General features: G+C 40.2%; 6 protein-coding genes across 12 annotated transcripts; 2 read left to right on the forward strand and 4 right to left on the reverse strand.

The window, feature by feature from the left end:
• Positions 1-5,221: 5,221 nt before the first annotated feature.
• On the forward strand, positions 5,222-8,107 carry LOC104026244 (nicotinamide riboside kinase 2). Of its 2 annotated transcripts, XM_075714204.1 has the most exons (7): positions 5,224-5,300; positions 5,519-5,609; positions 6,041-6,086; positions 6,209-6,395; positions 6,638-6,709; positions 7,383-7,489; positions 7,725-8,107. In XM_075714204.1, the coding sequence occupies exons 1-7, from the start codon at positions 5,275-5,277 to the stop codon at positions 7,925-7,927; spliced, it is 732 nt and encodes a 243-aa protein (XP_075570319.1). In that variant the 5' UTR covers positions 5,224-5,274; the 3' UTR covers positions 7,928-8,107. The 2 variants fall into 2 exon arrangements, with proteins under 2 accessions (XP_075570320.1, XP_075570319.1); XM_075714205.1 differs by lacking the exon at positions 6,638-6,709 and having other exon boundaries at positions 5,222-5,300.
• A 310-nt stretch (positions 8,108-8,417) lies between these two features.
• Positions 8,418-30,306, reverse strand: SQOR (sulfide quinone oxidoreductase). 5 transcript variants are annotated; one of them, XM_075714201.1, is made up of 10 exons: positions 30,270-30,306; positions 15,918-16,169; positions 15,404-15,574; positions 14,809-14,862; positions 12,985-13,179; positions 11,873-12,082; positions 11,189-11,372; positions 10,392-10,459; positions 9,274-9,452; positions 8,418-8,899 (listed from the first exon to the last, which is right to left on the reverse strand). In XM_075714201.1, the coding sequence occupies exons 2-10, from the start codon at positions 16,149-16,151 to the stop codon at positions 8,842-8,844; spliced, it is 1,353 nt and encodes a 450-aa protein (XP_075570316.1). In that variant the 5' UTR covers positions 16,152-16,169; positions 30,270-30,306; the 3' UTR covers positions 8,418-8,841. The 5 variants fall into 5 exon arrangements, with proteins under 5 accessions (XP_075570316.1, XP_075570315.1, XP_075570313.1 ...); XM_075714200.1 differs by lacking the exon at positions 30,270-30,306 and adding an exon at positions 27,266-28,317; XM_075714198.1 differs by lacking the exon at positions 30,270-30,306 and adding an exon at positions 20,882-20,916.
• BLOC1S6 (biogenesis of lysosomal organelles complex 1 subunit 6) lies at positions 28,428-32,669 on the reverse strand. The gene is made up of 5 exons (XM_075714206.1): positions 32,606-32,669; positions 31,442-31,586; positions 30,270-30,357; positions 29,579-29,665; positions 28,428-28,837 (listed from the first exon to the last, which is right to left on the reverse strand). The coding sequence occupies exons 1-5, from the start codon at positions 32,667-32,669 to the stop codon at positions 28,718-28,720; spliced, it is 504 nt and encodes a 167-aa protein (XP_075570321.1). The 3' UTR covers positions 28,428-28,717.
• A 6,350-nt stretch (positions 32,670-39,019) lies between these two features.
• Positions 39,020-70,454, forward strand: SLC30A4 (solute carrier family 30 member 4). Of its 2 annotated transcripts, XM_075714554.1 has the most exons (8): positions 39,020-39,401; positions 45,628-45,774; positions 51,087-51,240; positions 51,487-51,688; positions 51,992-52,097; positions 54,966-55,100; positions 55,776-55,903; positions 70,315-70,454. In XM_075714554.1, the coding sequence occupies exons 1-8, from the start codon at positions 39,020-39,022 to the stop codon at positions 70,381-70,383; spliced, it is 1,323 nt and encodes a 440-aa protein (XP_075570669.1). In that variant the 3' UTR covers positions 70,384-70,454. The 2 variants fall into 2 exon arrangements, 1 of the variants encoding a protein (XP_075570669.1); XR_012831217.1 differs by lacking the exons at positions 51,487-51,688; positions 51,992-52,097; positions 54,966-55,100; positions 55,776-55,903; positions 70,315-70,454 and adding exons at positions 49,218-49,406; positions 50,359-50,554 and having other exon boundaries at positions 51,087-51,115.
• Positions 70,455-71,674: 1,220 nt separating this feature from the next.
• Positions 71,675-75,547, reverse strand: COXFA4L3 (cytochrome c oxidase associated subunit FA4L3). The gene is made up of 5 exons (XM_075714555.1): positions 75,505-75,547; positions 75,341-75,401; positions 74,975-75,063; positions 74,147-74,207; positions 71,675-73,471 (listed from the first exon to the last, which is right to left on the reverse strand). The coding sequence occupies exons 2-5, from the start codon at positions 75,380-75,382 to the stop codon at positions 73,403-73,405; spliced, it is 261 nt and encodes an 86-aa protein (XP_075570670.1). The 5' UTR covers positions 75,383-75,401; positions 75,505-75,547; the 3' UTR covers positions 71,675-73,402.
• A 1,945-nt stretch (positions 75,548-77,492) lies between these two features.
• AFG2B (AAA ATPase AFG2B) lies at positions 77,493-84,526 on the reverse strand. The gene is made up of 8 exons (XM_009483619.2): positions 83,450-84,526; positions 82,432-82,617; positions 80,917-81,075; positions 80,203-80,412; positions 79,562-79,789; positions 79,315-79,449; positions 78,517-78,642; positions 77,493-77,835 (listed from the first exon to the last, which is right to left on the reverse strand). Exons 1-8 carry the CDS (start codon positions 84,524-84,526, stop codon positions 77,683-77,685), a joined length of 2,274 nt encoding a protein of 757 aa, XP_009481894.2. The 3' UTR covers positions 77,493-77,682.
• Positions 84,527-141,367: the final 56,841 nt, after the last annotated feature.

The raw sequence follows: 141,367 nt of genomic DNA on the forward strand, positions 1-141,367 counted from the left end.
TTTAAGTTTATACTAAAATATATCAAAGTCTTGTAACAGTTATTGAGCAACAGATATTTCAGAAGGCTAAAACAAGACTCAAATTCTTAAACATACCTGGAAAGAAGAGTAGCATTAGTTTAAAAATCAGTATGTTCACGTCAGAAGTCAGGGTTAAGAACCCTGCACATTTACTCCCAGACAGACAGCAGTATAAGTTCTGGTTTCTTTACAGAAGTGTAATAAAAGAAATGCTAGAATTAAGTCAGATCTTGTTTAACAGTCTGTGATCTGATTGTAAAGAGAGACACCCAATGCTTATGAACTATTTAATATTTAGAAAGAAGATAGCTTTGAAGCACAACAGATTAAATGGTTAAATTTGACAAACAGGCACAAAAGAAAGTTTCCTTCTTACATCTCATAGTTACTCTTTTTAGACATAGAAAAGCTCAAAGTAAAGAGTGTTCTACAATTCCAAAAGCCCTTAAAAGAGGGAAAGGGAGGAGAGAAAAAAAAAGCTTTGTATATCAGCAACAGAAACCATTCATCAGTCAGAGCCTAGAGCTTCCCAGAATACATAAAACTATTAACACAGCACTCCTGGACCGGAGATACAACCAGGAAACTCACTGACTTTAGTACCCTGAAGCTATGACAAAAAACAACTTTTTAGTGGTTACTGACTTTTTTTTTTTTTTAAGTATCTTCCTTCAAATCAAACCCAAGGCTACAAAATAGCCTTTCATACCAACTTCTTCATACCCCAGATCATCAAAATAATATTACAACATGTTAATTTATAAAAAGGGGATTTTTTTTTTAAAAGCTTACAGCTTAACAGAAGTTAGAGCTTCATCAATTCAGCCTTTCTGAATTCCCACTGCAGTCTTCACAACCAAACAGCATAAGCTTTCCCCTTCACAGGCATTTCTTATGTAGTCCCACAATTACGTAATTAGCACATCTATTTCTTTCACCTTTGTGGTTTTCTTACACTTCATCACTTCTCACACTTCAAGCAGATCTTTTAAATTTCTGCCATTTATCTTTCAAAGTGTTTGTTATGTTTGCCTCAGCTTTAGGTGGCCTATACGATACATTATTGCAGAATGTGTCATATATTATTCCATTTTATCCCGGGTGGTTTTATCACAACTCATTATTGGGCTCAATTATAATTTTTTACCTCATTTCATCCTCTCACACCAGTCATTATCACCACTGATACCTTGTTTGGGTGCAGCAAAGAAGGGACAGTGGCCCACACAACCATAAGAACATGCAGAAGCCAAAGCTTTTGCCTACGCTTCACATTAGTTGCAGATTTTTTGGGTTTATTTCGTGATAAGGAGACTGTATCAAAGCTAAGATTTTCTTAAAAATCATAAACTGTGTCACCGTACACTAATAACCTATTTTGAAAGCAGACTGAGACGAGCAGCAAATTAGATAGAGAAACATCCCCAGCCCAAAATAACGGTTGGACACCCACTCTCCTCCTGCTGTACCCCCCAGCATTTGGCCATCTACCTCTGTGGGGCTCCGTGTGTACCTGGGTGTTACCTGCTGCTCCCAGGGAGTCCTGTCGGGATGGTACGTCCTCATCCAAGCGCTGGCACGCAGCCAGCTCCTGCCTTGGCAACTCCAGCGCATTTGCAGTTCATATTCCTGGGTTATATTTAATCCTGATTGCTAAGCAAGAATGCTTCACAGTGATCCCATACCCTGCAACGGTTCCTTCGCTCTGCGAAGTGCTGCAGAAGTCTGTTGTGCACTTCACGCTTACCTACAGGTGTCAGAAAAGCAGAACGGAAAGCAAAAATAGCGCCCTAGTTTGGCGTCAGATTTGTGCAGCCGTGCAGTTTTCTCAGCACTATCCATACAGCCTGTGGCTGACTTCCACCCCTGCGGCAGCTCTGCAGGTGTCCTCCTGGCACACAGCAGCGCTGGACGCCTTCCTGTTGTGTTTTACAACAGAACTCTTCTTTTCCTCTGCATGAGTCAGGGTATCATCCTCCAGGACAGGAATGTCTGTGCAAGGGCACGGGACACCACCTTCCTCCCAGAGACTCAAGGTTTCCACACTAACTGGAAGAATTTAAAAAACATCTTAATGTCTTCAGGCTCACCCAGGACTAATAAAAGCCAACGAAAATCCCCAAACAGAGGAGAAAACAACATTTTGTCACTGTTGGCAAACAGGCCAGAATTGGACAATATCCTGTTGTTCTTTCTCTCTATTTTTCACCATAGTGGCAGTATCATCGAGGAGACGGAGACAAAGGGCCAGGGAAACGGCTAGCACGCGCAGACGCAGATGTTGAATGCGATGGGCAGGATGCACAGCCATTCTGGAGTCCGTAGCCTTAAAGCGCCTGAGAGCTTTATGAATGTTTAGATACACTTTACTGAGCATAACACTTGATTTGTTCCATCACTGCTGTGTGTTAAAAAGTATTCAAAATATTCTTGTATTTTACTTACAAAATATCATTTCGATATGAAGTGGAAAACGTTTGCCGGAATCAAAACAGAAGAATCCTCCCTTTCCATCGACAAGAGAGATGCACAGTAATCTTGGTAAATAACATCGACTAAACATATCTATTTTTCACAATTGGCCTTTAGACTCAAGGTCTGATCGTGACAAATCCTTGACTCTGAGCTGTTAGTGAAAGACAATGAGTGTAAAGTTAGCATATATTATCACACACCAGACGCAGGCTACCATCACCCTGCCCCAAATGAGTTGTTAAACTGCAGTAACTTCTTGAGTCCAGTTGTCGCCATTTTCATTCCAGCTCTGTCAGTACTGAATTGATGTGAGAGAACCATATTTCAGCCTAACTGCCTTTCCAAAAACCGCTGTGCTTCTAATTTGTTCATTATCCTTACTTTGCTTATTTGATATTTACATCATGTTAAAATCCTGAAACAGTTGTACATTTACATATCGGAATGGCAAGGTATCGTAAAAACCAGTGGAACTTGTACGTCTAGATCAAAAAGTAGTTTTGAACCCGAAACTTGAAGAGCGCATCTTGCTTGGCCAAAGGTGAAGAGTAAGGAGCAATAAATTGCCAAGAACCTTGGAGCCGAACAGCTGAAATCCTACTGTAGAGTGAGCTTAACTGCTTGGAAATAGCATCCCGATTTTACTAATACATGTACAGAATACAAATTTAGTTTGAGATGTGGTCCTCAAACCACATAGTAACACTATTATGTAGTATGATTATATATTGGCCTTCTGCCATCCTGAAGCTTCATAGAAAGCTGAGAACAGGGTTTTACCTGAGACCTCTGTTAATCTAGGTGTGTTGGTATTGTTAATCTAAGGAATTTGGGTGTAGTCTCTGAAGAGAACTGTAGCTTTTCCTTTTAAAAGCTAAGTAGACACACACATTAAAAAAACCCCAACCAACCAAACAAAAAACCGCCAAGGCAGCTCCTCTGTTTCAAAGTGGAGATGAGCTTAGTCACAAAATGAAAAAAAAGCATTTTTGATTAACTGTCTGTTCCCCCTCAAAAAAGAAGAAAAGCCAAGAGACCAAATTATGTGTTCTGTTTGGACGTTAAAAATAACTGTGAGAGAAATCAACGGAGCTTTGCCTGGAGTCTTACCAGAAGAAAATTAGTAAAACTCACAAAAAGATGAGAGGCAAGCTGAATGGTTGCCAACACACCAGCCACTGGTATTGTAAACATGTCGAACCGAGTTACTAGCTTGTAAATTATGGAATTTAACGTTACTAAGAATAAATTTAGATTAGCTTTTAAAAAAAAAAAAATAAAAACCACCAAACTGAAATGGCTGTGACCGTAAGTTTTATTTCTTCACAGAAGGGAAAAAAGTGGTAACAAGAAGAGGTAAACTCCCTCAGGTGCAGCAGTTTCCAGTCCTGCGGTCTTCTGCGGTTTGCAGGAGTCCCGGCACCGGCAGCCCGCAGCCGCAGGGCAAACGCCAGCGCCCAGGCACCCCGTGCTCCTCCGGCAGCGGGAGCGGGGAACTGCCCTTCTCTTGAGACCTGGGCATTACAGGAGATAAAGCCTCCGCACCGAATTTCCCAGTCGGATTTCTACACGCCCATTCAAACTCCCTAATTTCATGGCCTAAGGACGGATTTTGACCTTGGAGGCAGACGATCCCTGCACCGCTGCTGGCGCATTTCACGCTGGAAAACTGCAGGGGTCACCCTGCCACGGAGCGAGCCGCGCCGCTCGCAGGGCTCCGTCCCAGCCCCCCCCACCGCGAGCAGCCCTGCCTCGCTGAGTCTCGCCGCGGGCAGGCGGTGCCCGGCCGGCCCGGCCCGGTGCCTTTCCCCGCTCCGCCGTGGCCCCGCGGGCAGCCGCAGCAACCTCGGCGGCTCCCGGCGGGGCGAGGCGCTGGGTGCGGGCGCAGCTCCCCGCTACTGCGGGCCGGGCCGGTGTCTGGAGCGGGGCGCCAGGAGCCCCCCGAAGCCTTTGGGACGCGGCTAAGAGCACGGCCCGGCGGCGGCCGCACGCCGCCCCACGCGGTCGCTGCCGCCGGAACTGCTGCACGGTCCCCGGGCGGAGGCAGCGGAACCGACACCCGCTCCGCCCTCCTCGGGGCGCGGGGCGCGGCCTCGCCCTCCGCAGGGCGCGCCCCGCCGCTACCGCCGCGAGGGAGCCCAGCGGCACCGAGCGCCCGCCGGGCCGCGCCGCTGCTGTCACCGGCGGCGGGGCCGAGCGCCGGGGCTCCGGCAGGGCCTGAGGGCAGCACGCGGGCCCCGGCGCGCCGCGCCCACCCAGCGCCGCCGCCGCCGCCAGACCCGCCCCCGGGCGCGCGATGCCCCCGCCATTGGCACAGCCGCCCGCCCCCCGGCGCGGCGGCCAATGAGCGCCGCCGAGCGGCCGCGCCGTAACCCTACCGGGCGTGAGTGAGCGCGCCCTACCCAATAGCCTCGAGGCGTCCGCGTGGCGCGCTCTCCATTGGCCGCGGCGGCGGCGGCAGCCGCCCAATGGGCGCGCAGGAGCGCGAAGGGAAGCCCCACGCAGCGGGTGCCGGCCTCCCTTTGCGGAGCGCTCCGGTGCGGCGCGGACCAGCTCTGCTGCTCCCTCCTCCTCCGACCATGGCGTTGCCCGGCAGTTGACGTTGGGTTTCTTCCCCTTCTACCTTCTCCTCTTTCTCCGGCCCCCTTCTTCCTCCCCCTTCCCCGGGTCCCGGCTCAGGCACGCAGGCGGCCGGTACCGGAGGCACCGGGTCCCGTTCCCCCTCCCCCCCCCAGGAACCGGCGGTAGGAGTCGGGCCGGGCGGCTGCCGGAGGCGCCATGAACCTCATCATCGGCATCGGCGGGTGAGAGCCGCGGGGCGGGGCGGGCCGGGGGGAGGGGGCGCCGGGGCCGGCGGCGGCGCGGCCCGGGCACGCTTCCCTTCCCCCCCCCCCGCCCTCCGCGTGCCGCTGCCGCAGTGGCGCGAGCGCGGAGGACGGGGTGGGGGTGGGGGGACGGCGGCAGCGCGCGCGCGCGCACGTGGCCCGCGGCGCTTGCTGAGGGCCGGGCGCTGTCGCCGCAGGGTCACCAACGGAGGCAAGACCACCCTCACCCGCAAGCTGACGCAGGCCCTGCCCAACTGCAGCGTGGTGCACCAGGATGACTTCTTCAAGGTGAGGCGGGCGCCTGCCGGCCCGGCCGCCCGCCGCAGGCCGGGGGAGGCGGGGGGGACCCCGCGCCCTTCCGCCCGCCCCGCTCCGCTCCCCTCCCGCAGCTTCCCCACGCCGGCTGCGGCCGCTCCGCTGCGGGGCTCGGCCGGGTTGGCGCCGCGGCGGGAGGATAAGCCTGCGCTGCAGTACGGCCCGATGACTTTCCAGTTTCTTGGAGTGCTCTGCGGTGTGCTTGTGTTGGTGGGAAGATAGAGGAGCGGGCTGCTTTATCTCGGCCTCGTTACTACTGCTTTTTATCTGCATGTAAAGAAAACCTGGTGGAGGGTTAAGATTCCTCTCGGTAGCTTCAGGGTTCGGATCTTGCTTTGAAATGGGTATCGAGGTTCCCAGTAGCTGTGCTGACCAAGCAGTTTTTTTTCTTATCGCTGTTTCAGCCCCAAGATGAAATAGAAGTTGAAGATGGGTTTAAACAGTACGACGGTAAGGCTTTGCTACAGTGTTATCAAAGTGTAACTCAAAAACTTTGAGTATTTTGACCCTTTATGTGTGCTATTTTTGTACTGACTGTTACTAGATGATAATTACTGTCTGTTTTGTCTTAGTGATTAGTGCATTAGATATGGAAGCTATGATGAGTACCATAAACGCTTGGATAAAAAACCCAGTCAAGTTTGAACGTTCTCATGGGATCAACAACACACTGGATGCCCAGATCTTACAAGATAAGGAGGGAGGAGATGAAACAATCCACATTCTTATTGTTGAAGGCTTCCTGCTTTATACCTACAGGTAATCAAATGTGACTTTGTGTGTTTTGGTTTTTATGTGATTTTACATGATAGGCAAACCTCCAAGGGAATAAAAAGACCTGTTCTAAGCCAAGAGTTAGCAGCTGGTATTGACTACTGTTGAGTTTAGGCGTTGTAAGTCTGAAGATAGTTCTAGATACAGGAAATGGATGTAGTTTTACCTTTCCATTTCTCGTGGCTAATCAAATGGTCTAGCTGTAACCAAACATGTATCTCTTTCAGGCCACTGATTGACATATTCCACCATCGGTACTTTCTTTCCATTCCATATGAAGAGTGTAAAAGGAGAAGAAGGTAAGTTTATCTTTCTAAGTTCCCTTGCTAGCCCAGTAACGTCTTACTCTGTTCCAAGGTGTTGTTTCCCTAAAGCTTATACGTAAGAAAGGATAAACACTAGTGGAGCTGCTATGTTAGCAGACTCCAGCTTCCTTCACCAAACCAACCCAAAAGCTTTCTACCAAACTACTGTGTGAGACAAATGCTCAATTTCAGCCCAGATCTTTCTACAGGCTTTCTTCTCTTCTGGTTTTCCAATGATATGGTTCCCAGGTCTCGAACTATTCTGGGGTTTTATATTTGGCTGTAGCATTTGCATTAAGAACAGTGTATGTGTGCAACGAAACACGTTAAACTTGAAAAAATTACATGTCAGAGGAATAAGCAGACAGCTCTTTTACCCAAAGTTCTGCTGAAGCTTTCAGAGAAGGCTATTCATCAGTATTAAGATCAGTCTGTCTTAGGAATCCTTTTTGCATCTTGAACACTTTGGACCCGCACATCAAATTCCAGCTTTTTTGGGGTATCTTCATGCTTGCAGCTTATGCTAAATACTCATGTTTGATAAGCTCAGAAACTACACTGGAGGCAAGAGGGTCAGGCTAGTGTGTAGAGAAACTGAATGAACTATCTTGTCATTTCCCTAACCTGTAATTAGGCTATTCTTGAATAACAATGTCTTAATTTATAGTTCAAGGAATTACACTGTACCAGATCCACCTGGATTGTTTGATGGCCACGTTTGGCCTATGTACGTAAAGCACAGGAAGATAATGGAAGATCTTGGAGTTGATGTGGGTAAGTCTTTAATGACAAAAGCAGTTTTCAAAGATTGCTTTACATGAGAGTGGTTTTCAAACCTGGGATATACATACTGGTGAAATATGCATGAGAGGAGTTGAAGCAGGTGGATGGAGTATATTTCTCTGATACCAGTCTGATACCAGTCAAGTGCATGCCCTTTAAATTAGGATCTGGCAGGTTTACAGAAACATTCAATTATAGTGCTCTCATTTTACTTTCCTACTTTAAGTGCACTTGAATGGAACAAAATCAAAGGAGGAGCTGTTTAATGAAGTGTATGGACAGATCCAGAATAAGATTGAAGAATTACTTAACATGCAGGTACATGTTCATGCTTATAACTGCAACTCAAGGGCAACCCTTTTAGAGGCTACATTGAAAAAGCATGGGAGCTATAACTTGAAGTATGTTCATGTATGTCTTTCTGTTTAGAAATAAGCTGCTGCTGATTCTTGTGAGTGAAGATGATTCCCGTTTGCTCTGTGCTGTCTACCTGACTGCCACTAAAGTTCCAGCTTCTGTGAAGACTCTCAACTCTTAAATTTGACTTTGTTCAATCTTCCCTTGAAACTGAGTTATATATGGTCATAATTAAAAAGCACTTCCCCCTTCCCTTGTCTGTCATCTTCATTTGTGCTTCAGCCTCGTATGTGGCCTCAGACAATCTCAGTTTTCTCCTAGTCTCCAGTCTATTGGGAATTCTTTTCACTATGTTCTTAACCTGTGAGAGTAAAATATTATAGTGGAACTGATGTGAAGGAGAGTGTGTGTTTGTATGTTTGTATATATATATACATATGCTGCTTTGAGTTCTTTCAGTAACCTGCATGAATTTCTATAATCTGTCTAATTAGGCAGCAAGTATGCTTCTTGATAAAGAAATTGGGATTGATTTTGCTCTTCAAAAATGAGAGAACAATAGGAGGTTTTCAGGCCATTTTACTAGCATTGAATTATTCTCTTAAATCCAGTGCATGTGTTGATCTCAGATACAGAAAATTCAGTTTAGAGTCAGGGAAAAAAAATTACATATACAACAGCTTTAAAATTATTGCTCTAGAAGATTTCAGTAGTGTTTTGTAGCTTAAGGCAAGTTCACATGTAGATTCAAACTCCTGTGTACGTACAGAAGTAGTTTAAGGCCTTGGTTTATATAGAAGAACAGTGAAAGAGCGTATGAAGGCTTAATCTCTACTAGGAGGAAAAGCAAATTTAGGACAAAAGCTTGATTTAAAAAAAAAAAAAAGTCTACTAGTTGGTTGTCCAAGAGGGAAGATAGGTATTGATCCATTGCGAGACCAGTCCTTTTTCTCCAGAAGGGTTTGACCAACACTGAGCATAAGCAGTTACTTGAAGCCCAGATGCATTAGCTTCCTGACAGGAGCTGGTCCTCCCCAGTATCCCCTGGAAATGGAGAAAGTTGGTTCATCAGGTTTTATGTATGTACTGTCAAAGTAGTTTTGCTTTACTCCTGTAGAATACCATACTTGCTAAGATGTGAGTGTTAGGGGTTTGTTTTGGAGTATCATCTTACTGGGCAAGGGGTACCTTTCTGTGCCATTCAACCCTATTCTGCTTGAACAAACACCTGTTACTAGCAAAGTGCCCAGAACCCTCAGGAAGTTGAGGTCTTAGTCATGACTAAGGATGCCCTTTGTTTCCTAAGGATGCACTTTGTTTCCTTCTGTTCTAAGGAACTAAGCCAGAACACGTGTCTGTATCTGCCTTTTTTCTGAATGATCACAGCAGCTCTGCCTGCTCAGAACTGAAATACTTACTTAAGTAGCGCATTCCAATAGAGAAAAGGCATCATATCAGCTTTCATATGGTACATGGTTATTCTCTCCTTACTCTGGTCAATGGGAAAGGTCTCCAAAGGCTGACCATTGTAGTCAAATTCTGCTAGAATCACCTTGTTGTAGCCTGTTACTAGCGGGCAGGAAGTATATCCATCATACTGCAATGAAGAATAGCCCCTTTTCATTAATCTGACCAAAGTAAATCCTGAGGTATTACAAGCCATGTTGTTAACCATCGTATTTCAAATTAAGTTACTAGGAGGTTTCTGCATTTATAGTGTTAATACCAGCAAGTTTGGAAGGCTGCTAAGCCAGTATTACGGTTTAATAACCATAATACTAAGCCATTTTATTTCAGATGTAGATTGTAGATTTGTTAAAGAACGTTGCTTAAATTAGAACTAACCTAGAACAATAGGGCTTAGTGTCATTAATTGCTGGTTATTACTGTAACCAGCAGATGAGGATGAGAGCTGATGCTACGCTTTAACAGACAGTATATAAACAGGATCCTGAATATAGTTGTAAGAATTTCCAGAGGATTGCAGGAGTGTGGATGATGATTCAGGTTAGTACCCCAAAGATTATTAATTCAGAAACCATATGTAAAATGAAAGCCAAGTCTCAAAGAGAAATTTGAACATAGTTATAGACTTGACATCTTCTGTAGTACAAAACCTTCAATTTAACTCCTTAAGATACCATGTTCTGTACTGGGGAGGCAAGTTTAACATAGTACAGATGTGTAAAGTTTGCAAGGGTTTTCTTGGAGTAGGGATTATACTAGTCAACAGTTTTACTCTAAATAAGTCACCTGCATTGGTGAAGAACCCAAACTAATCAGCCTTCCAACTTCTTTCAACTCGGAAGTCAAGGAATTAAATAGATAACATTTTTAACAGCAGTATCAAGAATATGAATTGTGCAACTGAATTACTATTATGACATACAGTATTTAGCCTTTTGGCACCCCAGCTGCTGATGCAAAGCCCTTCCTGCCTTCTGATTCACACTGTCTAGCTGCTTGCAGGACTTCCTGCATGAGGACGGAGAAAACATTCAAAATAACTTCTCCCTGAGACAAGATTTGTAGGTACCTTTTTAGTTGGCAACTGGTTCTTCATTACCAGGGAAATAGTTTTATCAAGCACTCCAGACTGGGCAGCTACATAAGAAAGAAGGGGAAAAAAAAAAAAAGGTGTATTAAGGCTTTGTTTCAGGCAGCAATTATTGTCATTCTAACCTACGCCCATTCTCCTCTGCTACACTATACCTGTTCAGTCTTCCCAAACACTAAGATTCTGACATGCTGAAGTTTTGCTTCATCTTCAGTGCTGTAAGGGAAGTATTCTAGACCCAATTGCTGGAACAGTTGACCATACCATTCTTCACATTACACCAGTAACATACTGTATAGCCTTTCTTTTTTTCAAAACCAATAACATACTGTATAGCCTTTCTTTTTTTTTTACCTTCTTATTTTCACTTGTAAGACCATATGCCTAAAGTGTTTTTATATTGGACCCTGTGGCTACAAGTACAGAACATGCGATTCTTCAATAGCGACTTATCAGTTAGCTGACACGTATGCATGAGCTGCTAAGATAGAGCAGAAAGTTTTGTTACTGAATGATGACAGAATGCAAAAGTAGTACACTCATTTTATGCCATTCCGTGAACACAGAAAACAGAATTGGTTCATCTGTGAGGCATTTGGAACAAGAAAACTGTGGGCATCAGCATGGTCTGTAGCTAATTAGTTGGCCCAGGAGACTGAGGTCTTTTGGAAAGCTGGAAATAATTGAAGTCAAGACCTCAGGAGTAATGAACTAAGCAAAAAAGCTTACGGTCACTCCCACACTTTTTGTTACACAACACACACATGCAACTTTACCTACAGCTGCAGCAGTTTTTGATGTTGGAAGGTTGGTGCAGTCTCCGATACCAAATACATTAGGATACTTTTTATGTTGTAGGGTTTCCTTGTCTACATCCACCCAGCCAATTTCATCCGAGACAGGACTGTTGATGAGTACATCAGGTGGCCCCATTGGGGGTGTGACATGAAGCATTTCATACTAGACAGAAAGGAAAGGCACTCAATGGCTAGTTTATCCAAGCAAATCATACCTGTGGTGATATAAGGCAATAAGAGCAGCATGGAGAACGGTTTTCTTGGTTGGTTTGTTGATTTTTTTTTTTTTTTTAAACACAAGTATATAGAATGAAAATTTGCTCTCAAATTTGAAGTGCATCCTTTTGTTAACGTGAACTTGATCAGGCAACTCCACTTAGACTGGCATAACAGCAATTTGCCTTCCTCAATATACATCTGAGACATTCCCAAGTTATGCTAACAAGGCATGCAGGACTCCAGGCATAGTTTATAAAATATTTTTTTCTTCTCTCCACCTCAGTTTCAAAGTTTTTAATCTTCTCCCAAAGTTAGAGATGGTAGTCTCAGGAGGTAGTGGCAGTATACAATGAAGCAGACGTTATGTTGTTATAGTGTGGCAGTTATGTTACGCTATACAAGGAAAAGAAATAGGACCAAACTAGAGGTCTGAAAGCTCCTGACCTGATGGACTTCAGTCACTCCGGGTTTCTCCAAGTTCTCAAACACCGCTTCCTGCTTGTCTGCTCGAACTTCTACAAGGTTGCGCTTATAGTTAACAGTAATATTCCTCTCCTTTATTATTTCAAGCAATGAGTTAGCATACTTCTTAACACCAAAAATGACACCAAGTGAAGTGTTGAACATTATGTTTGCTTTGGAACGTTTTCCTGTCTGCACAGAGAAATCAAATTAACCTTTTATATTAAGAAACTGTGACAAGCTAGTAGAGACAAAAGAACTATGCTGCGCTACTGAACAGTTAGTTCAATTATTAATGGAGTATTAACATTAGAACTCTTGAGATACAGCTATTTCACACCATGTTAGAAGCTAGATAAGATAATATTTGCCCTTTCTGAGTGAGGTACTGAAGACCCCCCACACAAATTGCTAGTGAGAAGAGGTGGCTGGAATTCACTGAGGAACTGCTGTACGCAGGTGAAGCACTTGCAGCAGCTTAGCACTGTATAGCTTTCTGAAACCTTGAGTTCTATGCATTATTCAGATACTGGCCCAGCAGATAGCTCATGAAACTTAAACACTTATGAAGCCTGACACTTCCACTTGAAGTTGCTTTTTGTTTCCACTAAGTTTGCTTTAACAGCCTGGCTAAGACTCCTCCAGATGCCAAGACGGTGCACCACAAGGAGCAAGCATAGCCACTTTTCAGACTAGCAGAAAGACAAATGGCAACAGTACTTAAAGTAACAAGAATTATTTAATTCCAGCCAGCACATTATTTTAGCGCACCACTTGAAGTTACAAATCAGGCTGAGAACAGTTGTACCTGAAGCTCACCAGAAGCAGGGTAAGCATTTCTTTCCTTACGGATCCTGAATTCTACAAGTTTCTCCAGTATTAAATATATGCTAAATATTTATGTACAATTCAGTTAGCTTCATTTATTAGACATTAATAATGGAAAAAGCAACTCAGTCACTTTAATTTAATAATCCTGAGTCACATTCCTCTCGTGTGGTTTTTATTTGTTTTAAAGATAATATGAAACCCTTAGAACAAGCCTTCCTTACAACTGTGGCAACAATCACTGGCAGAGAGAGTAACATACTTACTTTCCTCCAGTAGGCCTCTGATAAATACATGATCTTCTGAGGAGCTCCTGCACACTTCACTGGAGTATTTGGAAAAGTGAAGATAGCATTTCCTTCCTTGAAATCTTGTAAAGCTTTCCATGTTTTCTCTACTGTATGAACTGAATAATTGGAACCTATTTTAGGGTGTTGAAAGCCCTCTGGCAAGCCTTTGATCTAAGAAAATGAAATTAAGATTTAAAGTACAGATGGCAAAAATTTTGTCATCATCAAGTATTAAACACAGGCTTGAGAAATAGCTGTTTAAGAAGCCTCTAGCAAAAAGAAAGCCCATACATACTTGCTAGTTGGCATTTCTGAAAATAAGCCTAGCAATTGAACAGGTATTGCCATTAGATGATTTAGTAGATGTAACATTTGCTGAAATGACTCTGGTCTGCAACATTTGTAGCATAAGTGTTCAGTGCAGACCCAGACCCAAACCCAAATTTTTGTAGACTAGCGCATGAAAATCAGAGTAAGAATATATAAAGTCACTGCCACATCACCATAAGTAAAAATCACATTAAAAAAAAAAAAAAGGCATTATGAAAATTTATACGGTGAATGAAACTTTTCAGTAGTCAGCTACAGATACTGTTATTTCCTAGGGTTATTTTGTTTTAACTCAACTGTCTCCAATAATTACTTCCCTACTACTTCTACTACACCTGAGCATCTGCTTGTGAGAAAGGGAGTTGTCCCCATTTCAAAATAATGGATTGCAGAAATTCTGAGAGAAAACTGAGTCATGTTTCATGCACTGCAATGTGTTTGGGATGTTACAGTCTACATCAGGAAGTATGCTGTTGGTGAAGACAAATAAAAGAAACCATCCCTCTTTTTAAACTGTCCACTTTTGTTTTAAAGCCATATACATCTGTTACTATGAATTTTATTCACTACGGGCTAATAGTGATTAACTGTATTACATGGCTTCTACTACCGAATACCAAATGTAGTTTTCTCACATTGTACTGCAGACATAGGAAGACTGAGAGGGTCACTGAACACAATGCAATTCCTCATTCCACTCACCTAATCACCAGAATTTATCTGGTGTGACTACAGTTAACTAAGACTAGCTCTTGCTTTATGTATGCCTTGAGTACTTCTTTGAATAGCTCCCAAATATATTATCAGGTACTACATCATATTAGGTCAAGTTAAAACCACTGGAGCCAAATCACTCAAACATCTTGCCTTTGTGTTTTCCTCCTCCTACATATCGCTACAGTCATTCTTGCGCCATACAGTGGTATTAACATTTTCCTCCGAGCGTCACTGCATAAAGTGTACAGGAAACTTAATAGATGGGAAGGGCCCCAGGGCCTATTTAAACACAAGCGTGGTAACTCAGCTGGTTCCTTTTGAAGTGCATCCTTTAAGAAGGTGAGGGTGGGTCAAATTAATTCTGCCGAACAGATTTTACTGACTGCGGTATGTTCCTCACTTCTGTTTACATTAGAGATGCTTCAGACGACGGTGAGCATACCTTATTATCTGATTATTACAGACCGCCTTTAAGTTCTAGATTTAACTTGCTGCCCCATCTGCTGATATTGCCATAGAGATGCAACAAAGCTGTCTTAAAAGACCTTCCCAAGGAAAATTTGGGGTTTTACATAGAGATCTGTGGAAGGAGTAAAGTCATTAGGCTGTCTTCTGGCTCTTTAATTCATATTAGTGTTCAGTATCTTGCAGTAAAAAAAAAAAGCATACTGAAAATCTGTTTACTTTTGTGAATCATAAGGGTACATGATGCCATTAAAACTAGTAAATACATGAATACTGTAAAACAAGTACCTTTTCGTAATGCAGACTAATCCCAAGGGAAATTATCAGATACTTGTAAGATACCTGTTGTGTAAGGGGGGGGAAAAAAAAAAAAGGTATTTTAGACAAAAAAAACCAAAACATCACCTCAAAGCAAATTTAAGTTCTCTGACAGCAACAGAGTCATAAGGGAAGGAAATACAGGGAGCATTAGTAAAGTAAAAGTTAAGCTCCAAGAATAATTCATAGCTAAAATGACGACTGCGTCATGAGTTATAAACACAGCCTTTGCTATACAGAAAACCAAGTGTTTGGAGCAAAATATTCTCTCTTTTGTGTTCAGTTCACTACAAACAGGGAAAAGACTTATCATAATGATATTTTAAGTTGATGTTATTCTAACCTAGTTATCAACAACAATTTTTTTATTAGAAACAGATTTTAGGATCAAGTACTTCTCATAAGACTAAGTAGAATTTTCTGGCCTCCTAGATGCTGGAGGAAGGTCTTGCTCAATAGGCAGTTCCAAGGGGATCTGCAAGAGGTGGACAGACAACTCAAGACATTGAATAACAGGCTAAAGAATAATTTGGGTTTTGTTTTTTTGTTTTTTTTACATTATTACCTTGCTATCATTCTCCAGCCACACACAGTTCTTATCTGGATCCAATGCTGTAACTCGAGATTTGATCCACTCAACACCTTTAGGCATTACGCTTCCTGTTGGACGAGCAGAAGTTGCCAGCTGCTTTGCACCACCACCAACCAGGGTCCACAGTGGCTGATAGTAGTGAGTCTGAAAGAAATGTTCAAAGGGACATTTAAGAACCATGTAAAGGGACTTTAAGATTAAGGCACATCACCCCAAATAGGAAGCAATGTGCTCTTAACATTGTATTATTTTTAACAAAAGAAGCTGTATAAATAACCAAGAGTTTTGCATGAAAAAGCTGGAGGGATGCGTGCATCTCTACCATGGAGCAACAAATTTCATGCAAAGCCTTCTAAAAGATGGTTAGTTGGCTTCCTCTCTACAGTTAAAAACATGTGAGGTTGAAGAAGGATGAGAATCAGACCAATCTGGTCACATATGAAAAACGCTTATTCTTTTTGATGCTTTATGTCCAAGGAAGACATACCTCACTTGGCTCAACAACAGCCACATTTTCTGCCCCCACTTTCCTCTTCATCCGAGCACTCATGGCGATTCCACCAGTGCCTCCACCCAACACAAGTACTTCATAATAATCCTTGGCAGCACACCTGGCTGCTGTATGTAAGCCGAAGGAGCTCATCTTCTGCATTCCTGGTTTCAGCACCCATACACCAGGACGGAGACAGGAACAGGAGGACACTACTCCAATTGCTGGCATCTTTCAGTAAGTGGGAAGCTACAAAATAAGGAAAGGCACCAGTAACAATTACAGAAGGTAGAATTTATATTATTTATATGTCTGGATGAGTCTTCAAGGCAAGAATTGTAATACTAAGCCTTTGTTGCAGCTAATCCACTAATTTGCAAGTGGATTGTAATCAATTTGGGGAAGGAAGAGAGGAGGGGGAAAAAAACCAAACCCCAAGTCAATCACGACCTCTGCCAGGAAACTGGAATTTCATACAAGCAAATGAATTCTAACAAAGCGCAAGAACATCTTCTGGTTATCGTGGCAGGAAAGCATATATGATCCCACAGCACAGGCGATGCATATGCTGTAACTCCCACTGTAATATTAGAATCATGAAGAAATGAGTGCCGCAAAAAGGAACAAGGACTTGCTAGGTGTTATAGATCACTGAAATATTGAACAAGGTAGTTGTGTGACCACACTGAGTGCCATTCCGCTAACTGTAATGTCAGCCAAACACATCTTTACATTTGTTTTTTAACGTTAGGATATACCAGCATATGCACACATCAGACATATCCCTTCTCGCTGCCTCTCAGGGGTGCAAGCCATTATGGTAAGCATGCCAAGTTCTGTGGTGCTTTGGGTAAGGGCATGTGTATTAGTCTTGCAGGAGAAGTAGTGAGCCCTAAGCTTGATCGGAAAACAAAGTTCAATGAAACAAAGAGTTTACAGCTTCCTAGATCTGGGATCTTCGAGCATACGCAAAATACTTAGTTCCTTACCCATGGTCACCTCTTACCTTTTACATCACCAACGTAGCTGGAAACAAAGTTCAGAAACCCATACTTATCCTTGCTACAGGTGCACCCTGTCACCTGACAAGTGAGAGCCAGAACCCTAAAGTATGATATAGCTTGACAATTGTAGCACTGGATATGCAATTGCATTATCTAGAAGACAGTCAAGGTTAACCCACGTTTCCCTCCCTCTGCAAGAGTGAACAAGAGCTTTTTCTGTTCTAAATCCATTGTTTGCAGAGGCTGAATATCAGTTTTTAGCTTTTCAGTGATACAACGGGTATAAACTCATTTTAATTCCGTTCCTTATTGCCACATTGTCAATAAAGAATGAGTAAGCATTATAACCTGAAAAGCGACTTCTGACAAGACTTTCCTGTGTTCTATACCTGCTCCCCTTTGTTTAATTCCTTGAGTCATCAGGCAAGAATTCCAGCTTTTTCACTTTAAAAGGGTAGAACTCATTTATTATTCTTTACAGACCGGAGTTTGAAAAGTAAACTAGAAACCTCAAATATTTTAAAGAAAATCTTCCAGGTCAGCTTCAAAAATTCTCCACTATGCTAGATGTAGTTGAGAAATTAATTCTGCACCTTCATGTGCTATCTTAACATCCCTCATCTCTGTGTACCCCGAATTCTTTATGAAGTCCCATTATAAACCCCTACAGTACAATTAATTTGGGACAGAGAGGGTAAATCTCACAAGTGTCCACTGTAAAAACAATTTTAATCATTTTGTTTTACAGGAAGTTTCCAAGATGCAGGCATATTCTTCTCATCCCCTTCCCCATTCAAAATAAAAACCTGAACTCTAGAATAAGTTGGGTTCACTTTAGAAGGCTGTTTATTATGTACCTAGTACAGGCAGTTATTTAAAGATGTGGACAGACTGCTCAAGCAAGGGGAGGAAGTTGTTCTAGCCTGAGAAATAAAAGTTACCTGATGGAGATGTGTGCTGCTTTCTTCAAGTTGGAGAGACGAGTAGTCAAGAGTAAGTTTTGCAACTTCCGTTTGCGAGACAGTTTTAAAAGGAACATCCTGTGTCCGGAAGCTCAAGAACGCTTTGGGTTTCATTAAACACACACAACAGGCACAGCAGCCTGCTTGCTGACAATACACAGCACGTCCAGACCAAGAGAACAAGACTTCACTTTTGTAATGCTGACGAAGGAATAATTATCCTCTCTGACCAAACAGATTTTGAAGTAAGCATGCTTATAAGCACACACAAGATGTACCTTAACTAACAGCAGTCTAATAAATGAGAATGCAGTATTATGTTGCTGTTAAGCTGTTTCAGAGTATACAGAAACAATCTGAAGTGTCATTTGTAGACAGCTGTTTTAAAAAAAACAGCAAAATCCTTCATATTAAACTCTCAAGTTAGACAGCTGTACAACTGAGTCAGTCAACACCACATCAGTCATCTACTCTGGACACTGGAGATGAAGTAACAGGGGAATTACAGACCAAAAATGAAGGTAAAGAGGAAAATTCATAGTTAGCCTACTGAACTGAGCTGAAATTTTAAGCTTTTACAAGACCATTTTAACACACAGCACACTTATCCACCATCTTTTAAATCATGCACAACAAAACACGACCGTTGATATTAGCCTTACATAGCATGCAATCACATTCCTAATGAAGGAGCACGGCCTGGAAAGGTAAAGCCTACAATACGCTTCACCGTAGTGAGGGCTCTGCTTAGCCTGAGACAGTTCTGCAGTTTAAAATGAGTTGTGTCGCCAGAGCGGTAAGCCTGTTCTACAAATGCTTTCAAGACACAATGGTTTGTTACAGCGTCAGCAGCTGGTGTAACGCTACTGCGGCACAACTCGCCTAACACCACATAAAATTCAGGGCAACGTGACTCAGTAAGTCCACAAAAAATGTCATTTCGACCAGGAGAAGCAGCATTTCGAAGCTTTTTTTCCCCCTCCTTTTGTAAAAGCAGACTTTTTTTTTTTTAAACAGCTTGAAGGTAGCCAGTGACTGTCACAACTCCATTCATAAATCTATTTTCCCTTTTACTGTAAGGCTATTTGCATGCTTTTAGAGTAAGTCTGTTTAACACTTAAGAAAATGGACTTTAAAAAAAAAAAAAATTCACAGTGAAGACTGACCAGGAGGGCTCAGTATTATTTAGTGTTTGAATGCCGTTAAGCAGTTTAAGCATAAAAACAGTGACTTTTCAGTTAAAAAAAAAAAGGAAAGAGAAAACACCGTTTTCCAGAGTTAGTGGCTTATATCCCTTTAAGAGATTGAGAAAACAAACCATAAGGAACTAGGCTCGTTAAGCTGGTCTTAAAAAACAAATGAATGGCACTTCCACAAGCATCACAGAGGAAATGAATTGGTTACCAACTTTTAAAAACTTTTCTTCAAAGAAGAACCTTGCTGAAAATAGGCTTATTAGGGAATGCATTACCATTTGGTATTTCTGTGTATTTTAACCAATTCCAATCTCTATCCGAGAAAATAGCAGATTCAACAGAACAAGGTAAGTGTTCCTCAGCCAGTTCTGTGCAGAACCCAAACCAGAGCAGCTAAAATCCACCTAACTGCATTTATTACACCTTTTGCTCTAACCTACCATCCAGCCTATAAACAAGCTCAAAGTGCAAAAGTTATCTTTGGCTACAGTTCTCCAGGTACTGATGGCCACAAGTAAATAAAATCAGCCTCTATGCAATAAAGATATGGACAACATGTTAGAAATACAATGCTGGCGAATCACAAGAGAAGCGGTTAATTACAAGCACCAAAATTCAGTCTCTTCTTGCATGCGCTTACTAGGTCCGCTAGCTGGTCTAACATGTCACAGTTAATTTTGCAATATTACCTACATAGGGGAGGTATCACAGAACAGGGACATCCTCAGACCGAGGGCCATACGCAGAATATTACGTGTTACACGCCATTCTCTTGTCACGTCTGTGGATTCACATCCAGCAAATAAGCCCTGAGAGACACAAACAGTGCCTAGAACATTTCACTGAAGCACGAAACTTCACGCAGAGATGCTCAGGACAACTAGTTTTTTCCTCTCTGGAGTATCTACTGTATGCTCAGCTCCCAAGGCTGCCTACTTCATTGAGCCAGTTTATGAACCATCTATCGCAGGCAGTTAGAACAAGTGACGTTAGAAAAGTCCCACCAGCAAGAGTAAAGATCATTGCAGTTACCCTCTCGAAATAGCGGGGAACAGATTAAGAGCTGAAATATTCCACGCAGGCACAAGCGCCCGGCAGCTCCAGCGCTGGCGGCCGGCTGCAGCTGGCACCCCGCACCCCGCACCCCGCACGCTCTCGGCGGGGAAGCTCCTACCAGCCCCGCGGCGGGCCAGGCGCTGCCCGGCCGCACAGCTACGCCCCGCGCTATCACGGGAGGCAAACACGGGCCTGGCAGGCGCTGCCTTTCGGCAAATCCGGCTCCGCACCCGAGGCGAGGGCTGCACGGCGCGGCGCCGGCTGCCGCCGGGCTCAGGACGGTTCTGAGCAGCGGCGGCTGCGGGTGCGGCAAAGGACGCGCGGGGCCCCGCGGCACCCGCTGCTCCTCAGCCGTCCCCGAGGCCAGAGGTGCGATGATCTCTCAAGGCCCCTTCCAACCCAAAGCATTCTGTGATTCTATGATGCCCGGCCCTGCGGGAAGCCCCAGAGCAGGGGCGCTGCCCCGCCCGCGCTCAGCGAGGCCGCCGCTGCCGGCGCAGAGCCCGAGGCCCGCAGGCTGCCCCGCCGGGCACGGCCGGGCCCTCCCGCCCCGGGGCCGAGGGCCACCTCCCTCCCCTGGGCCCCGCTCGCCAGGGCGAACCCGGGACCTGCGCTCCCTCGGGCGGGGCCGAGCCCCGCGGCCCCGCTCGCCAGGGCGGCTCCCCCCGCCCCCCTCTCCCCCCCGGCCAGGGCGGGCCGGGCGGCCCCGAGCTGCGGCCCCCGCCGCGGCGCCCCGCACTTGCCTGCCTGTTGCGCCGAGGAGAAGGGCGGGGAAGCACCGCGCCGCCGCCCCGGGCGCGATAAGCGCCGGGTCCTGTCAGCGGGAGCGGCGGGGCGGAGCTCGGCGGCGCCGGGCGCTGCCCGGCCGGCGGGCAAAGGCCGGGGTCCGGCCGGGGGGGCAGCGGGCCCGGCCGTGCGCAGCGGCGGTCAGGCCCGTCGGGCGGCGGGAGCGGCCGTGCCGCCGCTGCTCACTCTCCCTCCGAGATCTGCTCTGGCTTCAAGGTCCCAAACCCATTCCCGGAGCTGCTCGCACTCAAAGGAAAGCTGAAGAGATTCCAGCACCGCAGCAGCGGTGCCTGCGGGTTTGCCTTCGGTTTTTTTCCTACGCAGCCTTCCATCTTCAAACCAATTGCTCCTCCAGCTTGCCGTCTCAAAAATCAGACTTAAAGCCTGGAATCCCACCACGTTAAAAAAATACGTGAAATATTAAGAAACGAAAACAAACTATTGGAGTCCTAACCTGAAATCGGGGTGTAAGTCACCTGGATGCATGGAGAAAGAGGATCCTTTCAGTTGAAGTACAAGCAGAGAGCAGGGCTGCCACTCTCTTGTTTCTATTCAGCTAACTGCAGCCCGCTGCTGAGCCAAGCCTTAAAATGTTCTCCCCTAAAACTTTATAGGGCCTTTGATTTATGGCATGGTGACAGCATGAAGTAATAACAGCTGCTAATCCACTAAGTCATGTTTTCAAGCCAAAAGAAGTCACGCAAAGATTAGTGCAGAGAGTAACATACAAAGAGAAAATGACTTATGCTAACTCATATGCATCAAGCAACCGATGGATCCAAACCATGTGTCAGGCCATTTCCTCCTCAGGCTCAACCTTCGCTTCTTGGCACAAGGTTTCTGCACAGGTAAAACTGCTCAGCTGATACACAGCCAACTGTGGAAAGCTACAAAGAATGGGGGAAAGGCGTTAAATGGGAAGATACCACAAAGCTGTTCCACTGGCTGCATGCAACTGGGAAGCAGGAGGGAACGAGACGATCTGCTGGGTGCCAGTTTGAGAAGCAGTACGCGTGTCGGTCCCCTGGTGCATCCAGGCACGCACGCTGCGGTCACATCCTGCGCTTCCCAGCGAGAACGGTTTCTGTCCCAGCTCCGCAGTCGTCATTCATTCAGCACAAGGGCATTGCCGCTCCTTGCGGCCAGCCAGCGGCAAGCGGGCTGATACTCTTCGCTTGCTTGTGGCACTTGTCTTACGCTTTGTGTTACTTTGAGCGTGTATGTGTAGAAAAGCAGCTTCAGTTGCTTTTCTCAACTTATGACCGAAGGCCAATAATGATCAAGTCAAGCCTGACAATTCACCTCTGTTCTCACAGACGTTCCCTGCCAGGTACAGAGGTTGTTGGAGATGAGGCCACAGCACTTAACATCTGAACCAGAGCGACTCATTTTGCCTGCTTGTAAAAACCCACACTACCCTCCCCAGTCAGTGGCTGTTCTCATAAAACACACAAAGTAAGTCCGACAAGCAGGTTTAGTCAAAAGACATCATTAATTTTGACAGGATACAAGTTACCCTTTCAAAGGAGCTTCTCAGTTATTTAGTAGTTCCATACGTGTATGTGAGGTTTCTGAACGCTTTCCACAGCTACCTAGGAACAAGCTACACCAGACTAAAATGTGTAAACATAATAAAAGTAAGAGCCCGAAGTTAAAAGGCCTCTGAAACAGACATTTTTTTCCCATTGCTTGCGTAAGACTTGGCACATCTAATACTAGTTCTGCAGAAGATCTGCACATTATTCTACACGAAAGCAGTCACGTAAACAAACCCTCCCTCCCCGTTTTAGTCTAATGCCTTCCCTTTTCTGAGTGCATCTGAAAACAAAACCCACATACATGTGATTCTGTAAGTTTTGAAACAAACTTTAACTCCACTCTTAAATCTGAACCCCTGCCAAACCCTGATAAACCCAGCCCGTTTCAGCTGGCACCAGCCCACAAGTCCCACCTAGATCCACTTAGCATAGGTCACTCGCTTCAGGCTGACCTAAACCAAAGTCACAACTGCTACAGTAGCTGTAACCTAGTGACCACTGATACTTCAGTACCTGAACTTTATCAGGTTACCCGTAAGCAGCAACCCTAACCCTAATCTAGTGGCCCTTTTTCTATAGACAGAAAAATAGCAGAAAATTACATTTGAATAAAAACGCCAAAACACTTACTAGATCAATACGGGCAAAGGCTCATTTTTCAACGCTGCTGAACACCTACACTTTCATGGATTTTACTGGACAGAAAATGTACTGAGAGAAGACACAATCATTATCTTTAAAAATATGACATGAAGATTAGACATCTTTATTAATACACCAATAGAAGTGCCTTCTCTAAAGAGAAAAAAACCCACGGTTTACAGTCACATCTTTTAAAACACCCAAACTCCCCATTTTTCTAATTTCTAAGAGCTTCCTGACTTGTTCCCAGCTGTCCTGGTATAGTCAGAGTTCAGCCTTTTTTCACATTTTTTGTTCTAAGAGATTGATCCTCATCTCTGTCCATGAGAAAAGAAAGTTGTTTTGGTTTGGGGGTTTTCTTAAGCACGTATTTTTAGGATTGTCTTTAAATATTAAAATATCTTCTTTATGCTCCCATGCATATTTCCCCGCAGACTTCTTACAGAGATGGTCTGCAATTTTAATAAAGAAATTACTTAAAGGAATACCTTAACTTAGAAACAGAACACGTAAACCGAACACGAAGAAACTACTCACCTGTAGCACGGAGCCCTCCTGCAGCTGCAGGGAGTGCTGCCTAACCCTCCTGCAACAGCAAAGTCCAGGCAAGATGAGAGGGTGGAAGCTGCCGTGCGAGGGCTGGGCACACGCTGCCTGGTTGCACCCTTCCTCAGGGTGGCTGCGGGAGCGATAGGTAACGCTCCCTGCTCTCCAGGCAACTGGCCTTTCCTGGGAAGCCCCCTTAATTATACTCACCCCTCCACAGGGCAACATCTACGTGTCTGCCTAGGCTTAGGGTGCGAGTTCTCCAGGGTGGGGATTATTCTTCTGTGGAAGGTGCCTACCTGAGAGTGAGCACAATCTCAAACAAATTCTAGTAACACTGGCTGACGTAGAAAAGCAGTAATTTCCTCACATCATCTTTGATATTTTTTCTTGGAGACACTCTTCTTCTGGCGTACCTCTAAATCATAGCATCTGTAAGGCTAACAAAAAAGTAGTAGTAGTTTAAAAAAAAAAAAAAAAAAAAAAAGAAGCAGAAGCAAAACAGAGTAAGAAATACATTCTCATACATTGTTCACCAACAGGACTTCTATCCAGTTTTAAAGACTGGAAAAATTCAGTTGAGTGCTGAAGGGCTGAAACATTGGTTTCAGGTAGCGGGGTGGCAAAAAGTTCATATTAACTGTTCTGTTACTACTCTTGCAGGCTGTATTTATATGGGAGGATATTACTCTTTACACGTGTCCCAGGTGACGGAAGAGAAGTCTTGCTCATCAAGGCAATAAACTACATTGCTAATTTACAGGTATAGTGTTTTACTGACCCATACAGATACAGATGGTCTTGCTTTCACAACAGCGCTGGGATGTATTTTCATTGCAACACATGAAACAAAATAGATCAGCCTTCTCTTTTGTCTTACATCTCAGTGTGAATGACAGTGCAAAATTAGTTACTTCCGTAAATTACTGCTTTAGAAACTATTGCTTTTGCATGTGTACAAATGTTGAAATTATTCTTTGTCAAGCTTTTTGCTTCATTTAGTTGCAGGTTTGTAAAAGCTGAATACATTTGTTCTAACTTTTCCCTTTGCCAAGCAAGGTGTTTTATTTCCTTTCTTAAATCCCACAGCTTGACATCATGGAGATAAACGGATAGATAGGAGCAAAATCAAGAAGGAAATACTGAGTTATCAGGTATGGCCAACATCTGTGCTTTAAAGCTACATGAGACTTCATGAACAACATTTATATTTTGGACTTGAGTTAGTCATAACCTCCCAGATGCATGGTTGCCAACAGTGACTGCCTGGAGGAAAACAGGTAAAATTCTCCACGCCAGCACTGTTGTGACACTGTCAGGTACTGATAATAGAGCTGTTCTTCCCATCAGTTTTAGTTTGATCATCTACACAGAGAATATTTGAGAAAACTGGATGTGTCACGTCATAAGAGTTCTTGGCTGTGCTGGTATCACAAAGGACTGGTTTGAAGACATACGATGGTGGGGGGAGGATGTGACTGTCCAGTTTTGGTGCCTGTTTTTTTGCAAATCACTTTGCCAAGGACTGACAAAAGTAAAGTACAAGCGTACTTCAAATTACTGGAAAACAGTGATATGCATGCCAAACCCAGCTGTTTACTTAAACTTACACTTCGATTTAAAAATAAATGAATAAATAAATAAAATGATCTTTGCTACCTTCACATACTGCCTTACTAAGAAGCATAGTGCATACTGTCTATTTTGCCTAGCACAAATAACCCTATTAGTATTTATGCTGCCATAATTTGTATTCTTACAGATTTACATGACTAAGTCCACGTCCTGCAAAATTTTTAGCAGTAATTCAGTTATATTCACACAGCTAATCCAACAAAGAACCAATTAGATTTAATGAGGTTAAAAAAAAAAAATTGACTCCTGCAAGGTGAGGTATTAAAGCACCAAGCTCAGAATTAAAATAAAGAGCAGCCAGTAGTGCTGCAAAGCAAGCAGCAGGTGGCAGAAAGTGTCTACTGAAGCATAACTCGGAATAAATCAGCCACAGAACTCTCTCAGATGCTAGAATCCCAACAGAACAGCTACCTTTACATTATTATTTATGCTATTATCACTTAGATGACAGCACACAGAATAAAAACAGATAAAATATTCTGTAGCCGTTTTCCAAGAAGAAACACGTATCTGTCTTGTGAACACGGCAAAGTCAGATTACACTGAATTACAAATTGGCTCACGTAAAGCTGTACAGCTATAGGTGGGGGAACCCAAATTAAGCATCCAGGCTAACAACAGAAAAGATAAAAGCATGGGAAACCAAGATTCCCCAGTTAGTAATGGCAATTCCTAAATTTGTACAATCTTACAGAATAAAAATTCAAAGAGTAACTGCACAGTTAAGTGTCCTACTTCTGTTGCTATGACTTGATAGTTTAAAAACAATTAAGTACACTGAGTATGAAACACACAGTCCAAAAAAAGACTGTTTTAAAGCTGTCATTTTACCTGTTTAAAAAAGATGCAGCTAGCTGCGCCTCCTCATGTGGATGTAATAGAAAGTCAGTACAAAATGTCTAACGCTATCACATTTATCTACTTGATAAGTCATCTTTTATAAAATCAAACAAGACTAAATGTATATAGTAATAGAATTACTCACTCTAGCTGTGCATATTAATGCAAGTGTACAAGTTTAGATGCCAGTATCGTTAAATTAATCCAATGTGGCATTTACTTTTTATGTGTTAAGACACAAGAGGAGCATTCAGAAGAACAAGATCCTATGGAGATAATAAATTATTTCAGTCAAAACTACAATTCAAGAGCTCATTAGTAATAATAATTAAAAAAAAGTTATGTAAACTGACCAAACTGCCCCCTATATATATTCATTAATTTTTTCCCCTTTATTACAGAAAGGTCATTTATTAAAATTATTTCCTTATTCATACAAAAACCAGATTTTACTACAGTTTTAGGGGAAAAGTTATCAATTACATTTTTACGTATGTGTATGCAATTCCTCAGGCAGGCACTGCAAGCTTTTATTCCTTTGATCAGAAATTATTCCAAAGGAACACTGAAATATGCAATTGCAAAAGCATCAATTTCTATGCTTAGAATTCTGCATTTTCAGTAAAAGCAGCCATGATTTTTGAAACAAACAAACAAAAAAAACCCACCCCACAATTCTTTGGAAAAAACCCCACAGTTCTTCACAGAAAGAGACCACAACTTGAAACACTAAACTGGATTCTAGCTGAGGGAACACGAATCAAAAAATACCATGGAATTTAATCCCGATTTGGGTACTGAGGCATCTAGTTTCATGTTATACTTTAATAAGAACTGTTTAAATTCCCATAATCTAATTTTGAAATTACATTACAAAATAAAGTATTTAAACAATATTTAGTTCTGTACATTCCGCTCCAAAAATGGACTGTGGAAATTCCTTACATTTCTCTTAGAAATACATACAAACCACAGCACAGGTCAACAATCCACTGGCAATTAATAGACACAAGTCACTTAAAGGAAAAATACCCTTGGAAAGTTTTAATTTATTACTGCTTCAGTAACAGCATTTCAGTGTCTCTTCAGACTACTTTAAGTAGTTTGTACTCCTGGCCCCAAAACATTATCCCAGTTTACCTTGCATGTTGGATGATTACTCATTAGAGTATGTCTTTCACAGAAAAAGATGACAAATATTAAGAACAGGAAATTAGGAGTTCAGAAGATTGTAACACAGGAGAGTCCAGGCAGGTGTACCCTGTGTCAATCATCTGAAATGGAAGAAAAAGTAAAATTGACTGTGCCCCTCTGATATCTTACCATACGTATTTTATGGAAAACTTCACCTAGCTTACCCTCCGTCTTACTTCAAAACATGCCACTTACATTACTACTACAAAAATAACAGTTATAAAATAACTGGTTTGTTATGCTGTAGGAACAAATAGTTTAAAGCTTTTACCAGTCTAGACAACATACACCAAGTGCTGCAGGAAAGCAATTACATTCAGAGAAATGGATATCAATCTCCATTCCACATTTATCATCACAATAAAGTAATCATCAATTTGGGTGAAGACAGCATAACAAAAATTCTCTTACATAGCCCCGAAGTGCAAATGAATAATTTGTTAAGGAAAAAAATTAAATACGGTAGTTTTTCCCAGAGGTAACTGAATTTCACATGAAATGGAAATTGTTTAGTTTTGGTTGTCTTTTAGTTTGTCACACAAAATGAAGAAACTACAACTTCTAATTCCACAGAAATCTGCCTAGACTACGCAGTCTTCCTGTTGAACCATTACAGAAGCAACAATTCCTCGGTTTGACTCAAATGTTTGTGGAAGTACAAATTCATTAATCTTTGCATTGTGCACACATCAATTTTGAGAATCTTTAGTGTTCTGCTTCCCCCCCCACCAAGTCAATTCAGCTGGGAAATTATTCAGAAGTTACTTTAAAGCTAGTTACTTTAAAGCTGTTCTTAAGTTACTTCTTGACAAGAAAAATAAGACTGCTGCAATAAACTGAGCTTTCAGGCACATACACTGGAAGTTTCTTCAGTTCCTTAGAGACGGACCAAACTAAGGCTGCACAAAAAGTCAGTATTTATGAACCAGGGCATTGCAAAAAGATCCCAACTGCCTGAATCAAAGCAGTGAAATAGGTGGCCACTGAAGTCCAGGGATGAGAACTGAACTTCAACTAGTATTTTGTCTGAAAAACACGTATGCCAGTCACCAAATCTCTCAGATTCTAAACACCAGAAGAACAACAGATGAAAAATTATGGACAGGTATTTAAAACTGTGATGCCTAAGTTCTCCTTTATTCATATATATATATATATATAAAATTAACTTACATCATCATAATATCAAACTGCATAGCATTACAAAAGAGAGCAACTTGAATGGCTGAAATGAGAAAAATTGCATGTTACCAACCCTATTATTACCATTCTGGAATTTACAACATCATAGAGTAGACTGTTGCTAGTAACAACTATAGCGCAGTTTAAGCAAAGTCTGCCTCAGTTCTAGAGAATGCAGAAATGATTAATTTGGACAAGTAGTTGCACGCTCTGCTTTCATGTCCTCCTAGCAGGTTTTGCTGTTAACTGCTTCTCTCTTTCAAGTTCCTTCTCACGTTGCTGTTCTCGTTCCAGTTCTTCCTTCTGCCTCTTTTGTTGCAGCTTAAGTGCTCTTTTCTAAACAAAAAAGACAAGAAAATAATTGTAAGTTTTATAGATGTATTTAAGTTCAAGCTACAAACAAGATCCCTCCCACTCTCTTAACGTTATTTTCACCAATCCATGCTGCTTATGATCGAGTGTTGCATAAACTGTTCAGTTTTTCTTCCTCCCTCCCACTTCCCTCTCACCGTTCAGAAACGGTAAGTCTGTGATCTACACAGGGAAAATACAAACTGGATTGCCTTCAATCTCACTAAAAGTCATCCTTCGTCTATACCAGACAAAGTGTGTATTGTGCAATTTGTCATCTCCAAGACAAAATCTTTTTGTTGAACATACTGAAAGACTAATCTCGCCAGAACATAACCAGAGACTGCCTACATAGCATGGAGTCAGTGAACTTCTGCCACTGTGAATATTACAATAACTAGAAGGAGAAATTCTTACATTTATGATAATCTAGCTTTCATTAAAAAGGCACAGAAACTGAAAGAACAAGGAGAACTAGTTGGAATGGACTAGATTAAGCGACAGAACAAAGTACGACTCTTACACCACCTAAACATGGCGACGACACTGAGATTTTCTAGTCGTTCAGATACATGGTTTGGCGCTACTGAAAACATCCATTTAAGAAAAGGACTGAAGATTCTATTTTAATCAGAACTTCCACCATGCATCCAAAATAAAAGTTAGATATTTAATTATGTATTATTGACTTCTATGTTGGAAAGGAAAAATATTTATCCCACTCACTTTTAACTTTGACGTCTTCTCATGCAGCATCATCATTTCATTTCTAATATTCACTAACTTGTTGTGATAGTGTTTAGCTTCTGAAAACTTAAAAAACCGTAACAGTTAAAGCAGCAACTATCAAGTCGGACTAGTTGTTTTATAAAGCTATGCAGCAAAACAGCAATCAAAAGCATAATGGTTACCAGAACAGTTTGATAATGGATTAAACAAGTTTATATATAAATTTTACATATTACATGTATTAATATAGAAAACTACCATATCTCAACAGGTACACCAAATAATCTACTGAATTAAGATTCATTAAACAGAAGAAAAATATTACCATTTTATGCACCATATATCACTGTTTCATGCACCCTTCCTGCTAGTCTGGGGAGGTGCACAGAGCTCATGTTGGAGCCTCAGTCCTACCGAAAAATGGCACACAGTTGCTTTGGCTGCTAGTGTTGAACAACTAGACTTACTACCACTGGCTGACTGAGCCTGCTCTTTCTTCCCAGTGCCCTTCCTATTTAAGGGAGATGGTTCCGTACCCTCTCCAGCAACAATTTGTCCCGAGTATCTGAACTGGTTGGTTCTCTTCCTGTAGGTCAGTAAGAACAAGGAAAATATGCAGGTTGCTACTAATGCTTCAGCCAGAAAATCTACACTAGTAGAGATTTAAGAAAGCATTAACAGTACTTACCAAAGCATTGATATCAAGAATAGAGTTACACTCTCTGAATTTTGAGATTTCTTGTTCTAATGTTTCTAGTAATACCACTTGGTTCTGTCTGAAACAAAAAAAGATGCATAAAACCAAAGTAAAGCAGAACATAGGCTTTTCAACCAGCCCTTTAAATAACTACTACTTTTGATCATAACAACATAAATACATGCTTCCCAGTATCAGATTCCTCTTAATGCATTGCTAGGTAATTTCAATAAAGACATGAGTACATGGTTTTAGAAAAATCGAGCTGAGTACACACAAATTCAACTGGCATCATACAGCATGATAAGATATCCAGGATGAATATACGAAAATCCTGAACAGGCACTCTGCAGGTTGCAGTCAGTAAACATCCCAGGTTGAATGAAGGGAAAAACAATTAGCTCTTGATTTTCCACTCAGTTGCCTCTGCATCATGCTGCAGGACTAAGTTATTTCTGCATAGAACTCGCGTGGATCCTCAGTGCTTATTAAGGATCTTCCATCCCACACAAATCAGCTAAAGTCTTTCCAGACACAGGCTGTCCTTGGCAGCAGCATAACCACATCACGCATTGTGAAACCCAAACCAATGTACCCTGCAAAACCCAAGACAGGTCTATGTAAAGCCCTTTCCAGTATCTTTGCATCCACGGCAGATCCAGTCTGCCCTTGAATATAAGCTGTTCTCAGTTATCACCGAGATGCCAATGTACAAAGAATTCTTATATGTTCAGCTCCTTAATTATATTTTCCAAGTGTATCTTTTGCAACACAGTTTAGAAACTGGACAACAAACAATATACCACACTACAAGCTGCCCTGAGTATGAATCGCATCTCTGCAAACAAAATAAACCTAGCTTTCAGCAGACTTCCCACTACAAAAGCGAACAAGTATTTAAGAAATCTGCATGTCTTCTGTTATACCTGGCTTAGGGTATTTTAGTGCTGTAGCATCATACATTCTTCAAAGTTTTGACAGGCTGTGCTGCAGCTTATACACCCCCTGTACTCCTGCAAATCACTTAAGTATTCAGGATGCTACAGTCAGAACACAGAAATGCTACAATAAACTATACTCCAGTGAAGGGTAGCTAGAGCATCATATTGAAAAAAGTCACAGAGTATGCACGTATAAGAAGTTGGTTTTCAAAATTTGCTTACGTAAGTTCCTGTAGTGCTGATTTTGATCGCTGAAGATCAGGTAGATAATGAGAAATCAATCCTTCAGTTAGCTGCTCCACAGCCTTCTCATCTATTAAAGGCAGATCTTCTACTACTCCTTCATCTGGAGATGCATCACTAGGACCTACACCGAAGAATAGCAAGGTTGAATGTGACAGGTCAGCACGCACTTCAAGTTTCACCTAGAGCAACTATATTTTCCTGTTTAAAAATTAAAAGCATTTCAACACTGAAATTATAATTCTTTGTGCTTTATCAACCAAACTGTGCTTTTCCCTCACCCTTTTTATCCCTCCCTTATTCCCAGTCCTGTATCATGAGCTTCCTGGTGAACAGTCTTATCTGAACACCAGCAGAATATTAAGAGAGAAACAGAGCATTCCGAAGACATTTGATTAAAACAAAAAAAAAATCCAAGTAATGCAGTCTACTGAGGAAAAAAGGGGGCAATATCAGTTGTTGTGGCTATGAATCAAGAATACCTAAACCTTAACACATGCCCACCCTTTGCTTTCAAAGTTCGAGAATAAACCTAGCTCTAGCAAATAAAGGTCTGAGCCTTTCACTCAAAACATATTAAGCCCTCATTAAAACACCACACGCTGAACTACAAAAGTTTGCAAGACTTGGTTAACCGTTACTGTGAATTTCGCCCGGGCAAACAATAACGATTTATTATGCACACAGCTCTTGAAAGATCATAGAATCATAGAATGCTTTGGGTTGGAAGGGACCTTGAGAGATCATCGAGCCCAACCCCCCTGCAGTAAGCAGGGATTGAACCTGTGAACTTGGTGTTATTAGCACCATGCTCTAACCAACTGAGCTAACCCGGCTGGTCAAAGATAAAAAGCTTAAATCTACAGGACACACCGCGCGGGACAAAGCTGCGCCAGCGGCATGCGTTTCGTTTCCGAGCGAACCCAGCCGTGAGCCCTCTGCCCGCCCTCCCCGCGGGCGGGCGGTGCAGCCACAGCCCGGCCTCACGGCGGCGTGCCCCGCGGCCGGGACCCGGAGCGCTCCCCGCGGGCCCTCGGCCCTCACTGCGGGCCTTCGGGCGCGCCTCCGAGCCGGGCTGCCCCGGCCCCCTCCTTGGACCTCCCCGCACCCGCCTCCCGCCCCGCCCGGCCGCCCCTCACGTACCCAGCGAGTGCCCGGGGCTGGCCGCCGCCGCCGCCTCCTCCTCAGGCCGCTCCGCGAGGCTCATCGCTGCCGCTCCCCGCGACGCCGCTCTCACGGGGCAGGAGGCGGCCGGGGCTGAGGCCGGGACTGCGGGGGGAGCAGGTCGGGGCGCGGGGCCTGGCCGCGGGGGAGGCGGGGCCCGGCCGGGCGGCGGGGATCCCGCTGCCCTCACCGAGCGGGGCGGCACGGCGCCAGCCGCCCCGCGCCCGCGCGCCTCACCATAGAGTCTCCTCCGCGCGCACCTGGCTAGAGGGGCCGCCGCTCCGGATGCGGAAATGACGTGCGACTGCCGGTAAGAGCCGCGGCCGCTCGGCGGGGCGGTGCCATGGGGGCGGCCTCGGGGTGCCGCTGCCTTCCCCTCGGCGGGCCCGGGGCGGCCCCGAGCTGCGGCGGGAGGCGGCGTGGGCCCGGGAGAAGCCGCTGGCGCGGCCCGAGAGCACAGGCAGGCGCTTGTGTTACACGTAGAGGCGGACCGGGGGCGAAGCGGGAGGCGATGGGGCTGCAGCGGGAGCGGCTGCAGCGCGGCACCCCCTGCGGGGGCACCGTTAGGTTTGGCATCGCGTCGCCCTTGGAGCTGCCCGTGCCGCTGTAGCGGTGTCTGTAGCGGCTGCGCAGCGCCTGAGGGAGTAGCTCCGTCGTTTTACGAGTCCCGGCTGGTGGCCTGCGGGTGGCTGGTGGGACGCTCGCAAGGCCGGAGCCTCCGCGGGGCTGAGGGCCGCAGCGCTGGGCAGGGACCCCGCGTCGCGGGGAGGGGCAGGCGCCGAAGGAGCGCGCAGCTGTGGCGTCCGGCGCTCGGCGCAGCCTGGCTGTGGGCAGTGGGCCTGACGAAGGTGGAGGTAAAAGTGGCAAGGAGTAATTCGGTCAGCAGCGGCCGATGTATTCACGTTACTGGAAGGTAACTGCTTTCAGGCAGAGGTATGGGCAGCACAATTCAGGGCGTTCTGTTTCCAAGGGAAAAAAACAACTAACATCACTGCAGGGTGGTCTTCCTTAGGGACATAATTTCTCCTGTATTTAATAAACTTGTATTTTATTCTCCAGAAATGATGTAGATTATTAACTACGTTTAGCTTTTGTTCCTTAGGAAATAAAAGTCTGAGAGCTAGTTTTTGTGTCTGTGTCTGTCTCCGTAACTCCCCCAACAGTCTGTAAGAGTAACAACAACTTGCAAGTATGTTTTTTTAATTGTTTATGAAAAAACACTTTTGTATGATACGATAGGATTTATATTCTTTTTCTCTTCTATCTGTAAAGGTCCTTTCAGGAAAGGTAGACATTACTTTGGAAAGAAACCGATGAAGAAACCAGTCAGTGTTTGAATGCAGTATTTCCACAAAGCCCCAAAACTTCAAGACTAAATTAAACTCGGGTAGTCCCACTAATGCTTTTGAGAAACACACAGAGGCAAAAAAAAAAAAGGACTGTTGAGATGATCTGTCATCCTTAAAATTGATACTTTTAACGACAAGAGTGTTGCAAATTAATTGATATTTTTCTTCATATGTATATTCTAATTAACTGTTGATCACAATTATGTCACTATTCTGTCATCAGATTAAAAACTTAGCTGTTTTCCTTTTTCTGCTTTTGCTTTAAAAAAGAAGCATCAAAGGCAGGGTCTGAAACCAGATTGCAACAACAGGAACTTGTCCATTAACTGAAACAGACTCGAATCAAATTCTCAATTACAACTGGTTAGCAATTTTACTTAAAGTTTCTTTCAGTGGGAAAAAAACTTTTTTTGAAAATTTCATTGGGAAAGACTTCTCAGCTTCCAGATGGAATTTCTAGTAAGAACAAATGAGATAATCGCTCTGAAATAGTCTCACTTGAGATGTAGGAGTTTCAAACTTGTGCTCCTGCTTTGCCTGTTCCAGGCCCTCCCACGTCTTGCAGAAATAGACTAAGGACTGGCATATGAAATTGGTACCTGTTTTTCTAGACAAGTTAAAACACTTATCAACCCAAACGCTCCTAAAGAAGAGACTGATAGAAAGCCTCTCTTGTTCCTTCTCCTCTACAAAATGTTCTCTGTTTCACATTAACTGTTTCCCAAGTGCATTACAAAGTTCATTATCCTGTGAAGGATTAGGTAAGGTTTTATTCTAAGAGAAAAAGATGTTTGAAAAGGAAGTTTAGTGAACCCTATAATGAGGAATGCAAACATTTGGTTAAACTAACAAAAACCAGAGTTACCTGCTGGTCTAAGTATTTAACTTCAAGGAGCAATATAATAGCAAAATCAGTATTAACATTACCATTGTTACCTAAAACCAAGATACTATGCAACAACAAACTCCATAACCCATGGAACCATACAAGGAAACAGCTTTAATTAATCAGAAAGAAAATCATGCTGAGGACATCTCTGTATAATTAGCTGGATGGGATTTATAGTCCCTGCACAGCAACAGAGCTACGCAAAGGAGACTTGAAGAACCTAGACGCTTTAGCTGATGGCTCTTCTACCCATCTGTGGACAACAATGTTCGTGAATCTGTGTTTAATGTCCTTGTACACTTCCTTTCTTTCTCTCCTGGTCTCCTACAGTCCTCTGTTATATTCCTGCACTTACTTGCTACTCCTAATCCTACAGCAATTCATAGAATCACAGAATGCTTTGGGTTGGAAGGGACGTCTGGAGATCATCTAGCCCAACCCCCCTGCAGTGAGCAGGGACATCTTTAAGCAGATCAGGTTGCTCAGAGCCCCATCCAACCTGACCTGGAATGTTTCTAGGGATGGGGCCTCCTCTACCTCTCTGGGCAACCTGTTCCAGTGCTTCACCACCCTCATTGTAAAAAACTTCTTCCTTATATCCAGTCTAAATCTACGCTCCTTTAGCTTAAAACCATTATACCCTGTGCTGTCACCACAGGCCTTGCTAAAAAGCTTGTCCCTGTCCTTCCTATAGGCCCCCTTTAAGTACTGGAAGGCCACAATAAGGTCTCCTCGCAGCCTTCTCTCCTCCAGGCTGAACAACCCCAACTCTCTCAGCCTGTCCTCATAGGAGAGGTGCTCCAGCCCTCGGACCATTTTTGTGGCCCTCCTCTGGACCCGCTCCAACAGGTCCATGTCCTTCTTGTGCTGAGGGCCCCAGAGCTGGACGTAGTGCTCCAGGTGAGGTCTCACCAGAGCAGAGTAGAGGGGCAGAATCACCTCCCTCGACCTGCTGGCCACGCTTCTTTTGATGCAGCCCAGGATACGGTTGGCTTTCTGGGCTGCAAGCGCGCATTGCCGGCTCATGTCCAGCTTTTCATCCACCAGTAGCCCCAAGTCCTCCTCCACAGAGCTGCTCTCAATCCCTTCATCCCCCAGCCTGTATTGATATCGGGGGTTGCCCTGTCCCAGGTGCAGGACCTTGCACTTGGCCTTGTTGAACCTCATGAGGTTCACACAGGCGCACCTCTCCAGCTTGTCCAGGTCCCTTTGGATGACATCTCGTCCTTCTGGCGTGTCAACGGCACCACTCAGCTTCGTGTCGTCTGCAAACTTGCTGAGGGTGCACTCAATCCCACTGTGTATGTCATTGATGAAGATATTAAACAGCACTGGTCCCAGTACGGACCCCTGCGGGACTCCACTTGTCACAGGTCTCCATATGGACATTGAGCCATTGACCACGACCCTCTGGATTCAACACTTACTCCCTATCTCCAGATGCTTGTCCAAAGTTTGTACACAACTTTCTAGCTTTCTTGCTGAGATTGCAGGCTCATGTGCTGGAAAGCTGTTAAATTTCAAACTGCTGGCAAAACAAATGCAAGTAATCAAACAAGACTACAGGCGGAGTACAGCCTTGGCTGTCAAAGAGGTGGAGTCTAACAGGCTGTTACAAAAGGCTGTGTTCAACAGAGGTTCATCTTGTCAACGTATTACTTGGTTCTTGACAAAACTTCTGAAAATCTGGTCTTAGTTATTTGGTAAAAACCAAACCGGCAAGCTTTGGTGCACTGGTTTAGGGTGTTAAGTCCCCCCAACTTTCTACCCCTCCTCGGTGCTAGAAGTTTCTGCCCCTCTAAGAGGGGCAGCAGAATGCAGCACCAGCTTGTTCTGTTTTACAGAAGAGTTTTACAAGCAGTTGTTTTGGCAGCTCCTACCTGGCTAGTGGTTCACGCCTGTATGGCCTGGCTCACTTGCACTGGTACAAGTGGTGAAAGTGGTGGAACACAAAGTGAGTTCAATCACCCAGAGAACGAAAACATTAAGAATGGCTGAACTGGAACACAACTGGGAGCGTTTCCCTATGTAGCAAGGCTGGCTTAACAGGTTCCCAGCCTTGACTGCTCTTTCTGACTCCCACACGCTTGGCTGCCCCCTCGGTTGTCGTACGGACGTCTACGCAAGTTGTGATCGCGGGAGCAGTCTCAGTTACACGCACAACTATACCCAACCCCCCTCCAACGTGTGTTTTTTTTATTCTGGCCCATTTCAGGGACCCAGTTTGTTGTCTGGCCCCAAAATAATTATGCTGATAACCCTGCTGGGGAAGTTACAAGGTGGGTGAAAGGTCCGGGGATGGCACCTCTTTAGCCACCTGAGGAAGAGTAACTTGAGATTACACACTCAGGACACTGGCCACATTGTAAAGTGGCAAGGGAGCTCAACCAAAGCATAATACTGTTTATTTTTGGACATCATCACAGAGAACAAGAAGCAGCAATCTCCGCCCAAGGCCAGTTTACCACCCACGACTCCCCTCCTGCAGGGCCTGTTCCACGAAGAGGCTCGCCCCACGTTCCGCAGCACCGCCCTGATGCGTGCCAGAATCTGCTATCGGCCCTTGACCAGAAAGGGAACGCCTTTCTCCAAAATCTAGCAGTTCTGTACAACTCTCTGGTCTCTACTTGGTAACTTCCTTCAACCAGGTCAGAAAACAGGATATGTACTTTCCCTCAGGCAGGCGTGTTTTCCCAGAAATGTTTATGACTTAGGGAACTCACTGATGCAGTAACAAAATTTGGCCATGGGTACTAACAGGGCCTGAATGTGTGTGGGCTGGAAATCAGAAGAAAATGTCTAGTAATGAGAGCAGCGAGGAGGGGGAGTAACCTCTCAACAGAATTAATAAAGGCAAAAATCTAGCTACTTTTAAGTTAGAGCACGGTTATGAAAGGAATTAATACGACAGCAGGGCCTCTGAGGTTTGTTTCTCCCTGCATCCTTTAAGGAATGTTCAGAAGGGCGCATGTGACTTCCTACAGCATGCCACTGCCCTAACGGGACTCACTGGGAAGCGTGTAAAGGACTGTGCCTTTCACGGGGAAAGAAAGAAAAAAAAAGCTGCACAATGCAAACTGGCGGCTTCTCAAAATCTGAAGCCCGAGCACGGAACTGTGCAGTTCAGGCTTCCAGCGTACACGAAAACAGCTGCTTGCCGATCACCGGATGATGTTTGGATTTTAGGGCTTTTCCAGTTAAAAGCCTCTACCTGGCACCGGACACGAGCGCGCGCAGGGACGGAGCAGCCCCTCGGGCTGCCGCGGGGCAAGCGCGGGTGCCGCAAGGCCGGCCCCGCCACCTCCGGGCGCCACCGGGTTCGAGCCCCGCCGCCGCCCTCTCAGCTCCGCGCCCGCGCCCGGCCCCGCGCAGCGCAGCGCAGCGCAGCGCAGCGCGGCCCCGCCAGCTCCGCGCTCGGCGCAGGGCGCGGCGAGAGGGCGGCGGCGGGGCTCGAACCCGCGGCCGCGCCGGGCGGGCGGCGCAGGCGCAGCGCCGGCGGGGGCCGCGGCGGTCCGCGCGCGCGCAGGGGATGCCGGCGCCCCTCTGGCGGCCCGGCCCCTCCGCGCCCGCTGCCGCCGCCCCCCGCGGGGCCGGCCCCGGGGCAGCGCCGGCCGCGGGAGCGCGCAGGGGGTTCGGCCGAGGCGCGGCCCCCGCCCGCGGCGATGCCCGGAGCGCGGCGCGGATGGCTGTGACGCGCACGGCGGCGGCGGCGGCGGCGGCGCTCCCCCTGCGCCGGCGGGGAGGCGGCCCTGCGCCCGGCGCCGCCTGCCCTGCGCCCGGCGCCGCCTGCCCGGCCGCGCCGTGACCGGGGCTGCGCCGGCTGAGCGCGGCGGGGTCCGCGGGGCGGCCCGGGGCTGCGGGGTGACGGCCCCCGCGGCGCCTCGCAGCTGTGTGCCGGGCGCGGAGGCGGCGGGGCGGGGGGGGAGCTGCGAGCGGCGGCAGGCGGGGGTGTGGCTCGGCGGTGCCGGGGCTCGGCGGTGCCGGGGCGCTCGGCGGCTGAGCCCCCGCGCCGCGTTGCGGCCGGCCTGCGCAGGGCCCGGCCCGGCCATGTCGGGAGGGGACTTGCCCTGACGGGGCGGCGAGCGGACGGGCGCCGCCTGCGCGGGGGAGCTGCGCCAGCGGAGCCGCCCGCGGCGGATCGGCCGCGCCGCCGCTATGGCTGGGCCCGGCTTGTGGGCGAGCATCAAGTCCGTGCTGCGGCGGAGCGAGGACCCCTTGTTCCTGAACGACTCCAGTGCCTTTGACTTCTCGGACGAGGCGGGGGACGAGGACTACCCCCGGTTTAACAAGCTGCGCGTGGTGGTGTCGGAGGACGAGCCGGCGAACGAGCCGGCCAACGGGGCGCCCCTGGGCCTGCCTTCCGACGACGACTCCCTGCTGGGCCGGGACATCGCCCTGCGCGGCGCCGGGGCCGGCCGGCCGGACCCCTGCAGCAGCTGCAGCAGCCGGCGGGAGCGCTCCAAGCAGAGGAAAGTGAAGAGGCGGCTGACGCTCGCCGCCCTCCTCTACCTCCTCTTCATGACGGGGGAGCTCGTAGGTGAGTCGGGGGCGGCCGCTCGCCGTCCCTCCGGCCCGGGTGCCTCACAGCCTGTTAGCGCTGCTCCGGCCTCGGCTCTCAGCAGCTGCCCGGAGAAGCCATCCGTCATTTAGAGAGGTCCCAGAGATCGGCTGCCAGTTCAGAGAGTGAGAAGGAGCCAAGTCCACCTGTGTTTTCCAGGCAAGAAAAGAAAGGAATTTACAGCTTCCCTTACCCGAGCTCATCGGTCCCCCCAAATGGCATAAAGTACAGGGGTTTTGTATGTCTAATGGCTTTTTCTCTCTCCCGTTTTGTAAGTTTGTAAGGTGTTTTTAGCGAGGGAGAAATTGCATTTTATTGCGGACATAAATAGGATGAATAATTTCATCCTCACTATTTTTTAATTACCGCCATAAAATCTTGCTGTGTTTGCAACAAGAGAAGAAGAGGGAAATACAGTTTCTAAGTGTGATGTTTACCATAATAACAAAACTAATATTGGGGGGTATTTGGCCTTATTCACCAGATAAGCAATACACTCTGTCACTTAGAACTGAAAAGACAAATCCTGAGCTATCGATAACAATGTGGTGAAGAAGCCACTCTTCTGACAACTTCCTGATGTCCTGCTGTGTTCTGGACGAGCATGTGCTCTGTCCAGACGTAAATCTGAGGAGCACAGTCAGTTAAAATTGTAGGTATTTTAGCACTTCCCATTACAACACGTAAAAATACCAAGTAGTTTGATTAAATTCTTTCTGGTTTTGTTTGTTGGTGCTTGGCAGAAGTATGGTGGGATTTTACCTGGAAATTTGTTTGTAAGTGTCTCATTGTTGGTCAGAAGAGGGAATCTGGTGCTCAAGTTCAGCTTTTATTGCTCCCTCATAAAGGCACGCTATCATTTGCTGTTCAGGTTGAAGAGAGCCTGTGCGTTACACAGCTGTCCCTACAAAATGACAGTGCCGCATTTAATAGGCTATGGTGACATAGGCTTGAAATAAAACTAAACTTGAAAGTCCCTTGGATGCATAGATGAACTATTAAACGTGACGCCTTCGCCATTATCTAATAATTTTTGCAAAGCATAACATTTATCTTTTAATCCCTGTTCACTTATCAATTTAATATCAGTGTCCTGTTACCATCTGTCTTTTGGATACGTCCGTGCCATTCAGGGCCAGTGTCTGCTTGGTGCTGCTTGGCCTCCTGAAGAACTCTTAAACTCTCTCATCCACTTTCCCCTGATTTGAAGTAGTGGGGAGCGTTACACAGGGCCAGTACGCTGATGTGTACAGTGAGCCAGGTCTCTCTAGCAACTATAACAATTAATTGCTTTTAAATTGCTTTCATTTTAACATACAAGTCTAAATCAGAGCTAATTAGATGAATTATTGGCCATAATTCACCAGAAAAAAAAAAAATCAAGTCACGAAAACTTTCTGGAAGTAAAGAACAGAGATGCCTCGGCTCTAGTAACATGGGACCTAACTCCTCCTCCTCACCCATGCAAATGTGGTCAGTAGTGACTGAAGATCTGATGTTTGCTTCTGTGAAGTGAGCTCGTGCTCTTGGATCAGTTGTCCTAGGACAGTTGTGAATTGTATCTGCAAGACAGAAACTTCTGCAAGATGGATAGGGAACAAAATCATTGCTTGAGTATAAATAATACAGTTTGTCCCACATCCATAGAAAAAAATCCCTAGGAGAAATGGGCTGTTTTTCAGAGAGAGACCAGAATACTGACTGTATCTGCACCAGTTTTATTTGGGGCCTTATTTCAGGAATGTGGGTAAATGGAAAAAAGTGGTTTTGTCCTTCAACACCTCTTGGTGTGTGGTTAGTCATTAATAACACTGCCACAATACATCAGCTCATCGCGGATAAGGCACTTCACGTCAAACCTGTTGCAGGGATCTGTTTGAATGGCTCCATTTGCCCCCCGGCTCCGTTTTCTTTCTCTGACTGAGATTTTGGTTCAGCATGAACTCGGGTAAATTTGCTAAGCAACATAGTGCTTAGCATAGACATCCTTTAACGTGAGAGTGATTTTATTTGGTTGTATTCATACCAGCATTCTGATACATGCTGAGTTTAGCTCATCTGAAGTGCCCCTTGCCGAATAATGTGTTGGAGCTTGTCCAGAGAAGGGCAGCGAAGCTGGTGAAGGATCTGGAGCACAGGTCTTATGAGGAGCAGCTGAGGCAACTGGGATTATTTAGCCTAGAGAAGAGGAGGCTGAGGGGAGACCTTATCGCTCTCTACAACTGCCTGAAAGGAGGGTGTAGTGAGGTGAGTGTTGGTCTCTTCTCCCAAGTAGTCAGCAATAGGATGAGAGGAAATGGGCTCAAGCTGTGTCAGGGGAGGTTTAGATTGGATATTAGGAAAAATTTCTTCACGGAAAGGGTAGTCAGGCATTGGAAGAGGCTGCCCAGAGAGGTGGTGGAGTCACCATCCCTGGAAGTGTTCAAAAAGTGGGTAGATGTGGCACTTTGGGACATGTTTAGTGGGCATGGTGGTGTTGGGTTGATGGTTGTACTGAAGATCTTAGAGATTCTTTCCAACCTTAATGATTCCTAGTTTTTACTTTCATTAACAAAAAATCCAGCCACCAAGCCAGGAAACATGAAATTGCTACTCTACCCTTAATAGGTTTAGTGTTGGACTTGGTAATGTTCGGTTAATGGTTGGACTGGATGATCTTAAAGGCCTTTTTCAACCTAAATGGTTCGATGATTCTATGATTCTTCTATGTCTGAGCTGTTGGCAGCTTGATGCTGAAGTCACTAAGAGTGCAACGGTTGGGGGCTTCAGACTGGATTCATGCTATTGTAGACCTCTCCATAGCTAGTGCAGGGAGAGCTCTAGAAATAATAGGTGTTGAGAGTAAAAATACTCTCTCATCACTGTCACACATCTATTGTTTCTCCCTTGCAGCCAGGACTTCTGCAAGCTCAGCTCAGGATGGCGGATTTGTCTGTACAAAGCGTTGGTACTGTAGTGTGAGCTCATCCTGTTACCTGTATTATAAAATAACTCCCGAAAGACACTAAGTATGTTTAGAGAGGAGACATTGCTTTATTCTGTGCAGGGGCAAGGTGGAATACTTCCACAAATCAAGCACACCGCTCAGTCAGACAAGTACAGTACTTATACAATTTGGTTATACATAATCATTTTCTAAACTCTTCTTACTAGTAGGTAGCCTCTCATTAGTCTGTATTTTCCTCACTTCAATTTTAAGCTACAGTGTGATTTCAATTTACTGCACGTGCTCAAGGAGAGTGGGGGCATAGTCCTTTTAGTCTCCAGCTGAGTCAGGGGACGCAATCTCCCCCTGCCATCTTTACCTTTCCCCTAGTTACTGTGACTTCTGCTGAATTCATGGTTGTGGCATTCTTATCTTCACAATCTTCCTCGTAGCAGGATGTTTCCATCTTTGAAGTTCTTATTTGTGGGTATAGTTGTTAGCAAGGCGTGTATTGTTTCATTATCTCTTGCCTTGAATATAATGCATACTGCAATTCTCGTATGTTAGTTTCTATCCTTAAACTATAACCTCTTTCTTAGTTACTAATTTGTCCTGTATTATTTCTGTTGCATTTAAATTAATAAAATATACGTGCTTGAAGTAAGAATCGTCCTCAGGTTCACGTATGTTATTACCAGCCCTATTTCATCATTTGGGCACTGAGGCACACGGCACTAAGGGCCAGACCCAGAAAATATTTAGGCATCCATCTTCCACAGAGAATAAATAGAGGACTTGGGTATCTCTGTACTTTTGTGGATCTTGACCTGAATGACTTGTCACAGGGCAAGTAATCGGCAGCAGAACGAGTAATTAAAGACAGAGCCCTCAAGTCCTGGGTCAGTGCCCTACCTGTTTAATTTATTTCACTCCAGCTCTGTATTGTGTTCTTTCTGGTTGGTTTCAAATTTTGGAACTTTTTTAATTGATCTGTAGCTCAGGTATTTGGGAAACTTTGGTTGATTATATAGGACATTTAACTGACTTCTGTGATCTTTGACAGATTTGAGTTTCTGAGAAAAAGGTGGAAGACCCCTATCAGACAATTAATTTGCTCAGTAAAACTCCTCTTGCTGTCTGTTACCGATGTCAAGATGAAGGAAATCTTGTTTCAGCAGCTTTTTTGGGAAATCTTGATTGGCATATTTTTTCCAAAGTACAGCCAAGCTCATTACCCCAGCCCACCTCAGTGTTTGTTGTTTAATTTGATGAACAGTCATTGTAAAAGTCAGATAACAACTTACACTTTGTGGGAACCATTTTGCATCAAGAAATGATAAACACATTGCAAGTTCTAGTTAGCTTTCCTGGCAGGGTTTGACGTTTTCAGCTATGTTTAGAGATTTCTAATTGATCGTCCATGAGGAGGACTGCTGTCCTTCATGGGTCACTGAAAACAGTGGTGAGCCATCAAGCTGTCTATTTGTAAAGGTTATAATGTCTTTTTTTTTTCCCAAGTTGCCACTCATGTTTAAAGAGCCCTTAGGCAGTACCTTTAACCAAGCAATGAACCGATACGTTTGGAAACAGAGCCCCTTTGATTTCAGAATTTCATAAATCTCAATTATGTTTTCTTAATCCACATGCTGCATTACGATTAGCTTCAATACCTGAATTCCTTCTTTATCATTTTATTTTTAAAGTCTTTAAAAGCAAGAGACTAGCTGAAATAGAATTGACTCATCTTGGACCGAAGTGATTCTCAAAATTAATACATGTGAATTAACATACATACTTTAAATGATCATACATGTAAACTACTGAATTGAATGTCCTTAGATAAAAATTATTGTTTCTTCTCTGTTGACTATAAAAGAGGCTGTTGCACGTTTCTAAGTCATATTTTTTTTTAAATTACGTGAGAACAAAAATTAATTCAGAAAGGAAAGGCAGAACTCATTTTACTCAAAAAGCTGCTGAATTGCTAAATCTTAAAAACTCATTATTTTTGAGCCTTTGGAAAATTTCATGCTCAGAAGAATGTGACTTAGAAACTTACGAACAACTGAAGAAGGGGGGATGGAGGAAAGGAACTGGTGGAAATGTGGTATATTTGGTAGTTACCCACAGTACAAGCAGTACTACAGCATCAGCCATGCTGCTTGTGTTTGGCTGGGGAGGAGAGCGTAGCTCGCTCTGCAGGTGCGTGCGTACAGGCACCCACAGCCATACGCACATGTTTTATGGCCAGTCTTGAAAGCAGTCAGCCAGTTGTGAATTTCCCTTTGCTATTTCCTCGTGGTCAGCCACTTCACTAAGGCAGGTTTAATTGTATACGAAGACACCTTTGCTCGAAATGTTAAGAGCCTCAAGCCTGCCACATGGCACACCAGCTGCATGCTTTGCTCAGTAGAGTTTACAGGCTGAATGGCAGTCTCAAGGTAGAAAGAGAAACTAATTCATAGCTGAGCTGACATTAAAGATGCAATCTTTTCTGAGAAAATGGGCTTACCTTCATGCATATGGAACACAATGCAGCCTGTCCGTGATTCCTCTTTGGATAAGGGATGCTTAAGAGAGAGACGCATTGTTTAAATCTCTCACCCACCTAATAGTAGCATTAGCAATTGAATTGGAACAAAGATATTAACCTTTGATCTGAGGTTATTTGTCTCAGTGTAGCTCATAATTACAGAAAAAAATTATGGTAATAACAAAGAAAAACACTGTGCAAGTGAAAGTCATTGCCTGCAATATATATTGGCAGAACTTGCACACCCCTGCCAGGACAGGGAATAATGGTTAAAAGATAATGTAATAAAAATAAAAAGGGAGCAGGGTAAATTTCCATGCCATTGAGTCATTGGATTTCTATCCCTGTTCTGTAATGTCAAAATATTTAACAGATGTAGTTTAATAAAAGGATCAGCTGATTAAACACATATGCAATAATACATAGAGAAAAGAGACAAAACTATTTTGGGCCAGATCTTGCAAATGTTATGATGCAAGTAGTCTCTCTGAGAGTAACAGGAGTGAATCCTTTCTGTGTTACTCTTAATAGAAAGCACACTTCACTGCACTTGTAACTATGGTAGCTTTAAATTATAGCGTGGCTTTTTGATGTAATGGCAAAAAAACCCTGTTTAGTGATTATAAGAAGGGCTCTCATGCACTTAGTGCATTGTTCTGAAAATAAATGACTGTAAGCTGTGCCAACAGGATATTATCTAGAATCATTAATGTCATATGTCCTGACTTTTCCAACTTTGTTTTCAGGTGGATATGTTGCTAACAGTCTAGCAATTATGACAGATGCACTTCATATGTTAACTGACCTTAGCGGTATTATTTTGACCCTGCTTGCTCTCTGGCTGTCTGCAAAATCTCCCACAAAGAGGTTCACTTTTGGATTTCATCGCCTAGGTATGTAGATATCAACTTTTGCTATTAACAGAATATTTTAAGCAACAACTGTAAAGATCACCTAATTCTAGAAGAACAGGTAATTAGAAAGAAAGTAACGACAAACCTAAAAGTGGCTTTATGTTTAACACTGTGACTCTAATGTCCTTTCACTGGCCATACACTACATAGGTTGTATTGCCACAAGGGAACAGATAATAAAAAAATAATTTTTTAAATTTTAAACCTCAGCCAAAAGTGAAGTTTGATAGCAGAATTTCACTCACTGGGAGCAGGATGAGTCTCTCCATCTCCGTGGAACTAGGACTCTGTGGAACTAGGACTCGGCAGATTCAAGAGTTAAATTCTGAATGCTTGATTCATCTTCCATCTTAAAGAGGAAGGTTGGGGAATTGGATACACAATGGCATTGTAAATATGACTTCCTACAAATGAACCACGGCCTAAAAAGTTTAAAAAGGGTTCAGAGGAGGGAAGCTGTCCCCAGCAAGAACAAGGCTGATGTGTTTCACAGCCCATCCATAGTTAATGGGCGATTGCATTCGCTCAGACCCCTGTGCACCTTTGTGCTTTGGACTTGAGGCTGTTGAGCAAGAGAGGGACACATTCTTCGGTCACTCACTGCTGTACCACTGTTACTGCTTGTGTGACACACTGAGGAGCTTGTTGGTGCAGGAGCTGTACATGTCAGTCAGTTGTTGTTTGCAACAGATTATTGTCAGTGCCCAGGATTTACGAAGTCCCATTGACTTCAGTAGATTATGACACTAGAAGAAGGTCCCATTCAGTGTGAAAAATTACATCTTAATCCAGAACTAAAACATTCTGTAGAGAGCATTATCAGAGAGTTCTGCCCTGCCAGAAGCCACATAAATCAGTATTCCTCTTGCACTCCCCAAACCACACAAAGCAGAGGTCAAAATGTCCCAGCGTTTCCAATACAGTGTGCTACTTAACCTCTGCCCATTTTAGGTCTCTGTAAAAAGAAGTATAAACAGAATTATGTACTAAACCTTGGAAGGGTATTTTCAGGATTCATTACTTCATGTTTCAAAATACAAAGGGTGTCTTCATGTGGTTGCTAACTGGATATAATAATTCATAATATACAGCTGCAGGCCTTGTAGACATTTTACCAAAAGCTTCAACCTTTATTTTTCATGAAATAGATAATTTCTAGTGTCACAGTTTGCTACCTCTGCTCTATACATTCTATAGCGTATATTTTTCAAGGAATTTCAAAGTCGTGTGTAGTCATTACTTGTAATTCTTATTTTGTCTGCTAGAACAGCAGTAGAATTCAACAACTCCATCACTCCTGGTCATTTGTCATCAGTTAGTCACTAATGCATGAATGCATAACTCTGTACACTAGCAAAGATCTTTGGGGCTTTAGCAAGAAAGCATTAACAATGCCAGCATTTCCCATTACAAACTTTTCTTTCAAGAAGTTTTAATTTTGCAATAGGAGCTCTCCTAATACTGAAACCTGACCTTGCAGGTATGCCCCTGGCATTTGCCATACTCTCCAGAAAGACATTTGCTAGCTTTTATACGTACTTTCACCCTATTTAAAAATAATTTGAGTAGTTTATGTGTCTTTGTAACTTTTCTAAAACCAAATAGTACATACATTGAACTACATTGAACATGCCACAGCCTAGCTTAAAACAGGAGTTAATCTTAAGAAAAATAAAAGAAACTTTTTTAACCATTAAAATCTTACTCAGTTCTGTAAATTTTCACTGACTTTTCAATTAATTAATTAGAGGGCTCCATAGCACTTTGCAAACACAAATCCCTGAGGATTCCTGCCACCTCACTTTCTGCACCTTTTTTTTTTCCCCTCCCATTTTACTGCCAAGAAAAATACTGGCCAGACTGATGGGCTGGAACTGGCCCATAGAATTAGTCCATATCACCCACCATCTTCTCCCTGGGAGAAGCTCCAGGGAGCAGCTTCTCAGTTCTGCAGCAATTACTCCTTCTTTTCTGCTGCCCAGTGCCCATAGGTGGTCAAACGCTAGAACAGGTTGTGGAGTCTCCACAGTTGGAAATACTCAAAACCCAACTGGACGCAGCCCTGAGCAACCTGCTGTATTTGACCCTGCTTTGAGCAGGACTACACTTTCCAGGGTTCCTTTCTACCTCAACCATTCTGCGTGAGTAGCAGCAGTGCAGCTCTCTCTGTAGGAGGGCAACTGGAGCCTGGGGGTCGGGGAAGAGTTTCTGTGGCTGCAGTGAGGAAGGGGAAGAGGGTAAAGGCCCTGCAGGAGACCCCCAAACCTTGACCTAGGCTCTGCAAGTACAGAAAATGGGATGGTTCAAAATTGACTGTACACAGTTTTTTAAAGTCACATTTGCGAAATTTATTTGCCTGATTTTAGGCACCCAATCTGAACGCTGTGGCCTGAGGGCCCAGTTTCACGCATCAGTGAATGCTGGCAATGGAACAAAGCTGCTTCTAGGGTATATCCTCACTGTAACACATTTTTCCAAATAACCTGTATGGAAGAAGCTTGTCAGCAAATAATATGAGCTCAACAATAGCTTGAATTTCATGAGAGAGATGTTAAAACATGACAGAATGTTAAAAATAGGGTACAGATTGAGCATCTGTCACAGAAGAAATGTGGAGCGTTTGTTTAGAGCTGGGAATATGTGCAAGAACTGTCTCATCGCTGACCTGCTTTGCATTAAGTTTTAAGATAATCTATACATACAGGAAGCATGAAAACATTCTAATGAACAATGTTTCTGGTACTCATTATCACTTTTGTTTGAGAATGAAGAATTTTCAATCTCGTTCCCATAAACATTGCATTGTAAAGACAACAGACCTATTAGTTGTCTAGTCAAATTCCAGAAGGACATTAGCACTGGTTTTCATTTATTTGAATTATCTTTGAATACATAATATCTACGCTCCATCTTCAGTTTTATTCCATTTTCAGTGGTGAAAAGGAAGCTGACAGATTCAGGAATGGGTTAGAAAAGTGAAGACAAAATAATGGAAATTGCAGTCCTGTCGAAAAAGGATTATATTCTTGAAGCCAAAAATTGTTCTGTTTCACCAGCAAGTGCAGATGCCTCCTTCTCAGCAAGACACTGAGCAGATTTAAGCATAGATATGGAACCTGGCATTCTTCCATTGCTGCAGAGACAATGTTAGTAATGACAGAATCAGTCAGTCCACTAAGACAGTGCATAGTTCATTTCACAAGAAGTGAAAGATCTCAGCACAAATCTACAATGCTGACATGACAATGACTCTGTCAAAGAAGCTGCAAGGAAAACAGTGGTTTCCGCTGCAGAAAACATGGGTTTAGATTGTAAAAGCACAATATGTTTTTCTGTGGTAAATGCTAATGTGCTGTGGCTTCACAATTGTTTAAAAAAGCATTCTGGAAAACCTTCTAAGCAATGCATTATTTTTTTTTAAGGCTTTTGCCCTGAATAATCTGCCTGCTTTCTAAAGAACGCTACCACTTGCATGGATATTTCCAGGATTTTCATGTTGCTCTGAAATCATCTGCGATTGTGACAGTTGCCTTTCAGAGCCTTGTTACTGCCTGGTAATGCTGGTACTCATCCAGGCATTGACACAGTACCGAACAGCTGAATGCGTTGGTGTGAGTTTCTTCTCCCATAATGATGTGAAAAATTCAGTGTACGGATCAAGTGATTTTGGTGATATTAAAAAGCTTATATAGCTGCATGTTTTTTACTGTAATATTCAGTAAATAAAATTAGGGCAGTTCTGTGTTAGAAATGACACCTGCTGCGATAACCAAAGTTGCACTATACACTGACAGATTGAAAGCAGAGGGACAAGTGAGGCAATTCTCAGATCAGTATTCTTAGAGCTATGGTACAGCCAAGAGCAGAATTTTGCCCTTACTGGGGAATAAATCAGGGCAACACGTATGGAACAAGGGGGAAGAACAACCATTATAGTTCCAAGTAAATTAATTCTGACTCTGATCTTTGAATTCACACAGGAAGGCTAGGATCCCAGTAATCCATCTGGCAAGTGACAGTAATGAGCATTACACATAATGATTACAGATTACTCAGGCATGGCTGCAGATTTTCATGCAATACAACGGAACTAGCATTAGGGTTTCCCAGTGCTTTTTGCAAAGCCCTGTATTAACTTGCTTGTAACTGGGCCAGTGTTCTCTGTCAGGTACCTTGCCTTTTTTTAAATTTCAGCTGCAACAGGGCAATCATTTTCAGAATATGAAACTAGAAGGTAAAAGTACGTTTATGTTAAAAGGAATCTAGTGACCCATTTGGAAATACTCATATTCTTTATAGTAGGACCTTAAAACTGTAGCGTGGACTCATCCTTCTCAGGTTTATGCATACTATTACCAGCCCAATTTCATGACTTGGGTACTGACGCAGACAGCACTAAGGTCCAAAGCCATAAAATATTCAGGCCGATTTATCTCACATCAGAACAGCAGGAACCTTGTAGAGAGCTGTAACCACTTTCTACAGATGTAAATGGCAGCGCAAGGTGCAGGAAAATGAAGTATTAGGAGATCTCATTAACTTTCTAATTTTCTCTTTATTGAGATGTATGTGCCCTTTTGAAAGTCCCTACTGATCAGATAAAATTCCTACACTGGTAGGATTGTTGGTCATAACACTCTTATTTTTGTGAAGTATGAGTATTTGGTAAATGTTAGATAATATTAAAACAGCATATTACAGCAATATAGAAACTTACATTAAGCAATCCGTCATAGCTGAAATCTGCAATAAATACCGGGTATGTCCATATACATCAAGAAGCTTAGGACTAATATGTCTGACAAGTTTCTACTGTTCAGTTTCTTAATCTTTTTATAATTTTTTTTTTCATCCTAAATACAAAAGGATATATAAAAGTAGTTTCTAATTCCAGCTTAATACTGTGGACACTTGAAATCAGACTTTCTCTTATTGGTAGGTGGGGTAGTGATGTTTGAGATCACCTATTTTCCTCTCCCCTGGACACAGCCTTTGTCTGCAGTTTCTCAGGGTTGTCTGAAGAAGTCACAGTCATCGCCCATGCAGAAGTCTTCAGAGAAAACATAATTTGAGGGATATACTGACGGGGAAGCGTGAAGGGGTTGATTAGAACAAACTCCATTTGTTAATCCTATTTTACGAGTTTTATTCACTGCAGAACCTGTTAGTTGTGCATTAGGGTTATAATATGCATAAACTAGTTAAAATAATTAAGGCTCTGTCCATGTTCTAATTTGGAAATAGAAATAGATCTAAGACTCACTTTTGTAATGTTTCCTTTCTGTTTGCAGAAGTACTGTCAGCCATCATTAGTGTATTGCTGGTCTATATCCTTATGGCATTCCTCTTGTATGAAGCTGTTCAAAGAACTATCCATATGGACTATGAAATAAATGGAGATATCATGCTGATTACAGCAGCCGTTGGTGTTGCAGTTAACTTAATGTAAGATCTCCCTTTCTCTCCATTAACACTCATAAATGTATTTCTGAATAAGCTGCTAATTTATTCATGGCCTATAATTTTGCTGGATCTGTTCATTTTCATAAATAAGACAAGAAACGATACTGAGTATTACCTTTTCAATTCTTTGGTTTAAAAGGAAAGTAAAAGAAAAAAGCAACAAAAAAGGCCCATCCACCAAACCCTAAAGCCTATTTTCTTAAAGTGTTTTTCTTCTTTCACTTCCAGAATGGGTTTTTTGCTGAATCAATCTGGCCACCTTCACTCCCACTCTCACTCTCGTGTACCTCAGTCGAACTCTCCTAGCACAGCCCACAGCAGCAGCCATGGACACAGCAGCCTTGCCGTGAGAGCAGCATTTGTACACGCCCTTGGGGACCTGGTACAAAGTATTGGTGTGCTCGTAGCTGCTTACATCATACGCTTTAAGGTAAGGAACAGCTAGTCTTTGAGGCAGGGTGGATTTTTTTTTAATTTCAACTCCGGTGATTAAATTTAAAAGGGACTTGTTTTTCTAAGTTATTAAAAAAATACTTTGCGATATTCTATTATAAGCTTCATACATTCATGCAAAATAAGCAAAGACTCTCTCTATTATGTATTTTGTAACTATTCAAACAAGCATAAATACTCATGAAAGTTGGAGCTAGAAGTAACTGCATTTTCTGAGTCACATTTTTACAAGTGAGCTTATTTTCTTACATCCTTTAACACTTTGGAACTTCCCTTGCAGCCAGAATACAAGATTGCTGATCCTATATGTACATATGTATTCTCCATACTGGTGGTTTTGACAACAGTTCGAATTCTGTGTGACACAGGAGTTATTATTCTGGAAGGTAAGATCTGTGCACAGTCTACAGTACTTTACAAGTCAAATACCAGTGAGCATTGTCACTTTTTTTGACATCATGATCACCATCTCTAACAAAGTGGACTGTGGCTGGAGACCTGTTTATCCTGCTGCTGCTTTCGTCTGTTGGTTCTTGATGGCTCATTTAAGTTGCAGCAGTCTTTAGGTGTCTTTGACCTCTGCAGTGAAATGTACAGAACTTTCCTGTGTGTCTGCAGTGGCTATCAGCTAAACTAAGTGAACATTTGCCCAGACTCATTTCTACACGTTAATTATTGCAAAGTTAAAGTGAATGTGAATGCACGTAAAAGGAGGAAGCGAGCTTAGGCCAAATGGCTGGACAGGTGGTTCATGCCTGTCCTGTCTTCCCCTTTTCCACAAGTGCTGTTGTAGTACTTGTGTGCTTCTACTGCGTTACCGTAGGGGAAGCTACGAGTAAAGAGTGGAAGTAAAAAGGAAGAAGAAAAAAGAAAAAGGAAAGAAAAAGCTGGAACATAAGCTGAAGAATCTTATCTCGTGGTGACTTAGAGGGAAAGGTGCCAGCAATGTTCTTTGCATTATTATAACTAACATGCCAACTATTACTGCTTGATCTAGTACTTTTACCTTATGAAAGTGAAAATGCTGGGGAGGGGAGAAAAATCCTAGGTGTTAGTTGCATCTTCCTAGCTGTCTCATGTGAGCTATTACTGACTTTTATTATGTTACGAGGTTAAATCAAGGACCTCAAAATCTTCAATGTCAAGTACTTTTGCTGTCATTTAGGAGGGGAAAAAAACAATCCAACAAAATGGAAGTTCACTGAGAAGGCAAAAATGGTAAAAAATTGTTAGAGACCTCAATTAGCTCCAAGGCAATAGCTAAGATTTAGCTGAAGAAAACAGATAAGACAAATTAATGGTGTATCAGATTCCTGATGTTTGAGTTGTAGCTGTTTGCATAGGTATGCCAGTTGTCATAAAAATGTCCGCATTAGTGATGTTATTAAAAGTGATGATAGGTGGGCTTTATGTATGCTAGGATATTTTTCCAACTCAAATTCAGGATCTCCAGAAAATGAACTTGCATTTATATTGGAGACTACTGCTACAACATCCGGGTCCTTGGAGTTGTATGAGTTTTCAATATTCATTTTAACTTAAGTTTCATCATTATACTAGGAATGCTAAGTTAAAAACTCAAATTATTATCTAATATAAGCAATGAGATTCCAGCTTTTAATGTAGGTATATAAGGCAGCACGGACATCTATCAATAGCGTGATGCGAAATATCAAAATTTAAGTCCGTTTCCTGGGAAAAAGAAAGCTGTAGAAATAATACCAGGCAGTTAGCTAGTTATTTATCAGCTAAATAATTTTCTGTTAGTCTTCACTATAAGGAAAATTTTGTTTAATATGAGGCAATCCTAGACACTGAACTTTCAAAAGAGATGGTACTGGAACTAACATAATTTAAAAGACAGTGAGATATCAGGTTCAGAGGGGAGTCATCCAAAAATTCTGAAGAAACTTGAGAAGCAAGTGGCTGAACTCTTCGTAGTATATATAATCAAACTCCATAAAACTGGAACATAAGCAGTAAAAAGCTATGACAGAAACAAAACTATTCAGAAACAGAGATTATTCAGTATTTTTGTACTAGTTTTTGCGTTCACGTTGTTCATCAAAAATTTTGATTCTGCCCTTTTGTCCTGGTTTCGGCTGGGATAGAGTTAATTTTCTTCCTAGTAGCAGGCATAGTGCTGTGTTTTGGATTTAGTAGGAGAAGAATGTTGATAACACGCTGATGTTTTAGTTGTTGCTAAGTACTGCTTATGCTAGTCAAGGACTTTTCAGCTTCCCATGCTCTGCCAGGCACACAACAAACTGGGAGGGGGCACAGCCAGAATAGTTGATCCAAACTGCCCAAAGGGCTATTCCATACCATATGGCGTCATGCTCAGTATAGAAACTGGGGGGGGTTGGCTGGGGAGCAGCGATCGCTGCTTGGGAACTGGCTGGGTATTGGTCGGCGGGTGGTGAGCAATGGCATTGTGCATCACTTGCTTTGTATATTATTATTGTTATTATCATTATTATATTGTTATTATTATCATTAATGTTTTACTTTATTTCAATTATTAAACTGTTCTTATCTCAACCCAGGAGTGTTTCTCACTCTTACTCCTCCGATTCTCTCCCCCATCCCATCAGGGCAGGGGGAGTGAGCGAGCGGCTGCGTGGTGCCTAGTTGCTGGCTGGGGCTAAACCACGACACCTTTGTACAGCTTAAGGGTGGAGTAGGGAAGCTATAGAGGTGCTGTAGCTGCTGAAAATACTACGTCCAGAAGGACTTGGTCAATGCAATCATTGATTTGCAAAGATGGCATGCTGTAAGACAAAAGTCATATGTGCAAACCGCTGCAGATGGATTACGATGAGCATTTGAAAATGATACCAGTAACCTGAAGAGAGAAGTTTTAGGAGACAGCTGGGGGCAGGCCCTAGCATGTATTTTTTTAGATTCTGACCTTAGAGTCTGGTCTAAGCAGTTACTAGGGGGTTGAAGCTGCAGTAAAGTTTCTGCACAAGTACATCGTTCCAAAGGATCTAATGCTGGCTGTTGCCAGAGAGGGGATTCTGGACAGGACAAATTACGTGTGAGATGATGCTGCAATTCCTGTACTACTTCTGTATCCATACTGGACTTAATATGCCAGTTTGCATATTCTTCTCTATTGATAATTTGGAAGTTACTAATCACTTCCAACAGCATATAAACTCTTTTGACGTTGAGATCTGTCATGACATTTTAAAGGCTACTGAGAGTTTGCAGAAGACACAATTAATTTTATCTCATGTTTGGTATCATAGGAGTTCCAAGGCATTTAAATGTGGATCGCATTAAGGAAGACTTGATGAAAATTGAAGACGTTTATTCTATAGAAGATTTAAATGTTTGGTCTCTCACTGCAGGAAAAACAACTGCCATAGTCCACTTGCAACTAGGTAAGCTGCTGTATAGCATGATTCTAAATTAAATCTAAGTGTAGAAAAAACCCCAAACACTTTCTCTTCATATTGTTATTTAAGTTGAACCAGGAAATATCATTCTGGGAAGGAAAAAAAAATCTACTAACTATGGTTTTGTACAGCGAGGTATAGAACCCATTGGCCCAGAAGGACACAGTGTAAATGAAAATTGTGCAAAGAAAATATATTCATACTGAAACATCCAGTACAGATTCTTTGGGTGGGTGTGGGGGGGAAAGGATTTCTCCTGAGAAATTCCCTTATTTTGTCCAGGGGAAGACAGGGTGAAGTTCTAATGTGGAACAATCTGACATATGAAAAATAAGTATCTTTTCCCAAAACATGTGCTGATTCAGACATCTAACAGTACTATGAATATTAATTCTTAGTAAGAAAGCTGAATTTTTGGGGGGTTGGGGGGTGGTGTCTAACACACAGTTTTATCAAGATGTGTCTAGTTAGAGGATATAGACCTAGAGGTGTAAAATAATATATAGAGAGGACATAGTGACCACAGAACAATATTAAATTAATAAATGAATGTGAACAAAGATGATTCTAGTTGGTAACACTGTAAAAAATTTGAGAACACCTGGATTGTCCAGGTTTCTTGAGGGGTGAATTCTATTAATTATTTTCTTGATTTTTCAGTTCCTGGTAGTTCATCTAAATGGGAAGAAGTTCAGTCCAAGGCCCAACAACTGCTGCTGAACACATTTGGAATGTACAAGTGCTCTGTCCAGCTTCAGAGTTACAAACAGGAAATGAGCAAAACCTGCGTAAGTTGTCAGAGTTCCAGTGCCTAATTTCATATGTTTTGGGAACTGCTGCCTTATTCTTTATCTTGTAGTCAAAGACAGAGCAATAAATGCAAAATGAAAATGATCAAATAGAAACCATTAATATGTGGATTTGTACCATGTAACATGCAGCGGGGAGAACTGGTGCTGCAAAAAGTGTAGTGGTTGCCCTACAGAACATGTATTTCACTCTCTCCCTTGTACTGGTTTATTCAATTTATTGTGATTTTGAGATGAAGCTGTTTTCAGATTATTGTTTACAAACTGCAACGTGGCTCTGCAGATACCTCACAAATTACAGTCCAATATCGTCCTTTAATAACTACGTACCACAAAATACCTGCACTCCAAATGGAGCATCAAGTATTCAGTATTTCAATTAAAGTCTCTAATGCTGATCATGCCAGGGTTCTATAATATGTCATGATCCCCGAATGCATTATACAGTATTTTTGCAATAGTAATTTTCATACAGTATCTTAAACTATGATGTATACAGTGCTCGTTGAATTCTTTTGGAAGCTGTCTCATTGGAGACACTGCAAAATACAGAATCTACTGTACCCAGACCAGAAAGTTAGCTTTAATCTGGGCATTCAGAAATCCAGACAGGAAGATCCTTGCCCAGACTTCTGGTATTTAACTAGAGACCCAACACTGGACCCAAAGTGTTTTAAGTGATCGGTTATCTTTAATGTATTTTAGAATAGGGTTCATATGTTAGAAACAGGTTATTTATTTTACAGAGTTTTGACTTGTAAGATGAATTTATTATTAATAATCTTCAATGTCTAAACCAACATTTGATTCACATTAAAAGGTCAGTTGATTAGCATGCATTCTAATTATAATTAATAAATGTCCTGTAATTGATCATTTTTCCATGATTGTTTTGTTTTAAAAGAAAAATCAAATGTTAGAAACTATGCTTGAAATGGAGATACTCTCAAACATAGATATGCAAAATACATGCATCTTCTAACAGGAAAGTGGGAAACAGAAGTTTTGGATATGTACTATTTCTTCAGTCACAGATAGATCTCTGACCTTTTCATCTTTGCTTTGAGCACAGTATGGCAGTATCCTGACAGGAATGCCACTGCAGTAGCAGTCCCTCACTACTTAGCTTTATAAAGTAATAAAGCAAAATCCAAGCAAGCTCAGTAACCTAATGGTGTTGGGCAACAATATCATAATATCGTGTTGGACAACAAAATCATAGCAACCTACAGAGGTAGAAAGGCCTTTTCTTATTTATAGAGGGATAAGGCAATTTGAAAAGATTATTTATTCATCCTCAAAGTCCACAAAATGTTATTGCTTTGCCTCATGGTGGAATCACTGTACTTTGAATGTACACAGGATAATAAAACCTGACACTAAGCTATTATACACCTCCAAGCTCAGATTTATGCCTGCTTCTGAAGTCATTTGCATTGAAGAAGCTAAGGGCAACAAGAATATGATCTGCAAAGTTCAGAAGATGGTAAGAACTTGGCTTCAAATATTTTTTCTTATTCTGTACTTTGATCTTTATGCAGAACTTCCACTGACATCAAAAGTAGTTCTGTACATGGATCAGAAAGGAAAATTTTTGCACAGTAATGGATATTGTGATATTCAGCTGTGAATACTTAAGCTATCGTCTGTTTTGAAACTTGCTAGGTTTCACATTTTCATCAGGCTGATTTATACCTGCAATTGGTGGTAACAATCTTGGCTTCTTTTCTCTCCTCTTTTTGAGATAGGGGTCACATGATGAATTTTTAGAGGTGAAAACTGACAGCACAGTATTAATTTGGACAAAGTGCACATAACACTGGATTATGTTTGTATCTGTTCTGGCAAGAAATGGGAACACTTGAATACAGTATGGGAGCACACACAGCTCAGACGCAAAGTAGCACCGTACTTGGGAAGTTAATGCTTCAATACAAACACTACCATTAATTAAGCCATATCACAGTTCATGAAAAAATGTGCATCCCATTCTTACAAACTTACTGGAGAAAAAATACCACAAACAACAGGTATTTTGCACATACTAAGACTCAAATAGGTTTTAATTAAATTGGGGTTTACAGTTGCTGTAATTAGAAGTTGAAGTACAGTAGACATGTATTTGGAGTGTTTTTTATTGTAATAGTTTACTACACATTTGTTTAATTGAAGAAAAAAGCAGAAATGTGTTGCTTTATTGTGGGTTTTATTAAATCAATTATTAAACTTCACATTGTTGTCTTATAAAATATTTATTTGCATTGCTGTCTCTTATCATCATCTTGGATTCTTATAGCAGCTGTTTTTTGAAGTGTCTGAACACTCAAGCTTAACTCAGTTTGGAGATGCTATATATAGAATGAATTATGTCTCCCTCTTCAGTCAGAACAATTTAAGTCTTGTTATTTCCCGTGCAATAATTGCACTTTAGAAAATATAAGCTGACAAAGCATGGTGAAGGAGCAGCCATAAAACAACTGGCAGAACATTCTTGAAACCCTACATTCACCCTTGAGGGGCCCTTGTTATCAAGGCCTACAGACTGGAAGGAGTTCAGAGAAAAAGCAACAGAAGATGAAATGAGAATCAAGAATAAGAGAATGAATGCATCTATCTCAGGGAGGCTCTGAAGTGCACATGCCCTTGTTTTAAGGGCTAACTAAACTCACATGGAAATTTCTATCTGTGTGGTCTACCTCTAATCCTTTTCGTATCCTTTATGAATTATTCAGGGCACAGGTTGTCTGACACTGCTATGTTTAATGTAAGAATCCAGTATTCTTCCGAATCCGCTATTAATCAACATCAAAAGGAATATGCATATTAGCACTTACAATACTCCTAGTGATGGAATAAATGAGCACAACAGAACTATAAAAATAACCAAGTAGAAATAATTACTACGCTTACTTATAAGGATAGAGAAATACTCGGAAAATAACACTGATTTGCAGATAAACTACCAGGAATTTATGACCTAATACACAGTAACAGTAGTCAGGAAGTGCAAGTGCCTATAAAAGAAGACAAGTTACTTTTATAGACATTGCAAGGTCATTTTCAGTATCAGCTTAGAGGAAAGGGGCCTTAGTATAAATAAGAATCAGGTCTAATGTCTTTCCAAGCAGCTCTCCAGCACATCCAGATTATTTCATTTACACGCTCTGTCCTGGTTTCAGCTGGGATGGAGTTAATTTTTTTTCCTACTAGCTGGTATAGTGCTGTGTTTTGGATTTAGTACGAGAATAATGTTAATAACACACTGATGTTTTAGTTGTTGGTAAGTAGTGCTGACACTAGTCAAGAACTTTTCAGCTTCCCATGCTCTGCTAGGTGCACAAGAAGCTGGGAGGGGGCACAGCCAGGCCAGCTGACCCAAACTGGCCAAAGGGTTATTCTGTGCCATATGATGCCATGCTCAGTATAGAAACTGGGGCGGGGAGTGGGCTGGGGGGCTGCGAGTGCTGCTCGGGGACCGGCTGGGCATCAGTCAGTGGGTGGTGAGCAATTGCATTGTGCATCATTTGCTTTGTATATTGTTTTATCATTATTACTTTCTCTTCCTCTGCTGTCCTATTAAACTGCCTTTGTCTCAACCCGTGGGTTTTACTTTTTTCCCCAATTCTCTCCCCTATCCCACTGTGGGGGGGGGGAGGGGGAGGGAGCAGCTGTGTGGTGTGTAGTTGCCCACTGGGGTTAAAGCACGACACACTCTCACACTACTCTTTTCCTTCTACAAAATCCTCTGCTTGAAATTAAAATGCATTTACTTAATGGGATTTCTCTCTCACCAAGAGACTCATAAGAGTCGAGCAAGTTTCCACAGCTAGTGTCCCTGCTTTCCAGAGCTGTGCCGCAATACCCTTGATGACTGAACAGCTAAAATCCTGTGAAAATTCTGCCATGTCTAACAGTCTTAAATTGGGAAGAGATTTTTCCTTTCTTAATCTGTGATTGTCAACCATCTTTTTCTGAAGCATGGATATGGCTTTGATGACAACCTACTCATATGAGTTAATAAAGCATTTTTACATCGAGCAGACTGCAAACCCTTGCATCCCACTCTTCTATTCTGAAAAGTTCTTACGCTAAGAAGAAAATTAACAGAAACCTATTTCTGAATGTTTTCCTTGCTTAATTTTGTGAGGGTTTTTTGTTTGTTTTGTTTTTTAAATTGTGTTGACATTTAGTCCTTTCAATACCAGCAACATTTCTTTCTACTCCAGCAGAATTACCATTTAAAATATCATACCTGAATCTGGTCTTCAATTATTTTACTACTGTACATAGCTGCTATTTCTTGCAGAATCACTCCCAATTGACAGAATGACTAAGAAAAGCATCAGGCTGGCATTTAGAAGTAGCTTTCTGACATAAACCCAAAAAACCCAAAAGACACCCACCAACTAAAGAGTAGCAAGTCTTTTGTTCAGGTATTTTGGCAGAATCTCATGAGGATGCTGCAGTGATGCTGCATAGAGCAGGCCTGTTAAGTATTATTTCTCTCTACAGATACTAAAAGAATATTTTAAATGTAGATAGGCTGCTGGGTAATTAATTAAACATGATATGTACTGCAGTAGCTTCCTAGACTCCAATAAGCTAGTCCATTTTCAGAGAAGTTCCCTTGAGATCTCAAGGGGAGGGGCCAATCCACTGTAAACACCCAGCTCATTTTCCTCTATCCATCCAAAATGGCATCGCCAAGATCTTTTTTCTTGCTGGTTGCTCCAAGCACATTCAGTTGTTCCAGAAGTTAGCACATATACCTCAAACATCATGTTTCATCGGCACTTTGCATTATGCCACCGCTTTCTGTTTCTCTCACTTTGTTTTCTTGCAATACTCTACCCTCTCCACAGCTTCACTAATAATGCCCAGCTTGCACCCTGTGTACCTGCTGCGTACGTGGTCACTGGGAGCTTCTCATGCAGCACCCCCCAAATGACTTGTGAGGCCTGTTCTATCCAAATACATGCTTGCCCAAAGCCCGTTTCCTCTTTGATCGCTAGATGAAAAAAATCTAGCCACCAAGCTGCTAACTCACAAGGAAGACCTAATCTGAAAGCCTCTAGATTCTCTTTCTACCTTAAAACAATTAAAACAAATGTCCTCCACCTTCCCCACCCTTCATCCCCTTTCCAGCCTCACCCCAACCTCCCCCTCTGTAACAAGTCACGCGAGGCACCAAGCGACACTCTGCTCTCGAGCTGGCAAACACCCGTCTGTTCTCTTCTCATTCCATTTTCCATGGCTGGATGCTCTGGGAAGGACCATACATGCTCTTCTGTTCTGTGAAATACCTGACACAACTTTGGAAGCTGCTAGAATAAATACTGGTCTTTTCCATTTACTGCTATCCAGCTACCGCAGCAATCCGCTCTTAGAATGCATGCATACCCGCCTCCTATGTTTACAGCTGTAAAATAATGATATCCAAATCAATATTTTTGCTCTTTTATCTCTATTTTCCTTCCGCACTGTGTTCTGCTTTTTCTTCTCAGTATCACAGTTTGAAAACTGCCAGTGCTAAATGTACAAAAGAACTTAATTGCTTTTATTACAGTTATGAAGCATTTACACCTGTTACGACATCAATTTCTATAGAAAAAATAAGCCATTTTGTAAACACAAGCGTAATTCTATCCATATGATGACTGCTTTATGATTTCCAAACTATTTTACCTAGTGAAAAGATGATAACTTGTTTTTCTAGGATTGGGACTAGCCAGTACATGAGGGTACATGAAACCAGGTAATGCTGTCTGTCCAGAGTGTGTTTCATATTAAACTCAGTACTGATATATACAGGGATTTTTGATTCAGCTGATGAATACGTAAAAGCAGCCGGATGGCAAGCAGACAAAAAATTTTGCTTTTGTCTCAGGTGCATTAAGAGCACCCAAGTCCCTGCACTCTTCTTATTTCTTTTTTCCCAACACACACACACAGAGAAATTATCTAATAGATCCCTAAATAAATTGATGAGATGTAAACATATAAAAATAGCTACTTAATTCTAGTAACTGGCCTTTTAAATTCAAATAGAATTTTTGAGAAAAACACCATAAACAAACATTTGCATAGTTAAGATGATGCTACATATTTGAACCTAGCATACAATTACTCTTGATTTTTTATAGATTTCATGTGTTCCTTTTTCCAAGCCCACTGTAAGAACAAGTCTGACACAAAATTGTATGGACAAATACTCTCCCTTCTGGACCGTCAACCTTCAAGGCCTTTTCCGAGTTGACCAGAAGATGGTGCACTAGTCCCAGCTTTAATAAAAAGAGTTCTGTACTGAGTATAACTATTGAGACTTCTATATGTTAAAGGAATATATTTTGTCGCAAATTTTTAAAATGTCTTATTAAAAAAAAAAAGTCTCAATTTTTCCCAAGGATAACACAGGGGATTTAACTTTATAATGGATGCAGTAAGGAAAAGCACAAATCTAGCACAGATTTGCTAATCATTTACTGGGAAGGACTTAAGATACTTCTTAAAGGCCTATACAGGTAAATATCATGGAATACAATGCTCACATGCCTCCCTCCAGTTCCAATTATGTAATAAAAAATGATATAAGTGGAAATTAATTGTGGCTATGGGTATCTGAAATGCAATTACAACAAATTATATTCATTAATGTAAAAATATAAGTTATGATGGAAGCCCTTTGTTTCTGTGAAAATAAGTATTGCTTCTTTGGGGTGCTGAATTCATGTTTCCAGGACGGCATATACTTGCATTTTAAAACATCCTTCACTGTCTGCTTTTTTATAAAGGATCTGATGACACTTTCAATTAAAAAACATATGCTGCGGGAAGCAATTTTGTTTCAAAATAGATATAAATGTAGAATATCATTGTGTTTACACTGCTGTAATTACTAGTATAATGGTGTCTTTTGATCTAGTTGAACAGGCTTCACAGAGAGAAAATACAGATGACAGAGGCTGAGGAACTCAGAACCACAACTTCCTTCCAGTAAAGTCTTCTTTCATTTCTTCAAGCTGTTAAGCAATTCTGTATTTTCTAAGCTTCTGCAGAAGACACACACCTTCAACTGGAAACAGAAATTGCCCAACCAGTTGCACACACTGGTTTCTTTCTGCTTAGTTATTTGCTTCAAATATAACCTAGATGAAACAAATTATGATGGTTTTCAGGCAACCTAGCTGCTTGGACTTGCCACAGAGAAAAGGTCAAGTCATATCATAGAAAATTTAAAAGAAAGTAACTCTTTGCATATGAAAAGTTAAAGGACCATGTGCAGTAAGCTGTAAATGAAGGTATGTTTTAGATGCGCTCACTTGTGGATAGCTATGCCGGATATCACATTATATTTGATCTATTAACTGTCTTTGTAAAGCAGCAATGAAAGCAGAATATTACTCTTCCACCCTCAGACTTACTGTATTTGATGTTTCCTTGGAGGAAGGATTGAGGGAAGAGGTAGTCCCTAATTTTAGCTGTCGGAGCTAGAAAGCAGCAGCTCACAGAGCAGGAGTAATAACAAAATTAAATCCTACTAATAGGCCCACCAACTGCTATGGCTAAGTAAGGATATTCATACTGCAGTTTTGGGGTTTTGTTTTGTTTTTTTAAGAGTTCATATTTTGTTGATGATACAAGGTGTGTTTGTGTACAAAAGAGGAAGGAGGAAAGAAACCAGATAAAGCCAGATCATGTGAGTACTGCAGATAGCAACTGAAAAACATTAGACTCCATTACATTACCATGCAGCCAACTGTGGAGCATACTAGTGTATTTCTGGACCACATTATGGTGGTCACAAATGAAGTCAATACCAATTTTGTTTACAGATTGCAGCATTAGTTGATCTGTTGTGCAGTTCAACTAGGATGTCTGATTACTGGTTTTACAGTAATTTTTCTCTTAGGCAAAGTATGTTTTACCCATCTAGCCCACATCACACCATACACATCCATTAATGATGCCAAGGGAGGGGGAGGGAGGGGGAAGATTGGGGTGTTGCCTCCATCTCCTTTCTTTGTTGGGCTGCCATATTTTCTTTTATCATTTTAGTGAAGAAGAAAAAAGCCCAAGAAGTAAAGAGGCTTTCTTAGCTTTTGATTTTCGTAACTCTGATTACCGATTGCTTCAATAAATGCTTATCTCTAGCTACAGGAATACCTTTGTGCTTTAGTATTCCTTGTTTAAGAATGTACATTACATCTACGGTCCAGCCAAGCAGACAACTGTGAGGATTTCTAAAAATGGATAAGAAGGTCAAACACTTTGGTTCTTTGAGTGAATCCATCTATGACTTTGGTGGTCATTTTGTTTATTTAAAGCACTCGCCCACAGAGGGTGTATACCTTTGTCCTTTACACCTAACAAGAAGTGATACACTCAACACATACCTCAAACAGGAACCTCCACACATTACCCTGTTTTGCATACTACAAAAGCTTTGAACTAATACACATACAGGAACTTGAGCAAAGACATGCTCACTTCTTAAATGTTTTTATTTCTCTTAAGAGAGAGAATTTAAAAAAACCCCACATACTAGTACATATACACAACCTCTACAAGTTTTGTTGTATTAATTCCATGCCTTCCTGAAATCAGTATAAAAACATTCCCATAACTTCCAACTAATTTTCTTTTACACCTACTTTGTACGACATGGTATGGTAACATGAAAATTATGGTTAAAAGTTTGGCAATGAACAGAACTGCAAGTCATTATGACTAGGATTTTGCTGTGTATTTCTGCTTTTGGGAGTAAGGTGGATACTGCAGTCTTCAAGCCAAATTGTTTTCTGACCATAGCATGTTTCATTCAAAGCACTTCACAAGAGGAAAAATAAACACAGTAAAGACAGCATAATGCTAACATATCATTTAATAATGCTAACAGCATTGGCAGCATAATGCTAACAGTCATTTAAAAAAATATTCAGGCTTCACTGAATTATAAAAGAAGTCATACAGCAGGAGGGAGAGATGCATCATTAAATGAAACATTCTTAACAGCTTTAATAGAAAAACAGCTTTCCCTTTGTTTTGATGTAGTGAATCAGTGATTTATTACAAGTAGATGACTTTGCTTTTCTTTGGCAAACTGATAAGATTTTCCTGTTACTACCAGGGATTACAACTAATCTGGATTTTCTGCATTTACTTCCTTGTTCGTGCAGCAGCAGCAGCAAGTCTGGTAAAGGATGGTGTTCATTAGTTACCTACCTACTGCAAACACATTTATTTAAATTAAAGAAATGACATGCAACAGGAAATCAAAATGAGAAAGTTTTGCTGAAGTTGAAAGTTTAAACACATTTATTTACACTTAAGAAGTTTTTCAAACTTGTGTGGCTTTCTGACCTCTCAGCTCAGCTGACAGCTACCCCCATTTGCCCTCTATACATCACACAATGTGCTACTGTTTGAAATAAACTGCATCTGTTAATGCATCATATTGACCCTACATGAATTTTGCAATTAAAAATCCACATATTCTACAATACTGAAACAGGAAGTTTCAGCTTTTCACCCCAGCTTTTCACAAACATTGTGCTGTTAACAATCTGCGTAACAATCCAGTGGGGTGACAAGGTGGGTGTCCCTCGCTTACACCTCACAACATGCATCAGTCCTTTCTGAAGATGAAATACGGTTCTGCGCCAAAGGCTGAGGAAGCACTCGAGCCTGCAGCTACTAGCAGTCCACCTCTAGTCTACCAGAACAGACCGGTCTCATGCCAAATACCATACAGAAGAGTATAATGATAGAAAGTGGCTTGAAAACCAGAGAGTTCTAGGGAACAGCTGTAACCATAAAGCAGGATGGCAGGCAGCTCTGCCTTGTGACTGCATCGTTTAATGTAGGTTCCTTTAGACAATGCTGACTGGATTGCTACAGAGCTCTGGTCCTCGCACTCTATTGTTGGTGCTGTATCCTATTGACTTTTCCTCCCGAGCCTGTAGATTCTGTTTGCCACCATCTGATAACAACAGTGTCTGCACAGAATTCCCACTCACTTCAGCAGGGAATTCTGCTTTAAAAATCAATTGCTGTGATAGACTCCCAAGTTTAAGAGCTGTTGCCCCCTGCCCCTCCTTCAGCAACATTTGGGGTCAGAGAAGTCAGCAAGCCTGGCTGAGTGAGGGCTGAGTTGAGTTTGAACTTAAAGAAAATATGTTTTCCAATTTACTCAACAAGAAAAAGAAAATACACAAATGAAAAAAGCTGTTTCACAGCTGTTGCCTGGACTGCCACTATCACGGTCTGCAAGGGTACAGGAATCCTCATGATTCATAGTGCCTAGGATTAAAAACTGCCAGGCCACTTTAAGTTTGGAGTTACAGAAGATGAACAAGTTATTTTACCATTTTCTTGTAAGGAAACAACCAGATGAGTCAAATTTCAGTAAGAGAACAGCCCTTACTCAAAACAAGATATATTTTGATAGAAGTGGGTAAGGAACAGTCAGTCTCCCATAATATTATTAGCCTTTATTTTTCTGCAATAGCGTAATGAAGAGATAGCTTTCAGTGGAATGGACCCTACCTAACAACATAATGTTAATATGTTAACAAATTTAAAGAAAAACTGCAACTGTTTTTAGGTGAGTCTATTGAAAGACAATGCATGCTTATGTACGTGACCTGAATTTCTATTTATTTTTTTCAAAATGGAAAGACAATTCTTAAGTATTTACTGTTATTTATGCATATACTCAAAATCTAAAGACTTTTGCTTGAAGAGTTTACAGACTATGCATCCTCACTGTTATTAGTAAGGCTCTTTTTTAAAGGAATAATCCCTACGGTGCATTTATTGCAATACCATCAGCATAAATAAAGCAAAGTAGAACAGGGGAGAGGGAGAAGGAAGACAAACATTACAAGCAGGGCCATTTTTTCTTAATTTCTGAGTTTAAACCACTGGCCTAATTATCTTCTCATCTACTCGTTTTACATGTTTAACTTTCTAGAACACAGTGCAGGTGTACTAATAAATAGTATTAACAGTAGAAATAAATTAGGCCAAGAAAATTTTAAGTTTTTCTGATGTGTTTGTTTTAGTGGGCGAGACAGAAAGAGATTTGGCAAGAAGAAAAGATGTGTCAGCAAGGGAAAGAAGGAAGGAGTCTCAGTAGAAAACAGGGAGGAGGGTGTGAGAGACAGAAAGTGAGTAATTCCAGAGACTGGTATAGTCCAGATCAACTGTTTCACATTGATGAGACTGGTTTTCTACTGCTTGACAACTGGTAAAACTGGAAGCACATTTATCTGAATTTTAACAGACATGCACAAGCACTTTTTAAACCTTATAGAAACAAGGTCACAAAGATGACTAGCTTTATCTTCAAAACATTGCATCGCGAAGCCTAAATTATTTATGCAGAACACTTTTTAGGGAACGTTACGCACATGGCGAAATCTTGGCCGAGAGCAGCAGAAACAGTACATCACTCCTGCAAGCCCAGTGTCTCAGCACAGCTGCGGTGGGAGGCCCAGCACCACGCAGGGCCCGACTCTGGCCCTTGCTGTCACTGGCCGCTACGCAACCCGGCCGGTTCATCGGGAGCCACAAACCATACACGCAGAAGCAAGGATGCCCGACTGACGCGTGCCATGCCTACAGACACGCAGCCCGAAGAGCAGGCCTGCCGTGAGCGAGGAGGCCTGCCGTGGGCGAGGAGGCCTGCCATGAGCGAGGAGGCCTTGCCGTGAGCGAGGAGGCCTGCCGTGGGCGAGGAGGCCTGCCATGAGCGAGGAGGCCTGCCGTGGGCGAGGAGGCCTGCCGTGGGCAAGGAGGCCTTGCCGTGAGCGAGGAGGCCTTGCCGTGAGCGAGGAGGCCTGCCGTGGGCAAGGAGGCCTTGCCGTGGGCGAGGAGGCCTGCCGTGAGCGAGGAGGCCTGCTGTGGGTGAGGAGGCCTTGCCGTGGGCGAGGAGGCCTGCCGTGGGCGAGGAGGCCTGCCGTGGGCACTCGCCCTGCCATGGGCAAGCAGGCCTGCCGTGGGTGAGGAGGCCTTGCTGTGGGCAAGCAGGCCTGCCGTGGGCGAGGAGGCCTTGCCGTGGGCGAGCAGGCCTGCCGTGGGCGAGGAGGCCTTGCCGTGGATGATAAGGCCTGCCGTGGGTGAGGAGGCCTGCCGTGGGCGAGGAGGCCTTGCCGTGGGCGAGGAGGCCTGCCGTGGGCGAGGAGGCCTGTCGTGGGTGAAGAGGCCTGCCGTGGGCGAGGAGGCCTGTCGTGGGCGAGGAGGCCTTGCCGTGGGTGAGGAGGCCTGCCGTGGGCGAGGAGGCCTGCCGCACCACCTGAACGGGAGGGCACGGCCATCTCCCACAGCACCTCTCAGACATGTCGGGCCAAACCTTCCAAGCCTTAAATGAAAACCAAAACCAAAACAAAACTTCTGTGCGTGCTCCCATTGCTAACAAATGAGGGGGGTTCGCGCAATTAATTTTCTAGACTGGCAGCATCAGCCAGGACACGACTCATATCCTGAAGTCCAGACAAATTATTTCTAGGACTCTCACTTGCTAACACAGCCCCATCCCAATTACAGTTCTGCCATTCTCTAACACCTGAGTTACCACTTTCTTTCAACTCACTCTTTTGCCATACAAATGCTTTACTTTACACAGTGCTGAATGTCTAGGCAGCACACCACAGGGAGCTCAACTCCTCTAACCACGCACCTGGAAACTGGACACTGACACAAAACCCGGAGTGGGAGGTTTGCTTTGCTTGTACCCATTTTTCTGGCAAGGGAGAGGCCTTCTCCCCGCTGCAATCATCAGCGCTGCTGAAGGCTCACAGGCTTTACGTGGTCCCACAGGTGATCTGATAGTGATGCCCAGTGAGGCTCGCCTTCCTCAGCTCCCAGGACATGAGGGAGCAGCCTCCGCTGGGCTTCTCAGTGGTGGTTCAGGGGAAAATGGAGGTGAAGCGCTAAGAAAAGCCCCCCGCCACCATGGCAGCCCAGTGCACCCTCCAGTGAGAGGCCGCGGAGGGAGACAGCAATGGCGGGAAAGCAGGGCGGCTGCCTGGGGTTCCCTCACGGCCGCGGGTGGTAGCGGGTAACAGAGCCCCAGGGGCAGCGGGCGCAGGGGGTAATGGCTGCGGGGCAGCTTTTCACGTACAGTGGCTTCATTTGTGTCCTGGTTTCGGCTGGGATAGAGTTAATTTTCTTCCTAGCAGCAGGCATAGTGCTGTGTTTTGGATTTAGTAGGAGAAGAATGTTGATAACACGCTGATGTTTTCACTTGTTGCTGAGTACTGCTTATGCTAGTCAAGGACTTTTCAGCTTCCCATGCTCTGCCAGGTGCACAAGAAACTGGGAGGGGGCACAGCCAGAACAGTTGATCCAAACTGCCCAAAGGGCTATTCCATACCATATGGCGTCATGCTCAGTATATAAGCTGGGGGGAGTTGGCTGGGGAGCAGCGATTGCTGCTCGGGAACTGTCTGGGTATCGGTCGGCGGGTGGTGAGCGATTGCATTGTGCATCACTTGCTTCGTATATTACTATTATTATTATTATATTGTTATTATTATTATTTTACTTTATTTTATTTCAATTATTAAACTGTTCTTATCTCAACCCAGGAGTGTTTCTCAGTCTTACTCCTCCGATTCTCTCCCCCATCCCATCGGGGTAGGGGGAGTGAGCGAGCGGCTGCGTGGTGCTTAGTTGCTGGCTGGGGCTAAACCACAACAATTTGTCACAGGCCCTGGGCTCTCAGTGTTGTATGAGGGGCCCTTAGATGGACTACACATCCCTCGTGAGCCCTGCAGAAGGACACTACACCCCCATTAACAGCTCTGGCCAGAACATACACTAATGAGGTTATCTAAAAGTAAAAGCTAATTGAACCAATATCCTTCAGTCATCAGGTCAAGGTACAGCATAAATAGGGTTGGTACAGCCTCCGTGAAATGCGCTGTAAAGGTGTGTGATCTTTGATCAGGGCGAGGCACCACAGGAGAACAGCTCGTTGGACTGGGCGTCTGCTCACTCTTTGGACTTCCTTTGAAGCGTGCAATTAGCGGTGATGGCTGTTTCATGGTGGGAGATAGCTTTCAGCAAACAATCTGCCTGCGCTCTATTCACATCAGCACCTGAAGGTCAATAGTTACTTAGTCCAACTGTAGCGCCCCGAGTTGGCTTCCTTGCTAACGCTTTTTTATTTCCATTTCAGTTACACATTCAGGTGATCTCGTTATCTTGCGTGCTCCCCATATGGCAGGGATGCGCTGTACAGCAAAGACTTTGGACAGCGAATTAAAACTGTACTGAGTAGCGTGGCCATGTTTGTTTAATCTGAAAGCTTTTTTGGGAAATGTCCAACACCAAATAGTGGCCAGATCCAGTGATTCATTCCCATTACTCTTGTTTGTTTTCTACAGCTAGTCCTAGGGACGATAACCCTCTGCACTGAGACAGATGACAACTGCAGGATGAGCAACTTCCTTTGATGACTGCATCTGGCCCCTCTGTAAGTTACTATTTTCTACAGAAACCACACGTGCCAATTAAGTAACTAGACAGTACAGTACTATACTAATAGCATCTTGTGGTAGAGAAGTGTGGGGGGTAAGGGACATCAGACAGAGAAAGGCTGACACTGGGGCTATCAAATGCAAACCAAGCCAAATGAAAAACTCAACACGTCTCTTAGATAACCACAGATCTTGTATTGTTGGGATTAAGACCTTTAAGTACTATTGTAATAACAAAATTTAGTAATTAATAATTGCATGTAAGCTGCAGAAAGCAACCTTCTCTTCCAGAAAACTATTTACAAATAGACTACTTAACAGCCACCTGCAGTGAGAAAAGCATGTCTGTAGATTCTGATGATGCATTTCTAATGGTGGTTAGAACCATTAAAAAAATATTTGTGATGTTTTCTTCTAATCTATATTTGAAAACCTAACAAGCCAGTGAACATTTTAATTAAACATTTTAATTCATATGAAAGTTGGAAGTGATATAGTTCCGTGGAAAAGTACTAGACAGGGTGAGCAAAGATAAAAGATTGTTTAAAAAAAACCAAAACCAAAACTAACCCCAAGAACTGAATGGAGTAGGAGACAAAATGGAGAGAAGGAAGAAAGTTGTTAAATTATTTCAACGGCCTCTAAATTGTCCACGGAATAAAAAGTCATGGGTTTGCATAACACAGGACATGGAAGTCTTATTGTTCTCATAAAAGTCAGCTCACTAAATCCAGCCAATTAAATCTTTACTGTCTTCACTCTGATGTTTGCAGAACAAGGAAATAATATCTATATTGCTTTATAGATTTATGTTGAGTAGTTGGGGCGGGACATACAATAATTGCTCTGGTGTGCTCTACTTTGAAGAAAAAACACTCATATCTGCAGGAGATAGAATATTTTTAGAGACAGTCTGAGAACACACAAAATTGTCCCAAGAACTTTAACAATACTCAATCTTTTTTTTGAAGTGCAGAAAAATATTTTGATTTCTCACATTATGTCAAAATCCTCCCCACAAATCTATAGATTAAAAAAAAAAAAGGCCAGCTAACACAGCAAAACATTCTAATACCTTTGCTATTATGCTTCAACACAGGATGAGAGGAGCAACAACCTGTGACTGACGGCAGTCACGCTGCTTAATGTGCTACTGGAAGACACCACTGAAAAGCAGTTAAGTACAAAAATTACATAAAAGTGACTTAGCACTTATTTCCCTAATGTTGACAGATACTTAGGTCATAATATTTACAGATCATACAAGTGATTTACTGAAGACCAAACTCATTTAATTCACGCATCAACTCAGAGCACAGCACTTTTTGTTTTGTTTGACACAGTCCAGTAAAAATATGGAAATACAGAATAACTTACAGAAAATATTTAAAAATATTTCTCTATTAAAATACTAAAAACTTCTATCCCTCAGAGCACTGGATTTTTGTGGTTATATGCTAGCGAATCATCTTGTAATGTCATTCCTTAAAATGAAAGCTAAGAATGTATTCTGAAGTCTTGTAGTTCCTCTCTTAAACATAAATGCTGCTGAGTCATCCTTACTTGATAAACAAGTATTTACGCTGCATCTACACACAAGTATGGGATAAAACAACATTTTAACTTTGTTTTTTTTCCCCTCACTATCAATAGATCTGAAGAAAACATAAAGCTTCTGAAGCCAAGCTACCTTAAAATTTGCGAGACAGCTTTACTAACTTAAGTTTTGTCTTTGCTGCAGCAGAGTAACCTAAAGCACTTCACTATTACTCACTTATGAGGACTTTTTCCAACTAGCAGTTGTTTCACTTTTCCTTTCTTCCTCACAGAAAGCAATACGCATTCTGAACATCCATTGTACAAGCAACTGTATAATACACTGTGAAACTGCTTGGAAGGGGACACATACAGAAAACACCCACAAAAGACTGTTCTACCATTGGGTGCAGGTATTGCCTCATGAATTTACTAGGTGTCATTCTTTCCCTGGCCAGCCCATAAGGAAACACACAGATGCTTAAAGAGGAACTGTCTCTTCATAGAGTCATTCCTAATTTTAATCTGTTATTTTCTCTTCGTTAAAGCAGATGTCCCTAATAGCATGTATCTAGAAATGTTTAAAAATATTGATAACTGCGCAGTACATTTGAGCTTGCACATGCACCACCTTGCACAAAAAGAAATTAACATTATGCAATTAGTTTTAGATAATGTAAGTTTCCCAATTCTAGTAACTTTTTCTAAATTTAAACATGAACAATATTTAGTACAGCAGAAATTATCTCATTTCCAATTCCCTTTTAGCCATGTTTAATTCTCATGTTCTGCAGTCTCACATGTACACTTAAATAATCTATTGGACTCCTTGGTGGGTTAAGGTGAGCGCATGTGTAAGTTTTAGTATTAACAGCAGAACATTAGTTTTGACTTAAAATGTCATCACATCTAACATAGAAAATGAATGCAAGTATACTTTACGACCACATATGTTGCCATACAAAGACATCCTCTGGTTATGATTACTATTTGGTCTGTATACAGCATTGAAATACAGTATAGAGGGGGAGCAGACCAGGAATCCCAATTTAAAAGGGCTTTTGGGTAATCTCCATTTATGGAATTTACATGGAATGTTGTAAAAACTTGAAATGTTTTATTAAAAATATATAAAATTACAAAATTATGTATTTTGAGAAAACCAAAATTCTACAAAAAGTGTGAAGGCTTTTTCCACCTATAATTATCATCAGAATATTCAACATTTGACATCAAATGCCTACTGAAAATGAGTATTTAAGACAGATTTTTGGACTGTGTGGATGTTGTATGCCAACTTGTAAGGCAACAGGAAACTCCTCATCCAGAGTCCAAAAAATGTAGGGAGACCCTAAAAATGTAGCAGAAGCATTTCCGCACACTGATTTCAGTAGTCAAGTTTGTGCAGAAGTGATTCCACTAGATTCATAGGGTACCTTTTTGAGGCAACAGAAACTTGTCACTTCGTAAGCTTTCTGACATTTTCCAGCTCTTCTATAGGTTTCCATTTCTGATGGATTGTTAAAAGCTGGAAGAAAGTCAAAGCAAAATATGAAAGAAATTAGCAAAATCCCAGTGAGCATTTACTCCACTCCCACCCTTCCCCATAGCATACATCAACTTATTGGTGAAGAAGAGTTTCTAGTAGCTTTACATTTTCTTTTCAGAAATAAGCAAAAATAGCAACTGATGACATATTTAATAATTTGTTGAATAAAATCACTTGGATGGTAAAGAAGTAATAATGCCAAATAATTTTATTTTTCCTTATCCTAGATGCTACTACTAGTAAACTTTTCCTTCAGGCTGCAGTACTCAAAAACATTCTCAGTCAATTTTCTAATTCAGGAACAAGGCACGGGTAAACAGTATTTCCTCCATACTCCAAATTTCCACTGTTATCAATGGAATTGAGTAAATGGATGTTGGGGCCGGAGGGGGAACACCAACCAGAAGTATGCCATAAATTCAGGATCACATCTAAAATGTAATAGCTGAATCCCTATCATTAAGTAGTAGAGGGAAGATAACTTTACATAAAGTAATGAATTAAGCCGTTAGTTCCACTTTTAAACAGATGTATGTCAGCTTTACATTTGTTTCCTTGTTAATATTTTGCTGGTTCTCACACATTTAAATAAAGCTATTCATTGCATTGGAAATTCATGCTATTTGTATTGACTATATTATTTGTACAAATTACCTTCTGAGGCTTGGTAGGATCAACAGTTTCCCATGGTTCTGGATTGCCACTCTTGTTAACGCTTTAAGAGAAAATAAAGCAAAATCAGATACTATGTTTCAGGGTGTGATCTTGCACACATTTTTCTTACATGAGTAGTCTATCATCAGTAGAACTATTCACATAAGTAGTTCCCTGAAACACAAGTTTACAGGTTTGGGCATTTCTGTTTTACATTTGGGTAGGAATCAATGATGGCTTGGTTTCTTTGCAACTTCCAAAGCACCAAACAGGCCAACATTGTTCAAGCATAATGTGTTATCGTACGAGAAGCAAGCTGAAAAATCAAAACTGAATAAAGGCACAGAGACAAAGTAAGGGGATTCTTACCCTGACATCTGAAAAGCCTATTCCAATCACTTTAAAGTAAATAAAAAATTTCCCCAAAGCTTCAAGAGTATAGGACTTAGCTCCAATTATCAGCCAAGCCATAAGTTCATATTATCAAATGCTGTTCTTTATATTCAAGTCAACAGCATAGTTGCAACGTATGTGCATGTCTTCTACCTGTCTGATTATTTGAAACTTTGTAAGAACATTTAAAACCTACTACACCTAATGCAAAGAAAAAAATAAAATCTATTAAAAGTTAGGAAATAATTTGGACTACGCTCCGAATTAATTAGTTTCTTCGGTATTTACAATCTGCAGGTATCTTAGCCATTACTAGTAGTCTGGAACATCCACGTGGATTTTTTGGGGGTTTTTTGGTGCAAAACATGATGGTCAAATACCTCTGTCGAACAAGGAAAGTTAGGGTAAACTCCGAGCAATAAGTATTTTGCTTACATCACATCAGATTTGCTGAATAGGGAATAGGCAGAAAAAGAGAGCGCCCCGATAGCTGCAAAGGACACTACTCCAACCAGGGGAATGAGCTGAAAGACATAAAACGGAGAAAAAGAGTTTAAGAACTAGCGTCCTGGCTACAGAGCCACGAACAAGGGGAGCGAGAGTTACAAGGAATTAAGGTGCGATTACCTGTTAAAGGTACACTACTATTCACACCACCTCACTTTAAATACATGAATTTCATCTTACACGCACCCCTTGCTATGTTATGCAATGGCAACCCCCGTGCACCTGCTTGAGCCAGCCGCATCCCCTCGCCGAAGGGACGCGTTACCACAGAACGAACGCCTCTGGCAAACTTACTTCTTTTTTTGCTTTTAGTATCTGGAAGAAGCTCGCGTTCATCCTCGCTGCGGCTGCGGACCTGGAACAAACAGCTCCCTGTTACCGCACCCCGGGCCGGGACCCCCCCACCCCGGGGCTGCGAGAGCCCGGCCCCGGCAGAGAGGGCACGGCGGCCCCGTTACCTGGCCGAGCGGAGAAGGTCGGGCAGCTGCCGCAGGGCCCCGGCGCCGGCCGCCCGCTCCCCGCCTTATGTACGCCCGGCGCCGCCCGGCTGCGCCCCAGCCCACGCAGGGCGGGACGCCCGCGCGCCCGCCCACCCCTCAGCCCGCGCCCCTCAGCCCGCGCCTCGCGCCCCGGCAGGCAGGCGCGGGGGAGGGCGCCCCCCGGCGGCCGGCGCGGGGAGCCGCCCGCGGGCCAGCAGCGCCGCCCTGCGGCGGGCAGGCGCCGAGCAGCGCGCCCAGGGGTCCCCGGGCGGGGACCGGGGACCGGGGACCCGAGCTGCCCGGAGGCAGCGGGGCAGGCGGCCCGGGCGCCTCCCGCCGCCTTTCCGCAACTGCTTGCCTCTCCCTGACTGCCTTAGTGAAACCTTGCTTCTCCATTTCTCCTGTCCCTTCTTGTCGGTCCCCTTCTCCGCCAGCTGCCTGAAGACCAGCCCATCCAGGCAAATGCACGGGCAAGGCCTCTGCCTGCCTCTTTTCGGAGCTCAGCGAGGTGCATTTCACTCTGTCCCCTTTTGCTGCAACAGAAGTTTAACCCTGGGCCAGGTTCCCACTGCTCTACTGTGTTACACAGCTCCAATCGCTTCCCAGAACCCCCGAGAAATGCTCCTAGCCGGGGCAGGCTGGAGGTGCGTGGTGCCACCAGACTCCCTCCGCCTGTGAATCTGTTTCTCCCTTTCCCTCTTGCCCACCGGAAAGCACTAAGACGAAGGAGAGGTTGCCTTTACTGCATGCTCTGCTGGCTCCCTGTAGCAAGGAGGGGACACCACAGGGCACAGTTAGCTCTGTTGGTCCTTCTAGGGATCGAGTACAGAAGTTAAGCCGCAGCATCTTTGAAATGAAGGAGCTGACAGCATTTTGCTGTCCGAACAACTTTCAGGTCTGGCAATTCTAAAGCAGCACTCTAAAACACTGGAAAGCAAAACAGAGCAAAAGAGTTGAGGGTTTTCATACTTTATCTCCAGCACTGCTGCTAAGAAACCTTTGGGTGTTTGGGAAATTCAGTGGCACCGCTCTACTTGTGGCCAGCAATAAAGCAGCAGGACGGTCCTTCCTTAGGAAACAGTGATCAAAGCCACCAAGCTGTAGGACAGTCGTTTGTATCTGAACCCTTTCCTAAGTTACAATGGCTTCTACTACTCTCCTTTGCCCTCCGCAGTCTCTAACTGCCTTGGAACTTCCTTTCGTGATCCTTCTCACTGTAAACCGCACTGCAGTGCGGTCCCCAGTGTCCCTGTTATGAGAAAGAAATATTTGTTAATGGGCTTATAACTTAAGAACCTCGCTGAAATAAGAAACTGTCTTTGACAGTGGAGTATTTCATTCACAAGCATTTTCATGGGGAAAAGGAAAAAAATATTAAAAATTTCCTACCCTGGTAAGTTAAAATGCACGCTTATATACATGTAATAACAATTCCTTTGATATATCTGTGTATTTTAGAAGACAACCTACAAAAATATATTGACAAAGAATGGTTGGATGGTGAAAAGAATTCTGCAGAAACAATTACAAAGCAAAATCCCTTCTCTAAAGAAAAAATTATTATAGTTTGAATTGATTACAGACTGACTTAGTATCTGCTTAATCCAAACGTTTGTACAGTAAGCAGTAACTGATCTAAAATTATTCCAAAAGCACCGACAACCTTTTTGCTCCCACTATATTTTGGAATCTGCTTATAAGAAAGTAAGCCTGTAGATACACACATATAAAACACCTTACATTTTATATAATATGGCATGCACTTCCTCCTATTTAACATTCTGAAAGCTCTTCTATTTTTTTAAATGTTCCCTGTGCTTTGGAGACTTCACAGCACATTTTAAATTAATATTCTTATTATGCCAGTGTTTGTACTGAAAACTAGGAAATCTACAATAGCACTAAGCTGTTCCACAGTGCTTTATCTAAGTATCTCAATTACTCGTTTCATCGGATGGAAACCTAGCCAAAGCAAACAAGATTTTGATTTATTCTCCATTATTGAAGTCACAGATTTTTAACAAGTGAAATTTTACTGTATTTCATACACATTGAAAACTACAGTAAGTACAGTATTAAAAAGCAGGAAAGATGTAAGCCATTGCAAAGTCTTTGTAATATATTTAAAAATACCTATGCCACATCACTCGTTTTTGACTATAATTCTAATTCTTGATTATAAAATTTTTCATAAAATTCCAGGTCTTTTATGTTTAAGGATGGTTTTACAGTCCTCAATGATTTTACAAAATGCTCATGTTTTACAGCAGTTGCTTCAAGTCCGTTCTCTTGCAATGCCAACAAAGCAGCCTTTAAAAGAAAAAGAAAAAAAAACAACTTGAAGTGTTTATCATGTTTTAGTTGCAGAGAAGTTATTGTAAGTGTTCTAAAATATTTTACATGAAACCAAATTTTAAGTAAAGCATCTGAAAACAACATTGTATAATTTATGCTTATTTAACAATAGATAAACATCAAATAAGATTACTATAACTTTTTTATTCACTTGGTCTGGATTAGACAATATATCTGTGATCACTTACATTTTTGGATTTTCCTCCTAGTCTTCTTTCCTTTAAATAACTTATCTCAAATACTTACGGGTTTCTTTTCTCAATTTTTTTCTCTCTAGCCTTGACAGTACATGCTAATTTCAGCTACAAATGCTGCAGTTGCTTGCAGTACACAGAATACAATTCATGTAGAGGTGAGCTTGGATTAGAAAGGGCCATGTGAAACAAAAGGTAGTACAGTTCCTTAACGTCTAGTAAATTATCACAGAAAGCTTTTATTCTCACTTGGCTTTTTTATTTAAAGAATTAACCCTTGTTCAGCTCTTCTGTTTTGCTCATTGTCTTTATATTTTCATTACAAACCGTGAAAGAATCCGTACTACAGATGGCTTGGTAACATCTATGAGTTAGTTCTACTTTTTCATTGAAAGGCTTCATTTACGGTTTAGTTCACAGATTAACCATGAATATTTCTTACCTCCTTGCACAGATTTTCAATATCAGCTCCAGAGAAGAAGTCTGTTAGGACTGCCACATCTTGTAATGACACATCAGTATCTAATGGAATTTTTTCTGTGCAGATTTTCAAAATGGAAAGCCTTCCCTGTAAGTTGGTGCATATTATGTAAGAAAAGAAAACCAAACCAACCAATAATTAATTGCTCTCCAAAGCAGTAAAAAATCTGAAATTAGAACTAAGGAAAATCCAGAAGAGTACCAAAACCAAAACTACATGTTTTTGGTGGAAGAATGAATAAAATGCTATTAATGGAGATAACTGTAAAAGTAAGTATTAGCTCATATATTAAAGTCTGTTATTCACAGTTACTCATTACTTTATGAAAACACAGTATTTTAGACTGAAGAGTCCATACTGGACCTACATTGGGTCAACTCCTTTTTTGGGGGGGTAAGGTCAGGACAAGTAGCTACACTACCCTTGGGAACAAGGCACAAGAATGATTTGAAGCAACTTGTTACGGTACTTCCTAAACTGCACCTTGATTTTGTAAATACAGAATTATTCCAGATTTTGCCTATTTTCTATACACAATAGTATAAATACATATACCAATTAAAATGTTACTAGTGTTTGAATTACAAATATAATTATTCCTTTTTAAACTTCTTCATTGTACCTTGAGTTTGGTGACTAATCTTCAGTGAATCATCCATCAATTATTATATATATTATAGGAATATGCCCCTTTTGCTCTTAAAGTATGCTGACAGTATCTCTCCATCTAAAGCCATGTATGGATTTGTAATACATCACCTTCAGATCTGGAGGTGGAACATAGATCATCTTGTCTAGCCTTCCAGGACGCAATAGGGCATCATCCAACATATCTGGTCTATTTGTCGCAGCAACTACCATGAAATCTTTGTTCAAAATTTCCTGAAACTCTAGCTGAGTAAGAGATGATATAAACAAATTAGTGCCACATGGTTAAGGTAGATATTTTTGGAACATCTGGACAGCACTTATCATTCTTCCCATATAGAAAAGGGAACATAAATACCTTTCTTTCCTCATCACTTTGTTCTTGACATTGACCCTCAAGCTGTAGTTTGCTTCCTCTTCCTTCTGTGACTTTCAGCCCAATACCATCCAACTCATTGAGAAGAACAGAAAGAACCCGCTCTGAGACACCATGGCCAGTTTTGCAGTGTGACCGAGATCCCAAGATAGAATCAATCTCATCTAGGAATATTATTGCTGGAGTATTCGCTCTTGCTTGGCGAAAAACCTTTTTTTTGATTAATAAAGTAAAATGTTAATATCTGCATTCTGTCAGGTAAGGTGAAAACACCTGTTTACATATACTCTGTATTTTACTTACTTAACTTTAAAGATACATTCATAAAGATTCACGAGAACCATTCTGGCTTACGTTTACTATAGGCAAATTCTGCTTCTTACTTAAATTCTTAAGTGAACTGAAAGCAAAAGGGTAGAAATACTTTCAAAGTTTAAAACTGGTATAATTTTAGGGCTAGATTCTCAGTTTATATAAATGTGAATCTGTAAGCCATTTCTATTTAATAATCAGATGAGAGCTTGAACTATCATCTTTTCAGTAACAAAATTTAGGCCTAACTAATACTCTACAAAAATCAAGCAAGAATAAGCTATAGACCTTACACAAATTAAAAACTGTACCTGAGACAAAATCTTCTCTGAATCTCCAACATAAGGTGAGAAAAGGTCAGCACCACTTACAGAGAGAAAGGAACAGTGACAACTTGTGGCCGCAGCCTTCACCAGTGTGGTTTTGGCACACCCTGATGGCCCATAGAGAAGAATACCCTTTGGATGAGACAGGCCCATCCTAGCAAATGCCTGGGGAAAGTTCATAGGCCACTCAATACTCTGTCAATACATAAAAAAGGGATGAAATACTTAGTAACGAACCTAGAGTTCACAGGCAATCAATAAAATTGCTGAGCACATTACTTCCTCTCCTTGGTATAAACGTTAATTTGAAATCAGAGAACACTAATTTAATCTTCCTTCATATAATGCCCCCCTTCTTCAAGTTTCCTCTCAGTCTCAAACAGAGATGATATGCAAAAGCCATCTCTGGCTACAAATTCAGGAACGGACAAATTATCTGGCTGCAAGCTAAGTGCTTTTCTGCTACTGGAAAATGTGTTAATTTTCCCACGATATTACGCTTGGTGGTGCTATCTCGGGACTGTATTCTAACTCACAAACATTGTAGTAAATTAATGTAGCATAAAAAAATGTTTAAAATACAATTTATAATCAGGTAATTTGCAAGCGAATTCATTTCTGCAATGCAGCATGCAGAATACCTCGGAGGGCATGGTTATTAGAAACTAGCTGTGTATCTAAACGTATTTTATATGTTACCTGTTTTAACTTTAATTTCACATTTTCAAGACCACCAATTTGCTCCCAAGTGACAGGTTTACACTCTGTTAGTCCAATCGCACTTCGAAAAGAGGATGGTTGAATTTTTTTAAAAGCTTCTTGGAAATCTGCGATGTTAATCACCATTTCGGTTGAACCCTGGAGAAACCCAGATAAAGCATATTAACAATATTTTTACATAATAACTCATAATGCTGCATTAGAATGCAAAACATTTCACAAAAGGCCAAGGGCAACTAATAAAGAAGCAAATTCTCACCCTAACAAACTTAAGCACTGCAGACACAAAGATGTAACACAAAGTAGAATATAATCTCTTTAATGGCAAGTTTTTATACAGGAAAAAAGATTTTTGACAGAAATGAATGTTTTAGAGAATACTATTGTTTTCCCCTAAATCATAGCTCCATTACACAGTGATCTGCTAAATCAAATGGTTGCTAGTTTCAGGGTTACTACGTACCAATTCCTAGATTCTCCTCAATACAAATAAAGTTGTTCTAACATCCACTTTCACCACATACTGGAGAAAGTAAGGTACTTTATCTCAAATCGTCTAGAAAATACGATTACTAAACTACAGATGCAGGAAAAGAACTAAGATGTATTTTACAAAGGAGGTTGCAGTTCTCAAGACAAATACGCCATCTACTTATCCATTATTCTCATTTGTCCATCTCTTTCTTTCTGGGATACCAGGCTCAATGTATTTTGTTTATTATTTTCAGCACTTGTAAGGTATCTGGAGGAGATGGAAGTTGTAAAAATACGATATTCTCTTCTTTCTACCCCTGAGTGAAGACATAGGGTTCTACTATTCTCTGTAGATGCTCTTACTCTGGAAATGTTGCAGATCTGTCTTTAAACTTCTGCTCAGCCATTCCAGATGAAAAACCACAGCAAACATATACCTCACAATTCTTGTAAAAGTCAGAACATGTAGAAAGAATATTAAGAAACAGCAATTCTCTAATTCCATATCTATAATATCTAAGAAGTTAAATTTCTGCACACTGGGCAGTTTTATACCTTGTGTCCCTAACAATGTTATATCCAGCCATACAACCCAAATGATAACAGTTGTTATTACTAGCAGTTATTTATTTGTGTCAACCTAAACTTTAATTTGCTATTATTAAGAAGTAGAATTCTAAATTGCTGATAGCTTCAAAAGAGAGCTTTGGCGGACATTATAGTTTAGTTTGCCAAAAAAGACTAAAATCTCTGCTTTGCACAATCCTAAAAAGATAATGATGAGGATAAAAACTTTCAGCAAAGCTTTTCATCCAGAAAGGAGAAAACAGTCTTTTCAGGTGAGAACTGAAAGGACTATCAAAATGGCGTATTTACGTTTATAACACGGTTGGTGTTTTTCAGTATTTTAATTTGTGAGTTCTTCAACTTGTTGAGCTTTTCAAGTAAAGCCAAGTATTAATGAGGAAAGGGTGGTACATATTATTAATGACATTCTTCTTGACTAATTTGCAACCATACCAAAGAGCTGTGGAACACAGCCTGCATAGCAGCTTCTCTGCAGAGTGCTGTAAGGTCAGCTCCAACATACCCAGTTGTCATTTCTGCCAGTTTAACCAAATCAACGTCTGTAGAAATCGGCATGCTAGATGTAAGCAACTGCAGGATAGATCTTCTTTGCATAAGTGTTGGTGTCCCAATAATCACCTAAACCAAATATAATAAAAATTTTAAGTAGGTACTTTGCTACATTCCTCTTATTTTAGAGACCTAGGCAAGCAAGTTTGTCCCTGCTTTATACTGCTTACTGAAGATTTATGCACACTTATACTGCAACTGAAGAATTTTACAATAAACTTATTAGCAGCACTATACAAATGACAAATAATTAAAAGTACCTTTCATTTACACTTACTTTCCAAGTGAACAGTGTTTGTATAAACAGTTGTTCATAAGACACTGTCAGCTACTGTCCATCAAGTCCTATTCTAAGGTAATTTCAATATAAGTCATAACACTGGAATAATAATTTCCTTGCATCACAAAGGCTGAATTAGATTCATCCTAAGGAAAACAAATCAATTAGATAAACATTCATACATTATTAAAAACCTGGTAAAATACTGCCATAAAATATATCTCAATAATCTATAAATCCTGGAAAATAACAAAAATTATAACTGTGAAAGCATTAAAGGACTTTACCAAACTGGATGACCCAGGAGTGCATTTAGCCAGCAAAATAAACAATACAAGGAAAAGCATTGTGCGCTGCATAACTGCACGTGTTCTTTTTTCTTTTGACCATGAGGCTAGCAGAAGTTTTCCATTTTCAAGTACATGGAGCTCTCAGTTTCCTGAGTAAAACGTGCTCCCTACCTTACCCAAGCTGCAGCGATCTAAAGACAGACATACGTCTCAAGCCTGCAGAATCCCACTATTAAACATGATTAGTAGACATTAAAAAGAAAAAATTAACTGCCCCCTGCTCCACCTCAAAAAGGAGAAAGAGAGCATATGAATAACAGGGTTTGCTTACCTCTCTGTCAAATCTGCCAGGTCTTCTCAGTGCGGGGTCTAAAGCATCAGGCCTGTTTGTTGCTGCCATGACGACCATCTTACCCTCACTACCTACACCATCCAGTAGTGTTAGCAACTGAGCAACAACGCGATCTTCAGGAGCATTGTTTGAACTGCCTCGCTTTGGGCATAAAGAGTCAACTTCATCAATAAAGAGAATGGTTGGGCCTTCATATGACATTTCTCTGCCCTTTTCAAAGACTCTTCGCAAATTCTCTTCACTTTCTCCTGGTCTTGAACCATAGAGGGCTGGGCCACTGATGCAGAACAGATATGCACCCACTTCTTTTGCTACTGCCTTTACCATAAGACTTTTCCCTACACCCGGGGGGCCTATTAATAGCACCCCACTAGGGACAGAAAGCCGTAGCTGCTTAAAAGTTTTTGGGAAGCGGAAAGGCAGATCAATCATTTCTTTCAAAGACTTTCCCACATCATCTAGTCCCGCAATTGAAGTTTTTGCGGTATCTTCTGATAAATGTCTGTACCATTCAAAAGTGACCACCTCTTTAATTTTTATGCTTGTTTGGGGGGTTATCAGTCCGGCTTCATCCGTCAAGGGGTCTACAGACAGTATTTCAATACACACCACAGGATTTTCGAGATTTGGGGCAACAGTAACAACATAATGAAGTGCAACATAAACATTTCTTAGCAGTTCTCTGATCGCCTCCTGCAACACAACTCTGGGAGTCGACTTTTTCAGTGCAGAGTTCTTAAGGACCACTTTCACGGTCGCCTTTTTTAACTGGCGATACGCCAGAAGCTTCAGCTGGCCGACATCCAGCGTGAGGCCCTTTAGGTCCCTCGCAGTTACACCCGCGGTTCTGCAGGTCAGATCAACCTGCAGGTACCCGTCCGCCAAATCGCGCCTGGGCCACGCCGTGCACAAACAGCAGCCGGTAGGCAGAGAGATCCTCAGCGGGGCGCCGATCCTGGCTCCCAGGAAGGAGAGGGCGGCAGGCCCTACCCTGCACCTCTGGCTGCCTTCATCTCCCGGGTCCAGGGGCAGCAGCTTCAGGGCTGCCGCCTCCATCGCGGACTTGCGTGGCGTTCCCCCCACCAGAGAGGGCAACAACCCCCTTCCTCCGCGCGGCCCCGTCCAGCTCCTTACTCACCCGCCTCGCCCTCCCGCGGGCCTCCCGCTCCGCCAGCGCCGGGCCCACCAGGCCCGCCCGCCGCTCCCACCCCCGCGGCCAGCCGGCCGGCACCGGGCCGGGGCCGGGACCGGGCCGCTCCCGCGCAAGGGCCGCGCCGCACCGCGCCGACCGGCGGCCCCCGCGCCTGCCCGCGCATGCGCCGAGGCGGAGCGCGCGCACGGGGCGGGGCGCCGCCGTCCCTGCCCTCCCGCTGCCGCCAGAGCCGCCGCCGAGGGTGGTCCCTTGTGAAGGGCTGTCCGAGCGCTGTCCGTCGGCGGGATGCGGGCTTCTGGTGACGGGCTGCCCGGCTGCGAGCCCTCTCCCGGCTTCTTATGCCCTCTTCCCGCAGACGGAGTGGATTGACCCCCCTCCTCATCGCCACTCGGCTGCTTCTCCGCAGAGCTGGGCTTGGCGGGGCTCGCTCGCCTCCCCCATTCCGCCTCCCCCATTCCGCCTCCCCCATTCCGCCTCCCCCATTCCGCGTCCCCCATTCCGCGTCCCCCATTCCGCGTCCCCCATTTCGCCTCCCCCATTTCGCCTCCCCCATTTCGCCTCCCGCTTGTCGGGTTGGCCCTTCTTATGCATGTTCCAAAAACTTGGGCTTCCCCTTTCCCGTGTCCCCTGTCAGTGCTTCCCTTGACTCGGGGTGGCACCTTTTTCACCAGCGCTTGGGGCTGAGACAGTTGTGGGTGATGATGAAGCAAAACAAGTGGGGAGCCAGACAAGTGCCTTGAGAAGCTGCTGATACAAGTAATTAGGACATAGATACTTAGTCAACAATTGGTAGCAGTATGTTGCTCTGACAAACGCCCAGTCAGTGTTTATGAAAAAGTAATTGTATAACTTTTTGGTCCGCCGCCTTCTTAAATTGTGCCATAAGTTGTGCAGTACTTTTATAAAAACCTTCCAGGAGACCTGTCAACATTGTGGGATACAATATAAAATCATGGTCTAGAAAATTTAGTATGTGCATAATTTTATTCTTGCAAGTAGCTTCACTGTAACTAAAGTTACACATATACTGAATACATACAGACTTCATTTGAGACCACATGCATACAAGAGTGCACCCTCAGCAAGTTTGCAGGTGACACCAAGTTGGGTGGCAGTGTCGATCTGCTCGAGGGTAGGATGGCCCTGCAGAGGGACCTGGACAGGCTGGACCGATGGGCCGAGGCCAACTGTATGAGGTTTAACAAGGCCAAGTGCCGGGTCCTGCACTTGGGTCACAACAACCCCATGCAATGCTATAGGCTTGGGGAAGAGTGGCTGGAAAGCTGCCTGGCCGAAAAGGACCTGGGGGTGTTGGTCGATGGCTGGCTGAACATGAGCCAGCAGTGTGCCCAGGTGGCCAAGAAGGCCAACAGCATCCTGGCTTGTATCAGGAATGCTGTGGCCAGCAGGAGCAGGGAGGTGATTGTCCCCCTGTACTCAGCGCTGGTGAGGCCGCACCTGGAATACTGTGTCCAGTTTTGGGCCCCTCAATACAAGAAAGACAAAACAAGAGTTGCTGGAGCGTGTTCAGAGAAGGGCAACGAAGCTGGTGAAGGGTCTAGAGCACAGGCCTTATGAGGAGCAGCTGAAGGAACTGGGGTTGTTTAGCCTGGAGAAGAGGAGGCTGAGGGGAGACCTTATCGCTCTCTACAACTCCCTGAAAGGAGGGTGTAGTGAGGTGGGTGTTGGTCTCTTCTCCCAAGTAGTTAGCGATAGGACAAGAGGTAATGGGTTCAAGCTGCACCAGGGGAGGTTTAGATTGGATATTAGGAAAAATTTCTTCATGGAAAGGGTAGTCAAGCATTGGAAGAGGCTGCCCAGAGAGGTGGTGGAGTCACCATCCCTGGAAGCGTTCAAAAAACAGGTAGATGTGGCACTCTGGGACATGGTTTAGTGGGCATGGTGGTGTTGGGTTGATGGTTGGACTGAAGATCTTAGAGATCCTTTCCAACCTTAATGATTCCTAGTTTTTACTTTAATTAACAAATAATCCAGCCACCAAGCCAGAAAACAAGAAATTATTACTCTACCCTTAATTAGTTTAGTGGTGGACTTGGTAGTTTTAGGTTGATGGTTGGACTAGATGATCTTAAAGGTCTTTTCCAACCTAAATGATTCTATGATTTTACGATTCTAAGAATTGGGATGTCAAATACACAACACTGGTCAGACATGTTATATTCACAGAAAACGCAGAGAGGGTGGTTTACAGCATGACTACAGACTGTCCAGCATGTATTTTGAAGGTCTCTGGAGGGGAAGCATTAGGAAATCTTTTTGATGGTGTCCTGCTTAGTCACATTCCTTACTGAACCAAGGGCTGTACACAAAATATTTTAGCAAGCCATACGAGCAAAAGCAGGCAGCATTAACAGCCAGTTCAGCTAATTTTAAATGCTGAGAAGGAACACAGAACAAAGGTGTAGGGCTGAGCAGTGTGAAAACCAGCAAGCCTTCTCTTTATGCCTAATTATGTGCAAAAGGGCCCATGTTCTACTTCTTTCCAATTCATGACCAAATTTTCTCCTTTCAGTGTTTATTTTCTGTTCCTTTTCTCCTGGATATCTACTTAATCTTTCTTTTCATAGCACGCTTTTGTACTGCACATGTATGCAAATGCTTATATGGAATATGCTTATATAGACTATGCAGACATATTAGGTATTTAGTGTGGGACAGACTAATGTCTGTCCAGAGAATATACAGACAAAAGATTATAAGGAGCTTTCATTCCAAGAAGGAGAATGTATTTTCAAGCCAATGTCTTATAAACACATTCTCTTGTTTTATTTCTTTCCCTCAAAGGTTCTCGTAAACACAAGTGCCCTCAAGTACGTACTCAGTTAAACAAAAAACATACTCTGTTTAAAATGGCAGATTTGTGTTTCAGAGTTCCAAACTGTAAGTGGTAGACCCTCTGCTTGGTTTTAAAAACTTGTGTTCAGGAAAGAAAAGTATGGAAAAGTGCCTATTTGAAACAAGCTCTGTGGTTTATATTCATATATAGTCATTCTTTGTAAGACTTACTATAACATCTGGAAAATCTGATTTCTTATGAGAAGGCAAACACCTGCAAATCTAATCTTCAGTGACAAAGAATTCCAAGTACTAGCTGTTAGAATTATTGATCTGAGCTTCTGTTGGCTTTAGTGAGGACAAGTTTAGGTTTTCTTGCTGATTTTTTAATGGCAAATGCATGGAAGAGGTGCTTTGCAGTAATCCATCTATTTTTCCAATTTAAAATTTACTTTGATACAGATTTTCATAAATATAATTGGATAAGTAGCCCAGCAACAGTCTCTTTTCCTTCCTGCCTTCTGTTTATCATAGTTCCATGATCAGTCTGGACAGTAAAAGAGGGGGTTCCACCCTTTATCAGCTTCATTATATAATTCCTGTCCTTCCTTTTAATAAGAAAAGCATCAGTATGGCAAAGATGATGAGCTTGTTTGATGTAGTACTATTTTTTTTTTCCTTGGTGAGTTAGTTAACTGGCAATAAATCTTGACTCTGTGCATTGCACTGCCATGCAAATGCTTGTGTCAGTGCAAAGAATGGCTTGAAATGGGCAGCTGGAAGAGGAGGGAGGGCTGTGACCTCTTTTGGTGGCAGTCCTAGCTTGGGTCATCACACTGACTGTCAAAAGGCAGGTGGTGGTTTAGGGGAAAAATAAGACAAAGACACCAGCCTGCTTGGCAGGTAGCTACCAGTAATAATTTCTGAAATATGAATGAAATACTTCTTGTTTCACAAAAATGTGAAACAGGAATGAAGTACTAATTCATGAAACACATTAGCCTTACATAAGAATAGTTAATTTGACAGTGTTGATGCACACTGCTAATATTTTTGGGTTTATTCTAGTTATCTATGAATTGGTTACTAAGTGTAAAACATACGTATAACAGTAACACGCCTGGTGTCCAACATAAAAACTGTGATGTTGTTGCTTGATGTGCACATCTCAGTCAGTGAATTTTAGTTTAAACTTCTTCAATTTTTAACTCTAGTATATTGTTTTAATACTGAATATTTTACCTTGAGACACTGATAGTTCAGTTCTTTTCAATATAATGAAGTGGAGCCCAGAAAACACTAATATGACTTTTTGAAAGTGTGCAGGTTTGGCTTTTTTGGAACAAACTGTGGGATCAAGACCTTATTTATATATTTTAATATACATTGCTGAGTGACACTGCTCTGCTTTGGAATGCATACCTTTTAATAGCCATGCTCCTGGATAATTTACAGACCCCAAAATTAACAGTGACAAAATGCCAAAAAGGTATTCCACCAAGAATCTAGTTTAAACTGTCAAAAAAATAAAAATAATGTTTTAAACAGTTTTCTTACCATTCACTAGATGGCAGCTGATCTTCAAGAATGGCTGTGTTTCTCCTTTCAGATCTGATAATTTGAAGGGAGTAGTCATCAGTTCTTGGAGAAATCAGATATTGTCCAGCATTGTCTCCACTCTGTTTCTAATATGAAACTGAAAACCCAGCAGAGTGAGTTTTCAGATAATTTTCAGCTTCATTACAGTTTCAGCTTTTTCATATTGGGTTTGTTGCTATTTATTTCTGGGGAAGAATGTTCCTTTATTCTTTGCTTTCATATTTAGTGGGCCAGATCATCTTCTTTTTAAGGAGAATGTACAATACTCTAATAATATTCTAAAAAGAAAGAATAATATTTCTGTTTTTCTTTGGTATATATGTATTGGTTTTTGGTAGAATAAAATAGTGTTCAAAATTCCCAATTATTATAACTCACAAAATAAAAATAACTGTGTCTTGTTACAATAATTCCCTGCATACAAAGTAAAGAAGATATTAAGCTGATTTTATTTTTGGTAAGTTTGACTATATCTAGTATCAGAACTGAAATTTTTATTTAAAACTGTCAAATTAACAGTGTCTTTAACATAGCCTTTTTTAATGGTAAATGGATTTGAAAGTATGCTGTGATTGTCTATTAATCAAATAAGGATAGCTCAAAGTGAGTAGATGGCATGTATATACTTTAGGGCAGGGTTTTAGTATTTGTGGAGGTTCTGTGACTAAGTATAAATACTGTATTATACTTACGCTAGATGCTGCACGTTTCAAACACCAGGCTCTGTTATAACAAAACTTCATAGCTAAACTGTGAAGACGTGCTTAGAAAAGGAGTGGAAAGAGCTTTTGTATGTCTGCATGTCTTTATGGGAGGGCCACCCTCAATGTGTTTACTTAATTTTCTAGTGAACATCCAGTCTTGTATCTTTATACGGAAAAAGTTCCCATTGCAGTTAGCAGGAATTTTGGATGTGCAAGGCATGTGAAGTTAGGCCCTGCATTTCTCAAAGAAGAGTGCAGAAAATCTCTGCCTGCTGCCAGAGAGCTATGGTGAAGTTACTGCACCTTAGATAACATTCATGCTGCATCTGTGCTGGAGGTTATTTTCATCACTGCAGATGCATCAGAAGAAAATGTGTGCTTGCACCTGAAGTCTTCTAGTGGAAACTCAGATGTCTTAGCTTAAGTTGCCAAGGAAATGATTTCATGCTAAGACACTACATTTTCTTGGGAGTGACTTGAGGCCCAACTGTACATTACATTCTCTTGACACTTCTTTGGGGTGGTAGCCTTTCCAAGAGGGGAAACATGGACAGCAGCAGATAATTTAACAAGACACATTTACCAGTTTGTCCATATTTGTCTTTAGCACCTTAGAGATGCTTGGTTATCTGTTTCAGCATAATCTATAATCCAGTGGTTCACTAGATCTTATCTTGGATATGGAATAGTGAGATCCTTGTGTGGTATTCAATATAGGAATGAGAGCAGACTGTGGAGAATTACAGAAGGACCGTACAAGACTGAGGGACTTAGCAGTAAAATGGTGGATGAAATTCAGTATACACAAATGTGAACTGATGCTCAAAGGGAAGGGTCACTTTATAGCATCGGGATAGATGATTCCATGAAAATGTCAGCTCAGTGCTTGATGTGCAAAAAGCAAATAAAATGTTAGTATTAACTAAAAAAGGAACAGAGAACAGAACAAAAACCATCTCAGTCCCACTGTTTAAGTTTGTGCTTCACCTGTACATTAGATATTGTGTGTACTACTGATCTCTCCCCAAAAATCTGTGTTAGAACTGGGAAAGGTTCAGAGACAGCACCAAGAATGATCAATAGTATGGAATGGCTTCAGTGCAAGGAATTACTCAAAGTAGGCTGTGTCTCCTCAACACAGAAAGAAAATTTTGAGGTGGCTATGGAAGAGATTTGCAAAATCGTACTTTGGATAGGAAATGCCTGTTTTAAGGTTTCTTCCAATGCCAGAACAACTGATGCTACTCAGACCTGTGTTCAACACAAAGAAAAAGAGGTAATCCATCACACGGTGGGTAGTAGATCTGTAGAGCTTCACTGAAGGGTGCTGTGGATGCAAAATTGCGTGTGGGTGCAAGGGGAGACTGGAGAAGTACTTAGACAAGGATGCAGTTCATGAGAGTTCTCAGCATTGAGGACGTCTGCGTGAGAAGAGAGCTCATAGAGGACTGCTGAAGAGCCACACTCCTGCTGGTGTCAGAAACTTCTGCAAGCTGAAATCATTGGAAACTGGGAGTGTATGAGAGAGAAAGTGTCATGCGTGCTTATTCTGTCTCTTTCTGAGCACTGTTCTCACTTTTTTCTTTTCAAAGGCATATTCTTAAAGCATCACATGCTTGTTTCTTAAATTATGCAAGGAATTCTATAAAAATAATTGGTTTCAGGCATGCAAAATATTAGGTACGTGGTTTGTATTCACATTTTCCCTCTTAGAAAATCCCACATAGCAGTTATACAGATTAATGTATAGGTTATATAGAATGGTCTTGCAGCTTTCTAGGGATTTTCCCAGTGCTTTCTAGGGGTTTTCCCAAATGCTTTAAAGGAATTCCCACTGTGGTTTCTAGGAATTTCCCTGTGCTTTTAAAGAAGTTTCAAGAATTCTCGTTAGGCTTGATAGGAATTTTCCTGGTGCTTTCTGGAAGTTCTTCTTCCTTGCGTTGTAGGGATTTCTGCCAATGCTTTCTAGGAAAGTTCTATTTTCTCTTCTGCTTTCTAGGGATTTCCTGAGTATGTCCTAGGAATTTTCCTGCTGATCTGGCATGTTCACCATGCTTTCTAGGAATTTTCCAGGTGCATCCAGGAACCCCCTCTGTGCTTTCTATGAATACCCTCTGTGGTTTCTAGAAAGTCTTTCTAGAGGAAGAATTTCTAGGAATTCTCTCTGTGCTTTGTAGGAGCATTCCTACATCCCAGAAATCTACCCAGAACCATCTAAGGATTCTCCCCAAGCCATCTAGGAATCCTTGCCATGCCTGCTTTGAAGAACTGGTTGAGCAGGAGCAAAAGTTAAATATGAAGCTAGCTGTTCAGTAGATCTGTTTTCCCACCCAGGACTTAGCTTGAAAAATGTTTAACACTTTTTTTCAGACTTCCCTTCCTCCATGCAACAGCTATGTATTGTACTTTTTTCTCTCTCTTCTTTCCTCTGGTTCAGATAGATATATTTTCTTTTTTTCCATTTTCAGGTTTTATGATATGTCATATTGCTTTCTTCAGAACAACTGTATCACTTCTTCACACATTCACACGGTGCTAATGTCAGACTCTCATTTAGACTGTTTTTTAGAGCAGGACTGTATATATAGAGTCTTAACTTGAAAACTTCAGATAAGATCATGTGATTTACAATTTTTATTTATAGGAGATCAGTAAAATACATTGATCTGCAAACAAATATTTGTAATATGGAGGTAGCACAAAGACTTAGTACTGAATTAGAAGGTAATTACAGTAATTAAGAATGAGTTGTATGTGAAACACCTGTATTACTCTAGCATCACCTGCACTCAGGTTGTCATTTTTTCAGGTGCTTGCTTTGCTTAATCCACTAGTCAGTATACCTTTGGCTCCTGATAATCGATCTTTATATTTGGGTTCAATGCTGTAAAGAAAACAATCTTTTGTCCTTATTTGAAGTATTTCTATGAAATTTGAAATGCATTTTCTTTGGAGGCAGTAGAATTAGGTAAGTGCATTAGCAATGAATCCAGTTGTGTTAGCATGGGAAACAATCTGCTTTTAGGAAGGGAAGGTCAGTAGTTAATTACATTAGAAAGACTTTGGTGGGTTTGTGTTTGTTTTCTTTTGTTTCCTTTGTTTTCTTCCTAAAACTTGTCAGGACTCAGAGAGCCCTGACAGGCCTCAATTACCCTGACCAGTCTCATCTGGGTCCCCCCCACCTCTGCCCACAAGCCCTGGAGCTCTGCTGAAGCCCAGGCATGCGCCTTCACCCTGTGATGGCCTGAGCTGTGTGGTAGGTGTGTCTGTCCCCACAGCTAGCTGTGGTGTAGCTATGAACTTTGTTGTCTGGGTTGGCTTCCTAGCTTGCCCATGGACCTGTCTTGTTGCCATGGGTTTGTCTGATGGCCTGGATTGCTGACTATTGTTCCTGGGCTTATGTTGCTTGGGTATTGTGGGCTTGGGCTTGGGCTTGGGCTTGTGAGGCTGTGCCTTGCCAGCCTTGTAATCAAGTTTGGCTACTGGTTTCCTATCCCTTATAGAGCTGCTGGTCCTTGCTGTTCTCTGGCAAGACCTTCTTCACAGCACTGCTGACATATCAATGGTACATAGCAATGTGTATGTTGGAATTATTCTTTATGAATATGGACTTTCTTGTTTGGGAACTGTCTCAGTTACCTGTAAGGTTTTATATTTTACTTTCTTGTTATCCCAGGTCTCAATAAAGAGCTGTTAGTTGGTATGGGTGTCTGCAACTATATTAGAGTTCCCGAGTAGATACCCCATGCTATCATCTCTTGTTACTTATTGTTGCAGTGTCCTGTTTGTATACCTTTATTCAAGCTTTTCAGGATTTCTTGTATTTGTACATACCATGAGAGCTAGATCATAAGCGATTTTTCTGCTGTCTTCAGGTGGCTAAATTATGTAAGGTATGGTAATGCACAATGGTATATTCTGGTCTCTTTCAATTTTTTTTTGTGAACTCTGATTTGATTGGGGTAAAATTGTGTCTATTGTGCTGGCTAAGTCTTAAACAATTTGAGACAAAGAATCGCATGTTGTACTTCTGGACTAGGACTGTGGAAACAGCATACTTGAGCCTTCTGGATGCTTTGTAATGTAGGCATTTAATAATAATTGTACGTTGCAACACTGACTTCTCACTCACTAGTCTCATGTTTGCTGCTGATCATTGCTGACCTTGGGACAGCTGTTTTGTCTCTTGACTTATTCATTTAATATAAAAAAGTTTCGTCCAAGTTTTAAGTTGATTGTTTAAGTCTGTCTTGTATTTTTTTTTTTTTTTAATCAGATGTTGGTAGCTTCAGAAGTAGCAGTGTAAACAGAAGTTCTTTATCTGAGGATGATCCTCTTGAAGAATAACCATGAGCAGCGTTCCCTTAAAACTGGCTGAAAATCTGAAGAACGTTACATATTATATGTAGCAATATTGACCATTAATAATGAGACTAAAAGTTTAAAGAAAATCTAAAAGCTACTACAAATTATTCTCATTCTATCTTTTGTCAAATGATACTTATACAAAGACCTCCAATGCACAAATAGTTATTAGAATATATATAAAATATTAAAAACTGTTCAGCAAAGTTAAACAGAATTGTAAAGAGGGAGATGGTTGACACAATATAGAAAGAATATGAGAAAAATAATATAATACAATTATGAACATCAGTTAAACTTCATTTGGATTGCTAAAGGCTGGTCCTTATAATTATTCTTTATCACCTTCCCCTTTCTGTTCATTTTGCTTTTACATAAATAGCCTATGAAGCTTCTGATCTTTCACTCCCATAAGGGGCAGGGATGTGAACCATAAGTTATCTTTTTGTTATTTTCTTTCAACTGTCTGAAGAAGTACTTAATTAGTAAGCAACAGTTTTGTGAGATGAGCTGTTTTGGGCTTAACAGCTCTCCATTGCTGAAGGGGAGGCAGTCCTGTTCCCATCTGGCTTCTTCCACTGCTTCCTTTGGTCAGCCTTAGTACTTGTCTAATTCCTTTGTTGCTTGATTCCACATGCTAAACTGACAGAGAGTTTTTCCTTAACTTTCTTTTTTGTTTTGTTTTGGTTTTTTTTTTTTTTCCTTTGCTTTTTGGTTTTGTTTGTTTGTTTTGGGGTTTTTTTTGTGCGTGTGGTGCTGGTGATGAATTGGCTCACTAAAGAACAAGGTCAGTGCATGGGGGAAAGCTGGGAGGGGAGAAAAGCATAATTGCTCCTTGTGGTAGCAGTGAGCTGTTGGACTAGCTTTAGCTACTCACTGGACAGTACCTGAGAGTCTGAATGGGTCTTTTCCCCATTTTCTTCATTCCTTCCCTTTTCCCTTCTAATAGCTCAATATTTTGAGTGAGGGAAAGCAAGCAGAACTGACGGAAGCATGTTGAGTAGGTGAATAACAACTCAATTTTGTGGCAAATTGTGACATTTAAAAGGAACACGTAAAAAAAAAATTCAACTTTCTTATAGGAGAATATTAAATTAAAAATTGCAGCTCAGAAAAAATAACCACAAATCTTGGGCTCCTCTATTCCAGATGTTTATTGCCCAAAATTCTGTCTGTGTGTCTTTTTCCCTTTTCTCTTGTTCTAAAACTGTCCCAGGAAGAGTTTTGTGAAAATCAGTACTTCTCATGGGTTACCTTCAACTCGGTAAATGTATTTTTGTAGCATTGTCTGACCAGGTCTATAGATGGTTTCTGTAGGAGAAACATTTTGATCTGGGGTTTTATTTTGGACACTTGTCTAATTGGTGAATGTATTTATTTAAACTGTAATATTAATAGTGAGTCTTGTTACCACATTTTCATTGCATACTTGGGAAAGGTAGCCTCTCCAATAGTACTTATATATTATTTTTGAAGTCTTTGTCAGAGAAACAGCTTTGGACAGCAAGGGGGTTGTAGCTTCTGCTTAAAAGTAATTGCCTTAATTATCTCATTAAATGGAATGCAGAATATTTTGTTCCATTTTTTTTAAAATAAGGAAACAATTACACTCTAAATGCTACTTGTGATTAAAGTTTATTATTACTATTTTTGGAGATGCACTGAAAGTTGTGTGATTTCCCTAATGTACAGTGTCCTTACAAAGCATGGCAATATTGCCATAGCAATCCTTTAGTGTTTTATTATACTTGTATACAAATGTTTAGAAAAAGTACAAGAAACAAAGCATTAATATAATCATTCCTTTCTTGGAAGGGAGTGTTATTTTATGGACTTAAGGGGCATAATCAGAAGTTGCATCTAGATCACCATTTTGATTAAACCCTGGATAGAACTATTCTTTACAAATTAGCCAATTTTTTTTAAACTGCTTTATTATACTTTCGGCTTCTACAAGTTCTGGAACTTGGGCAAGTTCTGTGCTCACATGTGTAACTGTTTTTTACTTTTTGAATTTGACTGCATGTGAGGTTCTACAGAATTGTTTCCAGTACTCTTTAAAGTTATCTGTTGCCAAATAATTACTTTCTAATAAATTTTAGCAAGGGTAAAACATCAGTTTAATAGTATTAAAATGATGATTACATGTCCAAACACCACAGGTCAGTTGAATTTATAGTTCCTAATATCTGAAGTGCTTTTAAGGATATATTTCATTGCCTGAAATTCTGAAACAGAAGAATGGTGCTATATTCCATTACTCAGTAAATTTACTAAGGGCTGCTTTTTTTTTTTTTCCCCACTTACACAGGTTGTCAGTGTCTGGTTCTGTGAAAACTAACTTGATGCAATAATGCCTTGTAGAGAAGAAATTTTTAGGTAAGTTCTTTCCCATAAGCGATTTCTGTATAGGGTGAACAAATACTGTTTCCAGTTTCAATTACTGGATGGTAAGCAGTTAATCTTATTGCTGATATATATTTGCATTAAAAATGGATAACCTGGTTTCTTTTATAAAACAATATGCTGGCTGAAAATGCTAATGTAGATTTTGTTCGGTTTCACAGAAATGTACTGCTAGAAAAAATATTTATTCTGTCATTGCCTGGAAATTCAGTTATTAATTACTTCCCTCATTCTTGTTTTGGTGGTTCATACAGGAGCATATTAAAACATCTGGTAGAATGGTTCTAAACTGAATAAGATTAAACAGAACTTTCTTCATATGCTTTCCACTTTTCTTGTAAAAGGAGGACAGGATTTCTAGGAGAGGTAATGCTATGATTTAGTTTTAGAAATGTTTATTTTTGTATTAAGTGTACTTGGTCACAAGTGTAGTTGATTAAAGGTAGTTACATTAATTCACAGCTTGCAGTAGCCTATTATTGAAAGAGTTGAAAATGAGCATTTATTAAGTTGGCATTGCTGCCATGTATACTCATCATGGAAATGAGGCCACAGTTCCTCACTGCAGGAAGAGAATTAAGCATGCTGTTTAGAAAGAAATACAAAACAAAAAAACCCCCAAGCAACCTAATTGTGGGAGGTATATAAGCACCTTCCACTTCCTGGGACAACTGAGATCTTGGCGTTACCTAAGAAATGCTGATTATTATTATTACTGGAAAATCTGACTTCAATTTAGTACCAGTAATTTGATACAGATATACCACATGCGGTGGTAAATCTTGAATTCTGTTAGTTAAACTATTGTGTTCTGAACTGAGCACAATGTATTTGTGTTTTCTGCTCTACCAATTGTCTTTCAGGCATCAAATACACTACAGTATTAATAGAAGTCATCTGTGTTCCTTAAGAGGAACAAATGACAGTTGAAGTAGAAAGGGACCAAGACGGCAAAGAAAGGTCAGAAATCTTGGAATAAGTTCTACGAGGGTAGTATAAAGTAGGAAAGATAGCATGAAGGGAAAAGCAGGAGTTCTTTGAATAAAAACCTGCAATTTTTCTGTCCTTACAGTGATGCATGTATTATCTGTAGAATCATTCACACTCCCATAAATATTACTGGGTTGTTATATATCAGAATAACTGTGTATGTTTTATCCACACTTATGTACATCTCTTGTGCTTTAGTTGAAGAGAAATTTTTGAAACTCTTTGGAGAGACAGTCAATCCAACTGCTGGTAGGAGCAATTGTCTTTGAGTAGTGTAATAGTTTTACCCTCTGCCTTTGGGAGGAGTCTTATGCCTTCAGCATTCCTCTTTCCTAAAACAAAGATCTTGGAACATAGTCATGCCCAAATATCAACATTTTTTCCCTTGTCATCGTCCCTTAAAACTAGATTAATTATTCTAGGCTTGTATGAATTTTCACTTCTGTGTCTGCATTTTTGCCTTTCTGTTTTCAAGCTGCATTATTTTCACTTATTGCTGTTTTAAAATTTTTAATGCCTCTGGAATAAGTCACCTTTTCTACTTCCCACCCAACCTTTGATTAGTGAGCTTACTGATGTGAGTCTGATATGACTTACAGAGGAAGTGGGAATGATTTCAACACTGTCAGAGTTCCATACCACAGAAAATATTACAATGCAAAGTATTTCAGAGAATGAAATACTCTTTTAAAACATACTGACTTTCAAATGCTGGCATTTAAGTAATGTCATCCAAGTGCTGTAATGAAAGAAGACCATAGTAAGAATTTTCAGTGGCTGGCTTCCTTAGCTTCTGCTAGGCGTGACTATGGGAGTTGGGAGATTTTTTTTTTTTTTTTTTTTCCCTTTTGAACAAGATGAGGTGGAAGATTCACACAGAAATAATGACTAAGTCATATTTCCAGATTTCTGGGTGTGATGTGAAGTTCAGTAGACCGGGCCTGAATGGAAAGTGGTTAAATTATTGCTCATGCTGCTCCATCATTAATGTCTTTGTTTCCATTTGGGCTCTTAGCACTTGCATTGAGCTGTATACGTGGATGGATATATGCTGAAATTTTCCTTGATGAGAAGTATTTGCTTTTTCACTTTAAAGTCAGGTATCAAGTAGCAATAATTTGAATCTTTGCCATTTGCTTTTCTACCTGCAGTTGGCGTAATCTGTGCTGGCTGTGTTCCCTTAGTGTTTCACATGGGTGTTACTGCTGTTCCATCACAAAATATACTCGCTGTAAAAGCTTTAAAGCATGAATATTAGCAGATGCTGAAATAATCAATCTGACTTCATTCAACTATTGTGAGCTATATGAAGTGGTTCATTATAGTGATGATTCCCAGGTATTCACTGAGATGCACAGATCTATTACTGTCCAAATACCAGAAATGGCTTCAAGTCTAAGATACCAGACTAATTAACCCAAACCTCAGGATATTCTCTCTGTAGTTTTGATCTGATGCAAAACAAAAGATCACTTGAAAAATTCAGCATCAGATCTTGAGATGTCCAAAGGTAGGATTTGAACACTCTCATGAAGTCATAACATCATTGTTTTGTCTAATAGAATTCCTCCTATTGAAAAAGTAAACCAACATTCTCAATAGTTATAAACTTTGTATGATTTTTCTTGTTTTAAAAATCTTTTGTATGGGCTCCAAGGGACTGAATCTCTGGCTGGGATTTTATCTACAAAACAAGTTAAACTGAAAATTGGAAATCATAGTTTTCAACTTTCCTACTGTTCTCTAGGGACATGATGCAGCGCTGTTCAGACAGTTATATAATATCTTTGGTTGATATTTCAGAAAACATTGTTTTATGAAATTTTATGTTATCGTTTTATGCGTTGTTCAAACAGGACACGTCAGAAAAATGATGAATCAGGCAAGACAAGTAATGTCTACATACTGCACTTCTAAAAATTGATTTAAACTGTCAGTCTATTAATGAAAATCAGTCATGTTTGGTTTCTCAGGCTGTGTGCTACATTTGTCTTGAATGTTCTTATGTTTTGATGAAAGCATCTGTTGCTTGGTGTAATCTGTGTTTCCTTTATATTCTTTGGGGATGTGACAACAGAATTTCTTCAAACATCGTTATGTCTAGCAAAAGTGAACTAGTATATATGAGCTTGGTTGCTTAGAAGGAGTGTGGTATCAGTATTGGTTTGGAAAAAGGGCAGACCTGTATTTAAAGGGTGAAATTGCAGTACCAAGAGAAATAAAATTCCAAAATCTACAGCTGTTTTGTTAAAATTTCCCTGTGAAAACTGAGAGGGCTAGGCAGACGCTTGTTGATAACAGGACAGCTTAAACCTTGTTATGAAAAAAAGTCCACATGCACTGGTCTGTTTTTCAAAATATAGCTATTATCTAGACTTGTACATTGCTTCTGGTTAGAATTGGGTGATGCTTAGATGCACTTTTGTTTACTTACAAAGAACACACATTTATTTTTCTGAATGCAGGAGTCGTCTAACATTTAGAGATGGTGTTCATAGTACCTACAATTAATATATAAAGGCCAGAGCTTTTGGGTTTTCTTGAGGCCACACAAAGAATTCTTACTACTTAGTGATATCCCTCAAGAAACCTGGCAATCCCTGTCTAATAGCAATCATTTGATTTTATGAGCAGCCTGCTCCTGCCTTGATTTTAGCTAGGGACAGGTACTTAAGTGTCTTTTATTGTAACCTTAAGTGAAAGGTAGCAGTGGATGGGCCTCAGCCAAACCTAGTCCAGTCTAATCTAGGCTCAGCTTAACCTTTCATTGCCTTTCCTAGTGAATTAACGTCACCATGGTATTGTGAATAAAATGGCATTCTCTTCTCTGTATCCATAGTGCTCTAGTTTTGTCAGCTGCAGGTATACGGTATAGTGTACAGTACCTATTAAAAGGAAGCTTCTTGTTTATTCACATTATGTTGCCTTAAGGTGATCATTCAAACTGTTCCTTTGAAACAATATCTATAGCAAAAAGTAGACTTTCCAGACTTAAAATAGTTGCATTACATATAATAAAACTATTATATCATTTGATGTAACGTTCTTAGTTATTACTGAATTTGTAGCTATTGCGATGGTAGTAGATGTAACCAAATAGTTAAGTGCATAATTTAGCAATGGCTGATACTCTTTAGAAGTGTATCAAGTCTGCCAGGCCCTCAGTACTTGGGTATGTTACTTAAAATTAGTTCCCTGTTCCTTTAGCTAGTGCTATGGAAGCCGAGTTGAATTTCATGGCTACCAAATATTTGGAAACAGGTGTTTAGGTTTGTAAATATACATCATCATTGGGTATAAAAAAGTATCTAAGGCATTGGGAATAACCTGAAATCTGTGTCTATTTCTCTGGCCTTTGAGAGAGCAAATGTGAACTTAGAGAGACATTTCTAAGAATAAAGGAGCTACTGTCTGCATTAACAATTTAGAGATGTTGATGACTGTAAGGGGTCAAGAATGCAATTACCTTGAATTTACATCAGCTTTCAGGTGTTACCAAGGCCACCCCTGTTTTTTGTAAGTACTGTAGCTGTGTCTTATTTTCAAAAATTGCTGCCAGGATCTCTTTCCTAATAAAGGAGTGTTCTTTTTCTTTGATAACTTTTCCTGATGGAAGAATTACAAATGCATCCTGTCTATAATGAGATCAACTTAGTGCTATGATGCAGATGTCATAATTAGACTTTGATCTTAAGTTAAATAGCTTTTTAATTGAAGTAACTAAGCAACATTCTACTGAGTGTCTATTTTGAGATCTTACCTTGTGCTTTAAAGGTGCTTTAGGGATTTAGCTAACTAAACCTGTGCAGAAGATGACTTGATTCAGATGCCTACCTTGTTAAGTTGAAATCTCAACTGAACTAGGTATTCAAGTAGGAATAGTGTTAGAACTAAAAAAAGAAGTATTTGCAATAGAAATACATTTTTCTTCAAAGGTTTAGACCTCTCTAACTTCTTGTGCAATGAATAATCCCATTGAAGTGGAAGGTCAGAAGCATAAGAGTACTTTTCCAAATTCATGTTATGTGGATGCATACTATAGCAGTCACTGGCAGTGAAAATATTATGTACTTCCTGTGCCTTGGTTAGCACCCCAAAGAAAACAAAAATAAAGAGGAGAGGGGGGGCTGATTTTTGTGTTTCAACCTATCAAGCTAACAACAGGAGCTTAGGGATAGTTTATTACATCACCCAAATTGCTGTTGCAACTTGAAAAGCATCATGAACGTCAGTAGCCTGAAGGAAATGTTGTATTTCCAGAATCTCTCCCAAAGGAGGTTCCTGTCAAGTATAGTTTCAATTGTAATTGAAAATGATGATTAAAGTTTGTGAAAGATTAAAGTGCATAATTAAAAAGTAATAAAGCCACTTGTCAAATAGAATCTTGCTAATGGTAAACAGCTGTTTGTTATTGTGCTGAACTATGGTCTCTGAAGCAACATCAGTGAAATAATTAACCTATTGAGGCTGGTGGAGCTGCATCCAGTCACGTGAGATCTGATTATAACTTCAAATGTCCTTGTTGTATTTGATGGTTAGCAGAGTATGAATATATTCCTTTCTAGAATACAGTTGGTTAAAACTTGTAGTTCCTCATTTCATAAAGGTGTAGCACTAAAAGTAGAACTATTAAAATTGTCAAAGCATTAATAAAAACTTCTTATCCTTGCTATCCATCTCTGTTCTCTTGAATAAGACAGGTTCTTTAGTTAGGAAATTCTTGGCAGTCTCTGCCTTTCAAAGAAAGAGACTATATAACATCTAAATTAATCTCAAAGAAACATTTAACTTTTTTTCCCTCAGGGAATTCTACAAAATCAGAACTTCTAAGATAAATAACTTGCTAATTAAACTTAGCTTTCACATGAACCACAGTTTAGAGTCTAGAGTAGTAATGTGGTGAAGCAAGTTGGTATAATCACCCATGGCTGAGTACACTGTTAGTGAAGTAATTTTTAGTGAAAATGTCCAGAAAGAATCCTTAAAGCATGTTAGTTCATGCAAATCATGATTGGGAGTTACACTCGTGAGACATAAGTGATGGTTCTCTCCCATAGATTGAAAAGGCTGCTGATTGACTAGATCTGAAGATTAATTCTTTCTGTAGATTAATTCTTTTAGTCTGAATGTTCTACATAGATCTGGTTCTTGAACAAATGCTTTCATCAAACTAAAGATTCTGTTCTTATTTTTCCGATCTTTTATGAAATTAAACACTTTTCCTTAAGACATGCAGTGCATGTGTTTTACCCACTAAATGCTTTTTTTCTTCACTTTTTTGGCTTTATTTTGTCAGCCTCTTTCAAAGCTGTTGGAGGTTATGCCATTCTTGCTATGATCTTCATTTTCATTTAAGAAAACTAGGGATCACACTCTGCCGTATCCCTTCTAAGTTCTAAATTCACTTAATTGAACTCCAAAGCTGGATAAGCCATAGTCACTTCCTACAAGTTTAATTAAAATAAGAGCCTGACTAATAGCTTGCATGATCTGAACCAGCCATTGGCTGTATTTCCTTTACCACATGCAACAAGAGGTTGAGAGTTAAGGTCCAAATTTGTAGAATTCTATTTGCTCCATTGCTTACAGACAACTTTTTTTTACAGTAGAAGCAGCTGCTCAGTAGGGGATCAGTTATCTCCCAGAGAACTAATTTGAAAAATCCTACCAACTTTAGTGGGAGTTGGACAGAGCTCTGGCAGCAAATCTAGGAAAAATGCCTACTTTGCATGGAACAGAATGTAACTGTTAAAAGCATATTTGCATGAAGCTTGTAGAGTCCTACTGTGGAAAATTACTATATGCATTTATTTCTCAAATTAATGTCTGCTGATCACATTATTTTTCATTTTGAGAATGTGTTTTTAACTATTTTCCCTGCTAAAGGCTCTGGTCTAGACTCTGAGTTTTGAAAGGTCTAGCTATACTTCCAGCTTGTGAATTCACTAGTAGTCATGATTTTACTTTTGAATTCCTATAAATGTATTGTCCTCCACTTGCTGGTTTAATTTTTTTTCATCTGAAATATTGCCTTTGTATTTACAAAAGGAAAAGGAAATAACCTTGAAAAAAGTCAAAATGGGGAGATTTAAGTGATTAAAATATTTTCATACGCTTGTTTTTAACGAGGAGCTGAGAACCTGCTCCATTAATCATGTGATATCTACCTGTTAGAATGCCATTGAATAGAGGAGAGAGGGAGTAAATAGCTAGCTGGTACAAACCTATTGCAAGAGTGTCTACCCAGAGTATATGCCTATGTTTTTATTACATCCCAGTCTTGATACAGAATGAGTGGATACATAGTGTCCCATCTCCAGATCTCTGTATCTCTCTTAATGATTGATTGAAAAATACACCTCCGCTAAATAAAATGAAACATATTGCAGGGTAATTTAGATACTTTTTTTGCTGCTGCTTTGTATCATGCATTGCATTATCTAAGGCCAGTTTAAACCAGATCTTTGCTAGTGTCACTTTCTATAAAAATGAACATACAATAGAGATTAGAAAGCAGTATTAAAAAATGCCAACTATAGTTGACTTCTGGAAAAAAATGTTTCCAAAACAGGAGTATGCTGATGTTTTAGAAGTCACAGTGTATTTTGCCCATATTCTGACTTTCAGGAGCTCTTGGATAAGTTGCTCTCCCATCAGATAATTTCGCTTCTTTAGCCCTGTAAGGAAGCAAAGATCCTTTCAACATATGCTTTCTCCAGGTTTTTTTGTGTGGCCATTACCTCTGCATGTTTGACCAAAATGTTTGTGCACCTTTACTGTTTCTTTTAGCCTTAATGGTCAGCTGGAATAATGTTGCAGATAAGTAATTTAAATTTCCAGCAAGTATTATTTAATAATATGCATGGATGAAGTTTAGCAACCAGGCAACAGGCAAACACTGCACTTCAGTTAGGTATGCTTCAGTCTGTGCTAACAGTATAATAAATAAGGGCATCCAGATGGGAGATCAAGTGGGTCCTGGTGAAGAGCCTATAGTACTAGGGAAAGGTGTGGTGAAAACTGTGGTGATAGTGACTGTCTCCTCCTGCGCTGGAGAACGTGCCAGGGGGAGGATGCATGTTTGAGAACTCCTATCTCTTCTTTTGCCAGCCAGCCCCAGGGAAGACTGCTCTGTTGAGTTGTCGTGCCACCTCCCCCCCGCCCCGTCCCCCATCCTGTGACTTTATGGCCTATGTATGGTGTCAGTTCAGCGACTGCGCAAATGGAACTTGGTGCATGTAAACTGATCTCACAATCTTTATGCATCCTTTATGCAAAAATGTTTTAAGGCCTATGGAGTTTGACAAGGGAAAGTCATCCATGAGAAAATGCTTGACAGAATATCATGATTTAACAGCTCAGAAACAGACATGTTCAAGTCTTCTGAACAAAGAATACATAAGATCCAGAGTGTTTCTCTTGGAGATGTGTGCTAGTGCCTCACCAGAAGAGTAACAATTTATTCAGGGCTTCTGTGTCTCATTTTCTTTTCATAGTGATAGCTTGGATGATGCTTTTGTATGTTGCAACAGATGTCTGTTTGCAAGAATTGGAAAAGAACAAATTTGAGATCAACTTTTTTGTTTATTTTGTATCTAATAAGCACTGTAAAAGGATTTATGAATAACTTATTGAGATTTTTAATTTTTGTAGCTTAGACTTGAAAAGACTTTTTTTTTTGAAAAATATAATAAAATTACAGTAGTGAGGATAATGCGTAGTAGAATAATAAGATAAATCAAATGTACATTCTAAAAGGAAATGGAAAGGAGTTTTGTATTCAGGTATCTCATCCTTTCTTTCAAATTAGAATTTATAGCTGTCATAGCAGTTGAGCTAAAGTTATCTTGTAAAAAGCTATACTGAATTTAAATGATCCACAAAGTCCCTTTATGTATGGGCAAGCGAACCTGTGTGGCTTGAGCTGCACTTTACAATTCTTTCCACGTGTGCCTTCTCTGCACCTGCCTTGCAGTGACATCTGCTGGGAAAAGCAGGAAGCCTTTATTGTAATTGCAACAGTTTGGAATGAAAGAGTTAATGGCAAATAAAGAGTGTAAGTATCCTTTTCCAAGCACGTGTATATTTCCCTATGCTCAAATCTGGTGCTGATGATAAGGTGTAGGTAATACAGAACATTCCAATACTAATTTTTTTAAATGAAACTCAAATCAGTTAGAATTGCGGTGGTTTCTTTCTTAGCTACAGCCATATATATGTAACTTGTGACTTAAGATACTTTAAATGCCATACTGATGTATATTCCAGAGAAATGCTTATATCTTTTTTCTTCCAATTTTACAGGTGTTTTATAACTCCATTTTTTCCTAAAAAAGTATTTTGATGATATTTTTCTTTCTGAACAAATTTTGATTGTGTTTTATATCTATATGTCATTTAATGCAGTAACTTTAAACAAATAAAGAAATATTTTTGTGTTCAGGATAAATAGGTGTTCAAAGGTAGTTTATAGAGGACAATATACAGTAAGTCTTTCTGGTACTTGTGCCAAATTAACACTGAAAAGACTTGAAAAATAGGGAAAAATGTAAGTGATGTAGAGGAGAAACTGAGTTTTATTTTAGGAGAATTTCAGAAGTGAAAAATGCCATGTTTGGTAGTCAGGCAGCATGTGGAGATGGAGACAGGACAAGAAGTTAAGCGTGGTGCCTGTCCTCAAGTAACCCAATGAAATGATAGTGGTATTATAAATATTTAAAAAGAATACTTTAAAGGGGGAAGTATTATGGAAGAGAATAAAGTAAATATTTTAAAAAATGTAACATTATGAAAATACTTTGAATGTGCATACTTTTATTCAAGGATATCAAAGAGCTTTGCAGACTTTTTTTTTTTTTCAGCTGATGAGAGAAGATGGGTAGTATATTTATTTTATGGATGATAACTAAGAACTGTAGGTTTGGATTACTCACTAGCTCAGGGCAGCTGTGTGCTAGTCACACGATTTAGTCCCATTATTAGAGCTTCACTTGAACTTCTTGAAGGTTGTATGTGGCTCAAGAACCACAGATTGGCCATGCCTGCATTTTGTGTCCACAGTGGAGCTTTCTGGACTTTATGTATACAGATAACTAATTTGCTCCAACTTTTAGAAATGCTTGAAATATTTTTAACTACTGAGCTTGCTTTTGCCTTGTTTCCTCTTGAATGCACCTGAAAACCAGTCAAATGTGTAACAAAACAGCAAGCTGTAAGAAAGTCAAACACATAAGATATTGGGGGGAAGCAAAATCTTGCGTCCATTCTTCCACATTTATGGAGAGTTTGTGCTTTCTCTTCAGTGCGGGCAAATCCATCGTGCATATGGTGAGAGACAAAGTAATTATTCTTGGCAGCAATGCAAGTAGGTAGGAGTTAGGGTCTCAGAGGTGTAGTGTAAACAAACTCAAGTTAGTTTTAATCTTAGACAAAATATGTAAAAGTAGCAGGTTGGCTGTGACAGCTTAGAGGTCTGTAGAATATGTGTAATTAAACCCAGAAACGGTTCTCTGCTGTGCTGGTATCTTTAAAGGCAGTGTAGGTGCACATGAATTTAATGAAAAACAATCTTATCTCCAAAGCCACAACTTATTTTCAAAAGTTTATTGTTCATTATAGAAATTCAGCTACCGCAGCTACTGAAACTGAGCTCTACTCTATCAGTGCCTACTACATAAGCACTGTGTTGCTCAGAGAACGCACTAATGCAACTTATTTGACAGGAAATGAAAATAAGCTCCCTCTCTCTTACAACTGCAGTTGCTGCGGTATGAGTGCTATGTAGTCATTACTGTATTTATTTCACATTATGTAGCTCACCCTCACAGAACTTAATGTGTCTAACATGATTATTTCAGTGCAAAACTTAAATACTGAAGTAAATCTATAAGTAAATAACGTAGACTTCCCTTAGGAGCTTTCAATGTATGCGGGGGGGTGCCATGGGTAAGTGGAAGTAGCATTCTTCTTCATGCAGGAGGCAGGAAAAATATACACATTGGTGTATATTTTGGTGTTGGTTATGTCTCTAGTATCTACAGAGATGCTGCGTAAGTGTTGCTAAACAACTACAAATGACAAAGATCACTTCACAGAAAAAGCATTCTTCTGAGCTGACAGGCACAAGGCTAGAATCTGAAAGAAATATTGCAGCAGTATTGCTGATCTCACTGTTGTTGTCAAGTTTCCAGTTCAAGGCTTTGCTTGAAGTCACTAGGAAAATGTTATCATTCTAATAACTCTAAAGAAACATTATTTTTTAGAATTATGTCAAAGACAAGTTTTCTGACACATCACAAATGAAGTATTTGTGGGTGATGTGAGCCATTGATTTTGAAGGGAGACATTTAAGTGAAAAAATAAGTTAGCAATTTTCTTCGTACAGTTTATTTAAAGAAAGACATCTGATTTGAAAAGCTGGGTTGCTTTCTATTTTGTTAGTGTGTAACAGTAATGTAGAAAGATTGACAGTAATAGATCACTTTGGATGGGGGGAGAAAACTTGTTTTAGCAAATGGTTTCTCAAAAATAAGTTATTTTATGTGTACCAGCTTCAAAGAAAGTAATAAAAATGTAATGGTTATTGGATGTTGGGCTGAGAATGATTTTTTTTTTTTTTTTTTCTTTTTTTAAGTAAAATAAGTATTGACCTGACCATATGTGTTAGAAATGGAAAGAGCTTACTCTAGCCAAAGAGTTTAAACCCAAGAATGCTGGACAACTTACATGGAACAGTATATTTGTTCAGAAAATAGGCTTATAGCCTGAATAATTACAGGATTTAGCCCTTTAACTTGCAACTGGGCTGCTTATCGGTGGAAAAACACTTCTGAGAAATGTCAAGAGGTTTTTTAAGTAATAGTGGTAAACTAGTTTGGAAAAATATGTAAATAGGTATATTTTTCATAGAAAACTTAAGGTGTGTTCCAAATACTTTGTAAATTGGGGTCATGATTCAGAATATCATAAACACTGAGGAAAACATAGACAATTGACTTATAGAGGTAATTAATGTTTCTTAGCTGGAAACTAGATGAAGGACTGCAAACAATTTATTAACCCTAACTGGATGTACATTGAGTTGGTGGATGCTGCAGCAGCACTTCTGAGACTGGTGGCAGATTTACATACTTTGAACAATAGCTTGGAGTTTGTATGTTAATTCAAATCAGGTATGTTTTCTAATGATCTGAAAAATGCCAAATAATTTTATACAATACTTAATGCCATTAGGTTTACATGCATAACGAACTCTCTTCATCTCAAAGAATGGGATTTTGTGGCAAGACAGTTTCTTTAATGAACGTGCTATATAGTCCTTAAATGTTTTGCTGATGCTGGTGCTCGCTTATCTTCATGTTTAATGTTGCAGTTTTGCCATAAAAGTGATAACCAGGTGAACAACTGACAGTCTGAAGTGTTTGCTGGTGACAAGTAAGAAAACAATATTGCAGCTGACAACTCAATTTTAAACTATGAGATCATTTTACTGAAGTCTAATAACTTCATTTGCATTTTACACTGTTGAGTTATCACTTGGCATTTCAAATGTATATTTTTCTCAGTTTTGAGCAAGTTTAGAAAAAAATTGTGCTGAGAACTAGCTCAATATGATTACAATTCAAGATCTTTTAGTTTAGTCAGTTGTTTCCATATGACAGTACTACTCTTGAACAGAGTGGTTAAGACAACACTCAATATCATTGTGTACTGATGTGGTCCTGTGGAGTTACTGTATTTTTCTGTGCTGTTCGTATTGCCCTACCTTATTCTCTTCTAAAAGCTAAAACCATCCTGATTTTATTCAGTGTATACAGCAATGTAGCTGTTAGTGCTTGGCTTCCCGAGTTTAATGCTCCTTTAATGTAATTTTATTAGGCAATTAACGATTCCTACAAAAATGAGAATCACACACAGAGATGTGTGCAATACAATGCCCACCTTAGCAAGTGTGTAATGTAGTGGTGAAAACAAAGAAATAAAGTTGCATTTGGGGAGGTGTGAATTCTTATCTTGCTGCTTATATGATAAGGGTGGCAAACTGTCCAATGATTAGTACTGTAACCTGGAAGGTGTAAGGTGTAACCTGGTTCAGTTGTCTGCTGCAGATTTTTCACAGTGTCTGAGCAAGGTGATAAGTGGATATTGATTGATACCATATCAGAATAAGACATTCTTCTGAGTGAAAGACTACATGGAGTTTTACAGAAAGATAACTGGAACTGTGAATTGCAGCTAATTAATTTACTTTGTTTCCAATTACTATATTGAAAATTCTTAAACTAAATCCAATCTAATAGTCTGAGATTTCTGGAAACCATATAGAATACTTTTTTTGTTAAAATTCAATCATCTGATTAATTTCCAGGTTTTTTTCTTTTTAAACCAAGCTAGGTAGAAATGCAAGGAAATAATTCTAGAAATGCGTAGCTCTTACAGGATAAAACTTTGTCCCACTTAAAAATAATGAGATACCCGCTGCTAACCTCAAGAGTTTATCTTTTCTTATGCAATACTAATAGTGAAAAACTATTATCCCAAGCTGTTTGTAGCTGCTTTTTTATTTGTGGGCCATTGCTAATCTTCTTGATTATGACATTTCATATCAAATGTAGAAATCCATGAGGTAGACATACTTAAACTTGGGTATTTCAGTGTGCTCTAAAAGGGAAACTCTTAGCTGTGCAGCAAACTTCTTGAAAGGGATCATGTCAGCAGTCCTTTTTCAGCTGTCCTTGATCCTTAGTGACTTATGTGTGTGATAATGAGTGTTGGTGTTCTCTGAAAGATCTAGTAAATAAAAACATTGATATTAGCTGTCATATTCATGTGTTTATAAATCTTTAAATAGAGGAGATTAAAACTCACAGGATTACAGCCCTAATTATGCAGTATTAAATTCATAAAGTCAGCTAAGTATTTATTTTTATTCCTTGAGTCAGATATAAGTATAAAACAGCACAGCCCATCTTAAGTGATATTTAAGAAGCCTGGGCTTAAACATAAATGGAAAGTCCTGCTTTTGTCTTGCTGTGTTTTAAGTGAAACAATGTATCCAAAGAGAGTTGAGAAGTCTTAAATGTGTATTAGCGAGTAGAATTTGAAAATGTTTTTTAGATGACCCAGTTGCTGAAGCAGACTAAAATTTGGCCTCTCAGTTACTTATAGTATCTGTTGTATGGCCAAAGCAGATGGACTGCTTGATGCTCAACATTTCTTTTTTCCTGTCCTCTCTGATGTCTTGCCCTTAATCTTTCACCACTTGTACACCACGTGCACCAGACAAAGCATCCATCAATGTGGTTAGTCATAACCAGATAAGTGAGATCAAAATTCCTGATTTCTGGTATCTTCAGCTCTACTCTATTTGCAAATTTTTTTGCTTATAAGCAGATGCTAGCAGTTCTAATTAAAATCTTCTCTTAAAATGTCTTTGCATAGCACACCATATTAAAATCATGCTGCTGTTATTAGTAACACATGTAACTCACACCCAGAGCAGTAATGAAAAACAGTCCAGTCACTTTTGAATTTTGTATGCTGTCATAATTACAATTATATCCTTTGCATCATACAAGTGAAATTTGAATAAATAGGATCCTTACTGGGAAGAATGTTATAGACAATCTCTATTCTTGTACTTTTCTTTTTGAGTGTTCCTCAAACATCTCTTCTAATAGATTTGATAAAACTGGCAACACATTCACTTTTTCATTAGCAACAGATTCTATTATTAAATATTTTGAAAATTGAGTAATACAGAGCTTAGATCCACTGTCCTTATGTAGTAAATGATGTGCGTAGTTCTCAATCTTCAAAAGCAGTTCTATATTTGAATATATTTGAATATCTGTCCCCATATGCATCTATACTGTAAGTGCATCTGCCCAGACATTCAAGACAGAATTTCGTTCCTTTAATTCTCTTCCTTCTCATTCAATGCATGAAGATACTGGTACTATCTTGTTTTATTTCTACTGTCGAGTACAGACACATTATTCCACTGTTAAAAATTTTTAAATAGAGCTGCTTTCCCTTTTGTATTTTAGGCATGCAAACTCAGTAAGATTATGTAAATGAGTGATCCCATGCATTTGATGGAGTTCTCTTTTCCCATTCTTGTTATGACTGAGGCTATATGTCTGACATCAGGGTGATTCTCCTCAGCTGGGACTTTCCTGATTATTTTTTCCTTCCAAACACAGAAGTGTGGTGTTAAGGAGCTGATGTGTCTCCAGTCAGTCTGTAATTTTTAAGATACTCAGGTGATCTCTGGAAAAAGGCACCTTTCCAGTTGTGAAGACAGTTAAAATGTTGTCTTTTTCAGGTTTTGTCTTAAGGCTAATATTTAACACAGTTGCTGTGTAGACAAAACCAGAACTTTCTAATTTGATTTGATTTCATGTCTTGTAAGAAGTACTATAATTTTTGTTATTGTTCTACAAAATCTAACTGTTGGAAAACTGTGGGAGAGGCAAGTGTGTTTTATAGTGGAAAACGACCACATAACAGAGGGATGCTACTAGTGGGCTTGATGCCCAGCAAAGGTGATATACTGTAGCGACCTGAAACTTTCTGGAAATAAGCAACAGAGCCATTGCACAGACCAACTAGCTGTTACTATTGAGAAAGTTAGACCTTAACTTCTACCCTACCTTATCAGTTATCTGCAGTAGTTCACTCCAGCTGTTGAAGTGATTACATTTTATTTTATGAAGAAAGGTTCTGTTTACATTGGCTTCTGACTCTTATTTTACCCGTCAAGACATGAAAACCTCCTTTAATAGTAAGCATTGTAGAGTTGATGCTCAGTAGTTTTTGAGATGACTCTGTGTTCATTCATTTGAAGGACTTCCTCTATGGTAAGGATGTTCTCAGTGAGAAAACATCATCATCAATTTCTTTGGATTTCTCCTTCTGAATGGCACCCAGTCATTGCTGATGGAAGGGTGCAAAGTGGAGGTGTTCAACTCTTCCACTTTCAGCGTGAGCAAATTTTATTCTATCAATATACAATGTTGTTGGCGATGGGCATCTATATGATATGGATATAGACTTATGATCACACATGGATTAATGTTGATTCTCATAATCAGTTTGGTATCTATCCCAGGATTATGATATGTGATAATCTTAGATTGAGGCTCCCTTTCTATTCTGTCTTTCTCCTCTTGGGAGGAATGAGGTGGGTTACCATATCTGTATGTTTGAAAGCTCAACCGTTGCTTGGCTGTTACAATGACCAGAGATTCTTACAGGGGCTCTTTCTATGTTGTTCTGTCCCTCTGTATGCTTTCACAGGGTTTGAACCAGTTTATGCTCGGCAGTGCATTTTTAGTGCCTTACTGGTGAAGGTGTCTCTATTTGATTCAGAAAGGTAGAACCAAAGCAGAATTGCTGATGTGTTACATTGCTCATTCTCCAGTCTCTCAGCAGACATTTTATGTAATGCCAAGAAGGTGACCGATCATGGACTTACAGAAATAGTGCCTCAATTTGTACAAGTAAAGTTCAAAATAATGATTTTTGGCTTCACAGAAAGGAAATGGATTTGTAATTCCTGGTATTTTTTAATTTTTTTTTTTTTTTTAAGGATTCATGTTTCTAGGTCATCTTTGGTTTTTGGAGGACTCGATACCACCTAAAATAATTTTGACAATGTGGGGGTTATTACTTGTATGTCAGTCACAGCCCATGTGTACAACCACTTAAGGATAAAAATGAAACTTAGTAGTAACAGGAATCCTTCAAGATGTTGTACATATGCATGCTCCACTTCCATTGTCCTTCAGAGTCTTTCAGATTCTTTCTCGGATCATTTTGTTTACAAATTTTGCTTTGGAGAGAGGCCTGAGGTGGTGCCTGGTTCACTTGACCCTAATATGCTCAACATGGGGAAAGAATTCACCTGAGTAACTGGGCATAGCATCGCTCTGAGAACCCCTGACTGGGGTAAGCAGTTCTCTTTTTATCACCAAAGCTTTTTCTGCTGATAGAATAAGTTGTAGATTTTTTGGTATTCTTGGTTTGTGTTTAATATGCATGTAAAACCTCTGGGAAACACTTACAAATGAAGCACATAATTTAGTATTGAAGTAATGTTTACATGTTTTTTGGTGGACTTCATGATAGACTAGAAAATTAAGCAAGAGAAGTATATTAACACAGTTGTCAGAACAACAGTATATTTTGCATAATTTTTCACAATAAATACTATACATAAAGGGCAGAGCTAGATCCTACAAAAAAGGTATCATGCCAAAAGTATATCTAGAAAAAGCAATGGAAAAAATTTGCTACCATTTTTGCATTCAAAATTTTGTACTGTAGAGGCTACCTGTGGAGGGTTAATATAGTTCAGATACACAGATATGGTAGCAAATGCTTATTTTACTTGAGCAATTTTGCAATATTGGATGTCACTTGTGCATATTGGCAATGCCTGGCATCATTGTCATACTTCAGGGATAAGCAGACATCTCTGTACTGTACAGCTAACTTCCTGCTGATTTATTTTCCCTAGTATTCTGCTCACAGTGGAATACACAGTAGCTTAATAATACTGGCAGTTCTTTTCCTTACAAACACCTTTCCCCAGCCTTACAACGTAGCCAATAAACAAATTCATTTTACAGGGTTATGAGTTTCTTGAGTTCTTTCAGTGTTCACAGTAGCTTCCTTTGGGTTTGCCTAACAATATTCATACTGAGGGCATATGTTGAATGAAGGGTTATTCATATCAGTTTCCCCAAATGTTTCTGGTTCTAAAAAAACTTTGAATTAAACTACAAGTATTTAAAACAACAACAACAAAAAAATTCCAACATTTAAATGCCTTTAAGTGTGGGGGGTTTTGGCTTTTTTTTTTTTTTTTTTTTTTTTTTGGTCATGGCTTTCTCTCAATTGTTTAAGAACCCTAAAAGGGTGTGATTGTGTTGCAATTTGTGAATACATTTGCTGGCGCTTAAACTTTTTTTTAGTTCTTGTTAAAATTAGATCTTTTTACAACCACAGCATAACTGAAAATCATCACACTTTATCACTTTGGGTTAAAAGCTTTCCTCCAAAAGATAAGTATTATCCACAATTTTGAGTATATTTCTGTAATAATCTCCCATAGCTCTTCTGATATGCTATGAGTAATTTTATTTTAGAATTATTTTGTTTTAAAACACAAATATTCAAAATATTTAGCTCACACTTTTCTGGCTGTAAAAGCATGCTCAAAAAGAAAAGCTAAAAATAATGTTCTGTTGATGATCTCAAAGCCAGAAACCTTGTAGAACGCCTGTTAAAGGGCATCTGGCATTGAAGAGAAATGAGGAAAGGTGAGAGGATTCAGTCTGGAATTGATTACTGAACTGGCAAAACTTAAATTGTGTTTTGAAGTATTTTATTCCACTGCTGTTTTGTAATTCCTCTAGATTTTTTCATGTCTCAAAAATGACCATTTGCAGACCTTTTGAGTGTTGCACTCTTTGGCACTTAATGCATACAGAATAAGTTCTCTTGTACTAATACCAGATGCCAATACTTTCTTGACTTGTCCTGTTTCAAACTAAAAGATCCAAGTTGTTCAGCTGCCTTTAAGTATTCCTGTTCTGCAAAAAAACCCCATTAAATTCCCTGCTCCCATATTACTAGGACCTGGATGCCTGGTAACGCCAGTCCTGTTTTGACTGGCATTTATATAGTAAGGCATTTGATTTGGCATAAGTTTTTTTGCATAGGTTAGAGTTTATTGCCATTTTTTTCTGTATGACTGTAGGGAAGATAGTGGTTTGGGGAAAGACAGAATCATTGTACAAATCTGCTTGGTACACAGGATGAAGTGTAGGGGGCAGATCTCCAGCTGAGGATCTGCTCGTAGGAATCTTGATGATATACAGACAACTTTGCTGATACTTTTGGGTTCTCTTTGATCCAAATTCTTAGCTCATGAGACATCAACACTTATTTTTCATTTTCACATCAACTGTTATGTTTTCACTCCAACTCTGTGACAGCTTTAGACTGTCTGGTCATGCTATAGGAGTAATGAAAAGAACAGCTTTATTATGGACAAGAATATCACTGGTACTGTCTCCTACTGCTTTTCCTGTTTCTTTTGGAATGGAAGACCTATTTTAATGGTTTGTAGGAGGTTGATGGGCCCCAGATATCTTTGGGGAATTAATAATAAAACACAGAAAATATAGCCTGTTTTGGAAACTTAGGAGAAAACTGTTTTGTCTTATGAAAGTGACATTTTCTCTTGTAAATTTGGATCCTGCTCTCTTGCTGTGTTAGTGTAGGGTTGTTCAAAGCAATAGGAGGAATTGTATTCGTAATGTGAATGAAAATAGACCTATATAAAGTGCATGAAACATTTCTATTTTTTTACCAGAAAAAGAATAAAAGATCATTCTGCATTCTTTTGATTTTCTGACTGTTTAGATTCTGGAACATCATAATTTTATAAGCATTCATGAAGTTGTATTTTGCTTATTGCTGGTTTTCAGTCGAATCTTGGCTGGAATAAATACTACCGTAATTTGGGCTATAAACAGGTGAAAGGTCTAAGAACTGGTCTGCTGCATATATTTAACATATATGCAGCTAGTTAAAAGCTATAAAACTATTGGAATACATCAAGTGTTTGTTATAGATTTTTCAAGTTTAATTTATTTGAACATATTCTATAAGCCCAGTGGACAGGGAAGTGCTTATAGTGAGTTGATGCCATTGCATTTAGGAATGGAGTAGAATGACAATTAAGAATCTTTTGGGTATTGTTACTGCCCCAGGATTATAACTACAAAGCAGTCAAAGTAGTATATGGTTCCAAAGGTTATCAATAAGTTGGCCAAACTAATCGAGGAAATATTATTAGTTTTACAATGAACAAAGGTTTTTAATAATCAGAGGTCCCAGTGTTTAGGTAGCTTTCTAAAGGCTTGTTTAGAATTCCTCTGTGTGTGGATGCCCAGCACATATATATTTCTTAATGATTTAAAGGAACATGGTTTAAAACAATGCTTACTGAAAACCAACTTGCTTAAAAAGTTTTCAGTGGCAGGAGGTGTAAAGAAGCTTTTGAAGCTTTGAAAGTCATACCAGATGAGGGAAACAAAACTTCAGCTGCTGTTATAAGGGGCATCTGTACACAGCACAGTGTGGATAGGCTAACCAGCCTGTGCAGGTCATTCCACTAATTTAACTTTACTGCTTCTAAATATGGGTCAGTACATCAGCAGTTAAGATATCTCTACTTGGCACTGTATTGTGCTGTCCCTTACCAAAAGTAGTGGATGGTTTGGGTTGAGCTATGAATGTCTTATTCAAGAGCCTATTAATTTCCTGTGTGGAAAAACTCAAAAGTATTTGGTATTTCACATCTATGAGTACTGATTTTTCTGTTTACTTAAGCTGCTGTGTCTGTCTGTATTCTCAGTCAGTGTGGATGCTTTAGTGATGCGGTGCTTTCCAGGCAGACCATTCTGCAGAATTTTACGTTATAAAGGGAAAATAAGATGTTATGAAATGGGTTTCATAATAAACTTCAGACTTGGACTTTATGTTGAAGCCACATATTTATGAACAGTTTACTTATTAAGAGAAATTTAATGTATGAATACCTGCTTGGTGCCTGCCTTGCAATTCTCCTCCCATCCCTGCTAAACTTACTGAAAATGTTAGTTATTTTCAAACGTGTGACAAAAGTGTGTGTAGATGGGAAAGAGCACAAAAGTAGTGGTCCAGGAAACTGTTTATATTGAATGTGCCCAAGACCAGGCTTGCTCGTTTCCACGTGAATATTTAAAGCTTCAAAATACAGCTTCCAATAATGCTGGACACAGCTTTGTCAGCTAGAGAACCTGAAGTATGGGAAGTCCTACAGAATACTGTATAGAAGCATACTGTTAAACTTAATGTTGGGTTTAGATATGCTTTGATATGTAAGTTTATTTTTAAATTGATATACAAATTAAATGACTATTTCCTGTATAAGGCCACTGTAGTTAACATGTCTTAATTTTATATGATTAAGAAAAATGTATGAGGGCCCAAACACATGTACAGAAGCACATACTTTTTAATGTGAACTTAAGGCATGTGGCATTGCCACACAAAATACTGGCACATATAAAAACATGTTTGTTTTATGGAAGTGAGTTTTACACTTTGAAATTTCTGGATTCAGTGGGCATAATTTCCACATCATGAGAGGAATTTACTTGCTTCTTGAATAAGCATGATCATTGTTTGCCTCTGTCCTAGTTTCGGCTGGGATAAAGTCAATTTTCTTCCTAGTAGCAGGCACAGTGCTGTGTTTTGGATTTCGGATGAGAAGAATGTTGATAACACACTGATGTTTTAGTTGTTGCTAAGTACTGCTCATGCTAGTCAAGGACTTTTCAGCTTCCCATGCTCTGCCAGGTGCACAAGAAACTGGGAGGGGGCACAGCCAGAACAGTTGATCCAAACTGCCCAAAGGGCTATTCCATACCATATGATGTCATGCTCAGTATAGAAACTGGGGGGGGTTGGCCGGGGAGCAGCGATCGCTGCTCGGGAACTGGCTGAGTATCTGTTGGCGGGTGGTGAGCAATTGCACTGTGCATCGCTTGCTTTGTATATTATTATTACTGTTATTATTATCATTAATGTTTTACTTTATTTCAATTATTAAACTGTTCTTATCTCAACCCAGGAGTTTTCTCACTCTTACTCCTCAGATTCTCTCCCCCACCCCACTGGGGCAGGCGGAGTGAGTGAGTGGCTGTGTGGTGCTTAGTTGCTGGCTGGGGTTAAACCATGACAGCCTCTTACAGGTTTGCCTTTCATAGTTGTAACACCAAATTTGTGCATGTAAAGGTTTTATGTTGATTCCTTCTACTGTTAGTTTAAAAGTCCTTGGAAGAGAAAGCTCTTTTTCATAGATAGAAAGTCACAGTAAAAAGTTTTCTGTAAATAAACACAATGATGTCAGACTGGTTTACTAGTACCTTAAATTTTTTTAGAAAAATTCTTCCTCAAGCTAGATTCTTTAGAAATCAAAAGCAAGGCTTTGTAAATCACAATGTGTTACTGTTTGCAAATCATTCATGTGAAGCCAGACACTGTTTCTTTGCTTAAGAGCTGTCTCTCCTCTTCCATCCATAAGAAAATAATTTCAGTACCAAATATGGTACCACAACTTTGACTAATCTGACTCTGTTTCACAGGATGCCATAGATATGTGTTGGTAGAAAGTAGCTGGGTTTTTTAATAGTGCTTATTGGTTCCTTTTGAATGTTGCCTGTCAGGTTTCATGGTGACTTATTACTTCCAAGGAAGGCAGTCCACAATTCAGTATGTCTTCATACTGATTAACTGGAACAGGATTGCTTAATTTTTGTATTGAGCACAACTTGGTAGCCAAGCTCTTGTTGGGATTAGTACTCTTTAATCGTTGATTTCATACTTAACAGATGAACGGTAGATTGTCTAGGCAGTGTCATTTAGATATGCGTGAACTATGATACATAGCATTCATTTGGGATATAAAAGTGAAGACTGTGGATCTAAGATTCCATTTAGATTGCTAGTAAAGATTAAAACTTCCATCCTGATCAACTTCTATTTTGACCTAAGCTTTGTTCTACAAATTATCTGGAGAAATAATACCGAAGATAATTACATTTCCTACAACTGTTTTCTTTAAAGATTATCCAAATGCATTAGTGCACCTGTAAAACTAAATAAAATTAAGTTAAATATGCTGCAACTAATATACATTTCCCCACTTAAGATAAAGTACAGAAGACAATAGAAATGGAAAACTAGTGCATTCTGGCTCTAGATGAAAATGCTGCTATTGAACTCCTTCCAGAACAACATGTACTTGGATCGCTATTAAAGGGAAGTATTGTGCGTGTCTAAGCCAAATGACCTAGTACATTGATAGTGCAGAGCATATTTCACAGTTATACAAATACCTAAACTGTTTTTTCAGTCCATAAAACAAGTAAATTAGAATTTAAGCTAAAAGCAAAGCAAACCTGTCTGCCTTAAGTGTTTTTGCTCTGAAATTGACGCCAGTAGCTCAGTACTGTTATATTACTGTTATAGAGAAGCACTCTATTAACTCCTAATGATTTCAGGAATCAAGATATGCGACATGCTCCTCTATTTGACATTAAAGAACCCCTCAAAGCCGCATTGTTATGCCCACTGTGCCTTTAGGTAAAAACATCCATAGGCTTCGACTTTCAGTTCTTCAAGTTAAAGTAATATTTATCAATGAACAGGACTTTTTCCTCCATTATAAAGAAGGCCAATATAGAAGATCACTGCAAATGCTGGCAACAGGAAATATTTTTCAAGGAAGTGAAAAAGCACCTATTGTTTCCTTTCTGCTTTCATTTCCTTTTATCTACATCTTTCACTTTGCTTTGCTTGTTTTCATTTCCTTTCTCTGTCAACCACTACTTTTGCTTTGTATTCATGCATGCAGTGCTTTGTCAAAGACTGTTTTAATCTATATGAATCACTGAGAAATCTTGTGGAAAAAGTTAAATGCTTATGTCACAAATAAAAACAAATTTCATACTTTCTTTTAAAGAAGGCTTGTTAATAAATGAGCGCACTGTCAACTTCAGTAGATGATCTAGAGCATCCATTTTGTATTTTAATGCTACAGTTTTTATACCGCTCAGTTTAAATAATTATCTGTAACTTAAAACATTATTAACTGTGAATGTTTTCTTCTACATATATTACAGAATGAAAAATGGATGAGTGTAAGAATTAGTGACATCATTAAACTTCAAACTATACATATATTTTGTAGTGCTTGTGGCAAAAAAGATATTGTGATTGAACACCAATATGATCTGGATAAAATTTAGTCCTACAGTTTAAGGTGCAACATGGATGTATAGAAAGCTTGCTAATTTGTGGGGATCCATCTTAAACAGGTTAAAAAGACTGCAGGTCTGCTTACAAACATAGCTCTATGTTAAAGTGATCGTATTTATTAATATAACATTTCTATTATGCACACCACAAAATCAGGGTGTCTTAGTAAATTGGTATCACTGATGCCAATTTTTGGCTACATCTTTACACTAGGGAAGTATTGTTTATTGTCACAATTTTCACCTTATTTTTCTTGGCTATCCTTTTGTTTTCCTTCTGGTTTGTTTTCATTTTATAACTTGGAGTGAAGGGATGAATGGTTCTAAATATTAAAAGCCACTTTTCTTTTTTCTATTGTGAGGCTTAAGAATTATTGTTTAAGACTGCTCAGGAACTAATATTCTTATATCCTAGGGTACCGTATTTGGTTTTATTATTTTGTAATAGTCTCATGTTATGTTAAACTATCAAACTATGTTTGAAAAACCTAGTAAGCTTTTGGAAATGACAATAATGTAGCCTATAGGCCAGTTAAGTCAACTAGGCTGACCTGATGAAGGGAATTTTTTTTTCCCCATCAACACTAGAGGATAATAAATTGAGGCATTTTCACACATCCTATTCCTTCCCAATGTCATCAGCCTTAATCCCCCCATTTGTTTTCCATTAATAATCTGAAGCAATGTTCCCTTGACTCAAGTGCTGCTCCTTAAAACACTCTTGAGCTATAGCTGTGTGGCCCTGAGAAGAAATAGGAAAGAACTCTTCGGTTTTCACTGTTCTGAAGAGTCCCTTAGCATTATAAGTGCATTTTGAAATATGCTCTATTGCTGTCAACATGCAGGATTTTGTTATTCTTTAACTTCAAACATTTAAAAATATTTTTATTAATCCTTTGTTCTCTTCCCTCAGTTACATTATCTTCTAATATTTTGTAGACAAACAGTACAAACAACTAGAAATTAAAGATTTCTTAAGTTTAAAGTTTTCAGATGTCTCAAAAGTCCAGCTTGTAGTTTTATTTTTTTTTAATACATTATTTAACTCTGAAGAGAACCAGTTTCTTAGGTCAGAGTAGTAGCCACCAGTTTTACGACTGAGCCAATGATACTTTGTAATTTTTTTTCCACAGATGTGACACTTCTAGTATTTTCCAGACAATACAGTACTAATTTTGAATTAAAACTAATTTTATATACATGGAATACATTATAGTGGAGTACAGTTATACTACAGCCCTCTGTAGTATAACTGCAAAATTATATCACTTGTCTTCCACAATAAATATTTTATATATCTTATCTGTAAAAAAACATGCATGTATTTTTTCAGGTAGGAGCAAAATTCTTGGTCAGGAGATTATATTTTGATTGAAAGAACCATTGGGTTCTCATGCTGGTCTGTTCCACAAAGTCATGACATCCTGCATTTATACATTATACATGTATGCCATGGACATATTACCTCAGTTAACCCTTAACATATTAAAACCAGTCTAGCTGTGTTGGTACAGCACTTCATCTACTTGTAATGAAAAGCAAGGTTGTATTACTTGAGTAGAGAATGGCTGTTTTAGTATTCAGACTCTTTTACAAAGTTCTACAATGCATTGCTGTGTGGGATATTGATGTTTTCTAAATTTCTTGAACAGCTTGAAATTTCCTTCTCTGAGGCCAGAAAAGGACATGCTATAACTCCTATTGTTCAATTCTAACTTTAAAATGTTCCTAGTTCCATTTATAGCTTTGCACCACTACTCTGACCATGGAAAGTATTTACTAGGCCCTCCTACCATGATTTTCCAAAGCATGTCTGCTTTTAACTGTGAAATGCAAAAGGTAGACCTAAATGATAGTTTTTATTGGCTGGTAGTCTCCTTTGAGACCCTTTCTAGTATTCCTGTTAAGTTCCCTGTTTGGTTATTTACACTTGGGCTACACTGAAAATTTTTTAGCTTGTATGAAATGCATTTTAAACAAAGATATAAAAAATGAAAGAAACTGATTCATGATAACTAAAACCCTGGTTATTTCTTGAATATCTGTCATGGTTTAGCCCCAGCCAGCAACTAAGCACCACACAGCTGCTTGCTCACTCCCCCTGCCTCCATGGGATCAAGGAGAGAATCGGAGGAGTAAGAGTGAGAAAACTCCTGGGTTGAGATAAGAACAGTTTAATAATTGAAATAAAGTAAAAGGGTAATGATGATAATAATAACAATATAATAATATACAAAGCAAGTGATGCACCACCCACTGACCGATACCCAGACAGTTCCCAAGCAGCTATCACTGCCCCCCGGCCAACTCCCCCCAGTTTCTATACTGAGCATGACGTCATATGGTATGGAATAGCCCTTTGGGCAGTTTGGATCAACTATTCTGGCTGTGCCCCCTCCCAGTTTCTTGTGCACCTGGCAGAGCATGGGAAGCTGAAAAGTACTTGGCAACAACTTAGCAACAACTAAAACATCAGCGTGTTATCAACATTATTCTCATCCTAAATCCAAAACACAGCACTACGCCCGCTACTAGGAAGAAAATTAACTCTATTCTAGCTGAAACCAGGACAATATCATAACATAGAAATAATTCTATCACTCTTCTGAACTGATTTTTAACTGAGTCTGAATGAGGTCATATTCCAACAGTTTATTATAAGATCCACTTATAAACCTCACTTTTTGAAGGTCTGACATACTCTTAAATACTGCTTCTTATTAGTTGCTGGCAAATGGAAAGTTGTTCTGGAAGTTGCTATGGGAAGGGGCAGGAGGTGGCAAGTGTGTTTGGCTGGATAGATATGGATGCCAGTGGAATAAGAGCTTGACTTTTGGATTGACTCTCAGTTGGTCCCACTTGTGGTAGAAAGATGATTATGAACATATATTCTGGATGGACAGGTTAAGGTAGTTGATGTGTAGGGGTCTGAGTATTAGAAAACTACTTCCTGACATAGAGGTCTTGGCTAGAATACCAAGGTTCCTGCTCTGAAGGAGTGGGGAAAGTCAAGGTACCCGTTAGGGGAAACAATAGAGGGTTGACTTCCTCACAGGTGATATCCACAGAGTGCTCGGAAATAGGAACTTGTTAGCATCTCATTGTTTTTACGTATGGTGAAGTTCTGCCAAACTCTTTCGGAGTCTTAAGACACTAAGTAATTGCCTGTTGTGGGAGGGAAGGTCAGGAGATTTTCCTCCACAGACTAAACTGTGACTTTTTTTTTTTTTTTTCCCTTTCCCATTTCATATGAACAGAAGGGTTTTGCTGTTAGTATAAGTAACTTAATGCCCTGTGGTGGTAAAAATGGTACGTGATATTTCTAGAACCGAAGCTGAGTTAAAGCTTTCTCTAACACAAGTTGCACCAATGGGAGAAGATATTGGAAGTCTTCACAAATGTGTTTGGTATCCTTGTTCCTTTTAGAAGAGAAGGAAGATTATTTCCATAAAGTCCATTCAAATGAATGAACTGAATCTCTTCAGGCTTAAAACAGTCTACTTGGAGTTATGGCATATGTTTTACAAGCTAGTTACATTTAAATGTAATGAAATTGTGGTGTGCTTCTTAATCTGTGTTTATTTTCATTCACTTGTTTATTTTGATAAACAAGGAGATTATTACAGTTTAATAAGCAGTCAAGGAGGATGTAGCAGGAGAAGAGTGTGGCATAGGTGAGTTTTAAACTTCATTTGAAGGATTATGGTAATTCATTAAATATTATAAATATAAGGGCTTGATTTGACTCATCTGTGTGAGCTTAAAAAAATTCTTTCAAGTTATCATGAATACATGGTAGCAAATACGGACTTTCGAATTGCTTTTGTTTCATTGCATTGGGGATGCTTGTAGCTTGAATGAAACATTGTTTTCCTGTGTTTTAGTCAAAGTTGTTTGATGTTAACTAGGGTGAATTTCAGGGAATATTATGTCCTTTCTTGGAATATGGAAAAGGGTTTCTTAAGGCTCTGTTTATACATTACATGGCACTTATTTCTAAACTTGTGCATGACTTCACAAACAAGTTTTGTGGGAAGAATATTAAAATATTAGTCCCCAAAACTTTAAGCTTTGTTTTCAGGACTTATTAAGCACAGAGGCTATGCTGGATGGTACAAATGGTCTTTTTGTAATAGTATATTTACAGGCTTTTAATAACAATGAAAACATGAGCTTTATATCTTGAATAAATCTTATTCTTTGGTCTAAAAACCAAAAAAGGGTAGTTTTGCCTAAATAATTTATACAATTGTTAAACTGATGCAAATACTTTTAGCACTGGAACAAATATTTATACTGAACTGGGGTTCATATCTTTAGTGTCTTATTAGAATTTTATAGGCATTACAATTTTTCCAAGTAAGGGTAATCTAAAAATATCAGAAGCTGCACATACTTTGGTCTTATTTCTGGATGAAAGTACAGTATATGCCATTTTGCATTTGATACAGTCTTGCCTAGCAGCCTGATTTTTGACTGCTGTTGTGATCTGTTTTATGTAACTTATGGCAAGTTTACATATTTTCATGACTGTTCATGCTAAATTCTATACTAACAAAAGGTTTAGGACTCCTTTACAAGGAAATATCCAATACAGTGTGGTCATTTTGACAACTTAGCAGGAAATGGAAAAGGAGAAAAATAAAATATCTATGTTTAGCAAAATATCTATGTTTTAGTACTTATTCTCCTGATAAAATACACTTCCAGTCCTGTACGCTAAGTTTATCTTAATTCAAAACAGCTCTCAAAATGAAGAACTGAAATCAGACTTCAGAAAAAAATCCTTAGTTTAAAAAATTAAACCATAGGGTAGCCAAACTTAAGTGTGGATTAAGCAAGGAATTAGTCATAAATCCCACTACCCTATCATTGTGCCTGCCCTATTATCATCAGTCACTGTGGTGGTTTGTGCTCTAAGTGACATGGGTGAGACTGGACAAACTATACTTTGTGTTAACATCACATTCCTTAAGCTGCAAGAGTTCACTGTTAATTCTTTGCTTTCCTATGGTAAAAGACTTGGCTTCTTACATGCAGTGTCTTTTGGGCTATAAGTCAGCAAAAGCATTTTACAAATGAATAATCTAGAGTGAAAAAAAAAAAAGGTAAGGTAAGTTAGTCACATAACACTTAAGAGGAATGGAGATGAAATTCAGGGACTCTAGCTTGCAGTCAGCATGAGGTAGCTGTGAACAGACTCCATTACACTTTTTCTACTATATTATAGAATCCAATAGTGTTGAGATGTTTAAAATTATTTGTTTTCACATAACGTTGGTGTTGGTGTAAAAAGAACCACCGAATAACTGACTTATTTCTGCATACCAAATGGCAGTTACTTACTCTTAAGGTTCTCTTTTTTTTTTTTTTTTCCTGTGATGAAATAGGCTACCAAAATTAGTGTAGCTGAGGAGTCAGCTGCTCAGTCTTATCCAACAACAGCTCCATGAAATCTTTAAAGACTTTTGGTTTTCTTTTTACTTTAATTAGCCAGAGTAAATTGAAATATGTGAGGGAAATAGTGATACGTTAACAGGTTGACTAGCACAGGCAAATAGGTAAATGATAGTCAAAGCAAGTAGATCAAAGCAGTATGTTCATTTTACTCAACTCCAGTTTTTCTCCATAGATTACTTTTATGGTCAAAAAAATCAAAAGAGGTTTTTCAAAGAGCTACTCAGTGCACACAGGTTTGGCACCATCTCTGAATGTAGTTCTCCAGAGGAATTTCTTTGATTGAGAAGAGATGGAGGTTTTAAAGATAGGGACATTACAAGCCAATTTAGACAGCCAATGCAGATGTCTAGAACTGAATGGTGTGGCATAGAGCCTAAAACTAAAGCTCTAAAGCTTGTGCTTTATATTCAGATTTGACTGTGGTGAGTGTGGGATATGTCGACTGTATCAATCACATAGACTAAATAGTGAATTAAACTTTAAAAAAATCAATCAGATAATCCTGCTGAAAGTTCTTACTAATTTTTCTAAAATATTTACTTATTAAGCAGTTATTTCATGTGAATTATGTATAAATTCACCTAAGTATCAGCCTAGAAGAAATTTTTTATGATCAGCTTTAAAACATTGAAAATAGTAATGAAGATAATAAGTAACCAGTAGTGTACATATAACACAAAACATATAGCTTATGACGGAGGAATTCTGTCTAAGTGAAAACAATCTGCCAGGAAAAGAAATGTTTGTGTGATATATTGCAGTCTGATGGGGGATATTAGATGACATCTCTAGTAAAAATTTTAATATGAAAACTTATTTCTATCAAAACGAAATACATACTTTTTTGGGGGTGAAACCAAATGTGCTTTAGATTGCATAACAGGCAATTATTGCACATTGCATTGAGCTACACAGTTTAGCAATCTTATGTTAACCAGTGTAGTTCAGTTTTGACATTTTGTATTGCATTTCACTCTTAAAATTCACTCTTAACCTTCAAGGTATGTGAATTAAGGACAAATGCTTTAAGTTGGAACCAGTGACCAAACTTGGGGTACTTTATTTATATCACTTGTGTATATGTGAGTGGCCTGTGATTTCACTCTCAGCTTTCTGTTCCTGCAAGCTGTAGGTTGCCACCTCTGTTGTCACTGTAGAAGAATTGACTCCAGTTGGCTGCTACAAGTGTTTGCTTTTGTCTTGCATCACATGATGTCCAAGATGCTGTTAATGGAATCTCTTTTGAATATCTTGCCATCTGCTGCACAGTACTCTGTTTGCTAGTTTTTCCAAATTTGAGCATTGCCTAATTAGGACCATGGAAAAAATTAAACAAAAGTTGAGGGGGGGAAAAGTAATGGGACAGCTGAAAAGAATCACTGGCATTCCAATACACTCTTTAAATAAACACAAGCTGTGTTCCATGGTTAAACATGCACTGTACTTGTCTTGAGCCTCAGTTTTCTGTCTGCGGTATACAGCATTTAGCCAGAGGATCATTTCTATTTTTGCCAAAACACTTAGAGAAATAGAGAGTGTTCTATCATAATGCTCTGCAAATGCAGTCTGGCTTTATAGCACAACAGAATTAGGAGCTCAATCATAAGCAGAATACTAAAATGTGAATTTTTCACTCCTCCCTTCCTATTTTCTTGAAAATCTGAATATTTCACTGTGAAAAAGTTTTAGGGAAGTGCTTGATAGGTAGATGTTTCAAAGGACAGGTAACATCATTTCAATCTTGATGCTGTCCATTTGATCCTAAGAGCAGGTTTGTTTTATTGTGATATCTTAACAGTGATGTTTCTCTATAGGGGAAAAACAATTATCAGGTGAATCTGGAACCTGAGCTCTAAAGAGTTATGAGACATGTTCTTTGCTATGTGTAGTCTTTGTTTAAAAGCACAGATATGGATCTTATTGGCCAGTTTTCTGTTTATTAGTCTTTTTTATTATCTGGATTTAATTAGAGTTCTTTATTTGTAGTGCATAAGGCTGTCTTACTTCTTTGAGCCAACCAATGCAAGGAGCCTGGGAGGTATTCACATGAGTCAAATTTGTCACCTGACGTGATCAGCTACAACTAAGCTAGGAAGCCTCCTCAGTTTCTCCCTGAAGTCAGTGGAGATAAATTTTAAGATCCTTTAACAAGTGATTCATAGAAGTCTTGCATGTCTGACTTCTCTTTAATGGCTATAGTTGCAGCTTGGAGAACCTGCCGAACAAATTCAGGTGCCTAAAATTGTTATGAATATTTCTTTTTCTCTCCTCTCATTCATAGATGCTCAGCTTATATGTTTACAAGTCCCCAACAGCTGAAAGGATGAGGCGACTGCCACATCAGTCCTGTCACAGGACAGTAAGATAACTACCTCATATTGTAAGATTAATGTCAATATTGCTTCCTTCATTCATGACAGGCAATCTGAAATTTTGATGTAGCTCATCTTGGCAGAACTTGTGTGACATCAGCAACTTCTACCTTTTACCTTTGGTTTGCCTGCTTTGTCCCTCCCACCCTTGTGTATTTGGACTGCTGAATTTTTCACAATGTCTTCATAAAATGCCTGGCTGTTAGCACCACCACTATGAAAATAAATTTAATAATTATACTTGTATCTACAGAATACCACTTCATAAGTTTTAGTCAAACTTGATTCTTATGATATGAAAAGGTTTGCTTGTCCTCTGCTTAGAGGGAGGGATGTTATTCCAGAGTGATACCAGTGTAAAAACAACACAAAAAAGTACACCTTGTCCTTATTGGATTCTAGTCTTAAGAATTCTCTCTCCCTCTCTTGTTTTTGTTTTTCAGTGGAAGTTGCTAGTGAAACTCCTAAAACCAAGTGAGATAAATTCATAGGAGTTCTACTTTGGGAAGTTAGTAAGTACTCTCTGGATAATGAAAATATGCTATTCCAAGGTTGTGTGAGAAACACTGGTGTTTTGGGATGGTTGTTTTTACATGTTGAGGGGGCACCTCCAACATCCCCCAACCCATTTTGATTTCTTATCAATCTTTCAACACCTTACATATGCACATTTTGTGTAACAGCTGTGTGTCACCAGTCTGTGCCTCTGAGCAGAGGATAAGTGATACTAGTAGTGCAGGTATGTAACAGTGCATATGCATGAGTTTTTGAAGGTAGACCTGATAAATCAGGCTTCTACATGGAGAGTTAAATCAGTGGGTAGAATCCTACGAATATTCAAAGAGATAATGAACTCCAGAAGGTCATGTTACTCCTCCTAACACAGTACTGAAATAATTGGCATTTCGGAATCTGCATTTTTTTTTTTTTATATTTGATTATATCATCTCAATTTGCTTCAAAGAGATTGAAAAAAGTTTATTGTACTTAGAATGAAGGAATGTTATTCCTATGGATTACAACTGATCTTGTTACGTTTGCACCTTTTATTCTCTAAGCACAAGTAACATTGCTATTATAAGCTTGATTATTTTGTGTCTTGTTCTCAGTGTGGAAATCGTTTGTCTTGGTCACAGCTCCTTCATAAACTGGGAATGTCAAATGTATTACTATAGAAAAGGCACGCCTGCTGAAGTTCTAGCTACAATGCTCAATGAAGAATTGGGGCACAGTTGGATATATTTTTTCAGACAACACAAGAACTCTAAGTCAGAACGTGATATCACGAGTGCTCCATTAATGTGAAAATATATGGAAAGTTAGTCAGTGTTGCTGATTTACCAGCTGTTCCACAAATAGAATTGTGTTTATAATTGTGATGTTGAATTTGACTTCTGTTGTGTTCTTTTAATCTTGTTGCAGTACTTGTTCCCTATTTGTCTACTTGAGTCTGAAAAATTATCCAAAGAAACATGTATTATAAAACTGATTCTAACTTATATTTTTGATAACTTTTGTTTTGTAGCTGAAATGTATGATAGCCTGGCTGGAAAACAGAAATTAATGAAGTATAGAATGATATTTAAAAATGCCAAAGTTGTATTAGAGGAATTGTTAAAAAAGCCCTTGTTAAAAAAGCATTTAATATTAAAACTTGACTAATAGGGAAGTTTATAACTAATTTTTCTGAGCTTTCAGGATAACTTAATAAAGCTAAGTAATTACTCTAGAATAGTAAATGAAAGTATTGGTTTTTGTGAACCATGTTTTCTGGGTGAGCTATTTAAGTAAACTCTAATCAGATACAAATCTTTACATCTCTTACGGCCCTACTCTTCTTTCCTCTTGCCACTGATTTTGCATGCTAGTCTCACAGCACACAGTATGAACATTATTATTTCAGATAACTTATGTACTTATTGTTTTACTCCATTATTAAAAAAATATGTGGAAAGCATGATTATCAAGACAAAACCTACAGATATAAGTGCCATATACTATGGTGATGCTTATCTTTGAACTGCTCAGATTTCTTTGTGTTTCTACTCCAAAAAGATCAGATATTCTGTCTTGGTTTTGAATCATCTAAGTCAGCTGGAGTTAGTCTTTTATAAGCTGCTAAAATTCAGGTGGGCCATTTTAGTTCCTTTATTCATCCAAATTTTTTTAGTTAAAAATAAAAAACCCTGTATAGTAACAACATTTATGGAAGGAGCAGTTTCGTTGCTGCTGTGCCTCTTAACTAGGGTGAAGTAAAGACTACACCAATAATTAAGTAGTTCCCTTTTGAACTTTAATTAGCATTGATTTTAGAAGGTATTTTGAAAAAAGTTGTTATAGGTAAGGTTCCAACTTTTTATTAAAAATTCATATAGACAAGCATGTGTGGTTTTTTTTTAAAAAAAATTCCTTTCCATTGTATTAATCTATTACAGAGAAATAAGTGTAAGAACAGCATCTGTTTAATACTTATTCATTAACATAAAAAGATTTTATTCACTTGCCACTTCAGTTTGTCTTTCTAGAGCTTTTGCTCTTGTTTTCTCCCTCTGATTTTGAGCTTCAGAGCAAAAGACTGTTCTAAAGAAACAAATGACTGTGATTCAAGAAAAACTGACTAATGTCTGTCAACAGGAAAGAAGGGAACAGAAAGAGGAATACAGGAAAAGTAGTGAGGAAATACCCAAGAAAGGAAATAAACAAGACTTGAAAGCTAGGTTTGTAGAGAAACTAAGATGGTCTGAGCTTCCTTATTTGATATCAAAGTGACGTATGCTTAAGCTAAAGTTCGGTTCTTGGACTTGAGTTTTAAAAAGGCCCAGGATCATGCAAAGATTAGCTATGATTTGCAACTTGCAAAATTATAACCCAAAATATTAATCACTTTGTGAGACTGTATACTTTTTATGAAACTTGGAAGCAAATCAGATGGACTGAGAAAACTGGATCTGTAAGTGAAACTGTACTGGAAGTTTCACTCCATGTTACACATCCTTTCTCATATTGAAATAATGTTTTTTTTATTGAAAGAACCTGAAATTTTTCATAATGATATCTTCTGTTCCTTTTAAAAATACATTTGGACTATTTCTGTATAATGGCTATTTTTTTTATTGGTATGTACAATAAAATTGTAATTAGACCTGGGAGATCAAACACCGCTTTAAAAAACAAAACACATGTGAAAACCCCAACAAAAATGATCACACTTTCTGTTTTAAATTCTTCTCTCTTCTTTTTCAGTTAGAAATCCAGATGATCAGATAGAGCTTTATTGTAAAGGGTCAGGTACCATTGTATTTGAACAGCTTCATCCATCCAATGGAGGATTAACGTCTTTGGCATCCAGCTGTCTTGGTGTAAGTGCTTCTACTTGAGATATTAACTCAGAAACCCCCTTAAATAGTCAACATACTCAATTTAAATTAGAAGCTTAAAATTACATATTTTGAATATTCTTCTTAGTGTAAACATATACCTCAATGCAGGAGGACTTCCTGAATCAGGACTAAAATGTTTTCTTGTTGTAAAGTTAGCCAAATGTTCTAAGTATTTTGTGTTCCCAGAGCTGATTAGAAAACTAAACCTACTTTAATATGGCTTCTGAGGTTTTATGCTAATATTTAAAAGGCTTAGAATATTTACGTTGTGCAAGTAATCCATATTTCAGAATTCCTAGCTTGAAATCAGTGCAAGACTATGAATGCAAATTATTCAGTTTCACGTTATTTAAAAAAGTATGCTCTCTTTGCTTGTTTTCAGGGAGCTCCCCTAATGTGAACTTAAAGGAAAACTGGATAAAAAAACCCAACTCATTTCTTTCTTTAAGAATTCACGTTCTCTGTAAGTGGCCATGCTTAAATACAAACCATTTCATGATTTTTAAAATACGTCTGTGACACTACTAAACCATTATAACATATACTTAATATGGGTTACAAACATAACTATTGTTTTCTTCTCTGTTACAGCTTTCTTTTAATCTTTTCCAGAAGGCCAACATGTTTTATATGAAAGCAAAGCTGGAATCATAAGCATCTGATCTTTTTTTTACAGTTCCTTAGATGCTAAAACCTTGAGTTTCCCTACTTATTCTCTAAGGTTAAGAGGGGGCTGCATGTTTGTGTGTGTGGCCAGGGTACAGCTGCTATCTGGATAAGGGAACAACACAGTGGTACGGCTGAAACCACAGTGTATTGTACAACATTCACACGCTGAATTAGATGATGATGGCTGGCAAGACTTGTTCCTTTAACCTCTTTCTGTCAGCTTGCACCTCTGCCTTTATAGTCAGTCTCTCTCCTTTCCCTTTCTCTGTCTCTTCCCCTCTCCTTTCTTTCCACTGTCTCCCCTACAGTCCTGCAATCTTTTTTTCCCAGACAAGTATGGTTTTCCCTTAATATTTCATTTATTCAGTTATAAAACTTTGTTACTTTGTAGTCTATTAATTTTTGATGTTTAATGTTCCTCTTTGTTTTTTCATTGTAATATCCTATACAAGAATGTAGGGAACGATCAAGCTACATTGTTCTTAGTGATGAAGCATAAAACAGTTTGTTTTGTTGACATGTGTTTAAGGTGAAAAACATTTCCTGACATACTCTTGTCTTTCAACAATGAAACTGCTCATGACCTTTGCACTTCAAAGACATTACTCACTGAAATATTGTTATGAATAATGCAGTATATTTTGTTTAATAAAAATGCCTTGTGCAGAAGAGTACAGTAAAAGTGTAAGTTTTGAATCCCATCACATGCATAGTTACATTAATATTCAAGAAATAAATTATCTGTGGATTTTTGAGTCCAGTGGTCAGTCTTAGGACTTTCACCAGTGGAGTTGTAATGGGCATGGGTCTTTGGAATATAAACATGGAGGATGAAAACAATCATATCTGTTTCTTAATATGATTGGAAGTCTTGTAATTTGGCAGTAAAGTCTATCTATGTGTACTGGCCAATATTTGCTTAATTATATCCTTATTTTCCTAGGGTTAACTAAAGCCCAGAATGGTTTTTGGGCTTATTGCAAGGAAAACATAATTCACTTGGCCATGAAACAGTAATGTGGAAGTGTATTAATTGCAGATTGTTCTGTCTTTTCCAAACACTTAATAAAATTCCTTGCAGTTCTAATAGTTATGAATTTAGGCATCAGACTTTTTTTTGATGGCTTGATGATGATATCTAGATTGAAGTTCCTCTTTTTTTGCTTATATCCTAGTACTAGTTTCCTGATTTTCAAAGTTAATATTCCTCCTGTGTAACAGTTATGAAGCCCATCAAGCGGATAGAACTTATATTTCCCTAAATATCTTCAGCATTATTGTAACTGCTATTATTGCAGCATAGTTTGATTAAAGCATAACTCTGAAGGATCTGATACAGAATACTGGCCATATTGTGCTTTATGTAGGTATCTTTTGGTGAAAGGTAACAGTTCCTCCTTGATGGATGTATAATACTTGCAGAGGCTACTCATCTGTGCTTTGGGAGGCTCAGTTCTTTGTGTATGATTATAAGGTATCTTTAGAGAATATATATGATATTATAAGGTGAGACTTAATGGGACAGTACATTTATTTAGTCATTTTTAATATTGCTACAAATTTTGTGTTGTATTCTCTGGATATTATGTTAATGCTGGTTAATGATGAAAGTTCTTGGAACTCATATTCTAGATTGAATATCGATCCTTAATAACAAGCTCTAAATCTCTAAACTTGGAGAATTATGCAATTTATTCTAAGACTGATTCCACAGAATTTTGCTTTGTGATTCTGAGTATCACTCTGTGACAAGACAGTGTTCTGTGAGAAAGAATGGAGCTTATGATGTCCCCAAACAGAACAATAAGGGTACCTGGGTTTTAATCTCGGTTATTCCTTGGATTTTGATTTTTCCCCTCAATGCCTTTCATGCTGTTTCTGTACTTTGCCAATTTATGTATTAAGACTGAAAACTCCTTAGGCTTTTGCAACTATATTTGTACAGTTAGTATCATAATAGGAGCCTAATTTCAATGGTGTACTTTAAGTGTTGTACTACAAATAATAATTGTGTATTTCAGGTGAGAGGGCATCTTTAGTCCTAAAATAAGTATAAAAGATGGTGTAACTATCAAACAATTTATAGTGTTATGATAACGAAATATAGTCAGGATAAATCACCTGTGGAATGAAGTCACTTTAATTGCCATCACATTAAAATGACATTAATCTCTCTCAAACTGCTATGAATATCAGTTACTCCCATCATATGCTGACAGGTGCGATGAAAGAGACCTTTATGATGACGGGTCACACAGTGATGAAGTACATAAAGAACTTTGCTAAGTAAATGTGAGAGCAACACTTTCTGTCCTTCCAGACCAAATATCCCAAACAAATTCCTTTCTTTTAGAGTAAAAAAAAAAATTCCTTTCAGTAGGAGTCCATCTGTTAGTTTTGTCGTTTTAACTAGAATGATGCAGACTTCTTTTGTCTGATTTTGCTTTGTAGAGAAAATTTCCTTTTCCACTGTTTCAAATAAATGAAAAAAAATTGCATGTGTATTGAAGTGTCTTGAAGCCCATATGGCCCCAGGGTTTGGTTATTTGCCAGTTGTGTTAGAAGTGCACACAAAATCTGTGTTAAAAGGATGATATTAATGGTGCAAAGACAGCTTCTAGAATTGTCGGCCTTTGTCATTGCCTAAAGAAAGTTTGAGCTCTACCTCTTTCTGAATACAATCTTTAACTACTTGCCTACAACTCTTGTTTATAAGATATTGAATTATTAATTTTGAAGGATAGCACAGTTCCACAAGTCAGTTGTGGCTTTTTAATATATTAAGCTTTTATTTTTTATTTTTATTTTTAATATATTTAAGCTTTTATCTCTGGGGGTGCACCTCACTTATTGCAAAAGAAAAAAAGAGATGTAAGGAGTGATTAAGGCTTTTTTCGGGTTTAGTGTGAATATAAATTCCTTAATATAAATGGTGCTGAGATACTGTAGCAATAAATTATAAAGATCTAAAAAAGGAAATAGAACATACTGTTTTCAGAGTAATTGGATCAGTGATTGTCCTTGCATATTAACTTCTACAGTGTCTGCATCTATTGCCATTTGCCATCCCACAGTGATTAAGGTGGGGTTCTTATGTTTGCATTTCAGTCAGCTGGCTTTCTCTTGACCATCAGAAAGGGCATGGGCTGCTGACAGGCAGCATAATTAAGACTATCCCTTTTCAGTCTGTTTGGGTACACCTTAGCTCTGAGGAAAAGAATACTTTGGGAAAAGTGTAGCTCTTCCTTGACTAGAGCTTGAAGTCACCCTGTGTGGCTGCCATAGCAGTTGTCTGGTTGTGCTCTGGACCCTGGGTACTACTAGCCAGTCTAATTGTATGCGCAGGGAGGTAGAGTTAATTTGCTTGTACAGATTGGTCGTGCAGCGTGTGTACAGTAGATGCTTGTCTGCATGTCAAACATAGTGTGTGCTTGCAGTTGGCTGCTGAGGCCACTTCCTAACTGTTTTGAAATGTTTTTAATATTTGGTTTATGTGGCACTTGTAACTTCCATGCCACTTTTATATATCAAGGCACGCTGAACTGTTCACCTGCATACACAGCAGTCAGTTTTGTTTCTCTCTGCAGTGACCATGCCCCTGCGGCAGTGTGGAGCGGGCACATGCGCTGGTGCTGTTAATGGCCGCTTCCAGCAGCTGCCGGCCTTTGCCCGGGCCTGGCTGCCCTGCCGCCGGGCCGCTTCGGGGCTCTGGGGCACAGTCCTGGGCTTGTTGTCCTGCCTGCCACATGGCATCACTGTGCCTTGTGAATACACACCAAATACTATTTTTCAATGAAAAGTTTAAAAGTCTCCTGCACAAACTGGATATGGTGGGAAAACAAAAAGCTTACCTCTGCTCACCAGTGTTTATTTTAGGGTTTCTTGACTATCGTTGCTGCTGTCATTACTGCTGTTGCTGTTGGCTGCTGCTGTTACTGTTGATACTGCCTACTTTTGTACAAGCCTATTCTTTGAATTGGTAACTGAGCAGCCTTTTGAGAAACGTACATAAACTTTTGAAATAAAGCATCAAGACATGATCTGTCACGATCTGGTCTATGTTGTGTTGTGGACATTTTTAGAATTTGGATATGCTGAGACTAGTTTCCTTTAAGTCTATATGATGCTAATTTAAGAAAGTAAGCTGAGTAATTTCTAGAATAACTAACATTAAATAATAAATACCTGTAACAACATATTAATTATTCCAATATTAACAGTTACTGAAAGGGGAAAAAAGGGAAAACGGATATCAATTTAATTTAATAAACATCTCCCTTCATGAGATACATGAGCACTCTCAGATGTGCCCTGCTGCTATAATATTCTACCAACTAATTGTCTATATAGTAGGTCAGCTAGCATGTATTGTGACAAAACATTCTTAAATAAGTGTTATACCACAGGAATAAGACATTTGGAAAACACTTATAAAAAATCTCCCTAGGCATATTCCATCTGTAATAGTGTCCCATCCAAGAAGAGCTTCTGAATAACACTTTAATTTGCAGCTGTATCAGCATGATTTTGTAGAACTTACTAGTAAGTTTTTCCTTGCTGCTGAGAGACAGAAAACTTCCTCTGTCTGGGGAAAAGCAATCCCTTAGGTTCAGAAGGGTGTCAGGTAAGTTCATGTAATGCAGTGCTTGTTCTATTGTCCTTATTCCAACTTCTGCTTTTCTACTTTCATACTCCCTTTCACATTCATAGAATCACAGAATGCTTTGGGTTGGAAGGGACGTCTGGAGATCATCTAGCCCAACCCCCCTGCAGTGAGCAGGGACAGCTTTAAGCAGATCAGGTTGCTCAGAGCCCCGTCCAACCTGGCCTTGAATGTTTCCAGGGATGGGGCCTCCACTGCCTCTCTGGGCAACCTGTGCCAGTGCTTTACCACCCTCATTGTAAAAAAGCTTCTTCCTTACGTCTAGTCTAAATCTATTCTTCTTTAGTTTAAAACCATTATTCCTTGCTCTGTCACAACAGGTCTTGCTAAAAAGATTCTCCCCATCTTTCCTGTAGGCCCCCTTTAAGTACTGGAAGGCCGCAATAAGGTCTCCTCGCAGCCTTCTCTCCTCCAGGCTGAACAACCCTCACTCTCTCAGCCTGTCCTCATAGGAGAGGTGCTCCAGCCCTCGGACCATTTTTGTGGCCCTCTTTTGGACCCGCTCCAGCAGGTCCATGTCCTTCTTGTGCTGAGGGCCCCAGAGCTGGACACAGTACTCCAGGTGAGGTCTCACCAGAGCAGAGTAGAGGGGCAGAATCACCTCCCTCGACCTGCTGGCCACGCTTCTTTTGATGCAGCCCAGGAGCTTTTGATGCAGCCTGGTTGGCTTTCTGGGCTGCAAGCGCACGTTGTTGGCTCATGTCCAGCTTTTCATCCACCAGTACCCCCAAGTCCTCCTCCGCAGAGCTGCTTTCAATCCCTTCATCCCCCAGCCTGTATTGATATCGGGGGCTGTCCCATCCTAGGTGCAGGACCTTGCACTTGGCCTTGTTGAACCTCATGAGGTTCACACAGGTGCACCTCTCCAGCTTGTCCAGGTCCCTTTGGATGACATCTTGTCCTTCTGGCATGTCAACCACACCACTCAGCTTTGTGTCATCTGCAAACTTGCTGAGGGTGTCCTTCTGGCATGTCAACCACACCACTCAGCTTTGTGTCATCTGCAAACTTGCTGAGGGTGCACTTGATCCCACTGTCTATGTCATTGATGAAGATATTAAACAGCACTGACCCCAGTACGGACCCCTGAGGGACTCCACTTGTCACCGGTCTCCATATGGACATTGAGCCATTGACCATGACCCTCTGGATGTGACCATCCAGCCAATTCCTTATCCACCAAACAGTCCACCTACCAAATGCATATCGCCTCAATTTAGAGAGAAGGATGTTGTGGGCGACTGTGTCGAAGGCTTTACAGAAGTCCAAATAGATGACATCCGTTGCTTTTCCCTTGTCTACTGGTGCAGTCACTCCTTCATAGAAAGCCCTTTTCTACTTACAGAGCATTATGGTGTATTCATACAACAAACATCCTGGCAATGAGAATAACATTGTTTCAATGAACTTCTACTGAACAGCATTATCTCTGTTACAGAGATATAATATATATATATCTATTGTGTATAACTTACACAAAACATTTAGAAAACAGAAACAATAAAGGGATTCCAGGCCAAAAAATAATTCTAATACTAACATAAAAAAGTAAGTTTAAAGTTAAACATGAGCCAGATCTGTGGATAGACTCTCTAGTGACACCTCTAAGTCATTGTCAGGTGGCCATGTTCCTTTCTTACCTTTTTTTTTTTCCCCCTTTCTTTAAAGGAAGCAGAAGAATAACTATTTAGACAAAGTGAAGAACTTCATGATTCTCAGCTACTCTGTGGAAAAAGTGCAAAAGTCCAACCAGGACTCATTTTGGGACAAGTCTGTTATGGGTAGTTAATTAACAGGTTAGTAGTTAATGTTTCTGGCCTGGTAAGTAGGTTTATCATGTTTTGCCCTTTCATTCCCACTTCAATTGTGTATGTGTTCTGTTCCAGGAAAGCCAGTTTTTTTTCCTCCAGAACTGCTCTAACCTTTAAAAAAAAAGAAAGTTTTTTAGACTCTTTGGAAAACACAAAATTAGTATTCTGTACAGCTTTTAAAAACAAATTTTACTAAAGAGGGTCTTGTAGTCAAAAATGTTTCACACAATCTTATCCATTCTTAATTAAAATAAACCATTGTTGCTCTTAAGTGCTTGTGTGGGAGTAGCAGCACAGGACCAATGCCAATTAACTGAAATGCAAGTAGGCGGATGTAGTACAGATATTTTTTTTTTTCCTCATTTTGCGTAAGAGCACAACTTGACCTTAAAATCATTACTACATCAAATTAACGTCATTAAGTTACCTCCAGTGGATTTTTTAAATATCAGCATTTTATGCCAGACCAATTTGCTTTGATTAGAAAATCTGGTTCCTGTCATAAGAACAAGATTGCGTTCCTTTTATGTACATTTGAACTCTTGAACAAAAATCAAAGGGTTTTTATTTACTAATTTAATAGAGCTTTAGGCTTCGTTCATGAGAATGTAGCTGCATTAGAAGATGCAAGTTAGCAGTTCTAGTCTCCACCTGTTCTTCTGACTCTTCTTGAGTCTGCTTGAGCTTTCCTTGTTGCTGTGCATTTTTCCTCATATTTTGCTGCCATATCCTGTGACTTACATACAGTACTCCAAAACTTCTGAGCTTCCTACTTCTTTGTTTCAGAAAGATTTTCTTTTTATATAATGTTTTAATATAACAATTTTCACAAGAAATTAAATCCTATGACATATATGCAGATGCTACAGAATTTGTGTTCCTGGCCACATTCCCTGTGTGGTTACTTGTAGTATTAAATATAAATCCAAAAGAGAATTGTCTGATGGTATACCTGAACATTACATAATGATAACTGCAAAAGTTAACAACAGGATGTTCTTCCAAGTACTGAATCAGAGAAACACACATTCTCTTACTAAATGTCTATTGAGTTGATAGTTCAATTTAGTAAATCTTTTTGTTTACTCTTTAATACTCCCAGTGTCAGCTGGAAAGCTGAATGTTTTTCTCAAGTAGACAATTTATGGAGTTGTTTTCTTTTTAGCATTTAGTAGTAGGTAAAAGTGAAAGCAAATATTTTTGCAAGAAAATGTGTTTTATAATCTTATTGTGTGTGTTGAGATTATATATGCTATATATGTGCTTATATACACATAAGAGGATGATTTATCATGCTGAATGGGAATGAGATTTTCTGCTAAATGCTTCAGTTGCTTAAAATTCCTTTAACTTTGCTACAAAAGAAGATGACCTACTCATTAAATGCAAGGAATGGCCAACATCATGTTGTCTTACAATAGTTACGGAACTAGCTGACTTACCAGAAGTTTTCAGGCTCTTGCTATTGAGGCTGATTTGGAGAAAATTCTTGGAACTTGACTGTATATGTAAAACTGACTTGCCGAGTCACTCCTTTACAAAAAGCATGAGTTTCAGTGCTGATTAGGAAACACAGGAAGGCAGTAGGAGATGGAGCTAATGACATCAGCATGATCGAAAGTAAGGGGAAATTTAGGATTTAATGTCAATAAAAATGATGGTTTATTAATGAATTTGTATTTATAGCAGGCCCATTACTGAGAGCTTTTTTTATTTGAAGAATTGCTTTTCCTTTTATGGAAAAAAATTAGAACAACTCAGATCAACCTTTATACCATTATTTGGCACTTGAAAGGAACTATGATAAAGAAATAAATCAGTTTGCATGGAGTGAACTTAAACAGAGTCAGACCAAATATCTGTTTAATCCAGGGTCCTATCTTTAGCAGTGACCAAGAGCAGACACCTAGGAAGGAACAAAAGACCAGGGCAACCATTCAAAGTTGCTGGTGCAGCTTCCTCCACTCTCTCTCAGGAAGATGTGAGTTTTCTTTGTGTTTACTAGTCCTTGATGGTTTTTTTTTTTGTCATATAACTTCAGTCACCTTTTAAAAATGTGGGAAATTATAGCTTCCACAATACCCCCCAAATGGTTATTTTCCTAAAATGCAAGGTTACTGTTAGTTACAAATGTTTGCATTAAACACAGGTAATAGAACTGAAGGACTCGAACAAGTTGGCCATATATCTCAAATGGGGAGCTGTTACTATTGTCCAGTTTTTTTTTTTCATGACCCATCTGTTGGGTGTAGGACACAGCCCATGTAGCAACTGAGATGATGAGTAGAATTCTTATCCTCTGCCTGCCATCATGTTCTTTCTTTTCATTCAAAGCATTTACTAAATAGTGCATTGAATCCTCTTGACTGCCATCCTGAAAGCTCACCTTTTGTCCTGCTTTAAGGAGAACTTTTGAATAACAAATGGTGCATCTTCTGCTGTTAGCTGAAATGTTTCTGTTGCAGCTTTATTTTGCTCGTAGCTGGGTCTTTGGAATAAAAATAATACAAGTCCATTGCACAAAAATGTAGTTATTTTACTCACTCTGAGCTGAACTACCAAATGCTGGACCTGATAGAACTTCTACTGTATTACTGTTCAGAGGCACCATGAGCCTCAGAATGCAGTAGAGGATGTCCTTATTTTGGT

Source organism: Pelecanus crispus, chromosome 7 (assembly GCF_030463565.1).
Source record: "Pelecanus crispus isolate bPelCri1 chromosome 7, bPelCri1.pri, whole genome shotgun sequence".
Lineage (NCBI taxonomy): Eukaryota > Metazoa > Chordata > Aves > Pelecaniformes > Pelecanidae > Pelecanus > Pelecanus crispus.

Excerpts from the sequence above, each read along its gene's own strand:
- AFG2B (XM_009483619.2), bottom strand. The coding sequence starts at position 84,526 with ATGGAGGCGGCAGCCCTGAAGCTGCTGCCCCTGGACCCGGGAGATGAA. Across the intron at positions 80,413-80,916 it reads TGAAATTAAAGTTAAAACAG|AGTATTGAGTGGCCTATGAA; the intron begins GTAACATATAAA and ends ATGTATTGACAG. Across the intron at positions 79,790-80,202 it reads CAGAGAAGATTTTGTCTCAG|GTTTTTCGCCAAGCAAGAGC; the intron begins GTACAGTTTTTA and ends ATCAAAAAAAAG.
- SLC30A4 (XM_075714554.1), top strand. The coding sequence starts at position 39,020 with ATGGCTGGGCCCGGCTTGTGGGCGAGCATCAAGTCCGTGCTGCGGCGG. Across the intron at positions 39,402-45,627 it reads CATGACGGGGGAGCTCGTAG|GTGGATATGTTGCTAACAGT; the intron begins GTGAGTCGGGGG and ends CTTTGTTTTCAG. Across the intron at positions 45,775-51,086 it reads TTTTGGATTTCATCGCCTAG|AAGTACTGTCAGCCATCATT; the intron begins GTATGTAGATAT and ends TTCTGTTTGCAG.
- BLOC1S6 (XM_075714206.1), bottom strand. The coding sequence starts at position 32,669 with ATGAGCCTCGCGGAGCGGCCTGAGGAGGAGGCGGCGGCGGCGGCCAGC. Across the intron at positions 31,587-32,605 it reads CAGCCCCGGGCACTCGCTGG|GTCCTAGTGATGCATCTCCA; the intron begins GTACGTGAGGGG and ends TCTTCGGTGTAG. Across the intron at positions 29,666-30,269 it reads TTCTTGATATCAATGCTTTG|TTTTCAGAAGCTAAACACTA; the intron begins GTAAGTACTGTT and ends CGGTTTTTTAAG.
- SQOR (XM_075714201.1), bottom strand. The coding sequence starts at position 16,151 with ATGCCAGCAATTGGAGTAGTGTCCTCCTGTTCCTGTCTCCGTCCTGGT. Across the intron at positions 15,575-15,917 it reads CTGTTGTTGAGCCAAGTGAG|ACTCACTACTATCAGCCACT; the intron begins GTATGTCTTCCT and ends CATTTCTTTCAG. Across the intron at positions 10,460-11,188 it reads AAAAACTGCTGCAGCTGTAG|CTGCCCAGTCTGGAGTGCTT; the intron begins GTAAAGTTGCAT and ends TTTCTTATGTAG.
- LOC104026244 (XM_075714204.1), top strand. The coding sequence starts at position 5,275 with ATGAACCTCATCATCGGCATCGGCGG. Across the intron at positions 6,710-7,382 it reads GAGTGTAAAAGGAGAAGAAG|TTCAAGGAATTACACTGTAC; the intron begins GTAAGTTTATCT and ends CTTAATTTATAG. Across the intron at positions 7,490-7,724 it reads AGATCTTGGAGTTGATGTGG|TGCACTTGAATGGAACAAAA; the intron begins GTAAGTCTTTAA and ends TCCTACTTTAAG.
- COXFA4L3 (XM_075714555.1), bottom strand. The coding sequence starts at position 75,382 with ATGAACGCGAGCTTCTTCCAGATACTAAAAGCAAAAAAAGAA. Across the intron at positions 74,208-74,974 it reads TTCAGCAAATCTGATGTGAT|CGTTAACAAGAGTGGCAATC; the intron begins GTAAGCAAAATA and ends TTTCTCTTAAAG. Across the intron at positions 73,472-74,146 it reads ATCCTACCAAGCCTCAGAAG|CTTTTAACAATCCATCAGAA; the intron begins GTAATTTGTACA and ends ACTTTCTTCCAG.